The sequence below is a fragment of the Rhineura floridana genome, chromosome 12 (assembly GCF_030035675.1).
Source record: "Rhineura floridana isolate rRhiFlo1 chromosome 12, rRhiFlo1.hap2, whole genome shotgun sequence".
Lineage (NCBI taxonomy): Eukaryota > Metazoa > Chordata > Lepidosauria > Squamata > Rhineuridae > Rhineura > Rhineura floridana.
The window spans coordinates 199,684-331,659 of NC_084491.1; the positions used below are offsets into that span (position 1 = coordinate 199,684).

A 131,976-nucleotide genomic window follows, 5' to 3' on the forward strand; every position below is an offset into this window, starting at 1 on the left:
CTAACCATTACATTCATAAAATTGCATATTTTATTTTAAATGTGTTTTTTTAATTTCAAAATATGTTATCAACTTGTTCAAATGTGTTTTCTTTTCTTTTTGCTCTTTGCATGGTTTAGGGGGAGAGCAGCACTCTTGTGCTTTCAACATCTGTGCAGCAGACAGATATTACTTTTCCCCATTTTTATCTTGAGTTTCCAATGACAATAGCAAAATAAATACAGCAATATAAACAGGAGTAGCCATTTTATTTTGATCAAAGACCAGCAAATATAAAATAGAAAGCAAACCTGCTTTTCGAGGAGTTTACCATCTCTCTTCTCACTGCGATGCCTCTTTTCATCTGAGCATGCTCAGAAGTCAGACTACCAAGTTCCTGCCTGACTCCTCCCTATTTTGCTATGGTGGGTGTGTCAGAACAGCCGCTCAACAACCAATGGGGTAGAAGCTTTCTAAGAGGGCTGACAAGCTGGCAAACCAAAGGGAGGGACCTCTTGGCCATAGCTGCACTTCTGGATTAGGACTGGCTGAGTGGGGCAGAGAGCTGATTAGCCAGAGAGCAAGAAGCCGATTGGCCAGAGAACACTACATAGCTATGAATGTACTCAGTGTTTCTCTGAGTTCAAATAGAAGTATAAAATGGGTGTGGAACAAGAAAGAGTGTGTGGCTTTGAGATTGGGGGGAGATTTAAAAATTGCTTGACCTTTTCACCGGGAGGGCTGTGCATCAGTAGCCCAATGGACCAGCCTCCATTGTTGCCATGCCCAGTGGGATTCTCTTGCAAACATACAGAGCTGCTGAAGTCTTGAAACCCACACACACGGAAGCCACAGCCAGCACAGCCCATGTCCACGCTAGTGGGAGCTGTCATTCAGCTGCATCTGGAGGAACAAAGGTTCCCCACACTAGTCCTGCACAGACAGAATTGCTTTCAGTGTAGAAATATTGGGATATGTGAAGCTGCCCTCTACTGGACAGCCAGCTTCCATCGACCGAGAGAGATCTGGGAGTGACAGGTGCTTTGGCTACCAAAGTATAACGAAGGCGGTCCTTTCAGCACATCACTGGAGGGGGCTGGAGTCCACATGACAGACCTCTGCTGTGCCTCCCAGATGTAAAATTGACAGCACACCCCTATACAGCAAAGCCTCAGGAAATGAAGCAGATGCGTTCCTGGACATGACTTCTTTCGCAGAAACATCTGTACCAGAGGCAGGAATAACATGGAAAGAATAGGGATAGAGGCCGACACCCCAAAGGAGAAGAGCAGTTCAACACATTTCAGCAAACTTTTTCTTCAGAACGAACCATAAGCATATTATTATTATTATTATTATTATTTATTAAATTTATTAGTCGCCCATCTGGCTGGTTGTCCAGGCACTCTGGGCAACGTACAAGATAAAACAATACATTAAAACATTAAAATTTAAAACCATAACAGTAAGAAACCTAACCCACCCCAAAAGCCTGCCTGAAGAGCCAGGTCTTCAAGGCCCGGTGGAAGCTTATCATAGAAGGGGCATGGATGGCGGAGATCATTTGGGAGAGAGTTCCACAGGGTGGGGGCCACTATTGAAAAAGCCCTCTCTCTAGTCCTCACCAGTCTAGCTGTTTTAACCGGTGGGATCGAGAGAAGGTCTTCTGAGGCTGATCTTGTTGAGCGGCATCCCTGACGATGCTGGAGGCGCTCCTTCAGATAGACTGGGCTAAAACCGTATAGGGTTTTAAAGGTCAAAACCAACACCTTGAATTGGGCCCGGTAAACAACCGGTAGCCAGTGCAACTCCTTCAGCACTGGAGTGATGTGATCTTGCCGGCGGCTGCCTTTAATCAGACGAGCCGCCGCATTCTGTACCAGTTGCAGCTTCCGGACTGTTTTCAAGGGTAACCCCACGTAGAGCGCATTACAGTAGTCTAGGCGAGAGGTATCTGAAAGACTTGCCATGTTGTCAGTTATGGAAAGGAATGACACCTCATGTGTTGTGAAGAAGGTCGCTTGCTCTTGTGAGAAACAGCAAGATAGGAACATACTGAGGAAGCGGCCTTATACCGAGTCAGTGTTGTCTGCACTGACTGGCAGCAGCACTCCAGGATTTCACACCTGGTCTTTCTTTCCCAGCCCTATCTAGAGATGCCACAGATTGAACCTTTTTTTCAGATAAACAGCTGCTCTACCCCTGAGTTACAGCCCTTAGAGTTTTCCACCGTATGTGAAGAGAAGTTGGGACGGTCTCCATTTAGAAAGGTTGCTTAAGGGAGAATAACCGGATGGATGATTAGAGAAAGAAAAACCAAAAAAGGCAGCGCGATGGCGATGCCAGCTGGCAGACAGAAAAGAGAAGCCTCCCAGTCTGGAAGAAAGATTGGGGCTCAGGAAGGGCCATGCCCTGCCAGGGCAGGTGGGTTGCCAAGGTCCTGGTGACCTGCCCCCCCTTGTGACATCTCTTGCTGCTGCTTTAAAAGCCCCCAAGCAGAGGTGCCGGGCGTGGGTTGTAGTGGAGGAGGTAGGTAGAGGAGAGGAGGAGAGAGAGGCGGGCATTAGAGAGGAGAGAGAAGGAGAGGTGTTGGTGGTTGGTTTCAGTTTTGCTTTTATTTTCATTTGGTTTCATTTTTTATTTTCATCTTTTATTTTTTCCTTTTATTTCCTTTTATTTGTTTTGTGTTTTTGTTTCTTTTCATTTATTTTTATTTTCCTTTTTGTTTCTTTTTATTTCATTTTTCTTTTGTTTAATTTATTTTTGGGGAAGGCCTGGGTTAGGGTTGGGGTGGGGGTGGGGTTTAGCGCTTAGGGTCTGGTTAGGGTCAGACACATGTTTGGGCTGAGACTCAGGCAAGACTAGGACTAGGGCAGGCAAGTTTGGGAGAGGCAGCTCCTCTGCAAGAGCAGTATAAGTTCTTCTGCTTCTGTTTCTACCCTGGGGGGAGGGCCCGAGGTCCTCCACACGGTGTTTGCCCAGACTTCTCTTCATGGGCCACAGGAGGATTGCCTTCAGCACCTCCCGAGCTGCAGAGACCAGGACTGTCCTCTGAAGCCCCTCCCATTTCCTTCCCCCTCCTTCTCTCTCTCTCTCTCTCTCTCTCCACCTTTCCTCTTTCCATCAGTCATACTCACAACAGACACTCTCCACCTGCTAGCTACTCACTCTGGCTCCAACCGAGGTTCCAGCGCACTCCTCTGCTGCTCAACATTCTGTCCCTCATTCTTGTCACACACTTGGATGCTTTCAGGATGCTCTCAGAGGCCTCCTTGCCCTGATGTGCCAAAGATGGCTGACTCCAAGCTGCTCTTTGCCATGTGGGAGGAGCCGACAGGGAGGCAGGATGGGGCAAAGGACAGGGTGCCATTTATACTTGTAGGGCCCGATCAGCCCTCCTAGTTTCTGTCCCTGGCAGGGCTGGGATCAGTTCCTCTGGGGGACATGGGGGCTTTGAGGACACAGCTTCTGGAGATCCAGCACGGGGGCCTTGCATCAGTCCTGCTCCTGGTTCTGGGGCCTGGGCTGGTGTCTGCATCCGGATCCCTCAAATGACTATCCCTGGAGGCACAGGGAGCAGACACAAGTCCAGGACCCAGCTGGATCCCCAACATCTCAGTCTGAGTCACAGCCCAGGCTTCTTCATTGGGGGGGGGAGAATCTCAATAGATGAAGGTGTGAGAGAGGTGGGGGGGTCGGGGCTCCCAAAATCATTTAGCAACTGCCCATGGGTCTTTGCAGAACTTCATCTCATCCTTTCTCTTCTATCCTGCCAGCTTCATGAAGCCTCCTCCACAGACTAAGACCAAGTCCAAGGTCATCAATATGCCATTTTATGCCACCTATAAAAAGATTGACGTTGGCAAGGATGACAACGGGGTAAATGCGTTGTTGCTTTGGTCGTCATTCTTGTGTTTTGACTTCTGTTCAATTTATTTACTGGTTTCCAGCTATTTTATATACAACAATTTTTAAGGGCTTTCCAGTCTGTACTTAATTTTAATTTAGCAGAGTTTATAAAGAAACCACAATTCTAAGCGGTTTACAGGAAACATCATAAGTATCAATAAAGACCGTTAAGAACAAGTCATTAAAAACATCTCATAGTCTGGCCCCTCTCGCTGTTTGGCCACTTTGCTTCCATGTCACATTTCCATTGCTAAAAATTTCTTGTCCATTTTTCCCCTTTCCACGTCATTTCCTGCCCTGAATCTGTGGGTCTACCTCGACAAAAATGGCCTTCACCATCAGGATCTCAAGGAGATCTTTGTGTTGATGCTGGAGGGCCTCCTTGCAGAGGCCCCAACCATTTCCACCCTCTCCTGCATCTTTGAAGTGAGTGTGTCATGGACTGGGGGTATCTTTCACTCAGGCAGAGCCTGGCACCGAGGCCTCAACCCTCCCCCCCCACCGGTGAACACATTCTGTCAGCCCCCTCCCTGGCAGGCACCCTTGAGGCCCTTCCCCTCTTGGCACCACTGGCAGGCAAGCCAGCTCATATAGGGAGATACGATCTGACAGATAGCCTGGACCTAAGCCATATAGGGCTTTATAGCTCATCACCAGCACTTTGAATTGTGTCTGGAAACAGAGTGGCAACCAGTGGAGCTTTTGTAACAGGGGAGTCGTATGGTCCCTGTAACCAGCCCCAGTTAACATTCTGGCTGCAGCACGTTGCACCAACTGAAGTTTCTGAACAGTCTTCAGAGGCAGCCCCAAGTAGAGCACTTTACAGTAATCTAAACGGGATGTAACTAAGGCATGTGTCACTGTGGCCAGATCAAACGGCTCAAGGAACGGGTGCAGTTGGTGCACTAATCTTAATTGTGCAAAAGCACTCCTGGCCACCGCAGAAACCTGGGCCTCCAAATTTAAAGCTGAGTCCAGGACAGCACGATGAAAATGTCGACCCAGTGTGCGGCAGCTGTGAAAAAGGCAAATTCCATGCTAGCGATAATTAGGAAAGGTATTGAAAATAAAACAGCCGATATCATAATGCCGTTGTATAAATCTATGGTGCGGCCGCATTTGGAATACTGTGTACAGTTCTGGTCGCCTCATCTCAAAAAGGCTATTATAGAGTTGGAAAAGGTTCAGAAGAGGGCAACCAGAATGATCAAGGGGATGGAGCGACTCCCTTACGAGGAAAGGTTGCAGCATTTGGGGCTTTTTAGTTTAGAGAAAAGGCAGGTCAGAGGAGACATGATAGAAGTGTATAAAATTATGCATGGCATTGAGAAAGTGGATAGAGAAAAGTTCTTCTCCCTCTCTCATAATACTAGAACTCGTGGACATTCAAAGAAGCTGAATGTTGGAAGATTCAGGACAGACAAAAGGAAGTACTTCTTTACTCAGCGCATAGTTAAACTATGGAATTTGCTCCCACAAGATGCAGTAATGGCCACCAGCTTGGACGGCTTTAAAAGAAGATTAGACAAATTCATGGAGGACAGGGCTATCAATGGCTACTAGCCGTGATGGCTGTGCTCTGCCACCCTAGTCAGAGGCAGCATGCTTCTGAAAACCAGTTGCCGGAAGCCTCAGGAGGGGAGAGTGTTCTTGCACTTGGGTCCTGCTTGCGGGCTTCCCCCAGGCACCTGGTTGGCCACTGTGAGAACAGGATGCTGGACTAGATGGGCCACTGGCCTGATCCAGCAGGCTCTTCTTATGTTCTTATGTTCTTATGTTCAGGAGCACACCCAAACTGCGAACCTGCATCTTCAGGGGGAGTGTAATCCCATCAGAGCTTGGAAGATTACTTTTAAAAAGTAATAAATTACCGTTACAGTTATATGGCACAGAAAAGTAGTAATTACCGTTACAATTACAATTGCTCTGAAAGTAACTGATTACTTTACTTTCCCCCCAGAATAATCACTACAATTACATTTCAGTTACTTTAAAAAAACACCTACAAGGTGCTGGCCTTGGCTGCTGCACATCTAAGTGTAGGCTGCTAAGGAGTCTATCTGTCTAGTTTTCCAGAAAGCCAGGAATGAAAGACTAGTAAAGGGTTAAGGCGTGCAGCAGCTCAAGGACAGCTCACAGCGGAGGCTGCAGCTGGCACAGAGCAAACCCAGTCTATAAAGCCTTGAAAGAGAAACTACAAGGTGTGGGGGTGTTTGGAGAGTAAAGGAAGGTATTCGTATCTGTATTGTAACCGTTCCTTTACGAAATCCTGTCAGTAAAAGACTCTTAACAATTAACGGCCTGTGTGTGGGTATCCTTTCAACTTGCTCTATACTGCTGGGCACACGCAATCGATACACCACTGCCAACAAGGGTTATGGGCCCAGCTTGCCCAGCGAACCCAGCTAGCCCAGCAAACCAAGCAGGCCCAGCAAGCCCAGAGGCTTAGAAAGCGCAGCTTGTCCACAGTGCCAAGCAAGAAAGATGGAATAGTGTCCAGAAATGTTCAGGAGTCATGGCTGCAGGCATGGCAGTCTCACTTTCAGCCGGGATGCCTTTGGAAAGGCTCACCGAATGCAACTATTCCTGTTGGCGATTAAGGATGCAAGCGTTCCTTACTAAGGAAGATTTATGGCAGGTGATTGTGACCGACCCACTGGCGGAATCGCAACCAGCTCCATGGATTAGAATGGATGAAAGAGCAAGGGCATTTATCATCTTGGCAGTAGATGATTCCCAGTTGCTGCATATACAAGATAAGCTGACAGCGAGGCTTATATGGACTGCATTAAATGAGGTTCACATAAGAAAGACAGCCAGCAGTAAAATCCATTTAGCACGAAGACTCTATCAGATGAAGATGCCTGATGATGGGACAATGTCTGCCCATTTATTGGAGATAAAGAGACTGTTTGCGGAGCTGCAAGAAAGGAATGTGGTGCACACACAGTTGCAACAAGTGTACATCTCTCTTCACTGAATTCGTCCTGGGATCCGATTGTAAGCTCGTTGGAAGCTATGCCAGACGAGGGTCTGACAGTCGAGTACGTATCGGGCAAACTGCTACAGGAGTGGGAGAGACGAAAGGAAGCCGAAGGAAGGGAGCAAAATGAGAAAAGAGAAAGCAGAAAGCTAAACTTTGCGGACACAGAAGCACGAACTTTCAGACTAAAGGCCTGCTATGTCTGTGGTTCTAACACTCATTTACAAACAGACTGTGAAGCGAAGCAGAAAGAACAAGGAAGGAAGCCTTCAAAAGTACACATAGTCAGAGTATCAGGTTCAAGAAAAGAGGACAGAGATTGTACTGTATGGGTTGTAGACTCAGGCGCTACCCACAGTATGATAAAGGACATAACATTATTCAAAACTACACTTCCCATGAAAGAGGATGTTGTGCTTGCGGATGGCACGCACAGACAGGTATTGGGGAGGGGAACTGTAAAGTTAAGCGTACTTAACACTGTAATGACTGACGTATTATATGTACCAGGCTTAGAAAATAATATCATGTCTGTTACGAAACTGAACGCAATGGGATATATCGTCACATTTAGACAAGGGACATGTGAGATAAGGAAAAGGGACAAACTCTGTTTGAAGGGGTATCTTAGGAATTCGCTGTTTTACATACAATTAAAACCCACAGGACGTGCTACTATGATTGCAAACAAGAAACCTCATGATAGATGCATTCACCTATGGCACAGGAAACTAGGCCACGCTAATTTCAGTACGATCATAAAAACACCCAGTAATAGTATGGATGTAACATTAAAAGAGTGTAACCAGTATGTGGAATGTGATATATGTAATCAAACCAAAGCCACAGTTGCTCCCAAATTTAAAGAGGCAGAGAGTAGCACAAGCGCACCATATCAAATGATTCATATTGATCTTGCAGGACCGTTTCAAAGATCACAAGGTGGTGCCAAGTATTTTCTAGTAATAGTAGATGACTATACCAGGTTTTGCACCGTATATTTGTTACATGCGAAAGACAAAGCAGAGGGGAAACTAAAACTGTTTGTGAAAAAGATTGAGGTGCAACACGGTATAACAACCCAATGAATACGCTCTGACCAAGGGGGAGAATTCACTGGCAAATCGCTAGAGCAGTATTTGTTAAAGAAAGGGATAGAACAAACTTTCACAGCCCCATTTTCTCCGTTTCAGAACGGAATAGCGGAGAGAAAAAATAGAACCCTACAGGATGCAACTAGAGCCATGTTAAGGGACTCTGAGTTACCGAATACTTTTTGGAGAAAGTGTATGTTGTACGCCAATTACATTCAAAACAGGCTGTATCATAGGGCAATACAAATGTCACCATATGAAAAACTCAATGGAAAGAAACCAAACCTACAGCATATTGTGAGATTTGGGGCGAAGTGCTGGGTGCACATTCCCAAAGGAAAATGGAATGGGGAACTGGCTCCCAGAGCACAAAAAGGGCATGTACTGGGATTCCAAAATGCTTATTACCGTATCTGGATACAGAATCAAAGAAGGGTGGTGCTTAGCAGGAGCATCAAAGTTCAGGAACAGGATTGGGATAATATTGAGTATGTTGAACTGGGCAATTCACAGGAACATGACACAACCACAGAACATGAAATAGAACAAGGGATAAAACAGGAGGAAGAGGAACAACCTCTTGCTAGCGTGGATGAGGGAGGCAAAGAGGAAACAGAGCCTCAGGTAACATTGAGACGCTCTGAAAGAGCGAATCTAGGTAAACCACCTGAAAGGTTTCAGATTGGCACAGTAACAGGCCAAGAAACAAACAGGTGCAAAGAAAAGGATGATGGTGAAACATTGTACCTAGAATATGTGAAATATAGATCGCCATAGCTGTATGTACTGACTGTAATTGTGAAACAAAAAGAATAAAATGTAGTTAACTGTGTCTTTATGGAAAAGGTGGGAACTGTAGGCTGCTAAGGAGTCTGTCTAGTTTTCCAGAAAGCCAGGAATAAAAGACTAGTAAAGGGTTAAGGCATGCAGCAGCTCAAGGACAGCTCACAGCGAGGCTGCAGCTGGCACAGAGCCTAAAACAACATTAAAAATAAACAAACACATACAGAGGTAGTAGAATAATTATTTTTATTCATAAGATAGCAGAGGTGGTCTCTCCACTGGTAAGGGTGGTGGAAAGGGAGGGAGAGGCCACTGCTCAGATCTTTGCACGTCAAACCAAGTGCAACCCCCCCCCTCAGCCAGCCAGCATAAACTTTCTCACTTAACCACCTCCCAGACCCTGCCCTGCCACCAAACATTTTCCCCTGAGATGCAAAAAAGTTAAAATACTGCAAATGCAGCACAGTAGCCAGACAGGGTGGTGGAGGCCAAGTGCAAACACAGTATTCTCTCTCTCTCTCTCTCTCTCTCTCTCTCTCTCTCTCTCACACACACACACACACACACACACACACACACACACACACACACACACACACACATGTTGTCATCTTTCACCTCCACAGTTCTTTATCTCCATTCAGCTGCTGCCTCCTTCTTTATCCATGTTCTTGACCTCCGGATCCTTTTTCCCTCCACTCCATTCTTCACCACCACTATAATTTTTTTAAATAATTGTTTTCTCCACTCCACCCCGTCTCATTTTCTGCCTCCTCCCTCATCGCCTCCTACCCATCCACAGAGCATGAGGAAAGAGCAACACTGCACAGAAGCCCAGTTTGAGGCACATGATTTTCATCCACAAATCAGAGGAGCAGAAGACTTTCCCTGTCCCCCCCCCCCAGTAATGCCCAAAAGTAATTCTGGAAACATTACAATTACTCCACAAAAGTAGTAAAATTACTCCTAGTTCTATTACAATCAAAATGTAAAGGAATTACCCACTTGTTACTCAAAAAAGTAATGAATTACAAGTAATTTGTTACTTGTAACTAGTTACTTCCAAGCTCTGAATCCCATCCAGCGCAGGCTGAATCCCTATTCCCTGATTTGCCTTTCGACTGACCAGGAGCACCTCTGTCTTGTCTGGATTAAGCTTCAATTTGTTCGCCCTCATCCAGTCCACCACTGATGACAGACACCGGTTTAAAACCAAGACAGCTTCCTTGGAGTTAGGTGGAAAGGAGAAGTAGAGCTGGGTGTCATCAGCATACTGATGGCACCGAACCCCAAACCCCCAGACAACCTCTCCCAGTGGTTTCATGTAGATGTTAAATAGCATGGGGGACAAAACTGAGCCCTGAGGGACCCCACAGGCCAACGGCCAAGGAGTCGAACAGGAATCCCCCAGCACCACTTTCTGGTTTCGTCCCTCCAGGAAGGAACGGAGCCACTGTAAAACAGTGCCCCCAAGTCCCATCCCAGCAAGGCGGCCCAGAGGGATACCATGGTCAATGGTATCAAAAGCCTCTGAGAGGTCCAGCAGAACCAACAGGGACACACTCCCCCTCTCCAGTTCTCTGCGTAGGTCGTCCACCAAGGCAACCAAAGCCATCTCCGTCTCATAACCAGGCCTGAAACCAGACTGAAATGAATCTAGATACTCCGTTTCATCCAGGAATCCCTGGAGCTGGGAGGCCACCAAAATAATAAATATTTTGTTTTATTATTGCACTTATACCCCTCCTTTCCTCCAAGGAGCTGAAAGTGGCATATGCCATTTTCTACCTCCCCGTTTTGTCCTCACAACAACCCTGTGTGGTAGGTTACACTGACAGAGACAGTAAATGGTCTGAGGTCACCCAGAGTCTGAGGGGGGATTTGAACCCTGGTCTTTCAGGACCCAGTCTGGCATGCTAACCACTCTGTCACACTTTTTTTCTTCACCAGACAGAGCCCTAAACCCAAAGTGTTGGCGTCTCTCTTTCCTGCTGGGGACGTGTGCTCCGTGCAGACTAGGGGACATCTTTTTCAAGGCCCAATCTTCAGTCCTCATCTGGGGGGGTATCTGGGGGAGGACCCCGATGCAGAGTTGGGTCTCAGTCATGTGACTGGGTGAGCAAGCTAGGGACCCCCCTCTGCTAGGGGGAGAGACTCCTTGGCAGGTGGTAATGGCAGCCTTCCTCAATAGCCCAGACCGGTCCCCTGATTCTGAGGTGCCCATTCCTCTCACAGGACCTCAGTGGTTACTTGTTAGCAGGAGAGGAGGAGGAGGAGGAACTGGACCTGGCGGCCAGCAGCCTCAGACGGCTACTGGCCTATGCCACAACACTGCCACATCTGACTGTAAGTACCTCAGCTGCATTCATTGATTTAGAATACTTTTATCCTGCTTCATGGCAGCTTACAAAAGATGATCCCATTCCAGTCTGCTCTCAGGGATCTCCCTATGGGGCCAAGATGATTAAGAAGGTGGCAGTCTTTGTCCTCCTTTTCTGCTGCCCTTCGGCCTCCGCTCACTAGGCAGCACAGAGGTCCTCTCAGGCAAGCGAGTGGGGCTGAGCAGCTAGTTCTTGAACCCACATTTTGGTTCTAAGATTGTAAAAAGGACCTGAAGCAGCATTTCCCCCCCTCTCTCTACAGCTGGAATCTATCCAACAGATGGTCCCTCCAGAGCTGTCCTGGCTGTGCCCGAGAGCCAGTGAAGGTTAGATCTCCATCCTGAAAGTGGAGAACGAACCCAAAGCTGTCACTTGAAGCCTCACTGGGGCCTGAGGAGGCCCCACCTCTTCGCTGGAGCACCCCTGCCTCAGACTGATCTGTTGAGTGGTGGGGTCTTGAAATCCCAGCCCTCCTGCACCAAGGCCACAGAAGTGGGGTGGAGGAGAGTGGGGTGTGTGGAAAGTGAATGGCTGTTGTCAAATGTTGTGGTGACGCCTGCCCCAAACAGCGGGGACCGATGACAACTGCAGGATGGGGCCGAAAATGTGGGAGAAGGGTATTGATGATGGGGGCTGGCGGGAAGCCCCATTGAGCCCAGCCAGGGGACAGGATCCCTTTTGACTGCCTAAGGATGCCGGGCACCAAGTCTGGACCCGGCAAATTACCCGGCTGTAATTAAGACTCACTTCTGTTGCCTTCTTTTCCATCCAGAAGAACTTCAGGTCGAAGATCTCGACTAATCTAGGACAGCAATGGAGGGCTCTTTGTTTATGGGTGCATTTCTTGTTGGAGGAACTTTTATTGTTGTTATACTAAATTTGTCATATTTCAATTTGGAAATAAGATAGTTTTGCCTGACTTTGCCTTTGTCCTTATGATATATGTTGCACCAAATGACTTTCACCGCAAAGCTGTGGTTTGGGGCCTTTTTTAAGGGGAAGAGGGAAGGTACTAGGAACTTCTGAGGGTGATTTAGATCAAGGAATGGGTTTAGGAGGGATGAGTTGAATGCCCTCAAGCTGCCTCTTCAAGAAGCAGCCCCTCAGGACTTTAAACATAATCATAATGCTACTACTACTACTAATAATAAGCATAATGGTGGGTATCGTTACAGTTTCTGCACATTGAGGCAGGATAGCCTAATTTCACCTGTACGCTCATGGGGACTGAACTGGCAGTGAGTGACCTTGAAAGAGATCTCTTCTGCTTGGTGAAAATATAAAGCCAGTGTGTAGCAGTTGTAAATAAGGCAAATTCCATGCTAAAGATCATTAGGAAAGGACTGAAAATAAAACTGCAAAATTATAACTTTATAGAAATCCATATATATCTATTGGGACACTGGGCACATAAGAACATAAGAACATAAGAAGAGCCTGCTGGATCAGGCCAGTGGCCCATCTAGTCCAGCATCCTGTTCTCACAGTGGCCAACCAGGTGCCTGGGGGAAGTCCGCAAGCAGGACCCGAGTGCAAGAACACTCTCCCCTCCTGAGGCTTCCGGCAACTGTTTTTCAGAAGCATGCTGCCTCTGACTAGGGTGGCAGAGCACAGCCATCATGGCTAGTAGCCACTGATAGCCCTGTCCTCCATGAATTTGTCTAATCTTCTTTTAAAGCGATCCAAGCTGGTGGCCATTACTGCATCTTGTGGGAGCAAATTCCATAGTTTAACTATGCGCTGAGTAAAGAAGTACTTCCTTCTGTCTGTCCTGAATCTTCCAACATTCAGCTTCTTTGAATGTCCACGAGTTTTAGTATTATGAGAGAGGGAGAAGAACTTTTCTCTATCCACTTTCTCAACGCCATGCATAATTTTATACACTTCTATCATGTCTCCTCTGACCCGCCTTTTCTCTAAACTAAAAAGCCCCAAATGCTGCAACCTTTCCTCCTAAGGGAGTCGCTCCATCCCCTTGATCATTCTGGTTGCCCTCTTCTGAACCTTTTCCAACTCTATAATATCCTTTTTGAGATGAGGCGACCAGAACTGTACACAGTATTCCAAATGCGGCCGCACCATAGATTTATACAACGGCATTATGATATCGGCTGTTTTATTTTCAATACTTCCTAATTATCCCTAGCATGGAATTTGCCTTTTTCACAGCTGCTGCACACTGGGTCAACATTTTCATTGTGCTGTCCACTACAACCCCGAGGTCTCTCTCCTGGTCGGTCACCGCCAGTTCAGACCCCATGAGCGTATATGTGAAATTCAGAGTTTTTGCTCCAATATGCATAATTTTACACTTGTTTATATTGAATTGCATTTGCCATTTTTCTGCCCATTCACTCAGTTTGGAGAGGTCTTTTTGGAGCTCTTCGCAATCCCTTTTTGTTTTAACAACCCTGAACAAGTTAGTGTCATCAGCAAGCTTGGCCACTTCACTGCTCACTCCTAATTCTAGGTCGTTAATGAACAAGTTGAAAAGTACAGGTCCCAATACCGATCCTTGAGGGACTCCACTTTCTACAGCCCTCCATTGGGAGAACTGTCTGTTTATTCCTACTCTCTGCTTTCTGCTTCTTAACCAATTCCTTATCCACAAGAGGACCTCTCCTCTTATTCCATGACTGCTAAGCTTCCTCAGAAGTCTTTGGTGAGGTACCTTGTCAAACACTTTTTGAAAGTCTAAGTACACTATGTCCACTGGATCACCTCTATCTATATGCTTGTTGACACTCTCAAAGAATTCTAGTAGGTTACTGAGACAGGATTTTCCCTTGCAGAAGCCATGCTGGCTCTGCTTCAGCAAGGCTTGTTCTTCTATGTGCTTAGTTAATCTAGCATTAATAATACTTTCTACCAGTTTTCCAGGGACAGAAGTTAAGCTAAGTGGCCTGTAATTTCCGGGATCTCCTCTGGATCCCTTTTTGAATATTGGCGTTACATTTGGCACAGTTTTGATCAGAAGGACATTGTAGAGCTCAAAAGAAAAAGAATGAAATGAAGGGGACAGAAATGGTGTCGAAGGCAGAGGTCCTCAGTTTGTGGGACTCGCTAGTTTCTATTCCAATCGTTTCATAAGAAATGTGAGAAGGCCCCATTTTGTTGCATTTCCCCACTCGGAAAGCAAAGAAGAATGGGTCCTTCAGCCAGTGCAAGATAACTGGTGGAGACCGCCTACCAAGCGAGGGATGCTCTTGATGTCAATGAAGGATATTGAAGAGATCCAATCATATTTGCTTGAATGGAAGGACCAGTTCACCCTATTTGTGGAGCTGCTTCAGGGCGTGGACGGGATGGCTCAGGGTTTGATACTGCTCGAGGTATGCCTCAGTGAAAAGAAGGATTTCTCAAAGTGTGCTTAGGATATTGAGGGTGGTAGTAAACCAAAGAAGAGCAAAAATATCAAAGATGTAAAGGATCAATGCTCTAAGAACATGGAGTTCAAGAAACTTTTAAAACTACTTGACAAAACCTAAACAAGAAACAGAAGTCATAAAGGAAATAGTAAGAATAAGGCAAAAGGATTGTCAATATCCCATCGGAAAACGCAGGTAGTCCGCTATCTCCCCCGTTACCATCTGCCCCTGATTGGACCCAGGCTCTAGATAAGCAGGAGCCTTGGTCGTAGGTACCCTCGATAGCAAAGAAATGTCAGAGGGAGATGGACATAACAGGAATATAGTACTGTCTAACTCCCCTAAACCAAAGGGGCACTAAAGGAGCATAAATCACCCCTTTTGGGGGCCCAGGGAACAGACACTAGTCCAGGACCCAGCTGGCCCCCAACATCTCAGTCTGAGTCACAGCCCAGGCTTCTTCCTTTGTGGGGGAGAAAATATCTCAGTAGAGGAAGTTGTAAGAGATGCATGAGGGGGGCTCTGGGTGCCCACACCCTCTAGGGTCTCTCCCCAGGTCTTTGGAGAACCCCATCTCATCCTTTCTCTTCTATCCTGCCAGCTTCATGAAGCCTCTCTGGCACACGCAGAGGAGATCTAACATAATCAACGTGACCTTTTATGCCATTTATCGAATGATCAAATGTGGCGAGGATGACAACCAAGTAAGTCCTTGATTGCTTTGATCATTATTCTTGTGTTTTGACTTCTATTCAGTTGATCTCCTGAAGGTTTCACTTATTTTTTCATTTCTTCCTGTTTTGGCAGTGAGACAGTAAGCACAGTGATAATGGTTTTGGTTTCACTGCTTTCCAGCTCTCATTTACAAGAAACATGAAAGTTATCAATAAAAACAGTTAAACACAATAATTAAAACATTTCAAAGCCATTTCAAAGGGCAGTAAACTCAAAAGAGATGAAAACAAATCAAATCTATTTGTCCAGCTAGGCTTGCTTAAACAGAAACATTTTAAGCTGGTGACGAAAAGGAAGCAGCCAAGGCAGAGAATTCCAAAGCGTACATAAAGGAGTGGATTTTTGCAAGCGCGGAAGGAGTCTTAAGTAACACCTGTAACCTTGCCACTTCCGCAGATCGAAGCGCTTGAGTGGGCATTGAAAGTGAGGCTTGCCTCATTATGTGTTCATGCGTGTAAGCCCAGTATTCCCAGGCTGGTCCCTCTCTCTATTCTGCCACTTTACTTCAATGCCACACTTCCATTGCTAGAAATCTCTTGTCTGTTTTTTCTCCTTTCCATGCCATCTCCTGCCCTGAATCTATGTATGGACCCACCTTGACGAAAATGGCTTCACCATCAGGACCTCAAAGATGTTTATTTAATGTTGAAGGGCCTGCTGTCAGAGGTGCCAGCCATGGGAACCCTGTCCTGCATCTTTGAAGTAAGTGTGCCATGAGCTGGAGGTACGTTTCATTTAAGCAGAGCCTGACAGGGAGGCCTTAACCCTCACACACACCCCGGAGCACACGTTTTGTCAGGCCACTTACCCAGCAGGTGCCAATCAGGCCCTTTGCCCCTTGACAGATATGTCGAACACCCTGCAGCACCATCCCACGTCTGGCAAATTGCTGCAGAGATGCCTTGTGCACGATGTACAACTCCAGGCATTAAAGTTTAGTTTAGTTTATCATTGCATTTAAACCACACCTTTCCTCCAAGGAGTTGAAGGTGGCATATGCCACTCTCCCTCCCTATTTTGTAATCACAATAACCCTGTGAGGTAGATTAGGCTGAAAGAGACAGTGACTGACCCAAGGTCACCCAGTGTCTGAGTGGGAATTCGAATCCTGGTCTCCCAGGTCCCAGTCTGACATGCTAACCACCCCACCATCTGTTTCTTTTGACCAGGCAGAGTCCCAACCCCAAAGTGTTGGTGTCTCCTTTTCCTGCTGGGGAAGTGCGTTCCACGCAGACAAGGGGCCACCTTTCTCAAGGCCCTATCTACAGTCCCCATCTGGGCGGGGCAGCCAGGGAGGGCCCTGATGCAGATTTGGGGCTGGGTCCCATGGGCGAATGTGGTCTTTTCAAATGGTTTGGGCGAGCAAGCTGGGGGAGAGACTTCTGAGGGGGTGGCAATGGGGGCCTGCCTCTAAAGCTCAGACCAGTTCCCTGATTCTAAGATGCTCTTGCCTGCCACAGGACCTCACATCTTAGCAGGAGAGGAGGAGGAGAAGGAGGAGGAACTAGACCTGGCAGCCAGCAGCCTCACATGGGATCGAGAAAAGGACCTGATCCAACATTTTTTTGCCTCTGTCTACAGTTGGACTCTGTAAAAAAGGTGGTCCCTCTGGAGCTGTCCTGGCTGTGCCTGGGAGCCAATGGAGGTAAGATCTCCATCTGGAAGCAGAGAACCAACCCAGAGGCCTCACTTGAAGCCTCACTGGGGCCTGAGGGGGCCCACTTCTTAGATGCAGCATCTCTGCCTCAGGCTGATCCAAGGCCACCTTTTCAATGCAGAGTTCCCTTGTCACATCAAGCGTCCTTACACCCGGAATCCTCGTCAGTTCTTGCTGCGTGCAACATGAGGTCAGATAAATATAGTCTCATGCCATGAGCCCAGTCATTTCTGTTCACCCTGTGAGAGGAAAGGCAGATCACATGCACTGACCCCAGTGTCAGTCTCTGGCAGATCTCTGCAAGAAGAGCCTTGAGAGCTGCTGCCTGTCAGAACACTAAGCTAGAGGGATCCATGGCCTGAGTTGGCGTTAGGCAGGTTGCCATGTTGCTAGTGACTGAGCTGTGCTGGGAATTTGACTTGGTGCTGAATTACACCAAATCGACTCTGTCATTTCCATGTGGGCAGGGCGGGAGATAGAGGTGGGGCAAGTTTTTCCCTTTTTTATTTAGGTCCCCCCCATTCCACAGATGCCAATGAGAGGGGAAATACTTACCCCAGCCCCAGACCTGGTATAAAGCTGTGATATTGTTGTGGGCATGTTGCTGGGATAAAAGGGCTTAGGGTGCCCCCAGGGTTTGCTCTGCCAGTGTGATTTTGCTGGTGGTGGCATATTCTGCCAACGTACCTCCATTGACACCTGTGGAACAGCACTCATGATGCTTCCTGTGACCCCTTAGTTAGCAGATCTTTAGTACAGGATTGTGCCCTGTAGTGTGTATTTCTGTCTGTGCATCAATGTATACTTCATTCATTCCAGTTTAATGAGACAAAGATGACACCCTCTACAATATCAACCAAGCACATGTGTGCAAACTTCTGGCAGCTGTGATGAGTTGGGTGCATAATCACCCACAAATTTGTATGATGTGTGTGGAACAGGGTAGGTAGCAAATACTATACTAATTCCCTATCTATCAAGATCTCTTTCTTTTTTTAATCCATTAACTATAAAACTCTCTTTTGCATCTAGGCATATGAGTGTTGGGAAAGCAGTATGAGGGTTGGGAGTGTGGTAAGACTCATAAATGCTTCAATAATTGGTTTAAGGGTTTTTTTCCCTTCCTTTCTTCTTGGTGAATTCTCAATTTCCCTATAAAAGAGGAAATTCATTTCCAGACACTAATGCAATGTCAGTGTGCAGGGTACACAGCATGGATGATGTATAGGGGGACACTGAAGTGAGAGGACTACTTAATGATGCATAGAATTAAATCCTGCCCTTCTCAGCTGAGGCTTGTGCCTCCCTCCTTGTTCCCAGGTTCTCAGAGCATCATGGGATGTGAAGGCAGGGAAGGGTATTATTTGTAGTGTGGAACAGCAGTGACCACCTGGTCTCATCATAACTGCCCCTCCTCTCACGTCTCTGGCACTCACAGATCTATCAGAATCCTTATTCCATGCTCCATCTGCAATGGTTTCCAAAGGAGCCTGAGGGTAGTACAAAACACCTAGTATTCATAACCCCAAGCACTTTGACACTGCATATAAACTACTAAACTGAAATGTTTTGAATTATATTCTAGGCTGTCCTTCCTACCCATCCTACCTGGCACTGTGAGCCAATGGGACCTAGTCCTGACAGCAGCATCTAGAGCTTTTAGCAGACTTAAAGATAAGCATGAATCAGGAGTACACTGCAGCAGCTAAAATAGCTAATGCAAGTCTAGGGCTGTGAGCACACTAGTCGCCTACAGCAAAGCATTTCCATTGCTCACACCTGGAGGGGAAACTGGTTGCAAAATCTCTTTCAAGCAAATTTTTACAAAATGCACTCAAGCTGATCCCACCAGGTTTAAAGTAAAAAGAGGTGGGGTTTGACTAACATTGTGTGCCCCCATTTTTGCAAAAGAGAGGTGGAGACTCACTGGAATTGACAGAACAGGGAGTGTGTGTCTACTCCAGGTTGCAGCAGCAGCAGTAGTATAACATCCAGATTGTGAGAAGTAATGGTCCCACTCCGTTCTACTGTGGCCGGTGCCAGGCATACTAGGGTCCTTTGGCACCAGTCTGCCCCGGGCCCCGGCACATGCACGCAAGCATGTATGTTCCACCTACCTACCTTTCCCTTGGTGAATGCTGCCCACGCTGTGCACACAATGCCTGCCATCAACAAAGACGGCAGCTGAGGCTTCCCTAAGGGGCTGATGCCTCTGCCACCATCTTGGTTGATGGCACGCATGCATGCATGCATCCCTGCCATCAACCAATATGGCGGCAGGGGCATCAGCCCCTTAGGGAGACCTTGGCCGCCATCTTGATTGATGACAGGCTTGCGCCCGCAGCAGAACCAACATTTACATCAAGGAAGAGGTAGGTGGAGCATGCCGGCAGGCATTGCAAGCTTGGGCAGCAGTAGGGGGGTGCCTGGGAGCTCCCTCTCACGATCCATGGCAGGGTCGGGAGCTAACACTGCTGCAGATCACAGAAGGGAACACTACCCACCCACTCTAAGGGGCCCTTCAGGGACCCCTTGGGACCCAGGGGTTCTCAACCAGGGCCCGACCTGGCCACCCTCTGGTGGCGGCCCTGCCTGGTATCACTGGAGAAGGATATCGACAAAGTGGCACATGTCCAGAGAAGGATGGCAAAAATGATGAGGGGCCTGGCAACCAAGCCCTGTTAGGAAAGGTTGAAGGTATGGGGCATACCTAGCCTGGAAAAAGGACAATTAAGAGGCAATATTATAGCTGTCGATGATGCAGCAAATTTGTTTTCTCTTGCTCCAGAGGGTATAGTGTGAAACAAACAGTTCATATTACAAAAGAGGATTTTTGACTAAGCATTTGGAAAAGCTCCTGATTTCAGCAATGGAAAATACTGCCTCAGAAGATGGCAAACGTTCAGTAGAGGTTTTTAAGCAGAGGCTGGGATGGCCCCCAATCACAAGTGCTCTCGTACTGGATTTCCTGCATCAGCAAGGGGTTGGACTAGATGAGCTTTCAAGTCCTTTTGACTCTGTAATTCAGTGTTTCTGTGGAAGGGATGTTTCCATATTTGCCCCATCCCCTCCTCCTCGAGTACCATGCTGACTGCAGGAAGGAGGAGAAAGCAGCAAACTGTAAATGTTGGGGGACCAATCTGAATTGGAATCCTGTTGTGTGGAAGGTAAAAGGTCTTTAACCCTTTGCCCTACATCAGAGATGGGAACCCATTTGGCCCATGAAGGCAAGCCACACCCACTTGCCCTACACCTGATGTCATATATGACAACAGGTGTGGGTGGCAGGTAAGGATTGGCTGAAAGGGTGTTAAATTGTAGGCACCCTCAGTCAGTACTTGCAAAGCCCTTTCAAAGTACAGGACAAGATAATGACCTTTGATACCTCTGTTAACACAGCCTCTGTGGGATGGCCAGCGCAATGTCTTATTCAATCCTGTGGAATCAGTCCCAGCTATTGCGGCCTGATGTGGACAAGGTGGTTCTGGTTGTCTGTCTCACTTGCCTTCTTGATCTTTGCCTATCCTGGCTTGTTTGTGCAAGTCGGAGGGGGGCTAACTGGGTAGGTGAGGGGATGGTTAACATATCCTTGTGTGAGGGGATTGTCCCGACTGCTTTGATGGAGGCTGCTCCTGAAAAAGCCCTCCCTGGACCCTGAGGTGGTTGACAACTATCTCCCCTCCCCTCACCCCTAATACCCCTTTTTGGTGAAGGTGGCAGTTCAGCCACAGGCACTTTTGGAGGAAACAGATTGTATGGACCCATTCCAGTCTACGTTCAGGCCTGGGTTTGGTATGGAATCAGCCCTGGTTCCCTGACACCTGACTTCCAGGGAGCGAGGGGGAGCATAACCCTACTAAAAGCTTGCCAGCTTAGCCGTGGAGTCCCACAAGACACTATTTTGTTGCCAATGCTATATAGTACCTATAAGAAGCTATTGGGAACAATAATGAGATTTGGGGCACAGTGTCATCAATACACGGATGACAACCAACTTTATTTCTCTATGGCTATGGGCAGATTGAAATGGAAATGGACTGCCTTCAAGTCAATCCGACTTATGGCAACCCTACGAATAGGGTTTTCATGGTAAGTGGTATTCAGAAGGGGTTTACCATTGCCTTCCTCTGACGCTGAGAGGCAGTGACTGGCCCAAGATCACCCAGTGAGCTTCATGGCTGTGTGAGGATTCGAACCCTGGTCTCCCAGGTCATAGCCCAACACTTTAACCGGTGGGCACACCACACTGGCTCTCCCGTGGGCTGATTAGTCGCTTCAAAAGCAGCCAGAATTATTTTTTCTGGCTGCGATTTGAAGCAACACTGACCTCTGTTGGCCACACCTCCCTTCCCCACTACTGCCTTCCTACCTTTCAGGACCATCCACAGCAAAGTGTTGGGCCAATCACCATCTCTGCCTGAGCCTGAATTTCCATTGGCCACACATGGAAGACATAGGGGTCAATCTATCAATCAGCTGCAAAACCTCTGAAGCTGAATTTTATAAAAAAAAATGTGCTGGAGCTGATCCAGTGAGGTTTTAAAAGTAAAAGGGGACAGAGTTTGACTAGTGTTGTGTGCCTGTTTTGATAAAAGAGAGGCAGAGACAAACTGGAACAGGCACAACACTATGTTTCTAGCCTAATAAACCTGAGAGGCAGAGCACAAGCTGACCCAGTGCCTAGATGCAGTGGTGGGATGGATGAGGGCCAGTCGTGACTGAAGCTGAATCTTGCTAAGACATGGAGACTGTGGGTGAGTGGTTCCCAAGTCTGTGAATTAGGGGGTTTTCCTGTTCTAGATGGCATTGCACTCCCTCTGAAGGAACAGGTATGTAGTTTAGGGGTGCTTCTGGAACCATCTTTATCCATGGAGGCTCAGGGGGCCTCTGGAGTGAAGAGCACCTAGCACCAGCTTCATATGGTGCATCAACTGCACCCTTTCCTGGGCAGGGATAATTTGGCCACTGTGACACATGTGTTGGTAACCTCAAGTTTGGACCATTGTAATGTGCTTTATGTGGTGCTTTCCTTAGGCTGGTCTGAGGCTGCAGCTGGTGCAGAATGCCATGGCCCAGAAGGGGAGTGGACCTCCTCACTGGGCACATATCACGCCAGTGCTGAGGGATCTGCACTGCCTGTCTATCAACCACCAAACCACTTTTAAGATCCTGTTACTTACATACAATGCCCTAAACAACCCTGGACTAGGTTCCTTGAAAGACTGGCTTTACCTCCACTGCCTGGCAAGGGAATTAAAATCAACAATTGGAAACTAGTTAGTTTTGCCACAGCCTGGTGATTATCAGCTTGTGGTCACATGGAAGAGGGCTTTTTCACCAGTGGCACCCATGCTGTGGAGGGCTCTTCCTGATGAAATTCAGAAAGCTCCATTGGTACTGGCATTCCACAGGCTGTTGAAGACACACCCCAGAATACTGAAGCATTCCCCTGAACATATGCAGCCTGATCTTATTTTTTAAACTGTTTTTAACTTTTTCAATTTGCATACTTTTTAACTTATATCTATTAATATATATTTTAATTAAGGATGCTTTAATGCTCTGTTGGATTTTTATGGCATATTTTAATTATGTATGGATTTTATAATTGATGTTATAGTTGTAAACTGCTTAGAAGCCATTTTAGCATATTACATATATTAATTATATAATTATAAATATAATTTATATAATTATAAATATTAATATAAATAATTTATTATGGCAATCAGCTGGGGCTTCTCAGGGAAGGTACTCCTGAGTAGGACAACATGGGGGCAGTGCACTTTGCACTTTGGGAAGCACCTAGCACAAACACCCAGCCCTTGGTTGGAAAAGGCCACACTTCAAGCAAAGTTCCCAAGATGAGGGAGAGGAAACAGTGCTAATACTTCTCCCTCAAGCCTCTCTCCCCAACAGGACTTGGGAAGTCCAGAGTCCAGGGCAATAGGAACAGCACCGAACACCCGCACCCTCCGAGCCCCCACAGGGTCATTCCAGGAAAGGGGGACACAGGGAAAACCTAAAACAACCCCCATCCCTTGTATGGGGGGCTGGCGGGGGGCAGCAGCAAACACCCCTCCAAACAGCTGAGGCTACTGTGGGCCTTCACACTGCCACCCCCCTGGCAGGATCCAGACCTGTAGCCAGGGTGGTGGGGGGCATCCCCCTAACGGCTTACAAATAAATAAACAACAGGAAAACCCTCCCTTACTTGCCAGGATCTCACCCTTGCTCCCACACATGGCCCCTGCTGTGCGTGCCGGCACCCACGTCACTGCAGAGCCTTCTGCTAGAGACTGGCGTGACATCCTCCATGCCCAGAGATGCAAGAGCAAGCTGCTCCAGGCCACTGGTCAATGTGGTTCCCACAACTACCAGCCCTGGAGAGTGTGTGCCGGCCGGGAGATTTGCAGGAGCGGCCCAGCACCCAGACCGGGGCCATTGAGGGGCTGCACACTAACAAGCTAACCAAAACCCCTGGCCCTCAAGAGTGTTTGTCTTGCATCTGGCAGTCCCAGGGATGTCCAGGCCCCAGCAAACGGGCCAAGCAGCTCCAAGGCCAGAGGAGAAGCGCCCCAGGCGGGTAAGGACGTGCCAGGCCAAAGGTCAAATGCCCCCACCACAAGGAGGCCAACTTGGCACGTGCTTTGCAGAATCACTGGTCCTGGCAACAGCAACAACTGCAGCAGCAGCAGCAGCAGCAGGCGCTCTGCTGTAACCAGACAGAGGGCTGGGCACAGAGGGGTCAGCTGCCCTGATGCCCCCAACTCCTAGCTCGCCTTTGTGTGTTTGTGTGTGTGATTTGTGGTTTGTAGAATACCCAACACACTTGCACTGGGCACTCCTGTTTCCTTATGGTTGCCTTTGTTGGAATAGAAGACAACAGCACCTGTAGTTAGTTACCTGAACCAGTGGATGGTGATGACAGAAAAAGTAATCCTTGTATTCCTCCCAACAACTCTCTTGTAATTTGTTTGTTTGAGCCTCTCTTCATCCTTCTTCTCAGATCACACTCTCCTTTGTTATCTGTCCATGTCTACGGATATGCCACCCTGAGCTCAGAAATAGCTTTGTACGACTGAAGTAAATAAACCCTTAACTTTCTTTCTCTGATTAACCAGTAGTCTTCACAGACTGCTTTTGTTGCAACTGCTATATAACTGTGCTCATGTCCAATAGCCTTTCCACTCCACCCACTTTTGCAGGCTACCATGCAGCAGATGCTGATGTAATTATGGAGCCACTGGATTCCTGAGTGGCCAGGCTTCCCCCCAAATGGCACCCCGGGACAGATCTCACTACCACTGCCTCCGATGAAGGAACCAAGGAACTCTGCACGCTGATTTCAATAAAGATCACATTTTGAACTGTTTTCTCTATGTAAAAAAATACATTCTGTCAACACTAGGAGTCACTCTGCAAGGCTCACTGCAACTCTCACTTACTCTGCTCCTGGACCACGACTCCCAGCATCCTCTCCTGTAGGGCCATTTCAGACAGTAGGATACCAGAACTGGGAATGTCAAACTCCCACACAGGGAAGCTACTCGTGCTACAGACAGGTTCAGCTCAGGCCAGGCAGACTCCTGTCACAGGCTGCTTTAGAACTCGGGGGCAGAGGAGTGGGGGAATAGCCAACTCAGGGGACAAAGAGGATAGCCTGGCACTAGGGATGGAAAGATCAGTTGATTTTGGCTCTTTCAGTTTCTCATTTTTCCAATCTCAAATTTAGTTCTCCACATTTCTGCATCAATTTGCAGATTTTTTTTTTAAAAAAAATCCTCATGAAAATTCTCCAGCATTCCAGTGCAAATCTCTCCTAATAAGTGCATGGTTGTAGACAGTTTTTGTCGGAATTTCTCTATTGAGATGCGTAGCAGAGTTGCGTAGTGCTGTGAAACGGAGAGTATTGAGCGAGCTTAGTGTGTGTGTGTTTGAATCTTTGCTAAGATTCTACCTTCCCTGCAAATTAGTCAGAGACTTTAAGCTTTAAAATAAGAAATAACTACTTTATTCTGGAAGTACATGCTTGATAGGAAAGAGTTCTATATCTAGCTAACTTGCTATGCTGGAGCAGCCTGCACTGGTCCCAGTGCTGGCCCTCATCCTGGTTGAGAGGAGAGACAAAGAGAAGACGTCTGCTCCCCTCTCGAGAGAAAGAGAACACAGAGAAAGGCGGGAAGGAACTGGGATCAAACATCCTATTGCTTATCAGTCTAGCAGGAAGGGAAGAGAGGCAGGATCAAAGGGATAGGTATAGCCTCAACCAGCAAGAGGTCTAGCTCTCTGGCTACCCTTATTAACCCCATGCAGCCTCAACCCACAGAGTTGAACCTCATACATTCCAACAGTTTTGACTAATGTACACATTTTTTGCAAGCCATTTCCCAGCACATAATCCATTTCTGTATGTTACTTTTACTCATTTATTCATTTCTAAGCACACTTTCCCCATTGGTTGGCGAACTGCATCGCTAAATTCAAATAAGTGAATTTTGAAGGATGGTGTGTTTCAGGTCTCTTACTGTTTTGGAAAGTGCAAATTTGATTGATTTGGCTTGAAATACAAACTGAATCTAAATTCTTGCCCTCTCTACCTGGCAGATGCACCTTCCCAGGCAAGCCTTAGGGGAGGCAAGGGAGGGAGGGAGGCAGCTATCAGGAGGTAGGGAAGGAGGCCCAGAGCGAATTGAGTGAGATGAGGCTCAGATCTCATCTGCTCGGTGGAGGGAGGAGGGACAGCAGGCAGAGCAGGGCAGGCAGAAAGCAGGATGGGGTGGTGTGTTGGTAGGTTGGCACGGAGGCTGGGGGGGGAGGGTTGAAACTTGCCAAATAGTGGCATTTAGGCCACTACAACGTTGGGCAACTTTATCCTCAAAATGTCTTGCAAACCACTTGCAGCTAGTCATGAGTACTCTAGGGATCTGTCACCTGAATCTGGGTTAATTAATCTCCAACCCACACAGGACAACTCAGCCAGCCGACTCCTTAAGGGAAACCACAAAGTATGACTTCTTTGCTGTCTTCACTGCCATATGGTAGGCACAATTATGTGTCCTCATACGTGTTTCCTTGGCTTTGAAGTAATATTTCCGCAACTTGTGCCCCAGCATTCATCCAGCCTGCTTCATCAATTACAGCTCCTCAGAATACCTGGAAGCAATGGGAGCTCCCTGGTACTGGACAGGACCTTAGGGAGTGATCATGTCAATGGCCCTGCTCATCTTGCTGTACCATAGCGAAACTAGATACTTGACAGGATCACTTGCTCTGTCCATTGGGAAAGCCCCCACAACCATCAGAAACCCATCACAATTCATTTTCCTCCAGGAATGGACCATGTAAACTGGCCCCTCATCACATCCACTCAGAAGTTAGTCCTACTGAATTCAGTGGGTCTCACTTACAGGAAAGGGGGTTAGGATTGCTGCCCTAGGCCACAATCAAAATTCCCTTCCTCCATAGCAGAAGGTGGAGGTGTTGGAAGTGTGGCAAGAACAACTGCTTCTCTTTGCCTACCCATGGGGAGATAAAAGAGAGGATCCTCCAGTTGACTAGGTTGTCTAACCTTACCTGTGCTCCTCTGCCTGCCTGCCTTCCCTTGTAAACGGATGATCTCAGGGAGCTGACCTCACTTCCAGCCTCTCCTTCCTTCTTCTTTTCAGACCAGTGGAGAGAAAGCAGACATCTTCCCTTTGTCTCTCTCCTCTAGCACAGGGGCCATTGTGCCTCCAGTGTAGTGAGTTAGCTAGAACTAGAGCCTTTCCTATCAAGTAAGTATTCCTATTAATATAGCAGTCTTTTCTTATTTTGAAACCAAATCTAAGTCTGAGTGATTCAAAGCAAGATAAAAGCTTGCTTTCTCTTGAGTAAACCACACATATTCACGCTGCACAGAAACACTGAGCAAGCTACACTAAGCTAAGTACTGCTAATTTATCAATACTGTAACAGGGGCAGGGTGATCATGCCCAGCCCAGATCTGCATGTAGCTCCAGGCCACTGAAATCGGACCCAGACTGGCCCATGTCATCGTGCAACAGCAGTCAGACCTACACAGGATCCGGCTCTCCCCCACCCCACCCTGTGCCCTCAGAAAGCCATGGAGGTGGATTGCTCAGTTTTTCTGTAAACTGAATTGACTAATAGATATACAGTAAGCCTGAAATAGATGTGAAGGCTGGTTAAGAACATAAGAATGTAAGAAGAGCCTGCTGGATCAGGCCAGTGGCCCATCTAGTCCAGCATCCTGTTCTCACAGTGGCCAACCAGGTGCCTGGGGGAAGCCCGCAAGCAGGACCCGAGTGCAAGAACACTCTCCCCTCCTGAGGCTTCCAGCAACTGGTTTTCAGAAGCATGCTGCCTCTGACTAGGGTGGCACAGCACAGCCATCATGGCTAGTAGCCATTGATAGCCCTGTCCTCCATGAATTTGTCTAATCTTCTTTTAAAGCCATCCAAGCTGGTGGCCATTACTGCATCTTGTGGGAGTGTTAGGGATAAATTGAAACCCCAAGTGCTTGTAAAACTATAATTCACTTGTCCTACCTAAACCAGCTTGGGCTTCATGGGAAATACAACCAAAGTGGCCTTTATTTGACTTTTGATATAAAATGTCGGTTTATTTCCTGGTGACCTGACCCTTACCTACATTCCAGTGGCTCGCATAATAAAAGCCGGTTTAAGCTGGAAACTTCCCTACTATGCATTTCTGTATCACATTTATGCTTATGGACTTGCTTATTGTTACTAATGTGCCTTGCATAGGAATGTCAAACGCTGTTCCAATGTCCCACAAACCTTGACTTGTAAAACTCCTTTGATATGTAAGCAAAGTAATATCATGTCTGTCTCCAGTTTAGGGGGCGCCCGGTTGCAGCTGGGCCTCCCCTCAATAGTTGCCTTTGTCTGCTCCTGCATAGTGCTTATCTCAAGGACATGCGAAATATGCAGACATAGAGTCTAAGAGATAGTCTTGATGTTTCCACTTTGTCCTTCCCCCTGTACCCCTTTACCTCCTTACATATGCCCCAAAGCTATAACAGTTAGCAATTGCTTCTTTTGTATTTTATGACGTGAACCCGATATTGTAAACTTCGGGGTAAGCCTATATAAACCCTTAAACACCAATAAACGAGGTTCCCATGCTGGCCTGCTTCGGCTTGTAAGTATTGGGTCCCCTTTGCAAAGGTTTTTGTCTCGTGTTACTTGATCTCTGATAGTGGGTTTATTTGCACTCAACTCCGCACTCTTCCCGGGTGTAATAAGCGAGTTGGGGTTGACAGGGCGACTTGCGTGTTGGGTTTGGACCTAACAATTGGGGGCTCGTCCGGGATCCCTTGTGCAGACCCCCTTTTTGCCATTGCACCCCTTAATTTGATAACAGGCGCCACGAGAGAATTTTCTCGGTTATCAATAAAAGCGGGCGGCTTTGACACTTTGGGGATAAAGCACAGTTGAGGAAAAACCCGTTATCAGACGTCATGGGAAATAAAGGGAGTGTGCCGGTAAAGGACAGCCCTTTGGGAATCATGTGTATGCTGGCAAGAGGAGGAATTGCCTGTGCGAAGGAGAGGCTTGAAAAAGAAAAAGATGATAGAGCTCTGTGAGGAGGAGTGGCCGCGGATGACTGCAGTGTCGGTGCCGGGTGAACGGTGGCCGAGGGGTGGGTCCTTTGAAACCGCTCCGCTACTGGGAGTGTGGAGACGGATTGGGGATACCCACCCAGATCAATTGGAATTTTGGCTCCTATGGAAAATAGGGTCGCAAAAATGGGATAGTCTTACTTTGATGGCAGTGAGAACTTTGTCCATTGAGGAACCCCCTCCTCATTATTTTAATGACAACACGTCAAGTAAAAGAACGGTCTTGAATCGTTCTATAATACCCTCTGCTCCGGATCCGCTACCAGCTCCCGGGGGCGGGGATCCCAATCCGGAGGAAGGGGCCTTTTCATTTGTATCAGATGATGAGACAGACGAAAAGGGGAAAGAGAAGGGGGCCTCAGGGGGCATGGACATGCGCAAGTGAAAAAAGGAAAAGAAAAGAAAAGAGGCAGAAGCGTTGGAGATGCCTTTGTTTGTACATGATCAGCCGTACGTGGATGGCCACGGGGGTATCCAGCGTACTGAGGTGGTTGAACTAAAAAGTTGGTTGGAATGGGACTTAAAAGAATGGAGTAGAATGGCTGGAACTTTCGGGGAACAGCCAAGGAGAATCAGAGAACTGTTAGGCAGGTTGTTTGAAAGCCACAATCCGACGTACTCGGATGTGGAGCATTTGTTGAGAAGAGTACTGACAGGTGAAGAACGTAGCAGGTTGTGGACAATGGAGACTGCTTGGGCTGCGGAAGCGGCAACAAATAGAGCTTGGTCGGACCGAGCACAAACGGCTGCAGCTTGGGCAGCGGGAGACTGGACGCAGCCTCGCCGCGCTCAGCTGCACACCGATAGGGATAGGATTTTGACACACTTGGAGCGAATGTCACAGAAACCCCCCAACCAAGCTAAATTTATGGCGATCAAACAAAAAGCCAGCGAACCTCCCAGAAAATTCTGGTCGCGCTTGTTAGAGGGAGCACGTAGTTATACTAATTTGAACCCAGAAAATGTGCTGGACCATCCGACCCTCATTGCCAATTTTGTTCACCAAGCGCAGCCAGCGGTGAGGGATTACTTTCTGAATTTCAGACCCGGATGGGGGGGGGAGGCTGTGACTGTGATTTTAGAAGTAGCAGATTTTGTGTGGGACAAAGATAAGGAGAAAAGTAGAAAGAAGGAGAAGAAGGAGGATTTTGAAATGCTGGCTCTTGCAATAAGAGGCCAGCCACCAAACAGAGGATTTCAAGGCAGGGGAAGAGGTTTTCCAAGGGGGCTGAGAGCCGGAAACCAGAGAGGAAGGGGACAGATGAGGCATTCGTGGCAGGGAGATAGGGCTTGTTTCCAATGTGGAGAGTACACTCATTTCAAGAAAGACTGTCCGTGGAGGACAGGGGACGCGCAGTACACCCCTAACAACCCTTCTTACCCAGATTTTACAGGTACGAACACAGATTTTCCGCCCCCACCTCCACCTGCCGCTCAACAGACACCGGCTTCATGGGACCAGTACGGCAGACGCCCAGTGAACCAGCAATGACTAAATGTGGATAGGGAGGGGCTGGGAGCGGGGCTAATGAATCTTATGTCTCTGGCAGGTTTCTTTCTCTCTCTCTCTCTCCCAATCCAAGAACCCAGACTGTCCTTAAACGTGCAGGGGCAAACGGTGACTTTTCTGGTGGATACGGGAGCCACCAGAAAATTTATCAGGGAATTTATCAGGGAATGTTGCATCCGATAGTTGGTTAAGTAAAGAAGTGAAAATGACAATGGGGGTAGACGGAAACCCCACACCTATGTGCATAACGTTACCATTGCAAGTAAAATACAATGATAAAATGTTTAACCATGTTTTTCTTTATTCTGCTTCATGCCCTATTTCTTTAATGGGCCGTGATATGTTATGTAAACTGGAGGCTACCTTAACCTGCACCCCTGACAGGGTGGGTTTGTTGATGAGTGTATTGGGGGTGCCTGTGGGGAACACAATTAAACACAAACATATAGGTCACAGCTTACCAGAAGATCTCGTTGACCTGCCACCCGACTTGTGGGGTACAGAGGATACGGATGTGGGATTGTTGCGGTCGGTAAGCCCTGTCAGAATTCAGGTAAAGCCATTCCTCCCACCACCAAACGTTGCTCAGTATCCTCTGTCATTAGAAGCAAGAGAAGGCATACGCCCCATAATTGAAGGTTTTATCGCAAAAGGAGTCATCCGGCCGCAGCGAACCCCCTGTAACACGCCTATTCTACCTATAAAGAAACCCCCAAAGAAACCCAGAGATCCAGTCCGGTGGAGATTTTGTCAAGACTTGAGGGCGGTAAACAGGTATGTGATCCCTTTACACACTGTTGTTCCCAACCCGGTGACAATCATCAGTCAGAATCCATGGGACGCGAAGTGGTTTACCGTCATTGATCTAAAAAATGCCTTTTTTAGCATCCCTCTCCACCCAGATTCGCAGCATTTGTTCGGGTTCGAATGGGACCAGCGCTCTTTCGTTTGGACCCGAATTCCTCAGGGATACTGCGATAGTCCCGGGGTGTTTAGCCAGTGTCTACGGGACGACCTCGAGGGGTTCACCCCAAAAGGGGGTTCAGTTCTTGTTTTGTACGTTGATGACATCTTGATTGCGAACGGACACAAGGGGGCGCTGCGAGAAGACGGTAAGGCTTTTCTGCTATACTTGCATTCAAGGGGTCATAAAATTGACCCGAAGAAAATTCAGTGGCTATCAGAGAAAGTTAAATATTTGGGGTTCATTTTAACGCCAGAGGGGCGACAAATGGATCCCGGGCGCATTTCCACCATACAGAATTGTCCGCTCCCAAAGACAAAGAGACAGTTAAGAGGGTTCCTGGGACTGATTGGGTTTTGCAGACCATGGCTGCCATCCTGTGGAGAATTGAGCAAACCGCTACACGCGCTTACTGCAAGTAAAGCTCCTGATTTGATACAATGGAGCCGGGACAATGAAAAGGTGTTTGAATTACTAAAACAAAGTGTAGCTACATCTATGTCTTTGAAACCGCCGAATTACGGTAAACCCTTTCATTTGTTTGTTCCTGAAAGGTCAGGGGTAGCTAGCGGAGTTCTGACACAACTGTACGGTCCCAGTCACTTCCCAGTGGCGTTTTATTCGCAGCAAATTGACAATGTGGCTCGTGGGACTCCCACATCCACACGCACGCTGACAGCGGCAGCTTTACTTTTGACCAAGGTGAAAGGATTGACCCTCGGTCATTCCACTACTGTCTGGACTTCGCATGCACTTTCGGCGTTGTTGCGAAAAGGTACCACGCAAGTGTTCTCGGCGCAGAGGCAGCAACAGCTGGAAGCAGAGCTGTTAGAGGATCCTAATGTGCGGTTTGAACGTTGCGGACCATTAAACCCAGCTACCCTCCTGCCCGAGTTGCCTCTGCCCTTCCCGGACCATGACTGCGTAGAAGTTTTGCAATCCACCTTGCAGATCAGACCCGATCTATCTGATGAACCACTACCGGAATCAGATGTCATTCTCTTCACGGACGGCAGTTCCTACTACCAGAATGGGGTAAGATATACAGGTTTTGTAATAACAACACAATGGGATGTGGTAGAGGCGGCAGCACTCCCAGGACGGTGGGGAGCGCAAGCAGCAGAAATCTATGCGCTGGCCAGAGCGTGTCAATTGTCAGCAGGTAAAAAGGTGACCATCTTCACAGATAGCAGGTATGCTTTCGGGGTTATACATTGTCACATTCATTTGTGGAAATACAGAGGGTTTACAACTGCAGGGGGTAAACCAATCCAACATCTGGAACTCGTGCAAAAGTTGTTACAAACTATTCTTGAACCTTTACAGCTAGCAGTGGTGCATTGCAAAGCACACACCAAGGAGCAGGATCCTGTGACACTAGGAAATGCCCTGGCAGACCAAACTGCGCGCCAAGCGGCACTGCTTCCTATAAGTATGCCCACTTTGGCGCTGGCAACCACTGCTTTTGTCCCGCCTGTATCTGTTTCAATACCCCCACAGGAACTGAAGCGATGGACGGAGCTAGGAGCGATCCTGAAACAGCAGTTATGGACTATGCCTGACGGTCGAGCATGCCTTCCCAGAGCTTTGTACCACACAGCAGCGAAATGGTTCCACGACCATGGGGGCCATTATGGTAAACATCCGCTAGTGGATTCGATAACGCGCTTCTGGTATGCTCCCGGAATTCAACCAGTATGTGGTGCAATAGTGAAAGCATGTCACATTTGCCAAGCAAACGGCCCAGCCTTACCAAACAGGGCCCCGCAAGGGGGCAGACCCATACCGGCTGCACCATGTTTACATCTTCAAATTGACTTTGTTGACCTCCCTAAAGCAGAAGGAAAGAAACATCTTTTGGTCATGGTATGTCCTCTAACAGCATGGGTAGAGGCATTCCCAACCACAAATGCCACCGCCACAACGGTGGCCAAATTGCTGCTGAAAGAAATAATACCGCGGTTCGGGGTTCCAGAGGTAATAGACTCAGACCGAGGAACACACTTTACAGGACAGATTTTGGCAAAAGTCAAAGGTCTGGGAATCAAACATCTATTTCACACTGTTTATCATCCACAATCGTCCGGGGCAACGGAGAGACGGAACCGAGAAATTAAGACGGCATTGGCTAAGTATACTCAGGAAACAGGTTTAAGGTGGCTTCAGGTACTCCCTCTCGTTCTTTTCCATTTGCGCACCCGCCCTACCCGAGCCTTAGGGCTCTCGCCATTTGAATTAATGTATGGCAGGCCTCCCACAAAAGGGGGGAGCTTGCCAAATGTGGATGTTTCATTATTGGGGGGGATCACATAACTGTATCCCAGTATCTTTCTCTGCAGAATAGACTCCGTGAACTGTGGAAAGCTGCCGGATCCACCAAGACGGTGCCCCTTGAGGACCAGGTGCATCCATACTGTCCTGGGGACTTTGTCTGGGCAAAGAAATTCGTGAGGGGCGATTCTTTGCAGCCAAGATTTACAGGACCACATCAAGTCCTTTTAACTACACAAGCAGCCATCTTCCTGGAAGGACGGAAGTCGTGGATACATCATTCCCACGTAAAACCTGCTGTGGTAGCGGCACCTCCACCTCCCCAGGTCCCCAAAATACGTTTGCAGAGGAACGAAGAAACCGGTCAGTTGCAGGCGGCTCAACTCCCTTTCCAAAACGCAGACATCGAGTAAACAGCAACACAGAAATGCTTCCACACGAATGGAGGATGTCTGCCTATTTGTGGGTCGTGGGTGTTTTGATTCACCATGCCTGGCCCTTATGTTGCCCCCCAAATGTGAAAATATGCAGTGACAATGACTATTATTATCTGAAAGATTTTGGACGAACAATTCCGAAAACCCAGGATTGTCCAGATCCCTTCCTGTACGATGTGGATCAGATAAAGGAAGGGATGGTCAAGGCCGACATTGCGGGACGGTTATGTCATAAAGCGGCTGTTATATTGCAACACAATTATACAGGCAGCTGGGTAGTACATTGTATCCGTGTGGAAATTGAATGGCCCATCAGACTCGCACTTCGGTGCAGACAATATCGCCCTATGCCTAACTATGGTTGTCCCCCTAATGTGAATGTAAAGTCCTTAAGAGCAGAGTATAACATGCTTACTTTTCAGACACAAGATAATAGAATTACTTTTCAGCCCAGGATAACAGAAAAACAGAAGTTTTGTGTAGGTATCGGTATACCATCTTGCTATGCGTGGCTGAATGATAAACTGAGCGCTCAGAAACCCGTACAGAAGCAGGTAACACAGGCTACCCATAACATAAAGACATTAGGTGGGTTTAAACAAAGAAATACTAAAATAGGCGATGGATGGGATGGAAATACGTTTGTTGCCTTAATGGAAGAAACAGCTCCTAAGAAGGGCACTTGTTATGTCTGTGCACACACACCACCACATGGACAGGCTGGAGTCCCCTTGACTGGGGCCCCTTTGCCATTGAAAGAATATCTTTCCTTTGCCTCACATTCCAGCTCACAGGAACTAGAAGGGGGGCTGGTTCTAAGCGGGCCCATCGCCAGATCGGTCTATGTAGGCAGCGGAAGCCAGCCAATGGGTGGGATGATGTGTGATGGCTTGATTTACTCTACAAATCCGGGTAATTGGACATTTTTAAATGGAACACACAGAGCAGAGGGCTTGACTTGGTTATCCATCTGGCAGCTTCTGTTGCGGCTGACTTTTGCAGACCATCATCTGGTGCCCTTCCTCACGGACTTAGTGGACCACCAAACCCCAGCTGGACTCTGGTGGCTTTGTGGACACTCAGCGGTAAGGAAACTACCAGTATCAGGCTCTTGGACCTGCACTCTGGGAAGGGTGGTGCCAGGGCTCCGGGTTTCCCCCACACTGCCCACTCTGCGCCGCCGCAACAAGAGAGGCACAGGGGAGGCAGTGCTGAGAGGATTTTTTCCAATGTATGGCGCAGCCAAAACATACCAGGAACTCATAGAACTTTCTCAAGCCTTTGAACGTTTTATGAATGATTCAGCTATTTCCTTTTCAGATCTTACAAATGAACAAGGACAAATTAGAACTGTAGTTTTGCAAAACCGGCTCGCCTTGGACTTTTTATTGAGCTCTCACGGGGGGATCTGTTCGTTAATAGGGAGCGAATGTTGTACCCATATCACGGACAGCAAAGCTGACGTCATTAAACACATTAATGATATCGGAAACATTTATCATGAGGTAGAGCGCATCGGGAATTTCTCTTTGTTCTCTGGGTTTTCTGACTGGTTTTCTGCATGGCCTGACTGGCACAAAATTTTATTTTACATTGTTATGGTACTTGCTTTGTTGATTTCTGTTTGCTGTTGTTTGCAATGTATTCCTAATTTGATGCAGGTGGCCTCGGCCTGTTTGGGCAAGCTCACACTGTCCTTTTCCCGAAAACCACAACCGACTTACATGGAAATGGCTTTGAGACCGATTTGGCAACCCAAGCAAGGAAATACAGCTACTTGAGAGACTAGTCAGTCTCTCAGGGCTGAAAGGGGGGACTGTTAGGGCTAAATTGAAACCCCAGGTGCTTGTAAAACTATAATTCACTTGTCCTACCTAAACCAGCTTGGGCTTCATGGGAAATACAACCAAAGTGGCCTTTATTTGACTTTTGATATAAAATGTCGGTTTATTTCCTGGTGACCTGACCCTTACCTACATTCCAGTGGCTCGCATAATAAAAGCCGGTTTAAGCTGGAAACTTCCCTACTATGCATTTCTGTATCACATTTATGCTTATGGACTTACTTATTGTTACTAATGTGCCTTGCATAGGAATGTCAAACGCTGTTCCAATGTCCCACAAACCTTGACTTGTAAAACTCCTTTGATATGTAAGCAAAGTAATATCATGTCTGTCTCCAGTTTAGGGGGCGCCCGGTTGCAGCTGGGCCTCCCCTCAATAGTTGCCTTTGTCTGCTCCTGCTTATCTCAAGGACATGCGAAATATGCAGACATAGAGTCTAAGAGATAGTCTTGATGTTTCCACTTTGTCCTTCCCCCTGTACCCCTTTACCTCCTTACATATGCCCCAAAGCTATGACAGTTAGCAATTGCTTCTTTTGTATTTTATGACGTGAACCCGATATTGTAAACTTCGGGGTAAGCCTATATAAACCCTTAAACACCAATAAACGAGGTTCCCATGCTGGCCTGCTTCGGCTTGTAAGTATTGGGTCCCCTTTGCAAAGGTTTTTGTCTCGTGTTACTTGATCTCTGATAGTGGGTTTATTTGCACTCAACTCCGCACTCTTCCCGGGTGTAATAAGCGAGTTGGGGTTGACAGGGCGACTTGCGTGTTGGGTTTGGACCTAACAGGAGCAAATTCCATAGTTTAACTATGCGCTGAGTAAAGAAGTACTTCCTTTTGTCTGTCCTGAATCTTCCAACATTCAGCTTCTTTGAATCGGCATGCCCTGTTTTAGCCATAATTTCTGGTGTTTTTGTCACTCAAGTCATCATAGCACTTTGCCCATCAGAGATAGACTCTCCCAGCTGTTCCTTACCTCCACTGCATGATATGTCCCAAATCAATTCATTACTTGTGATGGGTTCCCCAACAGTAGCCTAACCCATGTTGTGACGTGATATACGACTTCACATCAATGACTGCCATTTCTGTCATCATGTTCTGCAGACTTCAGGCTTCTTTACTTTTAACTAGAACCCAGCGGTCCACCAACTGGTGCTAGGTTCGAAATAGTGGTTTGGGGAGCAGCTGCTCAGGGGTGGAGCCAATTACTACTGCATCTCTGAACCACACACCTGCCCATGCAAGAACTGTTGGAATATGTGGTTCAACTCCAACTTGTGGGTTGAGGCTGCAAGGGATTAAAAAGGGTAGCTAGAGAGGAGACCTCCTGATTGCTAGGCTAATACCTATTCTTTGATCTCCTGCTGTCTCTCCCTTCCTGCTAGACTGATATGCATAGGATGTTGATCACATCTTTTTCCTCCTTCCTTAATATTCTTTCTCTTGAGAGGGAGAACAGACATCTTCTCTTTGTCTCTCCCTCTCCACCCAGCATGAGGGCTTAGTGTTTGCATCTCCAACTTAGCTAGTTAGCTAGATGTAGAACTCTTTCCTATCAAGTATGTATTTCCAGAATAAAGTAATTTCTTGTTTTAAAGCTTAAAGTCTCTGTCTGTCTAATTTGTAGGGAAGGTGTAATCTTTAGCAAAGATTCAAACACATAAAGGCTCACTCAGTCTCTCCATTCCCAGTTTCGCCACTCTCTGACAAGAACAAAGTTACATACAGTATGTGTTACAGCAGATCAGGGATCCTAAGCACCTAATTGGGGGGAATCAGAAAATATTTGCTGATTCAGCAGATCCACTAGATCCTGATGGACTTTTACCCCTCCCCAACTATTGAAATAAACCCTGGTTCCAACATGGAATTTCATCAGGCCTTCTGTAGAGTATCTATCCTAGGTTAACAGGTCCTCAAACTCAATCAGTTCTCTGCTACTCTCTCCCTCAGGCCAAGGGCTGCACTTCGGTGCCAGAGCTTCTGGTCTGCAGGCAGAAGGTTCCAAGGTCAATCCAACGACTCCAGGCAGAGCTGGGAAAGGGCTTCTGCCCGAAACCCTGGAGAGCTGCTGCCGGGGCTGCAGGCAAAGGGGAGCCAGATGGACCCCTGGCGGCTCATGATAAGGTGGCTTCCCACATAAGGTGCGCCTGCTGCCTCCACGGCCTTGTGTGGGGCTGCCCTCCAGCGTGAGTGGGCCGCGCCATCGGGGCATGGCAGGGTAAGTCCTCCAGGAGCTCTCCCTGGCCAGGCTGCCTCCCTCGCGGTGGTTTCTCAGGCAACAGCTCCTGAGCAGTCCCGTTTAACTCTTAAAAGCGCTCAGCCATGACCCCCTTCTCCTCTCCCCCTCCAAAACCCCAGGCAGCCAATCCAGCGCCTCTCAGCTTTCACAGGCAGTGCTGCCAGGGGACTGGCGCATAAAACCAGCTTGACATGCCTCTTCCACTGGCGACAAAACGTCCGAAGGCGCCCAAGACCATCGGCGAGTCCGCGCGCCTCCTTCCTCCTCGGGAAGGCCTGGCGCAAGGTCGACGGGTTACGTCGATCAGGTAAACGGCCCTGCGGCGGCAGAGGCAGAAGGGGGCCGGCGGCGTGGTCAGGCAGCTCTCCGGGAGCCTTCCTGAATCCAGGGGTCCCTAAAGCCTGAATGGGTGCTCCATCCCGGGCCGCCCTTTCCAGAGCCCCCCAGGCCTGCCGGACTTTCCTCGCTTTCTAGGCGCGTCCATTGACGCGGCCTTTCCCCTCCGGGCTTTTTCCCTCCTCGGGCGTCCAGGCCAGCCCCGCAGGTGACCTTTGCGGTTCTGGTAGGCTTGGGAAGGCCCGGCACAAAGACCCTCGCGCCAGGCCAATGCCTTCTTTCCTTCCCACCGTGCAGGACTAAGCGGGGCTGGTGATCCCCAAGGACAAAGTCTGCCCTCCGCCGGAGGAGGCACCTGTGCGGCGTTGGACACCAGCGAGCAGCCCCTTCAGCCATGCCCCACAACTCCATCCGCTCAGGTAAGCTCCCCAGGGCTGTGGGGCAGGGGCAGGAGGTGGCGGCGGCGGGGGAGTGGCTCGCAGGGACCCCGCCTGGACCTGGGAGGGTGCCAGAAGAGGTCGGAGTGAGGACGCCTTCCCGCCCTGGATCCCCAACTGGCGCCCGAACTGCGTAGGCCTGCCGGGGTCCACCCTTCCACGCAGGCTTGGCGGGGAACGGGAAGGAGGCGCCGGCCCTGCCCGTGGGCTGCAGCCGCTAGGACTCGGGAGAGCGGGCTGCGGCTCGCAGCTCAACAGGCCAGCCCAGGCCCCTCCTGGCCCGCGCCCAGCCAGAGCGGCAGAGCCTGCCTGTCGCTGAGCTGGGCCGGAAGGCTGAGCGGACGCGGCCCTGGTTGGCCCGGCAGGCCCAGAGGACCGAGGGAGGCGTCTCCGACCCCTCCGACCCTCCGCCGTCGGCCAAGCTCCGGCTCCGAGGGGCTGCTTTGGCTGGCAGGTCGCCCGGCCAGCTAGCTACCCGGCCCCGCCTGGCGCCCGAGCCTCGTACGTGGCCCTCTGCCATCGCGGAGCGCCACAACCTCGCCCGCTTTGCCCGCTTGCGCAGGCCCCCAAAGCTGCCCGCCCTGGCCAGAGGGTGAGCACCACGCCGGCTCCTCGCTCGCCAAGTGGGGACTGGGACTCGCAGTGAGACCCGACGGGGGGACCAACCGGGCTGCTCCCGCGATCGCAAGCGTGTCCCGGTTGCCCAGCGGGGGGGGGAAGCGGGAGAGCCACCCGGAGCCCGTGGCCAGCTGAAGGCCGCGCTCACGTCTCGCCGGTTAACAAAGTGGGAGCGACTCAATATTTCCGCCTGAGGATGAGCAAATCCCCAACGCAGCTCCGTTAACAGCCAGGCTGAGGCCTGAGACCGCTGTAAGAAGAGGCCTTTGCGGTATTTGCGGGTTCTTGCTCTCCGTGTCCTCAGGATTCAGCGCTCCTGAGGCCTATCAGCTGCTGGCATTAATGGAAAAAGAGGGAAATCGCCGGCTCCCCTTAGCTTGACCTTTATATGTGAGTTGCTGCTGCTGCTGCACAACTCATATAGAATAATATCATTAATATTATGATTTGTGACACACTATCCGTTGTGCAAGGACTAAGGATGCTTTCAGACGTCAACATTTGCTTTCTTTCCCGCCGCAGCAAACATCCCTCGGATTGCTCACTGGCGCGCGCTCGCCGACTTTATTCCATATCGGTTGCCAGCTGAGCAACAGTTTTTCTTCAAGAAGTTTGCGTTTTAGTGAGTTCTGGATCAAAACTTACTTTAACAAATGTCAAAAAGCAAAGCAGCCCAGTTGCCCCGCATCAGTTTATCGTGACGAAGAGGCGGGTTGATGTTTCAGGGCCTGGCGGGGCTTGTCCGCCACACTCAGCTCTTGCGACCTGCTCTCCCGCCGCCACCGCGGGGCTGGTCCCGCGGATCTGCAGACGGGTCGAGGGCTCCTGACCGCGTCAGCTGGCGCGTCCTCGCTCCCGTCTTGCGATCTCCCGAAGCGGCAAGTGCCGCTTTCCCCTCGGAGGGCTCTTCCCCGGCCTAGGCCAAGCCCTCGCCCGCGGCAGTTCCGGGAGGGGCGCCGGGCACTTCTCTTCCCACGGGGCGCCGGGTTCGGACTGGCGGCGACAGTCCCCGATGGGAAATAAGTGGCCGTCGGGGGACTCCGGGCTCGCCGCACACCCAGAACTGGCCGAGAAGGCCCCATCCCCGGCCCCCACGCCGATTTCCCCGGGCGGCTGAATCCCGAGTCCCTCCCCGGGCTGCCGGCTTACCCCCGGCCCAGCACGCGGACTGCGGGGCGTCAAGGCGGCGGTGCAGAAGCCAAAACCCCGCGAGCAGTTGGACGGCCCAAAGGGGCGCTGGAGCTGGCGCTTTCCTGCGTCCTTCCTTGTCTCCCGCGGTGTTAGCGGCACAAGTTCAGCCCCTGCTTCTCGGGGGAAATGAACTCAGCCGACTCCCACTATTCCTGCGGGAAGGCAATACTGGCAGGGACCGGGCCGCTCCTCTTTTGTAGAGCTCTTGGCCGCCGCACCCGAAGAGGACGAGGCAGAGGCAGGTCGGGTCCGCTACCCAAAGGGGCGTCTCTGGGCGCCGCCGGACTGTCCGCATTTTGCCGGCGTCGCGAGAGGGCTTCGATTCGCTGGCCTCTCGCCTTCTCAACCTGCCGCGCTCAATGCTCTCCCTTTGCGATCACCTCGACAGCGTGTTCTTAAAGCCCACGGCTTCCCCCGAGGAATCCTGGGAACTGTAGCTTGTAGTCTGCGATGGGCGAACTACAGTTCCCAGGGCTCTTTGGGAGAAGCCGTGCGCTTTGAATACATGTTGCAGGCGACTCGAGCGCGACCTCGGCATTGGGAAAGAATTCTCTCTGGGGCGAGCCGACCCGACGCGTCCTCGGTGCCACCAGCCCCTCTGAAAAGGAGACGGGTCCTCTGGATCCGGAACGCCGCCTGTTTCCCCAGGACTCGGTGCTTCTGGTGTGCTCACCTCCGCTCGGGCCGTTCCACGTTCCCCAGGCGCGGGGCAGGACCCTGGAAGCCGGGGGTCCCCTTTATCCCCCGCAGAAGCGCCGCGACGGTCCGCTTTATTATACGAGTGTTCGGCGCTTTTCTCTCTCGTGAGGCCCCTGAGCAGCTTAAAGCAAAAGCGAACGAGCGAACGGGTCGAGTTTGTGTATATCTTCCTTGTAGACACGCAAAACGACAAATAGAAACGCGTGCATGAAAGGGCGACCGTGGAGGAAGGCGTTTGGGCCATTTGCGGCTTCTTCCGCGTCCTCCCCGGGTCCATAGCGGGCTGCGGGTCTTCTGGTCAGTTCCTTCCTAGCAACTCTCCGGGCAAGCTTCGGTAGGTGACCAGCCTACGGTTATGCCTGACAGATTTGGAAAGCTGTGCGCCGGGAAATACCTGCTTTTCTGACGTTTTAAACAGTTGTAATACATCTTGATCCATCCCATGTGGGGATGAGGAGGGAGAAGAGGCAGTCCCAGTCCGAACGTTTGTGTCCCGATTTTCGTTTAAAGTATTTCACTGAAGTGATTGGAAGAAAAAGGTGTAGATGAAAGGGAATGTGATTGTCCAAAAGCAACATGCCTGACTGTCATCAAATTAAAATAGGGTTAACTTGAGCTCTGCGAATGGATTCTGCTGAGGGCGAGTAAGAACTTGACACTGGGGAGGGAGGGAAGGAGGAAGAACAATTCCCAGGGAGGTCCAACCCTTAAGGTTGAGTTTGCAGCAGGCACGGTGTGGGGGGTACCTGTCAGTTTCCAGTTAAGAGGGAAAGGATGGACAACTGGACTGGTATGTTGGCTCCTGGGCAGGCAAACTAGCCCATCACTTGGCCGGCTTTCCCAGCGATGCAGAGTCTGCTCCAGCTGTAAGGCATGCAGGACAAGGCTGACTGACTGCAGTATGTTTGCATATTCTGCCTGGAAGCAAAGTTTGCTGTTCTTCTCTCTCCAGATGCTGGCCTCTGCTACTCCATTACAATGGCTTGGACCAAGCGTGGTGGGTGATAGTGACCACAGGTGCACTTACTGGGGTCTGGAGCAACAGGGGTGGGGATGGAGGTGAGGGGAAAGGCTAAGCTGAAAATCCATCACAAGGAGAAAAAATCAAGTTAACGAATAGCTGGTGCTTGAGTATTTCCCTCTCTGGACTTTCTAGCTCTTGTGAGATCAGGTGAAATTTGCTGCAGTCATTCAGTGCAGTGATAGAACATAAGGAGCAACATTCTAAAATGTTTGGAAGGGGGCAAAACCCTTCTCTATGAGAAAGGGGAGAGGAAGATTGTATAGAAAACTCCAGGATTTGCAGCTTCAGAGCTGAGGCTGAGGATTCCTTGCATGGGTGCTTTCAGCTGAGGTTTTTAATGTACAGTCACTATGCCTTCATGCAGTTTTAGGGGGGGGAGGGGTGGCGGTGTAGATGTAAGCCAATTGTAAGCCTCCCACATTTCCCCCATGCTTTTTGCTTCTTTTTCCTTACTGCAGAAAGTCTGTTAAGGAAGGCAAGGGCAGAATAGCAGTGCAATCTCATTGCACATGAGGCAAGGGAAATGCAATAGTGAGGCACAGTGAGGGGCGGGGAGTTGCTGTCCCAGGGGAAGGTGGGTGACTCATTGGGAAGGTCCTTCCATTCTTCGCTGCTTGCTGTGCATGTCTGGTTTCAGAGCCATTTCATGTACAGCATCTTTCCCAACTGGCTGTCTGACTTAATTAATTTCTTCCTGCAATGAGGTTTTCTTAACACTTCCATTAGCTATTTAATTAGTAGAAAACAACAGCATTACATTCAAGTACAGATGTGTAGGCTCTGGCTGTAAACCTGTAAAGCTGCAATCCTATAACCCTGTGCTGCTGGCACTGCATTTAAGATTAACATTCCACTGTTTTGTAATTCAGGTACAGGGAACCTTTTTCAGGCCAAAGGAGAGTGGTTGGCACTAGATAGGAACAGAGGAAAGAAGAAGGTGTAGTCAGAGGTGAAGCATTGGCAGGACCAGAGGCAAAAGTGGAAGAGAAGTAGACATGATTCTTGCTTTTGTATAAGAGGCTACATTCCTGCCATGCAAGAGTCAGATTTTTAAAGGCACCCAAAACACAACATTCGTTCCTGATACAGGAAAGCAGAGGGCATTATCGTAGTTCAACAGCAAATTCCAACCAGGCACAACTCTGGCAGTGTAGCGGCAAATTCAGAAGTGCAAGGTCCCTTTATGATAGTCACAGCCACACCCCCGTCTAAGATTATACAACCTTCTGTGATGACAGAATAATCTGGCCGAGTTTGAATGCTTTCTGCTTTTCTGTCACTGTCACCATTTGACTGTCCTTTCTCACTGTCAGAGATAATTGCTTGAATTACTGAATTCAGTGTCTACATGCTTATCTTCTGCTGCTACCAAACTGCTTGATGATGCAGATAGGATGCTATCATTTATTTATTTTATTATTTAGTTGCATTTCTAAACCGCCCTATAGCTAGCAGCTCCCAGGGCGGTGTACAACAGGATTCACTGTCAATTACAGACTTCTCACTCTCCACAACTTTTGAAGTAGGAATTAATAGGAACTCTTTTCATTCTGATTGGCTCCAATCAGCAGGAAATGACAAGGCAGCAAATCAAAAGACTCTCCCCTTTCTTGCTGATTTTCTCATAGGATGCTGGAGATGTAGGGATGGGACCTGGCTCCAAAAAGGTAAGGGGTCTAAGACCCCTGAGACCCTGGATGACTATACCCCTGGTCCTGAGGACCAGACAGAGTGGCCTAGAGGGCCATTTTGGGCCCCTAGGTCTGGGGTTCACTGCCCCCTATCTATGTCATTGATTAAAATGTTGAAGCATCTTTGACCAGGGGCAGAGCCACATGGCACCCTTCTCAAAAGCTCTCTCCAGTTTGATGAGCGCTCTTTGAGTGTAGTTTTCCAACCAGGGGTGGACTTTCCTGATGCTGTTATCATCTAGTCCACATTTAACCAGTTTACTAACTGTAATGCATAACTTTGTCAAATGCTTTCCTGAAATCAAGATAATTACATCCACAGCATTCCCACAATACAATACACTGACCTAGTAAACCAATAAAAAAAAGAGATAAAGGAGTAGCCTGGCTGGATTTATACTTGACAAACATCCTGGCTTCTACTAATGACACGTTATTATCAAGGTGCTTACAAATCCACTGCTTTGTGATTTTTTTTAATATCTTCCCCAGTATCACACTGTAGTAGTTGCCTGGATCTTCCTTTCTCCCCTTTTTGAAAACTGGGACAACATTTGCCCATCTCAAGTCTTGTGGCACATTACTCATTCTCCAGCATTTCTCAGACATGAGAGTGCAACAGCAAGTTCCTTTAGTGCCTGCATTTCATCTGGCTCTGAACTCGATAGCTATTTCCTGCAGCTCATCAACTTTGAACTACAAACCTGACCTCTCACCTGTTACACTACTTGTATTCCTCTGTTCAACCTCCACTGTCAAAGGGAATGTCACCTGGCCACAAGGAGCAAGAGCTGTTCTTTTAATCCTTCCCCACTGCCGCCAATCAGACAATGAAAGCTGCAATCCTAAAGCTGTGGGGAGAGGGAGACTGAAGGCTGTTCATCCACAGGACCCAATGTTCTGCCAGGCTATTGGTGGAAACTGAGGGCAGCGAGGCATTCTTGCACTCTGTTGTCCTTTTTCTTTTTTTTAAAAAAACATTTCCCTTCCACTAGGAACAATGGGTTACCTCCCACTAGGAAGGGACATACCTGAATCATGAACTACACCAGATATCATGGGGGACTGGGAAGTTATTTGGAGCCAGTTAAAATTAAATCTGACTGCAAGCACATCGAAACCAGTTACAATTCTTAAATCTAAATCAATGGCACTATATATTGGCCAATGTCTGCCTAGAATCCCACTATGTTATAGTTAAATAGATAATTTAAGCCATTTGTTACAGACATTTGGTTGGTGAAGAATGTAACCATCCAGATGTTGTTGGAGTCCAACTCACCAGTCCCAGCGAGCAAGACCAATGGTCAAGAATGACAGAAGCTGCAGTTCAGCAACATCATAGAATCATAGAATAGTATAGTTGGAAGGGGCCTTTAAGGCCATCAAGTCCAACCCCTTGCTTAATGCAGGAATCCAAGTTAAAGCATACCTAACAGCTGGCTGTCCAGCTGCTTCTTGAATGCCTCCAGTGTTGGAGAGCCCACCACCTCTCTATGTAATTGCTCTAACAGGACATTTTTCCTGATGTTCAGCTGAAATCTGGCTTCCTGTAACTTGAGCCCATTATTCCATGTCCTGCACTCTGGGACGATCAAGAAGAGATCCCGGCTCTCCTCTGTGTGACAACCTTTCATGTACTTGAAGAGTGCTATCCTATCTCCCCTCAGTCTTCTCTTCTCAAGGCTAAACATGTCCATTTCTTTCAGTCTCTCCTCATAGGGCTTTGTTTCCAGTCCCCTGATCATCCTTGTTGCCCTTCCAGTTTGTCTGCATCCTTCTTAAAGTGGGGTATCCAGAATTGGATGCAGTAGTGAGGCCTAACCAGTACCAAATACAGGGGAGCTGGTACTTCTCGCAATTTGGAAACTGTACTTCTGTTAATGCAGCCTGAAATAGCATTTGCCTTTTTTTGCAGCCACACCCCACTGTTGGCTCATATTCAGGTTGTAATCAACAACAATTCCAGGATCCTTCTCGCATGTAGTATTGCTGAGCCAAGTATCCCCCATCTTATCTTGTACTTGGTTTCTTTTTCCTAAGTGTAAAACTTTGCACTTATCCCTGTTAAATTTAATTCTAATATTTTCAGCCTAATGCTCCAGCCTATCAAGATCACTTTGAATTCTGTTTCTGTCTTCCAAGGTATTAGCTATCCCTCCCAATGTTGTATCATCTGCAGATTTGATAAGCATTTACTGCACCTTCTTATCCATTAATAAAACGTTGGAGAGCACTGGCCCAGGACTTAGTCATACACAATCCTGGTTTTGATACTGTTTGTGTCTGAAAACATTTTGTGGTGGACACACTGCTTCATTTCCAGTCAGCACGTATGCCGTTACTTCTTGCTGAAATCCTGGTCTATTTTTCCTCCACTTCTGTTGTGCTATAGCCCCTCCAGACAGAATAATGTGGTAGCACTCCCCAGTGCATCAAATAGCAATCACTTTTCCTGCCCTTTGGGGATGGTGGGGCGCTGGGCAGTGCAGCTCATGGGAGGCCTGGAGCCCCGGGTCACAAGAGATTGGGTGATTGATGTCTTAGGAGGCAGAGCCAACTTATTCTGGTTTTCCCCCATTCCTTCCTTGCAAAAATACGTATCTCATGATTATAATTAATATTTACATATAGTGACAATATTTCATCAATAGTGAGAAAACAGAAAAATGTAACCTTTAGGAAGTTTTTTTCCATAGGCAATCCAGTCCAATGCAAGTTAACTTTGATATTACCCCTGCTGAATGTGCTAGGAAATAAATCATATATTGGATTGCAGTCATAGGATTCAAAAAACTTTCAACTGGCATACAGAAATTAAACAGGTGAAGCTCTTTATGTCATGGGTAACAGTAGCAAGGAAAGCAGGTCAGTCTGAGCTTCTGCATGTGTACTTAGAAGAGTTGCACAGGATTGCCATCTTCTTCTTGACTTATTGTTCGTATATCAGACCACAAAGGAACAGATCCAGTAAAAAAATAAATAACACTGCAACCCTGCTGCAATATGCCTCAGGTTGTACATTTGGAACTGGTGAAGGACAAGAGTCACCATTGTTTTTCCTCAGAGGACTCCTGTGCCTTAATATTTTTGCAACATTAACAGCTGCAGGAGACTGAGGTCCATTAATTTCAATTGATGTACTCTGTCTAGAATGTGGTTGGATGCAATGTTAGACGAAATGGTTTGACAGTGGTCTTAACTTACTTCAAATGCAAAGCACACAAAGATCATACAAATCATCAACAATCACTTAGAATTCAGCATCCTGAGGGTCAGTTTATACAAGCAACTGAATGAGTAGTAATGCTTTCCCCCCTTCTCCTTCTCTGTCTCTCTTTTTAAAAAAATTGAGAATGTCAAGCAATTTTTAATCCTCCCCCCCAAAAATCTGAAAACCACACACTCTTCTTTGTTCCACACACATTTTATACTTCTATTTATGTCAGTCTACTGTTCTCTGTCCAGTCAGCTTCTTGTTCTCTCTGCACCACTCAGCCAACCCTAATTCTAGCTCCCTCCCTCCTACCTGCTGGCCAGCCCTCTCTGCTCCATCTCTTTTTCTTTCTTTCTTTCTTTATTGCATTTGTATACCACCCCATAGCCGAAGCTCTCTGGGCGGTTTACAACAATTAAAAACAAATATACAAATTTAAAATAACATTTTTAAAAAGCAATTTAAAAACAGAGGCCTGTCTAACTCTGGCACTATAGCAAAGTAGGGAAGAGTCAGGCAGGTGCCAAGGCCACTTCAGGAGCAGCCCATGGGGTAGTCTTAGCCTATGTCAGGATCCCACATTGGGTCTGGGCATATCTAGACATATCAGTGAGAGGAATGGTGGTAAAGTACTGTTTTTAAACAGGTTTGGTTTCTTCATAGGCCGGACTGGGCCCTATTGATTGTAGGGGGTTGGGAAGGGAGATCAGAGTCTTCCTGGTGGCAAAGTGCCCCTAAAAATGTTTGGCTGGCATCATAAGGGGGCAGGGGATCTGGCTTCTTCAGGGGCCAAACTGGCCTGTTTATGATCAGGGTGAGGGAAAAGGAGATTCTTGCTGGCAAACTGCCCCAAGAATGGACTGGGCTGGGCTGGACCTTTTTTATTTGTTTTTATTTATTGATTGTATCTGAAAATTTGATATGGGTTTATACAATATAATTAATCCCCACAGGGATAAGAGCAAGAACTTACTATAATTATTTTAATTGAAACAAGTTTAGGATTACTTTGAAGAAGGCCTGAACCCAGGACTGTGTCTTTCATGATGGGGGCTGGGGGAGACGAGAGCAGAAGATCCTGGCATTGGTAATCAATTGGCAGGGCCTGTGTGGGGTTGTGGCACACTTCCAGCCCCAATTTCACTTTGAGTGGAGAGGTGGGACCTGCGTAAACGTGTGGCTGATCAAAAGGAGAAGGAATCTTGAGTTAGGCAGATTGCTGCTTTTGTAAAAACCAAGAGACTTAAATATACTTTGTGTGAATGTCTGAGTCCCCAACACCAGGGAATACTACAGGGACATGTGGAACGTTCTGCTACAGTATTTGAAACTGATCATGTGGTGTGAAAGACCCCCTTCTCTAACATTTTGGCTTCTTCCTCTTCCCCATCTGCCATATCTTTTTATCTCAGTGATAGGAACTTACAATTTACAGGATTGATTTTATTTTTTAAAAAAGAAACTCTGGAGATCTTTAGGCAGTAACTCTTATCCATGATACTGTTGTGACAGCAGCTGGAATCCCTTAAGTATCCATAGTATGTGTGCAAGTGAGGAGGGTGGGGAGAAAGCCAAAACTTGGTCACTCCCCCATGACCTCATTGGCCACACTCCCACAGCAGCCCGACCAGGACTAGTGGGCACCAGCCACCACTATTTACATGTGCATGGAGCGTTTTTTTTAAGAAGCATTCAAACATGTTCTTTCCCCAGCCTGCCCCTCAACTGCAGAGAAACTTTATTTATTTACTGTATTACACTTACATCCCACCTTTCCTCCAGACACCTCAAGATTCTCCCCCTCTGCATTGTATCCTCACAATCCTGTGAGGTAAGTTAGACTGAGAAATAGTGACTGGCCCAAGTTCACACAGAGATGTTCATGGTTGAATGGGGATTGATCCTGGATCTTTCTAGTCCTAGTCCAGCACTCTAACCACTATACCATATTGCCTCTGCCACCATGAAGTAATTTATATGTGTAGGCGCAAATTTAGAAATAGAAGCTAAATTTAATCAGACAAGCTGATTTTTCCATCCAAATCACCTCAAATAAACAAATTCTGCATTTAATTTGCACCCTGTCCCAGATCAGCAGCTCCAATTTACCCACACAAGAGGGAGTTTGTGCTATGATTGCAGGTGTGATTTGATCGTTTGGGGGGACAGACACCTGGGCTGGCTGAGATCTGACTAGTGTAGAATAATGTGGAACTATGATTTCCATGGCATGGACATAGAAGGCCCCACCTGACAGATGTTTTATTGTGGGTGTGTTCCATAACATGTTCTTGACATAATTATAGTGCATTTGTGGTGGATTTATTCTGCACTGTTAGCTATTCTCATTTGCCCTAATTGACCAGCCTCCACTGAGAACAACTAATAATGCAGTAGGGCCATACCTGTTAATTTGCACACTCTGGCCTCTGGCTCCCACTCACCACTAGCATAGCTGCCCATAGGGGAATGTGGCCCATGGACTGATTCTCCACCCGTCTGAAGGTCTAGAAGAGGGCAAAGTACTGTTCTCTGTGGCTCTATTTATTTATTTATTTATTTATTTATTTATTTATTATCATTATTTTTAACACCCTTTTTCCAAAACTGGAACTCACGGCGGCTTCCAGATAAAAGCACACATATAATTAAAAACATACAAAAGTCTAGATTAAAATCGAATTAAACTATTTACAGTATTAAAACCGTTCATACATACAGTTAAAATAATTCAAACTCAGTTTAAAATAATACAGTTAGACAATAGCAATGCAGCACCCTTCAAGTCCTGTCCTTAACAGCTTTCAGTTCCAAAGGCTTGTTATTATTTCATTATTTATTTATTATTATTTTTATTTTGTTCAGTTTATGTACCGCCCACAGCCCGGAGGCTCTCAGGGCGGTGTACAGCATAGGATCAAATACAATAAAATCACAAGAACAATAGAACATAAATATAAACAATAAATAACCTCATATACATTAAAAGCTTAAAAGGTAGATTAAAATGCCTGGGAGAATAAAAAGGTTTTCACCTGGCGCCGAAAAGATAGAAGTGTAGGCGCCAGGCGGACCTCATCGGGGAGACTGTTCCATAATTCAGGGGCAGCCACTGAAAAGGCCCTAGATCTTGTTATGACCCTCCGAGCCTCTCTGTGATTCGGAACTCGGAGGAGGGCCTTAGATGTTGAACGTAGTGAGCGGGTAGGTTCATATCGGGAGAGGCGTTCTGCCAGGTACTGTGGTCCCGCACCGTGTAAGGCTTTATAAGTCAAAACTAGCACTTTGAATCTAGCCCGGAAACAAATAGGCAGCCAGTGCAAACGCGCCAGAACAGGTGTAATATGCGCGGACCGCCTGGTCTTTGTCAGCAGTCTGGCTGCAGCATTTTGCACTAACTGAAGTTTCCGGACTGTCTTCAAAGGCAGCCCCACGTAGAGCGCATTGCAGTAATCCAGTCTAGAGGTTACCAGAGCGTGCACAACTGAGGCGAGGTCGTCGCTTTCCAGATAGGGACGTAGCTGGGCTACCAACCGAAGGTGGTAGAACGCATTCCGTGCCACCGAGGCCACCTGCGCCTCGAGAGACAGGAATGGATCAAAAAGAACCCCCAAGCTATGAACCTGTTCCTTCAGGGGGAGTGTAACCCCATCTAGAACAGGTTGAACATCCACCATCTGGTCAGAGAAGGCACTCACCAACAGTGTCTCGGTCTTGTCAGGATTGAGCCTCAGTTTATTAGCTCTCATCCAGTCCATTATCGCGGCCAGGCAGCGGTTCAGCACATCAACAGCCCCACCTGAAGAAGATGAAAAGGAGAAATAGAGTTGTGTGTCATCAGCATACTGGTGACAACGCACTCCAAAACTCCTGATGACTGCACCCAGCGGCTTCATGTAGATGTTAAAAAGCATAGGGGACAAGACCGATCCCTGCGGGACTCCACAATGGAGAGTCCAGGGAATCGATGCATGCTCCCCAAGCCCTACCCTCTGGAGACGATCCACCAAGTAGGAGCGGAGCCACCGCCAAGCAGTACCTCCAACTCCCAACTCTGTGAGCCTCTCCAGAAGGATACCATGGTCAATGGTATCAAAAGCAGCAGAGAGATCAAGGAGAATCAACAGAGTAACACTCCCTCTGTCCCTCTCCCGACATAGGTCATCATACAGGGCGACCAAGGCTGTTTCAGTGCCAAAACCGGGCCTAAAACCGGATTGAAACGGATCTAGATAATCAGTGTCATCCAAGAGCACCTGGAGCTGGCTGGCAACCACCCGTTCTAAGACCTTGCCCAGGAATGGAACATTCGCTACCGGTCTATAGTTGTTCAAATTATCTGGGTCCAGGGAAGGTTTCTTCAGGAGTGGTCTCACTACTGCCTCTTTTAAGCAACTAGGGACCACTCCGTCTCTCAAGGAGGCATTTATCACTTCCCTGGCCCAGCCGGCTGTTCGATCCCTGCCAGCTTTCACTAGCCAAGAGGGGCAAGGATCCAGTACAGAGGTGGTTGCACGCACCAGTCCAAGCACCTTGTCAACGTCCTCAAGCTGTACCAACTGAAACTCATCCAATAAATGAGGACAAGACCGTGTTCCGGATACCTCATTAGATTCAACTGCCATAATACTGGAGTCTAAGTCCCGGCGGATGCAAGAGATTTTATCTTGGAAGTGCCCAGCGAACTCGTTACAGCGGGATTCAGAAGGTACTATAATATCCTGAGGGCTAGAATGTAAAAGCCCTCGGACAATTTTAAAGAGCTCCGCTGGGCGGTTGAGAGCTGATTTAATAGTGGCAGCGAAATGTCGCTTTTTCGCTGCCCTCACCGCTTCTGTATAGAGTTTATGTTGACATAAAAAAGTCTTTGCTTGCCGATGGAAGGACTGCAAGGAGGGGGCCATTCTTGCTTCCCTAGGAAGAGAGTTCCAAAGCCTCGGGGCAGCCACCGAAAAGGCCCTATCTCACATCCCCACTAGTTGTGCTTGTGAGGACGTACGTATTGAGAGAAGGGCCTGTCCTGAGGATCTCAGGGCCCAGGCAGGCTCCTATAGGGAGATATGGTCTGACAGATAACCTGGACCTAAGCCATATAGGGCTTTATAGGTCATCACCAGCACTTTGAATTGTGTCCAGAAACAGAGTGGCAACCAGTGGAGCTTTTGTAACATGGGAGTCGTATGGTCCCTGTAACCAGCCCCAGTTAACATTCTGGCTGCAGCACATTGCACCAAATGAAGTTTCCGAACAGTCTTCAGAGGCAGCCCCATGTAGAGCGCATTACAGTAATCTAAACAGGATGTAACTAAGACATGTGTCACCGTGGCCAGATCAGACAGCTCAAGGAACGGGCGCAGTTGGTGCACTAATCTTAATTGTGCAAAAGCACTCCTGGCCACTGCAGAAACCTGGGCCTCCAAATTTAAAGCTGAGTCCAGGAGCACACCCAAACTGCGAACCTGCGTCTTCAGGGGGAGTGTAACCCCATCCAGCGCAGGCTGTATCCCTATTCCCTGATTTGCCTTTCGACTGACCAGGAGCACCTCTGTCTTGTCTGGATTAAGCTTCAATTTGTTCGCCCTCATCCAGTCCACCACTGATGACAGACACCGGTTTAAAACCAAGACAGCTTCCTTGGAGTTAGGTGGAAAGGAGAAGTAGAGCTGGGTGTCATCAGCATACTGATGGCACCGAACCCCAAACCCCCAGACAACCTCTCCCAGTGGTTTCATGTAGATGTTAAATAGCATGGGGGACAAAACTGAGCCCTGAGGGACCCCACAGGCCAACGGCCAAGGAGTCGAACAGGAATCCCCCAGCACCACTTTCCTTCCTCCAGGAAGGAACGGAGCCACTGTAAAACAGTGCCCCCAAGTCCCATCCCAGCAAGGCGGCCCAGAGGGATACCATGGTCAATGGTATCAAAAGCCTCTGAGAGGTCCAGCAGAACCAACAGGGACACACTCCCCCTCTCCAGTTCTCTGCGTAGGTCGTCCACCAAGGCAACCAAAGCCATCTCCGTCTCATAACCAGGCCTGAAACCAGACTGAAATGAATCTAGATACTCCGTTTCATCCAGGAATCCCTGGAACTGGGAGGCCACCACACGCTCTATTACCTTGCCCCAAAATGAGATATTGGACACTGGCTGATAATTATCCATTATGGAGAGATCCAGGGAGGGCTTTTTCAACAAAGGCCTTACAACTGCCTCTTTTAGGCACACTGGAACTCTGCCTTGCTGTAAGGAGGCATTGATCACTCCCTTCACCCACTCAGCCAGTCCCTCTCTGGCGCTTTTAATGAGCCAGGAAGGGCAGGGGTCTAGAAGACATGTGGTTGCTCTCACCTCTCCAAGGATCCTGTCCACATCCTCGGGCTGCACAAATTGAAAAGAATCCATTATTATTGGACAGGCAGGAGCCAAAGTTACATCCACTGAGAGTGTATCAATTATAGCATCCAAGTCGGAATGAATCTGAGTGATTTTATCTGCAAAGTGCCGTGCAAATTCTTGGCAGCGGTCTGTTGAATGGTCTATATTATCCCTACGGGGGCCAAGATGTAAAAGACCTCTGACCACTCGAAATAGCTCCTCTGGACAGCTTCCCGCAGACACAATAGTGGCAGAAAAGAATGCTTTCTTTGCTGCCCGTACTGCCACGGAGTAGGCCTTCAAATAGGCTCTAGCCCGTGTTCGATCAGACTTGCTCCGAGTCTTCTGCCGACATCGCTCTAGTCTCCATCTCATTCGTTTCATCACCGCCAGTTCCTTGGTAAACCAGGGGGCTGGGCTGGCTCCACTTTGTGAGAGGGGACGCTCAGGAGCGATCATGTCCACCGCCCTGGCCATTTCCCCATTCCAGAGGTCAACCAGAGCTTCAACAGAATCGCCTGCTGAGGTGACAGGAAAATCCCCAAGAGCCATCAGGAAACCATCCGGATCCATCAGCCTCCTGGGGCGGACCATCCTAATCAGTCCCCCACCCCTGCAGAGGTTCTGAGTCCCAGTGAGTCTAAACCCTCCTCTAGAGGGCAGGAGTAGGTGGTAAGTTACAGGAAAAAGATAATTCATTTGAACTTTAGGAGAAACGTTTTGATCGTAAGTGCCCTTTGATAATGGTTTGATAATGAAACCAATTAACTTAGTGGGCTTAGAGCTCCCACTCAATGGAGGTCTTCAAGTTGAGGCTGGATGAGCTACATCATCTTGGAGATGATGTAGCTCTGGATTTCTTCCTTTGAGGAGGGGCCCACAAGGCCGCATCTAATTCTCATGATTCTGGAATTTAGGGTAAAATTCAGACAGATAAATAATTTCACATGTGACATTGACAAATCCTTTCAGTTTTCAAGATGAGAGTTGGGGGTATGTATTCTGCCTTTGGACTACATTCCTTCAACACAAAGATCTAAATAACGACAACAATAGTAATAGCAAGGATGCACAAATACTCTAAAGAGATGTTGGCCTGCTTATCTCTTTTGGCAGAAGGCCGATGTTCATGAGTCTTCAAGCATATTCAGAACTGGGAGACATATTAATATGTTGAAAAACTGTCTTTCAAAAGATTAAAAACATTCAGAAAACAGTTTCCTTTCTTTCTCTCCTTCCTTCCTACATAATTGTTATTGTCCGCATGATTGCTCTGGCCTCATATTCCATCTCTCCTCAGAGGCATTCTCAGTTCTGCGGTTATTCTTGTATTAGTGCTGAGCCCATTAAAGCTAATTTGTTCACCCTAATCTCTATTTATTTTTCCCTAGTTGATATTAGATTTGCCTCTCTATTGCGTTATCCTGATTTTTTCCTTTGGTCTTTCTAATGGGTTTCTATGTTAATGGTATCACCCTCCCTCCCTCCCTCCCTTCTTGATTTCAATCCTCCCAAACCTCACTTTAACTCCTCACTGCACTCCTTCTGCTCAGGCACCTGAAAGGCAGCTTTTTTGCAGTTTGCTGTGGCGGGTTCCACAGCAGGCTTGAGAAACTATGTGTACCTCTAAGCAAAACCCAAAAACAACTGGAGAGATACACTTAAGTGAGTACTGTAAGATTCTTGTTTGCAACATCTGTGTGCTGGCCCTAGCTAGACTGGATTCAATACTCTTCAGGGCCCTTTCCAGATAATGCTTCTTTCTTTGTTACAGAGGATCCAGACATCTTTCCTTCAGACAGCACTTCTGCTGTGGAGATACTAGGGATGGGTGAGAATTTCGATTCAGTTTGCATTTCAAGCACAATTTATTTCTGAAATAAATATGAGAACCGAAACACAGCCATCCTTAGAAATTCGCATTTATTCAAATTTTAGGATGCAGTTCGCTAACTAAACAACATTTACAAAAATGCATATATTAGGGGAAAGTGTGCATAAAAATGAATATATGAGTAAAAATAACATGCAAAAAGGCATTAAATTGTGAGAAATGGCTTGCAAAAATGTGTACCTTTGTCAAAACTGCCTACAAAAGTGTGTTTATTTGGAGAAATTCGCACTAAGATGGTGGAGAATTCTCATGAGGATTTTTTTTTAAATTGCAGATTGCTATGGAAATGTAGAGGATTGAATTTAACATTAGAAAAGTGAGAAACTGAGAGAACCGAAATTGACAGATCTTTCCATCCTTAGGAGATACTGTATTTTCCCAGGACTCACAATAAGTTATTCTATAGAAACATGATTTTCCCCTTGGTAGATATCAAGGGGCAAGTATCATAGAAACCTATTGGGCAATATGACACCCACACCATTTGAAGATTATTACAAGCATAAATAAATTACCATTTGAGAAATCTTGCAAACCACCATTTGAGGTTTTTACTTTTTATTCTGTATATTTTACCAAATTACCCCTCCTTATGTTAGGCACAATAATATGTGGATGGTGTTGGGATCTCCAATGGCTAGTAGACCAATTAGAGATTTAGTAAATAAGCAGAGTTCAGCTTAGTGTAGCTTGCTCAGCGTTCTGTGCTGCATGGGTGTGATTTTACCTGAGAGAAAGCGAGCTTTTAATCACTCAGATTTAGACTTTGTTTCAAAATAAGAAAAGACTGCTTTATTAATATAAATACATACTAGATAGGAAAGGTGCTACTTCCGTCTAGCTAAGTTGGTTGCAATGACCATGCCTGGACATTGCCCCTCATGCTAGAGGAGAGAAAGAGAACATGGCTCCTTCTCCACCGAGAGAGATAGAGATAAACAGCAGAGAAGAGATAAACAGGAGCGTGGGTCAGAGGTGTGAATAGCTCCCTGAGACATATCAGTTTACACGGAAAGAAGACAGACAGAAAAGAGGAGCACAGGTCAGTGGCAGCCTAGCCAGCTATGAGAACTCTCTGTCTTCCCATGCAAAGAGGACCAAATGGGAGTTGCTTTTGTCACACTTCTAACAGATGGGATAGTCTATTCTGCAGGGGTTGTGAGAATCTTGAACTCTTGGTAAAATATGGATGCATTGATCAAACATCTGGATAAGCCTTACAATCCACAGCAGAGATGTAACATGCTGAGACAGGGATGACAATTACCCCCCCCTTACCCACCAAAATCAAATGCACAGGTGTAGCATCGGGAAAACAGGAACTGGAATAGATTTTAGTAGGTTATCTAGATTTGAATGAGATGATGTCTAAGGTTGACATGCTGCCTGTACCGGGTTTTTTAACATCATTCCTTTCACTATCCTGAAATTGTTGTGTAAATTTGTATAGATATTAGCAGAGAATGTCAACGGTCTGAAATGCGTGTATGCCAGTGTGTGTGTTTACTTAAGAAAGCAGGCTTTTACCCTGCATTGAGATCACTGAGACTTAAGACTTAGTAAACTAAGAAAAGCTACTTTATTTATAGAAATACATAGTAGATAGAAAGGCATACCTAGTTCCAACTAACTAAGTTGGAGGCACAATGCCCAGGTTTAGAAGTTGCTCTCATGGCTCAGGAGAGAGAGCAGAGACAAAGTGTCTCCTCTCTCTCGGACAGTCGAAGAAGAGAAGGAGGAAAGGGCAGAAGGAGGAGGGGCAGATAAGCTTCCCTAAGCATATCAGTCTAGCGACAGAAGGAAATCAGTCACAGCATCACAGGTAAAGATAGTCATCTAGCCTAGCCATCTGGAGCACCCTAATGTCGCAGAGTGGCGAAATTGGGAATGGAGAGACTGAGTGAGCCTTTATGTGTTTGAATCTTTGCTAAAGATTACACCTTCCCTGCAAATTAGTCAGACAGAGACTTTAAGCTTTAAAATAAGAAATACCTACTTTATTCTGGAAGTACATACTTGATAGGAAAGAGTTCTACAACTAACTAACTAGCTAAGTTGGAGATGCAAACACTAAGCCTAGTGTTTGCCCTCATGCTGGGTGGAGAGGGAGAGACAAAGAGAAAAGATGTCTGTTCTCCCTCTCAAGAGAAAGAATATTAAGGAAGGAGGAAAAAGATGTGATCAACATCCTATGCATATCAGTCTAGCAGGAAGGGAGAGACAGCAGGAGATCATAGAACAGGTATTAGCCTAGCAATCAGGAGGACTCCTCTCTAGCTACCCTTTTTAATCCCATGCAGCGTCAACCCACAAGTTGGAGTTGAACCACATATTCCAACACCTAACTTTATCTCCCTTCTGGAACATAAACAAAAGAACAAAACAGGAGTTGCTCTTGCCCCACTTTCAACAGAAATCAGGTGGTGAGCACTGACAGAAATACAGCCAAAAGGTGGCCATAATGAAACATTTTGGCATGCTGAGAAGAACATCAAGATTTGCCACAGTACCAACAAAAAATATTGTTTAAAAAATAGACATAATAAAAAGTACAATTACCAGTAAGGGAGGGAGTGTGGGTGGAAAATGTTATGGTTTCCTGTGTGTGTGTGTGGAGGGAGGAGGATAATTGGCTTCCACACATTGCTTGGAACTAGCTGCATCTTGAGGTCTGGCAAGTGGGTCATTTCCTCCAACCAGAGATGGCTACATTCCCTGGAATTGAAACTGCTGTGCCCTTGATGCTGTAGTGTTAGCAGCTTTCCCTGCCTCTAAGTTGGGGTGTGTGTGTGTCTGAATAGCGAGAGGTCAAGAATGTTAAACGTCTTGACTAGGACTAGCTGAAGCACACAGCAGAAACACAAACACAGTTATGCCAGCTATTACTCATTTTTATTCAAGATAAACCAAATGGTTGGGAGAACAAACCGTTGGAGTGCATAAAGTGTAGAAGGGGGGCAGGAGAGAGGAGGAGGAGGAGAGAGGGAGAAGAGGCAGGCTGGAGCCACTGTCACATGGAGGAGGTGACAGGTCGCTGCCCTACTGGCATCATTCACAACTCCCTCTCCCTCTCTCCCCCCACTCCCATCCCTTTACTAATTTTTCAGGCCACCTGGCAGTTAATTCTTAGTAGAGTGACATTCAGAGCTTGAGTTCATCTTTGCTGCTGAGGGTTAGGCTACATGTGGGGTGGGAGTTCCATGCCTGCAACAACAAATATATTTCTTGTGTGTGTTTGAACTGAGGTTGTAAGAGGACGGGGCTTAACCATTTGCCCTTGCATCAGGACCCTAATGCAACCTTGTGCTGGCTGCACCGAGGTGATATACGGTGCTGTAAAACAATTAGCCAGCAGCTGCCTAAGCAGTGGCTTGGTTGTAAAGCAGATAAGCAAGGGAGAGGGTCAAGGGGTCTCAGTGGATGTATCAGGTCATCTTCCTAAAGGCAAAGTCAGTTAACAAAGCAGTGTTTGATATTCTAACAAGGTAATCCAAGTTTCAAGGCATGGCTGGTGACGGTCTGACGCTGGCGTCTTGACATTGCACCTCACTGCCTTTTAAGCTCCCCTCCCCGGCTCAGGTGCTAGCAATCAGCCCTCCAACTCCCAGGAGCTTGAACATCTGGCAGTTCTCATTCCATATATGGTAACAGCCTTTGTTGTAGAATCTTGAGCATTACTTTACTTGCATGGGATATTAAGGCAATAGTTTGATAATTACTGCATTTCTTGAGATCCCCTATCTTTGGAATTGGGATGTATATTGAATGCTTTCAGTCTGTGGGCCATTGTTTAGTTTTCCATATTTCTTGACAATTTTTTCTCAAAATTTGGACAGATTCAGTCTCAGTAGCTTGTAGCAACTCTATTGGTATGCCATCTGTTCCTGGTGATTTGTTTCTTCCAAGTATTTTAAGAGCAGCTTTTACCTCACATTCTAAAATTTCTGGTTCTTCATTGTACGGTTCCTCCATGAATGAATCTGTCATCCTTGCATCTCTTTTATAGAGTTCTTCAGTGTGTTGCTTCCATCTTCCTTTTATTTCATCTCGGTCTGTCAGTGTTGATTATTCAACATCCCTACTCTTGGTTTAAATTTCCCTTTCATTTCTCTAATCTTTTGGAATAGGGCTCTGGTTCTACCCTTTTTGTTGTCCTCTTCTATTTGTATACAATCACTATTGTAATAATTCTCTTTGTCCCTACATACTAGTCACTGTATTGTTGCATTTAGGGTTCTAACCATGTTTCTGTCTCCTTTTGCTTTTGGTTTCCTTCTCTCTTTAACCATTTTAATAATGGTTTCTTCAGTCATCCATTGAGGCCTTTCTCTCTTTTTAACTAGACGTATTGTCTTTTTGCATTCTTTCCTGATAATGTATCTGACTCCACTCCATGGTTCTTCTGCTTCTCTCTCAACTAAGTTTAAAGCCTCAAATCTGTTCCTTATTTGATCTATATATTCTTCTGGGATGGATGACTAGAGGGGGGTTAATGTTGTCTCTATCTTCAAAAAGGGCAAAAAGGAGGAATTTGGGAATTACAGTCATCCTGACATCAATCCCCAGGAAAATTATGGAGCAGATTATAAAGCAGTCAGTCTGTAAGTACCTTGAAAACAATGCAGTGATTACTAGAAGCCAACATGGATTTGTCAAGAACAAATTCTGCCAGACTAATGTCATTTTTTGAACAGGTAACCTCCCTGGTAGACTTTGGGAATGCTGTGGATATAATATATCTTGACTTCAGCAAAACATATTGATAAAGTGCCCATGATAATCCAAGTAGCAAGCTAGCTAAATGTGGGCTTGATGGAACAGCTCCCAGGTGATTCCACAGTTGGCTATGGAATTGTACTCAAAAAGGGCTTATCAGTGATTCCTTCTTAAAGTGGGGAGAGCTAACGAGTGGGGTACTGCAGGGCATGATCCTGGGCCCAGTGCTCTTCAACATTTTTATTAATGACTTGTATGAGTACTTGCAGGGAATGCTTATCAAATTTGCAGATGATACAAAATTGGGAGGGATAGCTAATACCCTGGAAGAGGAAAACAAAATTCAAAGGGATCTTGATAGGCTGGAGCATTGGGATGAAAACAAAAGAATACAATTTAACAGGGATAAGTGTAAAGTTTTACACCTAGGAAAAAGGAACCAAAGGCAGAATTATAAGATGGGGGATACATGGCTAAGCGATACTACATGTGAGAAGGATCTGGGAATTGTCACTGATCACAAGCTGAATATGAGCCAACAGTGTGATGTGGCTGCATATTTTAGGTGGCATTAACAGAAGTATAGTTTTTAAAATTGCATGAAGTATTGGTTCCCCTCTATCCAGCACTGGATAGGCATCTTGAGTAATTTGTCCAGTTCTGGACACCAGTCTTTAAGGAGGATCCAGACAAACTGAAACAGGTTCAGAGGAGGGCAACAAAGATGATCAGTGGACTGGAAACAAAGCCCTATGAGGAGAGACTGAAAGAACTAGGCATGTTTAACCTTCAGAAGAGAAGACTGACGGGAAATAGGATAGCACTCTTCAAGTACTTGAAAGGTTGCCACACGGGGGAGGGCCAGGATCTCTTCTCGATCATCCCAGAGTGCAGGACATGGAATAATTGGCTCAAGTTACAAGAAGCCAGATTTCGGCTGTACATCAGGAAAAACTTCCTAACTGTTAAGAGTGGTGTGACAGTGGAACTAATGACCTAGAGAGGTGCTGGGCGACATTTAAGAGGCAGCTGGGCAGCCACCTGTTGGGTATGCTTTAACTTGGATTCCTACACTGAGCAGAGGGTTGGACTTGATGGCCTTATAGGCCCCTTCCAACTCTACTATTCTATGCTTCTATTAAAAAAAAAAAACAATTCCAGATGCAGACTGGGATAAGGCATCTACTTAAAAGACTTGTTGAAAGAGTTAGTTCTTCAGTAGGCAGACACTGAAAAGACAACAGAGATGGTGCCTGTCTAATATTTAAGGAGAGTGAATCCCACAGGGTCGGTGCCACAACACTAAAGGCCTGATGTTCTTAGGTTTCAAACTCTCCCTGCGATCCCTCTGTGCCGCTCATGGAACACATGAGAGTAGAGAAAAAGAGGCTGGACTATTTTTAAAAAGTTAATCTTAGATGGAGCCCCACCTCTTCTGCCTGCTGCTCAGTGGCAAGGTATGTTGTGTATCCTATAAGGATGGCAGTGGCAGCCCAAGGGGTGCAGATTTCATATCTGAGATAGAACTAGATAGAGAACAAGGACATGTTTCTTGGAGCCAACATGTACTGACTGGAAAATGTGCACATGGCCCAAAGAATGCACTAAAATGCGGTTGAGGTATGCAGGTTCCCCAAGGCCTGTTGACAATTATGTATATTATTGACTTGGAAATGTGCATCATTTCCTCTTCATGGACAGATTCTCTGTGAGGCCCAGGGAATGTGCGCAATGGCTGGTTATAATATACATTAGCCATTCAACTTGCGTTATCCCTTTCGCATATGAACAATTCTAAAACCTGAACCTATGATGCTTGCTATTGTGGGCAAATGAATGAGCCGGAGACTTCTGAAGCCAAACATTATAAATATGGCAATAAGCCATTTGTTATGTTTATTATTGTGCAAATTGTGAGCATTTGGCAAGTGTAGTCAAATCCCCAGCACATTTACTTTGATGCAAGCTCCACTGCATTGACCATATTGGGCTGCTGGCCAATCAGTAACCTCTCCATGGTCACAGAACCTCCCCACTCGCTCTCGCTCTCTGCTCCAGTTGCTCTTCCTTGCTGGACTGGCCTCTCTCTCGCCTTCACTCACTTCAGCGCCTTCACCACCACCATCATCCACACTACAGCAGCCTCCTCCAAATGGCTGCCAGAGCCAATCGCTCCATGAAAAAAGTGGGATTCACAGGGCTTTTCATGATAACGTTTGTTGTTATGTGCCTTCAAGTCGACTACGACTTATGGTGACCCTATGAATCAGCGACCTCCAAAAGCATCTGTCGCGAAGACCATAAACTGATAAGCAACTTCTGGTTTCACCCTCAATTCCCAGGTCTCAGGTCTATCCACAGAGGAGGTGGCTGACCAAGCGTCTTCTTGCCCAACCCTCAGTGCCCCCAAGTTCTCCCCAGAGCTTGGAAAAGTTACTTTTTTGAACTACAAGTCCCATCAGCCCAATCCAGTGGCCATGCTGGCTGGGGCTGATGGGAGTTGTAGTTCAAAAAAGTAACTTTTCCAAGCTCTGCCCTGTGCCCAGGCAAGTCCTCATCACCCTGTCCTCTTACAGGCGCACTGCCCATAAGGGCGGTGGCTGCTGCTCGTGCTTCAACTCTTACTGAGCACATGCAAGAATATCCTCCCTCCAGAATTCTTAAAGGAACATATCCACAGTGGGTTACATCAGATAGCTCAGCCCCTTACCAGCCACTGAGCAACTGCACCAGCCCACCAAATTGTCTGTGCTCTGGAAGTATCATTCAGACACTCAGACATTCAGGGGTCCTGTTCATTTAGGGCACTGAGCCGCCCCACCTTCGATTTTTTAAGTTGGAAAATTGGCTTTTAATTTCATTCAGCCTCCATTTTAAAAAATAACAATTTGTTTAAATGACAGGAACAACTTTGATTTAGCTTAAAAGTGGGGTGCAGAGCTTGACATGATCTTGAAAATATGTACCCTAAAGTAGCTATTGTCTTTTTTAAAGCATGCTGCTGGGTAAAGGGTAAAAAGACAAACAGATGTGTATGGTCACCCTCCCCAAGCACACACCCATAACCCTGCCCCACAAAATGTGAGTCCCTTTCTCCTCCACATGCATTGCACACACATGTTCCAAGTGCAGGTAGCCCTCCCCAAACAATGACAACTGTGGCAAAGAGTAGCTGTCTCCTTCCTTCCTTCCTGGGCTGGAAAATTGCCTTCCTCCCTCTCCACGCCCTCTCCACACACACACACCCCAGAAGAAGTAGAGAAATGCTTTAGGTTCCAATTAGTCTTGGGTCTCAGGCAATTACTGGTTTTCCATTCATTTCTTTAAAGGCACAGATGCCAAACAAGCCAGACAATTATACCTGCCTGTTCTGAGGGCTTACCATGTCTGTCAATGTCTGCAGAGGTCTGAAAAAAATCCCTAAATGCCCTTGTAAAAAAGCAGCCCTGGTTAAGGTATGTGGCCCTGAGTTCATTTGTACACACCCCCTCACTAGACTTGCCAGGTTCAGGGCCTGAGACTGATCCTGTATCTTTAGGAGAAGAGAATGTCAGCCAAGTGCAGATGTACTTGCAGCCCTGTAATGGGGAAAACCACAAGGTGGAATTCTCCCTTCCCCCTGCACAACTTTTAAAGATACAGAAGACCTCTAGGTTGCCAGGCCCGCTCTACAAGTCTTCTGTATCTTTAAAAGGTGTGCAGGGGGAAGGGAGAATTCCACCTTGTGGTTTTCCCCATTACAGGGTTGCAAGAACACCTGCACTTGGTTGACTTTCTCTTCTCCTAAAGATACAGGATCAGTCTCAGGCCCTGAACCTGGCATCCCTAACCCTCACCCCAAATCAATTTGTCTCCCAGTGATGAAACTAGTGAGGGTGCAGCAGCAGCATGGGTTTTTCAAACTGAAACCGTCTCTCCCCTTGCCCACTTGAGACTGGGCTTGTGTCTTTGCAGGGCATGGAGGACTGAACCAGCTGGGTGGGGCCTTTGTGAATGGCCGGCCCCTGCCAGAAGTGGTACGGCAACGCATCGTGGACTTGGCACATCAGGGTGTACGGCCCTGTGACATCTCCCGACAACTGCGAGTCAGTCATGGTTGTGTCAGCAAAATCCTTGGCAGGTAAGCATGAAGGTGGTCGCTTAGGGCTCTGCAGAGCTACTGTGAATGATGACTGTGCTGGGAGATGGATTGGTGTTCCTGGGAATCCAAAGTGGCATCATAAAGGAGTTTTAGTCAAGGAGGATGAAGTAAATCTTTCCTGGGCCATTTTTCAAAGCCACCACTCTGGTGGCTCAGGAGACTTTGCGGTAAAAGGTTTTGCTGGGTTTCACCTGTAAGTTTGTGCTTTTCATATATATTTTATTGCATTGCTGTTTTTTGGAGCATTCTCAAATTGCACATTTCCCTTCTCACAGAAGATCTTCCAGGGAGCACCTTTGCTCCTCAACCTCTTCCTGCCCTTCCCTTTTTCAGTAGGCAGACTTACGCTGTCTGAGCTGCACCTGTGCTCCATATCTCTGAATATCCTAATCAACTTCATTACACAGCCTGACTTAATTGTTCAGCCCGCTCAGACTCGTGTCTGGAGAAGAGTGTCCCAAGAGGCAAAACATGCCATAGACATGTTGTGTGAGCACAGGAAACTGCTCTTGGCACATCCCTAAATCAGAGATTGGGAACCTGTCTTCTGTTGAGGGCTGTGTTCCTTTGGGGGTAATCTGCAGTGGGCTGTGGGCTGGCAATGGGTGCAGGCAAAGCCAGAAGTAAGCAAGGCTGTTTCCTCTCCCTCCCTTTCTCTTTTTGCCCCTGCCCAGTGAGCTGTAGAGGGACAGACATATTGCTTTTGCTTGCAGAGGGCTGTCCCCCCACTGCCATCCTCTTTGGCTCCCCCCCATCCCCCTCCACTACCAGTTTTCCTGTCCAGGACTATTGGCTGTTAAGGGCAACAAGACAAGACTTGGCATGAGCTACGTGAGGAATCCACCCTAGATAGATTTCTGAGCTAGTGCGGTGGGAAAGTGAGACAGGCACTGTCTGGGTTAAGGCCGGGTTGGTAATTCATTCAGTGAGGAACCCATTTTGAATTTTTTCCTCTCAGCAAGAGCCCATCTCTATGTTTGTAGCTGGGTTTCAGCTGGCGGGAAATTATAAAACTCTAGGCAATGCTCAGAATACTTCCTGTTGCGAGTGTGGTAATCCTGTTACTTTGTCTATTGGAGTAGGTACTACGAGACTGGCAGTATACGGCCAGGTGTGATTGGAGGCTCCAAGCCCAAAGTAGCAACACCCAAGGTAGTGGAGAAGATTGGGGACTACAAGCGGCAGAATCCCACCATGTTTGCCTGGGAAATTCGTGATCGCCTGTTGGCAGAGGGTGTCTGTGACAACGACACTGTTCCCAGTGTTAGCTCCATCAACAGGTGAGAGGAGTGGCCTTGTCCCAGTTCCTTCCAGCTTTTCATCTCGGGTGTCAACAGCACCACAGCAATACCATGAGTAGACACAGGACTTTCCATGCAGACATCCTCTCACCCAGCTCTTCATTTCTTCTTTTATTTCCAGGATCATTCGCACAAAAGTGCAGCAGCCATTCAATCTCCCAGTGGATAACTGTGTGGTGTCTAAAACCCTGAGCCCTGGCCATAACCTCAGTAAGTGCCCCTTGGATGGCTACCACCTGGCCTGTCTTTAGTCTGACCTCCACGTCGACACTGTCTGTACTCAAAGGGGACCACTCTCTATGTTCAGCTGGATCGCCTACCTACTTAGTGCCCCTGGCTAGCTGGCTTACTTGCAGGGGCTGATGGACCCATGTTTAATTTAAAGAGATATGTAACAGGGCAGCTTTCCCTAGCCTAGTGCTCTCCAGATGCTTTGGATTATAACTCCCATTTTCCCCAGCCAGCATGGCCAGTGGTAAAGGGCAATGGGAATCACAGTGACAGCATCTGGAGAGCACCAGGTTGGAAAATGCTGTGCTAGGCCACATCTGGTTTGATGGGAGCACCTGGGAATTCCACGCCTGCTTTGTAAAATATCAGGAGCTGTAAAGAGATTAAACATCACAAGAAGCAGCTTCAGAGTCCCATTAAACTCCATTGTGGACGAGCCCTAAGCATTTAAGTTTCTTTTTTTTTTAATGGGAAACATTTGATTTTTGTAAACAGCCCTGTTAATTGTGGATTTCTAAAATAAGGTCCATACTTATTGTTCTGAGGAATGGCAAAGAATGTTTGGGAAGTGCCGTAGCTCAACTAATGCTTTCTATGAAGAGGGGCCCAGGTTCAATCCCCAACATCTCCAGGCAGGACTTGAAATGCCCCCCCTTGAGACCCTGGAAAGCCAATGTGAGGCATCTCCACTCTAGACCATCCCCAACTCTTTGAATCTTGGCGGGGTGGGGCGGGAGGGGGGGTAGTCCAAACCTTAACAGCTAAATCCACCATTGCATCTGACAAGGTGATGCCTTCACTGCCTGCCCTGTCCTCACAACTGTTCCTCACCTCAACCATCCACACTGGCCTGGAAGAAGTGGGTGTTTCTAGGATGGCTTGCTGATGTTCTTGGTTGACCCTTCTGTGGTGTCCTCTAGTCCCCAGTTCAGCTGTGACTCCGCCAGAGTCCCCCCAGTCAGACTCTCTGGGCTCCTCCACCTATTCCATCAACGGCCTTCTGGGGATCGGTTCCCCCACCAGTGACAACAAGAGAAAAATCAGTGACAGTAAGTGACATGGGACTGGGAGGCGTGGGAGTACTGAGAACGTTATTGTTATTATATATTACCCAGTTTCGTCAGGCTGTGATTCTAGGTTCAAAAGGGCTGTGGTTGAAGAGATTACTCTTACACATTCATTTATATGCCAGAAGGCTGAACATTGTAAGTTAACCTTAACTTGCATGGTGTAAAGCTTACACTGTAATTTGCTGGATCCCCCTGTTTTTAAAAACTGACCGCTTGGCAGCCCTCAGTTATTGGTATTATATGTGCTGATCATAGGGACAAGATACATGTTTAGGAGATCAGCAATTTCACATTTGAGTTCTTTAAGAACTCTCAGATGGTTACTTTCTGGACCCCTCATGGGAAGAAGAGGATTCACAGTGGTGACTGGTGATGATGGTTTTGTTGTTGGCATTGCCCTGGGATATGATCTTGCCTGAGTGAGTGATTGAGAGACAGAAACTGCCACTTGGATGCTCTTGCCATTCATTCTTGTGCCTCATGCTTCACCCCATTGGGGTGTCCCAAATATCCATTTCACTGAGTCGAGCCTTGGGACAGAGATTTATTTATTTTTAATGTATTTTATTTATAAGATGCCTCATAAAATCATCTCTCTAGGCATCATACAATAATAACACATTGTGATACAGAATTATATCTACTATAATATGTTTGTCATCATGCACAAGGATGTCATCACACAGCAATTTGCTTGGCTTCTGACAGGTGGTGCTGCAAACTACTGTGTGACGACAGACTTCTGAGAGGTGCTGGGTCAGCAGAGGAGACGGAGGCAGGAATGTGTAAATGGAGGGGGTGTTGGCTTTGGCAACCTGAAAAGAGAGGGGTGTTAGCTTTGGTGACGGGAGTTGGTGTGGGGTAGGCGGGGTTGGTGAGTGAAGCAAGCAGGGGCACAGACCCTAGTAATATAAATTCATGATGAGCTTAAGCATCCAACCAGCATAAAAGCCACATTCAAAATATTAGCAAAATAAAATACAATAATAAGCACAAAAGAATGTAGTTATTAAAATAATACTCATCTGTCCAGCTCCTGACAGAGATGGACTCTAGAGTGGGTGGGACTCTGATTGCACTTATTGTTCTGTTCCATGTGCCGAGACATTGGCCAGTATTAGCAGTCACTGGAGTCGAGTGCCTGGTGTTCCTTCACAAAGGTGACTTCCTGATGCCTTTGCCAAAGCTGACTTGCATTTATGGGTTCGTGACCAAAGCAGCTCCTCTTTCTGCACAGCACAGACTTACTGTTGTTTCTCTGTGCAGGAGTGGATTGTCCTGGTGGGTGTTTGTCTATGTGGTACTGAGGTAGAGTACCTGTAATGATCCAGATATTACTAGTATTAGCAATATGCACTCCCAGTGTTTATTAGAAAGCCCAGCTGTTTGTTGCTTGTGCAAAATACCTTCTCACCAGAGTTCCCAAAAGCAAAGTTTCCATGGTGTGCACTGTGTAGGAGGATAGACTGATGTAACCACACCCAAAGTTATGGGTTCCCAAGCTTACTGAAGATTTACTGTCAGTATCCTATTGTTTCTCTATGGTTGTGGAGGTAGAGGACCCATTGGGGTCTGCTGCTCTTTCAACTTAGAGGGTGTATTTTGCTGGCTTAATGTTACACCGTTGCTGGGATTGTGATCAAGGTTTGAGTGAGAATTCGATTCCAGCTAGATCCTGCTACTGACACCACCAGCTCTAGCCGGAGCACTGGTAGAGTTGTGCCACTACAATAGTGACGTTACACTGCGTTGGTGTAGATCCTGAAGCAGGCACATTATTCAGGATTTATCAGCACCAGTTTAGTCGGTAAGTATCTTTATAGATGGCCTAAAAATGGGTCCCAGAACTAAGTTTTATTTGCTGCAGAATGCCATTATCTTCAATAAGGCGTTGCGTCAAGGATGGTGGACAGCAAACCTTTGTTATCTTAGTAGAAAGCTCCCCTTGGGACTAAGCTGTATGAATAAGGGGGTCTGCAAATATTTATTCTGTGTCTCTATGATTGTATGATGGTTAATTAGGTGTTTTGCCTTCTAGTAGTCCAGGGGGGCATTGGAGGCAGCACTGTTGGTCTTTACTCTTCTCTCACAGCCTCTTTCCTGTTTTATCCACCCCCAATTCTATCTAAAACATTTTGTGGTGGTGCTGGTGGTGGTAGGGAGCCATGTGCAAACCAACATTTTGGACAATGGTGTGTTAGCAGGGTGCACAAGTCTTTCCCCTAACAAAAGATTGCTAAATTGGGCTCCTACTGGGAGGAAGGCTGAGAAATCTAATAAATAAATGGAAAAGGCACAGTAATTACAAGAGGCACATTTACAGAAGTTAGCATTGCTGAGCAACAGGACTGATGAATTCATAATGCTGATCAATGACTGTTTCCCAGGGACACTCTTGGCAGCACAAGGGAACATGCACCTGTCCCTTTACATCAAAGAGGGCTGAACAGAGAGAGGAAACAGTGTAGTACAAAGGCACATCTTGAGTCACACAACAGTGCTGCCATATAAAGTGATAGTGTGAAAATACAAGAGTATTTATTTTTTATTATTATTTTTTATTACATTTATATCCTGCCTTTCCACTAAGGAGCTCAAGCTGGTGTACAAACATGGTTCTCCTGCCTCCCCCATTTCAACCTCACAACAAACCTGTGAGGTAGGTTAGGCTAAGAGACAGTGACTCGGGAAGAGGTAGAATCACAGAATCATAGAGTTGGAAGGGTCCTCTAAGGCCATCGAGTCCAACCCCCTGTTCAATGCAGGAATCCAAATTAAAGCATCCCCAACAGGTGGCTGTCCAGCTGCCTCTTGAAGGTCTCCAGTGCTGGAGAGCCCACCACCTTCCTAAGTCATGGGTTCCATTGTCATACAGCATTAACAGTTACGAAGTTTTCCTTGATGTTCAGCTGAAATCTGGCTTCCTGCAACTTGAGCCCATTATTCCATGTCCTGCACTCTGGGACGATCGAGTAGAGATCCTGACCCTCCTCTGTGTGGCACCCTTTCATGTACTTGAACAGTGCTATAATATATCTCCTCAGTCTTCTCTTCAAAAGGCTAAACATGCCCAGGTGACATTTCCCACAGATTAAACCCTAGTAGGAAGGCTGGGATGAGGCTTGTCCTGGCTCAGTAGATCCTCTCTCTCTCTCTCTCTCTCTCTCTGATTAACTGAGGCTTCCTTCAGCAGGTGACCAAGAAAGCTTTCAGCTCAGCACAGACTCTCAAGGCAGCAACACCTCCAACAAACACCTACGTAGTGACACATATGGGCAGCACTTGCTGGAGAGCCCCTTTGAAAGACAGCACTTTCCAGAGGCCTATGCCTCCCCCAGCCATGCAAAGGGGGAACAGGTGTGTGCTGGTGATTCCCAAAACCTCCATGATTGCTTTGAAGGCTCAGGGTGAGTGGGTGGGATCAGGGAAAGACTGTAACTCAGTGGTGGGCATATGCTTTGTATGCAAAACTTCCAGGATCAATCCTTGGCATCTCCAGTGTAGAAGGACCACTGGCCTAATGCAGTCAGAGCTTGGAAAAGTTACTTTTCTGAACTACAACCCCCATCAGCCCAATCCAGTGACCATGCTGGCTGGGGCTGATGGGAGTTGTAGTTCAAAAAAGTAACTTTTCCAAGCTCTGAATGCAGTATAACGTAAGTCCCTATTTGGGGGTGGGGGGGATAGGGAGGAGCTAAGTTGAGGTATGGGTATGTTCACATTTTGAAGGATTCAGGGATGGTTGATATTGAAAGGGTCCAGGAATGAGCAGAGAATCTAGTGTGGGGTTGGAGAGAGGATGGAGATGGCCAGGAGACTGTGAGGGACTGTGCTTGGATGTAAGAGACTCCCCCTTCCTCAGGCAGGTATTTATGCATTGCCCCTGCTGAACAGTTCCATGGACAATGGCAAGACTCTGCTGACATCTTCCAACACATCGCTTAGCCGTAACCTGGCTGCCCACCAGACATACTCTGCTGTGACAGGTAAGAGCTGCCCCTTCAGGGACACCTAGACACCCCACATGCAGTAGTCTACTGGCAAATTCAGAAGTGCAGGGTCCCTTCATGATAGTGACAGCCATGCCCCCCTCTTTTATTTTGCTGCTAGGTTGAGAATAAGATCCTTGTTAACGCCTTCTCCCACAAAAACAGATATCCCTAGGAGCCAATAAGCATGAAAACGGAGAGTGTTAGCTACTAAGAGTGTTAGCTACTAAGTCTTCTCAGTAACTAACTCACCTCCTTTCACTCTGATTGGCTCCAATCAGCAGGAAAGGACAAGGAAGCATGTTAAGAGACTTCTCAGTGGCTAACACTCCCTTTCATGCTGATTGGTTCATAGGATGCTGGAGACATAGGGAACCTACTGGGACCCTGTTCCCAAAAAAGTAGGGGTCTAAGACCCCCTGAGTCCCTGGACGACTACACCCCTGCCCACACTCATGTGCACACACAGTGGAGGCTGGCTCACTAGGGCTACTGGGGCATAGCCCTCCTAAAGAGAACGTTAAGCAATTTCCCCAAAACATCTCAAAGTCACACACTCTCTCCTGACATTTTATACTTCTATAGGCTTGTCATCTCCTGTTCTCTGGCCAATCAGGTCTCTGCACCACTCAGCTAATCCACAGCCAGAAGTATAGCTATGACAAAGAGGTCCCTCCCATGTGTCTCTAAGCAAAAACCATGTGACTTGGGGTGGGGGGGTCTGGCTGTGTTCTAGCCCGTTGGGAAGGCTTCCACTCCATTGGTTGTTTGAAGGACTATACACCAGCCTCAGTAAAGAACTTAGTAGGACTGCCTTGAAGTCCAATCCGAGCGTGTTCAGAGCTTTTTCCTTGAAAGCCACACCCACAGAGCCTTAACTAGACGGCAGGACTGTGTCTGTTTCCTGTTAATCTGTTTGCTTATTTTTATATTATTTGCTTATTTTTTAATTTCACTGAACTCCCTATTTGTCTGAATAAGCAGCATTGGACACATTGTAATTACAATAAATGTACTTTGTAAAAATCTTTGCTGATACCATGTTTGTTTATTGGATGGGAAAGGGAGACTTAAAATTATTATTTTTAAAAATGTGTTTTCTAATCCTGCTGTAGTTCATCCTCATTGAAAGCTGATGGAATAAATAGGATAACTAATTATGCTGAGATGAGAGAAGGGGAGAATGGGCTTATTCAGAGGCATGATGGGATGTGTGTTTTTCTTTGGATCCTTTGAGTCTGGCTATGTGATGATGGAAATGGTGCTTGCAGCTTGATTTGACCTAGGATTATTTATTGTGAAAGAGTACTGATTGCTGCTGTCAGTTTGATGTGGGGAGACTTTAGTGCAGAACAATAATACTGTAGTGACTGTAAGATGCACTCTTTACACAAACCATTTTATTTAGAACAAAGTGGAACACATATTTAGGCATGAGAAAAGCCCACCAGAAAATTCTCTCTTCAGCTGCCTCAGGGCCTAGCTGTGAATCATCAGAGGCTGGTAAAACAGGTAAAAGAACTGCAGTGGCTATCAATATGCTACCTGCACAGGTTTAAGGTTCTTGTGTCATTAACAATATTGTTGCATACCACCCCAATCTAGAACATAAGAACATAAGAAGAGCCTGCTGGATCAGGCCAGTGGCCCATCTAGTCCAGCATCCTGTTCTCACAGTGGCCAACCAGGTGCCTCGGGGAAGCCCGCAAACAGGACCCGAGTGCAAGAACACTCTCCCCTCCTGAGGCTTCCGGCAACTGGTTTTCAGAAGCATGCTGCCTCTGACTAGGGTGACAGAGCACAGCCATCATGGCTAGTAGCCATTGATAGCCCTGTCCTCCATGAATTTGTCTAATCTTCTTTTAAAGCCATCCAAGCTGGTGGCCATTACTGCATCTTGTGGGAGCAAATTCCATAGTTTAACTATGCGCTGAGTAAAGAAGTACTTCCTTTTGTCTTTCCTGAATCTTCCAACATTCAGCTTCTTTGAATGTCCATGAGTTCTAGTATTATGAGAGAGGGAGAAAAACTTTTCTCTATCCACTTTCTCAATGCCATGCATAATTTTATACACTTCTATCATGTCTCCCCTGACCCGCCTTTTCTCTAAACTAAAAAGCCCCAAATGCTGCAACCTTTCCTCGTAAGGGAGTCGCTCCAACCCCTTGATCATTCTGGTTGCCCTCTTCTGAACCTTTTCCAACTCTATAATATCCTTTTTGAGATGAGGCAACCAGAACTGTACACAGTATTCCAAATGCGGCCGCACCATAGATTTATACAACGGCATTATGATATCGGCTGTTTTATTTTCAATACCTTTCCTAATTATCGCTAGCATGGAATTTGCCTTTTTCACAGCTGCTGCACACTGGGTCGACATTTTCATTGTGCTGTCCACTACAACCCCGAGGTCTCTCTCCTGGTCGGTCACCGCCAGTTCAGACCCCATGAGCGTATATGTGAAATTCAGATTTTTTGCTCCAATATGCATAATTTTGCACTTGTTTATATTGAATGGCATTTGCCATTTTTCCGCCCATTCGCTCAGTTTGGAGAGGTCTTTTTGGAGCTCTTTGCAATCCCTTTTTGTTTTAACAACCCTGAACAATTTAGTGTCAATTTAATCTCCGAGCGATGAGATTACCAGGGGTCCCTGCTCTTGCCCTGGGTTTGGTTTCCTTGGGAAGAAGGTCAGCGGAGACTGTGGTGTCTTTATGAAATATGGTTTATTTATTTACACACATTCCAACCTGAGTTTAGGATGGAGGGGTTCAAGGCATCAGCAGTCCAATATCCAGCTTTTCCATCAGGGTTACAGGAGGCATCCTAAAGCCATGGTGCAGAGAGCCAGTCTCTCTGCCTGCCTCCAGCTCCCAACTCAAAACACAAGCCTCTCCTAGGCCCCGGGCGAGGGGATGCTCTCCTGAAGAGTTTCAATGACAAAAGGATCTTCCTGGCCCATTCATCAGTTGCTGGGCACCTGATAGACCCATTAATAAACCTGGCCACTCTGTTAGCTTAACAAAAGAAACTCATCTGGGGAGTTTTGCTTGGCACCCTGGGCCCTCCAATATGGAGTCCCACAGGGCTCAGTACTATCCCCCATGCTTTTTAACATCTACATGAAGCCGCTGGGTGCGGTCATCAGGAGTTTTGGAGTGCGTTGCCACCGTATGATGATGACATGCAGCTCTACTTCTCCTGTTCATCTTTTTCAGGTGAGGCTGTCAAGGTGCTGAACCGATGCCTGGCTGCGGTAATGGACTGGATGAGAGCGAATAAATTGAGGCTCAATCCAGACAAGACTGAGATGCTGTTAGTAGGTGGTTCCCTTGACCAGATGGTGGATGTTCAACCTGTCCTGGATGGGGTTGCACTCCCCCTGAAGGAGCAGGTCCGTAGTTTGGGCGTTCTTTTAGAACCATCCTTGTCACTAGAGGCACAAGTAGCCTCGGTGGCACGGAGTGCTTTCTATCAACTTCGGTTGGTGGCCCAACTACGCCCCTATCTGGACAGGGAAAACCTTGCTTCAGTTGTCCATGCACTGGTAACCTCTAAATTGGACTACTGCAATGCACTCTACGTGGGGCTGCCTTTGAAGACGGTTCGGAAGCTACAGCTCGTGCAAAATGCAGCGGCCAGACTGTTAACAGGGACTCGGAGGTCCGAACATATAACACCAATTCTGGCCCGCTTGCACTGGCTGCCTATATGCTTCCGGGCTCGATTCAAGGTTCTGGTTTTAACTTATAAAGCCTTACACGGCCTGGGACCACAATACCTGATGGAACGCCTCTCCCGATATTAACCTACCCGTACGCTGCGATCAACATCAAAGGCCCTCCTACGGGGGCCTACTCAGAGAGAAGCCCGGAAGGTGACAACGAGAAAACGGGCTTTCTCAGTGGTGGCCCCCGAATTATGGAATTCTCTCCCTGTTGAGGTACGCCTGGCGCCAACATTGTTATCTTTTTGGCGCCAGGTAAAAACCTTCCTCTTCTCTCAGGCATTTTAACATTTTAATATTTAATATTTTTAACATTTTGATATTGATATCTTAATTTGTTTTTTTTATATAATAATTTTTTATTATTCAAATTTTTATAAAAGCAAATACAAATACAACAAAAACAATACAACAGAAAAAAAATAAAAGAAAAAGAAAAACTTGACTTCCGATTTGTTACAGATCAGCTATAAGTATATATCAAACCTGTCTCCTAGAACATACGAAATTCACTTTTTTCCAAAGTCTATCTTAATTAATCGTCAAATCCCATTATCATCATTTCATTTTTTTCTTTCAACAAAAAGTCCAAAAGAGGCTTCCATTCCTTAAGAAATGTATCTGTCGTTTTTTCTCTAATAAGACATGTCAATTTGTCCATCTCAACTAAGTCCATTAATTTCAATAGCCATTCTTCCATTGTTGGTATCGATTCCATTTTCCACTTTTGTGCATATAGTAATCTTGCTGCTGTGATCATATATAATATTATTCTTCCATATTTCTTTTCCTTTTGTTTATCCATAAAACCCAATAAAAAAAATTCTGGTTTTGACTGAATATTTATCTTTAAGATTTTTTGCATCATCCTACCTATCTGTGCCCAAAATAATTTTGCCTGTTTACACAACCACCGCATATGATAAAAAGATCCTTCTTGTTGTTTACATTTCCAACATACATTAGAAACATTACTATACATTTTTGACAACTTTTCTGGAGTCATATACCAATGATACATCATTTTATAAAAAATTCCTTTAAGATTATAGCATAATGTAAATTTCAAACCTTTTTTCCACATATTTTCCCATTGATCCATTTGTATATTATAACCAAAATTTTTTGCCCACTTAACCATACACTCTTTTACTTGTTCTTCTTCCATGTCCATTTTTAATAAAAATTTATACATTTTTGCAATTATGCATTCATCATTTGTACACAAACCTATTTCAAAATCAGATTTATTTATTTCAAACCCAATTTCTTAATTTGTTAACATCTTAATATTTCAATCAATTTAATACTTTTTTAACATTTAACATTTAGTATTGAGTTTTATAGTTGTTTATGTGTTTATTAGGTTTAGTTTTTAACTTGTTTATATATGTTTTAATTGTATATTGGATGTTTATCTGTTGTGAACCGCCCAGAGAGCTTCGGCTATGGGGTGGGATATAAAATTAATTAATTAATTAATTAATTATAATAATAATAATCGTCATCATCATCATCATCATCATCATCTGACCAGCAGAGTGAGTTTCTCACCCCAAGGCACAGGATTCCAAATTGGAGGCTCGAAGGGGACTCATAGAAATTATACATTTCAACCCCCAAACTTACAACAATATATTAGTAGCATTAATATTAGTCTTTCCCGCCCTTCACCAGCAGGTCCCAGGGTGGATTACAACAGTTTACAATTTAATATTAAAAACAATTAAAACAAATGCCAACCACAAAAAAGGGGTGGATGGGTCCTGAAATCATACATCTCAGGTGTACTGATTTAAATGGCAATGGACTGCCTTCAAGTCGATCCTGACTCATGGCGACCCTATGAATAGGGTTTTCATGGTAAGCGGTATTCAGAGGGGGTTTACCATTGCCTTCCTCTGAGGCTGAGAGGCAGTTACTGGCCCAAGGTCACCCAGTGAGCTTCATGGCTGTGGGGGGATTCAAACCCTAGTCTCCCAGGTTGTAGTCCAATACCTTAACCACTACACCACACTAGCCAAAGCTCTAAACAACTTGGGACCAGGCTATCTCTGGGAACACCTCCCATGGTATCATGATCATGATCATTATTTACCTGCCCTTTACCCAAAGGTCCCAAGGTGGGTAACACCAATTTTAAAATACAGCATTAAAAATGAAAAATAACCAGCATCATAAAATAGTGTGGGTCCTAAAAATATATGTCTCAGGTGTCAAATGTCAGGGTAAAGAGGTGCATCTTCAGCATTTGCCTCAAACTGTAAAATGAAGTTTATTTATTTATTATTTGATTTATATCCTGCCCTTCCTTTCAGCATTAGCCCAGGGTGGCAAACAAAAGCACCAAAAACTCTTTAAAACATCATAAAAACAGACTTTAAAATACATTCAGGGCTGGCACTAAAGGGCGGGCAGGTTGGCCCCTGGCTGAGGGCCACAGGGGCCCCTAACGGGCCCCTGGATAGGGTGGGGGAGGAGTAGCATTCCTCTTCCGCAATTTGTGGCAAGGCAGCTGCCGCAGATCGCAGGGAGGGAGCTTGCAAGCGTTCTCTGGCTCCACCTAGCTGTCTGCTGTCTTTTGCAGCTGCGCAGGCGGCATGCGCAGGGCTGCCATTAACCAAGATCACGGCCAAGGTTTCCCTAAGGTGCAGATGCCCCTGCTGCCTTCTTGGTTGATGGCAGGGATGCATGCGTGCTATGCGCATGCGTGCCATCAACCAAGATGGTGGTGGAGGCTTCAGCCCCTTAGGGAAACCTTGACCGCCATCAAGGTTAATGGCAGCTCAGCACACACAGCCACAAAAGACAGGAGACAGGTAGGTGTGGCCAGGCACCAAGGGCCCCAGCATGCCTGGCGCTGGCCCTGAATACATTAAAACAAAACATCTTTAAAAACATTTTTTAAAAGCTTCCAAGACATCTTTTTTTTAAAAAAGGTTAAAAACATATTGTTTTTTAAAAAGGTTTAAAAACATATTAAAAAGCAGTTCCACCACAGACGCAGACTGGGATAAGATCTCAACTTATAAGGCTTGTTGCAAGAGGAAGGTCTTCAATATGTGCCAAAAAGATAACAGAGATGTTTATATAATGTTTAATATTAAATAGTTAAGCTGCCAGACACACCCCTGTGGGAAGGGAGTTCCACAGATTAGGAGCCACCACACAGACTGCCCTCTTCTCAGCCACCCCCAATCCTCTGGGGTGGTGGAACTACCAAAAGGGCCCCCTCTGCTGATCTCAACACCCAAGAGGGTCTGTAGGGAAGGAGATGATCTTTCAGATATTTGGGACCTAAGTTGTTTAGGGCTTTAAACACTAGTGTGAGTACCTTAAATTGGGTCTGGAAATGAACCAGCAACCAATGCAGCTGTTTTAAAACAGGGGTTATATTCCTAAAGGAATCCCAGCCAGCAATCTGGCTGCCCAATTTTGGACCAGTTGAAGTTTCCGAGTCGTCTTCAAGGGCAGCCCCATGTAGAGCGCATTGCAATAATCCAGTCTGGAAGTTACCAGAGCTTGGAGTACTATGGCCAAGCCATATCTGTTCAAAGGGGCCGCAGCTGGTGGACCAGCCGGAGCTGGAAAGAGGCCACCTGAGTCTCCAGTGACAGTGTTAGATCCAGGAGTACTCCCAAGCTGCAGGCCTGCTCCTTCCAGGGGAGAGCAGCCCCATCCAGAACAGGCCTTCTCCCCACCTCCTGGACATGAGAACTCTGGACACGTAACACCTCTGTCTTTTCAGGAGTTAGTCTCAGTTTATTCACCCACATCCAGCTCATCACATTCTCCAAGCACTGGTCGAAAACTTCAACTGCATCTCCTTATTCTGATGGACCAGAGAGACTGAGTCAGGTGTCATCTCCTGATGACAATTCCCAGTGGCTTCATATAGACTTCATATGGCTTCATGTAACAACATAGCATGGGGGACAAGATGGAACCCTGTGGAACCCCACAGGGCAGCTCCCATGGTGCCAAACAGTAGCTTCCCATAACTATTTTTTGGAAGCAGCCCTGGAGGTATGAGTGGAACAACTGAAGCACAGTGCTCTCAACCCCCACCTCCCTGAGACATACCCAAAGGATACCATGGCCAATAGTATCAAGAGATCAAGGAGAATGAGCAAAGTTGCACTCCCCCTATCTGTCTCCTGACAGATGTCATCAACTACGGCGATCAAAGCCGTTTCCGTGCCATAGTCAGGCCTGAAGACAGACTGGAACTGATCCAAGTAATCATTTTCCTCCAAGCACACTTGAAGCTGGACTGCCACCACCTTCTTGAGCATCTTGCCCAAAAGGGGGATATTTGCCACTGGAGGATAATTGTTCAACACTTCTGGATTCAGGGAGGTCCTCTTGAGGGGACGCAGTGCTGCCTCCTTCAGGGCAGATGGGACCTCCCCTTCCTTCAGTAAAGCATTAATCACTCCCTGGACCTACCCAGTCAACCCCCTATGGCTGGCTTTAAGAAGCCAAGATGAGCAAGGCTCACCAAACAGCTTGTCCACATTTTCAGGCCGCAATAATTGAAACTTGATCCAGTGCAGATGGAACAAACAGTGCTCTGGATGCTTCCATTAGGGTTGTTCTACCTGTGGCATTAAACACTCTCAACTCTGTCCGAATCTGAGCAATTTTGTCCCTGTAGTGCCTTGCAAAGTTGTTACATCCTGCCCAGTTAATCACTGAGTTCAACTATTGAAGCCCTCCTGATTGTGCTATTGCCTGAATATATATTTGCACAAATGTCTATCTTGCAAAAGACAGCTAAAGAATAAAAAACCAAAGAGTGGATTCAGGTTGATGAATGAAGATCAAAGTCTGCAAATGTAACATAATCTATAATCTGTTTAAATGTCTTCAAAAGGCTTAGCTATGTTCCAGTATCTCAGGGCATAGTCCCATACTATTGATCTACTAGCTGAATGGCATCTTGCTATTCCACGTGTGGTTAGCAGGAAAAGAGTGGACTCACAGCATGTTCTCATGACTGGGCTCTCTCCCCCGCGTGGTGGGTGGCTGCATGGACGGTGGATCATACTCTTTCTTTCCCCCATGGGACTTAACATGTCAGGAGTCCAACCTAAGGACCTCCAGGCCTGTCTACCTGGCCCTTGGAACCTTTCCCAGGCCACACCCCTCGCAGGCTCTGCTTTGCACCCTGAGTGTGCCTCTTTGGTGCGGATGTTCCCTGGACTCTGATCCTGCTTGTTATTTGTCTGGAGGGAGTCTCGAGAGGGGGCGGGTTGAGCGTGTGCACAAATGAGCCTACTGCACAAAGGTAACATAATTTGCTGCTCTGCCCACCACTGGCATGTGGCCCCTGAAAGGCTTCCCTGAAGGGAATGTGGCCCTGGAGCTGAAAAAGTTTCCCCATCCCTGCTGTAAAGCAAAGAAGGGTTAGCAATAGTTCCTTTCAGTAGAGTTTCCCCTTCTGGGCCCAACTAGAGATGTGTTGAAATATGCAGCCTGTAGCTACTTATCTTGTTTTTCTTAACTAATTGCGGAGGAGCCTGATTTCCACTGTGAAGGCAGAGTGTGGGAAGGGGAGTCCTCTTGCTTCTATCCCCACCAAGCCTGAAATGGAGATTAGGTTCCCTGTGGGCCTAGGAGCTTTAGGAAAAAAGTACCAGTGAGGATTTATTTACTAAGGCTCCTAATCCTGTTGAGGGTGATGGCAGTCTCCATTTCAATCTCTGGGGGGTGGCTGGGTGAAGAGATGCCTTGCTTTTCTGCATGCTGGAGTCGGGTTCCTTTCCTCTGTAATTAGAGGGGGAGGGGGAGAGATAGCTACCTGCTTTGTATTTGAACCCACATCTAGTTTGGCCCTGAGAGTGCGCACCATAAAGCCAAAGAGATACAGCTCCATGCTGTGTGTCTTACATCTGACTGGGATTTATATACTAGCAGTGGTGGCCAATTCTAATCTGAAAAGGGAAGAAAAAACCTCCTGTGGTTATCTCTAGAGCTTTGCAGATGCTTAGGTCCACTGCTGTTGTGAGTCCACACCCACTCCCTCCTCCTCCCTTTGTTCATGTCATTTCCTGCTAGCTCCCATTCTGCAAGCCTGCTGCAAATGGTGCTTTTTTCCCTTTCCCCTCTAACTTGTGCAAAAAAGCATAACACTGTTCAAACAAATATTTGTATTTCTGCTGGATTCTGAAAATACAAATAATTGCACTTGAGGATTTTCTCTCTTTTTTAATGAAACTTACTGTGGAACAAACGTAACATGCTTGGTTGCCAAGGTAACCAGAGGAAGTGGTAGTTTGACCTTAAGAGGGTGTGGTCATTAGGAAGCTGCATGATTGGCACTTTCCCTTCAGCGGGTACAGAAAACAGCAGATTGGAAGGTAGGAAAGTGAACCTTTAAACTTTGTCACGATGGGAAAAGCTTCGTCTTTAAAACGGAGTTCAGCTCCTGTGTGGATGAGCCCGCAGTTAAAGGCATGGAAGAGAGCAGGGAGAACAGGAAGTGAGAGGGCAGAGCCAGAGTTATTGGGGTGTGGCCTGATGGATTCGTTTTCAGTTTCGCGATGCTCCTGAAAGGAAGAAGCTTCAAGTCCTTGCCTCTGGTCGCTTGTAATTCCTACAACGTAACACCCCCCTTATGTTTTTGTGCCCCCTCAGAACACTGAGGCTAGCTACAGGCCTGTGTGGTGATATATGGAGGGGTGGAGGTGGGAAAGTGGTGATGATGCCTGGTGCAGAATAAGGCTCTAGAGCATTATGGTAGGCTGGCAGGAAATGGAAATAATAATAACAATAATAAGTTGGCTCCCATTGTTTCCTCTTGAGGTCTGAGGTGAGGCTGGGCAACCTGTGGATGATGCAAGTAGTCCAGTAGCTCTGGAAGGGAAGTCAATGGGACTGGGCATGGATTGGGATGAGGAAATCAGGGTTCCGAATGTTGGTGGTGGACTTTATATGAAAGGTTATTTAAGCCCAGCAGTGTAGTGGCAAATTAAGAAATACATAGTCCCACTGCGCACCCAAACAGTCCTGCCACTTTCCCCACTTTCCCTCGTCTACCTTGCCCTCAGTGTCATCTCCAAGTCCACACTCCACCACAACAGACGTCTCTTGGAGCCAATCAGCATGAAAGCATGTGGGTTCGCTACTGAGAAGAGTCTTCTCAATGGCTGACTCATCTCCTTTCATTCTAGTCTTGACTGGTTCCAGTCATCACAAAAGGACAAGAACTCTTCTCAGTGGCTAACATGTTCTCCTTTCATCATGATTGGCTCATACATAAGGACCTAGCTGAGACCCTGCTCCCAAAAAAGTAAGGGGTCTATGACCCCCACAACCCTGGAAGACTGCACCCATTTAAGCCAAAGCAATTTCAATTAAAATAAAACTTCTTAGTTATCTCCAACATATTTAAAGGCCCCTTATAATGGCTTACTTGGCTTGTTTCTAAATCCAGCACTGCTTACCTAAGATAATAAATAAGAGACATTCCTAAATTCAGGCTTACGATCCAAAAAACACGAAACAGAAGGGAAAATGAGGAGGAGGGAGGAGAAAACAGCAGACATCAGTGCTTAAACTTATAAAAGTTTTAGAAGGACCAGCTGGTATGGAAACAGTTCGGGGCGAGAGGAAGCCAGTGTCTCAGCCGGCTGATGCAGTAGGCGCTGCTGCCACAACTTCCTCTCTGCTGCAGCCAAATGAACAGTTGAGGGGGTAGAGGAACCAAACAGGGTTGGAATCCTGGCAGAACCCAATTTCATGTGAAGCAGCATCAGAGGAGAGAGAATGGAAATGCTACCTGTAATGATTGGGATGATTCCCACAGTAAAAGAAAGACAATGCCCCATGGAATCTCAAAGGTGTTTTTTCTCATGCAGAAACATGACCCATGGGGGGGGGGAATCAATTGGGGTCCATCCCATGCACAATCAGAGTTCAGTCAATTAATTAATAGGTTCTTAACTGTATTATACATAATGTACTTTTTTGGGTGGGCTGCGGCCATCTCTTCAAGCTCAGGTTTGAAGCTCTTTCTGTCAAGAAATATGTTTTAGAATTACTGCCCGCGCTGCAACAATTGGGAAAAAAAAGCCTTATATTGGCATGGGGGAGCCTTTTTGATGGTGATGGTGTTGTCAGAACACATGGAAAAGGGAGAGTTAACCCTTCCCATTGCAGCCACAACCTCCCGGAAAACCTCCTTTGCTGCAATTCGACTTGGGGAAAAACCTTCTCTTGCCTCCAACGGAAGGGTTTTTGCAGGCCAGATAGGAAGGCCTCTAGGCTTGCATACAGCCTAAGGCAGTGGTTCCCAACCTGGGGGCTGGGACCCCCAGGAGGGCCACGAAGTAATCCAGAGGGGGCCGTGAACAGTAAAGAAATGAATTATTTATTAATTTTTTTAAAAAGTCTTCACTCCTTCTACACTGTCTGCTTCCCACTGCCGCTGCAAATGACACCTCCCCCTTGCTCCAAACAAGAGGGGAGGCCTTTTGCTGAAGCGCCAGAGCTTCTTTCAGGCACACTAAGGGCAGGCATCTGCCTATAAAATACATGGCAGATGCCAAAGGAGGCTGAGGGTGGAGCTATCAGGAAGAAGAGGGGATTACTATCACTGATTCCTGTCTCCTTGCACTGCCGCTACTGACAACGCCCTTACTTAGAATGAGAGGGAGGGCTTTTTGTGAAGCAAAAAGAAGCAAGCCTGCAAAGAAAGGCTGCTTTCCCCCTTCCTTCCTGGCAGCCAGCCTGCCTCCCTGGGGGGAGGGGGTCACAAAAAATTTTCAGCTTATAAAGAGGGTCCCATGCTCATAGTTGGGAACCACTGGCCTAAGGAACCATGGCTCCCAACCCCGGACCTAGAGCCTGAGTTGTGAGGGATATGTACAAGTTGCCCCCTACTCTCTTTTTAATAACACATTTTATTGAATATCACACGCACACACGGGGCTGTGTCCCTGCTCATTCCACTTGCCAACCTCACCACCACTCCCACCCCATTAACCCCCTAGAACTTCCCCTTCCTACACCATGTCACTACTCAGCTCCCTTTTCACCTTCCCAACCCCATTTCTGAAGCCACGTCTCTTCTGCAGACCTGCTTTGCACCCCTGATCCACCTTAACCTCCATGTCCATGCTGCCTCCTCCTCCTCCTCCTCCTTTTGTACAACTCCTCCCCTGCACAATTGAGTAAAGTGAGGAGGAACACTGAATGGGTCAATTGACAGTGCTGAAAAATGGCAAAGGTTTGAGTACAGTGAGAAGGGAGTTGAGAAAGGCTGTGTTGTGTTAGCTTCTGTGTTGGACCCATCTCTGCTATTTCTCCTTGTTGAAACTTTGAAGAAAATGTCCCTCCCTTCCCACTCTGTTCCAGCCTGTCTCCCTGGTTCAAACCATCCTCTCCCCCCCATCAGTGCCCCTCCCTTCTGGCTCCGTGCCACGACCACTGCCTGCTCTTTTCCTTCTCCACCCCACCCTGACTTCATGCCAATCCCAGGACTGTGATGAGGCACTATAAATCCTCCAGTGGGGGCTGGCGTTTTCATTATATGCATGATATATGCATACTGTGCACACACTAAAGAAACGAGACAAACATGCAAATAATAATAATTTGAGCAAATATAAATTATAAAGAACAGATAAACCCAAAACATATTACAGAGGAATCGTCAATACTAGGACCATTACATTTAATTTTCTTTCCCTGTTCATAAAAGCCGCCTGCACACACTCAGCCTTATTCAATGCTTTGATGATAATAATAATAATAATAATAATAATAATATTTAATTTGTGTGTCGCCTATCTGGCAGATAGCCACTCTAGGCGATGTACATTAAAATGGGATAAAATACAATAGTATCAAATGCAGTCACATTAATTTATTTATTTATTTATTTAATTTAATTTATATACCGCCCTAAGCCCGGAGGCTCTCTGGGCGGTGTACAAAAAGATAAAAACCAGCACAATATATAAATACAATAAATATAATAAATCAAGAAACAAAACAAACAAACAACAAAAGAACCAAACAACGTCCAAAATACAGAAATGCTGTTAAAATACACTTTAAAATGCCTGGGAGTATAAAAAGGTTTTCATCTCAATAAATAAAATACTGGACAGTCATCAGTACATTTATAAAAACATTTACATATACAGCATATAATAGATGACAAAATCATGGAGATTAGCCCATCCCAAAGATCTCAAAGGCCTGTTGAAATAGCCACGTCTTCAGGGCCTTGCGGAATACATCCAGGGAAGGGGCATGTCAGAGATCAAACGGGAGGGAGTTCCAGAGAGTGGGGGCCACCACAGAAAAAGCCCTCTCCCTAGTACCCACCAACCTAGCTGTTTTGGTTGGTGGGATTGAGAGAAGGCCTTGCGTGGCTGATCTGGTCGGGCGGCATAACTGGTGGCGGTGGAGGCACTCTTTCAGGTAAACTGGGCCGAAACCATACAGGGTTTTAAAGGCTAATACCAACACTTTGAATCGGGCCCGGAAAACAACCGGCAGCCAGTGTAGATCAAATAACACCAGCGTAATGTGATCACGGCGGTGACTGTTGGTAAGTAAGCGCGCCGCTACATTCTGTATAAGTTGCAATTTCTGGGTCGTTTTCAAGGGTAACCCCACGTAGAGCGCATTACAGTAGTCCAATCGAGAGGTGACCAGGGCATGTATTACGAGTGGGAGCTGTTGAACAGGGAGGTAGGGTTGTAGCCTACGTATAAGGTGTAACTGATACCAAGCTGCCCGGCTCACGGCCGAAATCTGAGCCTCCATGGACAGCTTGGAATCAAGAATGACCCCAAGGCTATGGACCTGGTCCTGTAGGGGCAGCCTCATCCCGCCAAACACCAGGTTAACATCTCCCAACCTTCCCTTGTCTCCCACAAGTAGTACCTCGGTCTTGTCAGGGTTCAGCTTCAGCCTGTTCCTGCCCATCCATCCACTCACGGATTCCAGGCACTTGGATACGGTCTCCACAGCCCTCTCCGGTGAAGATTTGAATGAGAGATAGAGCTGTGTCATCCGCATATTGGTGGCACTGCAGCCCAAATCTCCTGATGATCGCTCCCAGCGGCTTTACATAGATGTTAAATAGCATGGGAGAGAGGATAGAACCCTGTGGCACACCACAATTGAGAGGCCAAGGGTCTGAAACCTCATCACCCAATGCTACCTGTTGACGCCTATCGGAGAGAAAGGAATGGAACCACCATAATGTTGACCCCTGGGCTATACTACCTCTGGTTATTTTCCATCAAGTCTGAAAGCCTGGAGCAAGGAAGAGTTTTATGTTATGTCTTTGTAGGAACTTGCTGGCTGCCAAGGTCAACTGGTTCCTAGGCAACGTGAGATAAGTGCTGGAGCCAGAGCAGACAGTTTCTCTGTGTTTTTTTCTGTGGGGGTTTTTGTTCTTGAAGGAGAAGCAGCTTTCTGTGTGAGCTCTTGCTATGTGGGGAAACGAAACTGCTTAATGCCTTAATGTCCTGAGTAAATGGACTCTTAACACTATGTCGTGTTCTTGGATTTCTTGACCAATTATACTCTAATGTAACAGCGCTTACAACGCAAATACCGCACACATTAACAGGGTTATGGGCCCAGATCCAGCGCACGTTACAGAGTGAGTAAGTGGTCTGAGCTGCAGACTGAGTTCCAGAGAGCAGCGTGATTGATTGTGCCAGACAGAGGTGAGCGAAGACGGCTGTAAACATGTCTGGAGGCATGCCAGTGGAGAGACTTAATGAAAATAATTATGCCAGCTGGAAGATGAGAATGCGGGCTTTCCTAATAAAAGAGGATTTATTTGATGTTATTGAAGGGACCCCACCGGTACCACCAACAGCGGCCTGGAAGCGCAAAGATGAGAAGGCGCAGGCTTTTATTACCTTGGCTCTATCCGACTCTCAACTACTGCACGTGAGAGATGAACCCACAGCCAGACGTATGTGGGACGTGTTGCAGGCTCTTCATGTGCAACAGACAGCGGGATCCAAGCTGTGTCTGGCAAGGAAGCTGTACCAGATGCGTTTCACGGATGAGTGCACCATGAGTGAGCATCTTACTGAATTTAGGCGCCTATTTGCTGAATTAGAAGACCGAGGCGTGGAACACAGTATCCTTCAGAAAACGTATATTATTCTGGCTTCACTCGATGGAAGTTGGAATAATTTTGTCATGGCTATGGAAGCAATGCCAGATGGCAGACTAAATGTGGGTTTTATTGAGGAAAAGTTGACCCAGGAGTGGCAGCGGAGACAGGAGGCAAAAAAAGCCGAGCCGAAGGAAGCTGTCAGAAGCAAGCAGGCAAACTACCAGGAGCAGCAACGGCTGAAAACTTGTTATTTTTGCGGAGCGCGTGGACATATTCAAAGAGACTGTGCAGTCAAGCAAAGAAGCAGGGACGGAGGCTGGAAACAGGGCAGTGTGAACTTTGTCAGCGCAGAAAAGCCTCATTTAATGGAGACAGATTGGATTTGTGACAGTGGAGCGTCCCATACACTCGTTAAGGACCCTAGTTTATTTCACACGGCAAGAGAGGTGCAGGACTCTGTTCTTTTAGCTGATGGAACAAGACGAATTGTCAAGGCGCGAGGAACGTTGAAACTGAGTAAGATTGGCATAATTTCTGATGTATTGTATGTCCCTGAATTGTCTAATAATATTTTGTCAGTCCGAAAATTAACCAGCATTGGGCTTTCAGTGATGTTTGAAAGAGACAAATGTTTTGTGAAAAGAGGGGGTGAAATTTGCATGCAAGGGAGCCTGAAAGATGCACAGTTCATAATAAAGAGCACTCAAGCAGGGTGTGCTGTGTTAAATGCTGAAGCACAGACACATAAAGGCTGTGTGCATGATTGGCACAAAAGGCTGGAGCATGCAAATTATGAGAAAATTAAGCGAACCCCGAGTTTGAGTGAAAACATGAAACTGAAAGAGTGTGGGCAGATAATGGATTGTGATGCCTGCCATAAAGCAAAAGATACTATTGCACCCATAAACCGGGAGGTGAAAAGCTCGACAACCACTCCTTACCAGCTAATCCATGTTGATTTATCAGGGCCAATAAACAGTTCACGAGGAAGTGCAAGATACTTTATGGTGGTGGTAGATGACTTTTCGAGATACACTCATGTTTATTTACTCAAGAGGAAAGATGAAGCAGAGCAGAAGCTGAGACTGTTCATTAAGAGAATCCAAACACAACATAATGTCACAGTGAGAGCGATACGATCAGACCAAGGGGGGGAGTTTATAAGCAAATCATTACATGCATACCTTGAAAGTGAAGGTATAGAACAACATTTCACAGCTCCATTTTCGCCGTACAGTAATGGGATAGCGGAGAGAAAAAACAGAGGGCTTCAGGAAGCTTTGAGAGCCATGTTGGGGGACTCCAGTTTAGCACACTTTTTGGGGGGAGAATGTATTTTGTATGCGAATTATATACACAACAGGGTGTTACATAGTGCACTTGGGATGTCACCATATGAAAAACTCACTGGGAGAAAGCTGAGGGTGCAGCACATTGAGAGATTTGGAGTCCATTGCTGGGTCCACATTCCACAGGGAAAAAGACGTGGCAAACTGGCACCTAGAGCACAGGAAGGGTTTGTGCTGGGTTTCCAGAATGCATATTACAGAGTGTGGGTGCCACAAACACAGCAAGTTGTTCTGAGCAGAAGCATTAGAGTCTCAGACAAGCCTTGGGATCATAAACAAACAGTAATACTTGATGGGTCAGATGAAACTCCAACACCAGTACCGACACCTACACAAGGGGTGAAAGTCGAAGGAACAGATATTCCACTGAAGGATGCATTAAATGAACTGATTTGGGGCAAACGTAAAACAAAGAAACGTAAGGCTGACGATATGATGTATTCTGAGCAAGTTGTTCCAAGTACAAGTGCTTCAGGAGGGGGTGCAACAGGAGCTGAAGCTCCAAATCTTTTAAGACGCTCTGAGAGAGCTAACATTGGGAAACCTCCTGACAGATTTACTGTAGGTTTAGTCAGCAGCCCAGGTATGCACAAAGTCGTGGAGATGGATGCAGACACGTTATATCTGACTTGTGTACAACCAAAGTTTGATTAAACTTGGAAACTGTAATGTATGATGCAATGTACTGAAATGTATTACTGGATGCCTATGTATATGTATTGTATTGTAGAAATGTACTGTTGAAATGTACTTGTATTGTGCAGACTTGATGAAAAAGGTGGGAACTGTTGACCCCTGGGCTATACTACCTCTGGTTATTTTCCATCAAGTCTGAAAGCCTGGAGCAAGGAAGAGTTTTATGTTATGTCTTTGTAGGAACTTGCTGGCTGCCAAGGTCAACTGGTTCCTAGGCAACGTGAGATAAGTGCTGGAGCCAGAGCAGACAGTTTGTGTTTTTTTCTGTGGGGGGTTTTGTTCTTGAAGGTGAAGCAGCTTTCTGTGTGAGCTCTTGCTATGTGGGAAAACGAAACTGCTTAATGCCTTAATGTCCTGAGTAAATGGACTCTTAACACTATGTCGTGTTCTTGGATTTCTTGACCAATTATACTCTAATGTAACAGCACTTACAACGCAAATATCGCACACATCAACACATAAAACCGTGCCTCCCAATCCCAAACTCTCCAGGTGATCTAAAAGGATACCGTGGTTGACGGTATCAAAAGCCGCTGAGAGATCTAGGAGGACAAGGAAGGTGAATTCTCCCCTATCCAATGCCCTCCTCATATCATCTACCAGAGCGACCAAGGCTGTTTCAGTTCCATGTCCAGTCCTGAAACCCGATTGGTATGGATCTAGATAATCCGTTTCATCCAAGTGTGTCTGCAGCTGATTAGCCACCACTCGCTCAATGACCTTGCCCAAAAATGGTAGATTCGAAATTGGGCGAAAGTTGTTTAATATTTGGGGATCCAAGAAGGACTTCTTTAAGATGGCCTTTATAATAGCCTCCTTGAGGGCTAGTGGTATAACACCCTCTTGCAAGGATGCATTGACCATTGCCTTGATCCCCTCACCCAATCTCTCTTTGCAGCTCATGAGGAGCCACGACGGGCAAGGATCAAGTAGACAAGTGGTAGGCCTTACAGATGAGAGCACCTTGTCCACATCCTCAGAAGGAAGAGGCCGAAATCAATCCCATTTGACCGGTTTGCAACTGGCCAACTCTAGCTCACTCACTGTATCCACTGTATCTATTTCCCCCCACCCGGAAGGCCTTTTCCTCCTCCCCCCCCCCACTCCAGCCCTTGCTATCAATGCCCAGGCAACAGGAAGCATCACCCCCCACCACCAGATGGATACTTTAAAGTTCCCAGCTGTGCATTCATGCCTTGGCACCTGTTACTGCTTCTCTTCACCATACCTTACTGTTTCAGCCTTTGTTTATCTTTTGCCAGCTTTGTGATAGCTAGCCAAGAACCAGGCATGTGTTTAAACCAACAGATTTATTCAACCGAAGTTATAAATGTAATCAAGAATACTTAAAATGCAAGTTCCCAAAGCATGTGGTTACAGATTAATGTTCCTTACTAAGTTTTCCTGAAATACGACAAGGAAGCCCTGCTGCTACCTTTCTTCGCCCCCTTCCAACCCAACCCTCTCTTCCCAAGATCTAACCCTAGCCCTCTCAGACCTGGGACTGGCCATAGATAAAAGCCAGCATCCTCCATTCACTCAGCCGATCAACACACAGTATTTACAAGCATCCCAGCTCACTCTCTCCCCCTCCCTTCACTTTCTACTTGCCATATTTACCCCAATGCAAACCTATGTTCTCAGAGGGTGTGCAGGAGAACTCCACAGTAAGGAGTGGGTGCCAGTTGATGCCTAGGAAGGCAGGCAAGGCCACGCTGGATTTCAACACAGGTTGGGCTTGGGATCCTTGGTGGATCCCCTTATTATAACAGATCCTAATATTCTATTATAACAGATCCTAATTTCTTGGACTGTCTCTCCTGCAGACATTCTGTTTATTCTCTTTATGAGAGGGGGTTGGTTTTCTCTGTGCCAAGTGCTAATGCACATCCCTGTCTTCCCTCTCTTGCAGGGTGTGAAGTGGTTGGCTCCACCCTTCCTGGCTACCCTCCCCACATCCCATCCAGTGGGCAGGGAAGCTACAGCTCTTCTGCAATTGCTGGCATGGTGGCAGGTAAGGAAGTCCTTGCACGGTGTACATTTTCCAATTTCCAGGGGTGTGGCAAATCTAGGAAAAGGTGGGCGCAGGGCAGTGATTATAGTGGCATCTCAGCGGTCTCCCGCTGTGTCCTGTCTTTGAAATTTGCTTTTAGGATGGTCACTTTCAGATCTGTGAATGTACATGCATGTTAAACTGGACAGTCTCTACACAAGAAAATAAATGGATACAAATATGACATTAAGAAAGGTAACACAGAAAAGCCTGAGGCTGAAGGGAAACATTTTAATCTTGCCGGCCATTCAATTGCAATAATCTTGTTTCTTCTTAATTCAGAAGGTAACTTACCAATATGAAATTGCCTAAATAATGGCATCATGTGCCTTTATTTGGTAAAGGCATGGTTGAATCTCTGAGCCAGTGCAGAGTGCAACACAGTTGTTGAGCACTAACTCGGTTTCTGAGCAAAGTACAGAGTTCCAAGTAGTGGCAATCTTCTTTTCACGTCAGACCCTTAATTAACCAAGTGTCCTATAAGTGAGTGCAAGCACATTTGGGGGCCATTCCTAACAATTGTGAAGCGCATCATGACAGCCCCCATAGCCATGCCCTCAAAGGAAATCCATAGTCAAGCCACTGGGATGTTATATATCTTGCTTTTCTAACACACTGCTTAAAAACTATTCCTCAAGATGGCCATGCACTGCACTGCCCGGATAGGCAAGGTACCTTAACGATGATAAAAGGATCAGCAGTGCCTCTCTAGCATCTTGCTCCTGTTTGCCTTCTGAACACTTGCTATGTACCAACTTTAACAGTGGCTATAGATTGGACAACTGCACAGTGCAAGCTAGAATTTTTATGGCTGTAAAATCTTTTCAGTGCTTTTTCCAGTTGGAGAAACCATTTTGAACAAAAGCTTCACATGCATCCTTGTCTCTTCATGTGTTTGAAAGAGGAACATTCATGTCATTTGCTACTCAGTATAATTATTGATCAAAAACATCATATGTGTTGCCTCTGTGAAGGGAGTAAAGAAGCTACCTCTCTGTTGGGCTCACTTCGGGCAGGTGGGGTGGGATGTGCTCTCTGCTTATTTTTACATTTACTCCTCACATTTGTGTGTCACCCACATTCTGCTAAGCACTGCAGGGGGCATCATGAGTGGTATTTCCCACCATTTTATGAGATAGTGAATCCAACCATCTCATAAAATACTTGGCAGCCATAGTGTGGTTCCTGGGCACCAGGACACCTTCAGACCCTCTTCTTAGTGCATGCCAAAGCTCCACAGTGCTCTCAAGGCTTTATTTTTCGGTTCCCGATTATTTTTGTGTGTTGCCTAGAGATGTAAAATTTCTGGAAATTTTGAAGCCATGGGGAAAAAAGGTGTTTTTCAGAAAAAAATGGAAATTTTCAGAAAAATTGAAAAAATGCAATATTAGCACTTTTCACAGATTGAACATCACTTTCTTATTTCAGGAACATAAAATGTAATTATGTACAAGTTGGTTTGGCATAAAGTTATCACATTTGGTATATTAAAAGTACATTCTATTCAAACAATTATTACAAATTGAATTTACTTTTTTAAATTTTTACCTTTTTTTTGTAACAAATGGGTCTACAAGCTCCTGAACTGTAAGGAACCACTTTCGTTTTGCAAGTTTATGAGGAGCAGGCAAAAAACAATTAAAAAAACACCAGAAGAAACCATCAACATTAATAACAAAGAAAATGATTTATGTTTCTGCTAGTCCTCCACAGTGTCAAGCAGACATAAATCATCCATTCCCATAGAAAGAACTGAGAAAAGGGGGGGGGCAAGATTCAATGAAACATTTTATTCATCATGCTAAAATAAAACATTCCATAATCCGTTTTTTCTTCATTTTTTTCAATTTTTCCAATTTTTCAGAAAAAAACCCAAAAAATGGCTTCGGGAAAAAATGGGGGGAAATGGATTTTTCTCAATTTTTCTGTTTTTTTTCTGGGCCTTCACATCTCTGGTGTTGCCTGCTTTTTTGTGTGTGTTCATTTGTTTTGGGGTGTATATAGATGCTTTGCCTGCTGGGGGGGAGTTCTAAGCATCACCAGTTTTTCTTCTCTTGAATTGATATTTTGTGGTGTCCATGATAGGTTCTTAGATTTCCAGATGTGCTTTTGGGTCCAAAAAGTTTAGAGGCTCCCCTGCTTATAGTCCTTCTGAGTGTTCCGTGTGCTTCAGAATGTGTAGGTCAGGCCTGTCCTACACATGCAGCAGAATGAGGTGGTGAAGTTACCGGTCACGTCTGACTGAAGGTGGGAGAATCAAGTTTCTGATTGCTCTTTGGGCTAGTCATTCTGTGAGGATAAAGGGGTGCACGTACACAGTCTTAAGCTCCTTAGAAGAAAGGTGGGATATTGATGTAATCAATAAGTCAGAAATGGGATCCTCAGCCCGATTCCTAAAGTGCCATAATTTGTTTCACCGGGTCATTCTTTTCCATGTCAAGCTCAGAGAATTATTTATTTATTTATTTATTTATTTTATTTTATTTATATACCGCCCTAAGCCTGAAGGCTCTCTGGGCGGTGTACAAAAAGATAAAAACAAGCATAATATAGAAATACAATAAATACAATAAATCAAGAAACAAAACAAACAAACAATAAAGAACCAAACAACGACCAAAATACAGAAATGTTGTTAAAATACACTTTAAAATGCCTGGGAGTATAAAAAGGTTTTCACCTAGAAGCCTACCTCTGGTGGCTGCTTGATGAGCAGAGCTCACAGTTCAAAATCTCGTACTCACCATGCTGCAATCAAGTTGGCACTCTGGCTTAAGCCGGGGCCTATCTCATTAATGGCCGGCTAGATGTCCCTCTGCCCTCACAAGCAGTGCAAGAGGCATCTTCTGCTGCTTGGCCCCAGTGCCTGGGAGACAGAGGAATATTGTCTTTGCAGCTAATAACTGTTAACTGATAGCATGGCCTTTTGATACCTGAAATAGGTATACCTGAAACTTGGTGGAATGACTCCCATGACTGAAATACAGCGACTGAAGGATATAACTTGTTCAAAAAGAACAGAAGGAATAGAAAGGGAGGCAGAGTCACGCTCTGTGTTAAAAATACATATCCCTGCACAGAAATACAGGAGGATGAGCTTGGCAGCTCCACTGAGAGCATCTGGATTAAAATTAATGGGGCAAGTAATAAAAGGAATGTGGTGCTTGGAGTCTACTACCAACCACCCAATCAAGGAGAAGATGAGGATGAAACTTTTGAAAAGCAATGTATCAATGTATTGCCAATGTAGCAGGTGGATCCACAGTTGGCTACAGAATCGTACTCAGAGAGTGCTTATCTGCCTACACCAGCCTTGTCTCCCTCCCGCTCCTGGACCCCACACCCGCCTCCCTGATTCCTTGCACCAAATTCTGCGCTATGCAGCCATTGTCCCCCTTATCATTGGTTCCTTCCCAAACTGGGGGGAGATAATGAGCGGGGTACTGCAGAGATCAGTCTGGGCCCCGTGCTCTTCAACAATGACTTGGCTGAAGAGGTGCAGGGAATGCTTATCAAAGTTGCAGATGATACGAAATTAGCACGGAAAGCTAATACCCTGGAAGACAAAAACAAAATTATAAGTGATCTTGATAGGCTGGAACATTGGGCTGAACACAACAGAATGAAATTTAACAGGGATAAGTGCAAAGTTCTACACCTGGGAAAAAGAAACCAAATGAACAGTTATAAGATGGGGGATACTTGGCTCAGCAATACTACATGTGAGAAGCATCTTGGGATTGTTGTCAATCACAAGCTGAATATGAGTGTGATGTGGCTGCAAAAAAGGCTAATGCTATTTTAGGTTGCATTAACAGAAGTACAGTTTCCAAATTGCATGAAGTATTAGTTCCCCTCCATTCAGCACTGATTGGCCCTCATCTTGAGTACAGCATCCAGTTCTGGACACCATACTTGAAGAAGGATGCAGACAAACTGGAAGGGGGTCAGAGGAGGACAATGAGAACGATCAGGGGACTGGGAATCCCCTAAGCCCTATGAGGAGAGACTGAAAGAACTGGGCATGTTTAGCCTTGAGAAGAGAAGACTGAGGGGAGATATGATAGCTCTCTTCCAAGTACATGAAAGGTTCTCACACAAAGGAGGGCCAAGATCTCTTCTCAATCGTTCCAGAGTGCTTCAGTTATAAGCTTTCTAGTCACCTTGATGGGGGTGCAACCTCGTTTAGAGTAGGCTGTACACCTGATTCCCAGGCATGAGAACCACCGACCCGCAGCACCTCTATTTCGTTAGGGGATTCAGCATCATTTTTTTTGGCCCTCATACAGCCTATTTCTGTGTGCAAGCATCAGTGTAACACCTACAGAGACTCATCTGGCACCCGTGACAGAAACGGGCCTGTGTGTCACGCAACAGCTTCATTTAGCGATTAAAGATAGATGTTAAAGAGCATGGAAGCAAGATGGAAGCCCCACAGGACATGTGTCAAGTAGCAGCCCCCACATGCAGCTTTCTTGAACTGACCTTACAGATAAGAGTGGGACCACTATATCACAGGCCCCTGAATCCTAATATATGGAGTCAGTCCAACAGTATGGCATGGCTGATGGTATCAAAAGCTGCCGAGTGATCAAGGAGAATCAATAGGGTCACACTGCCTTTGTCCCTCTTCTAACAGTTGTCATCCATAAGGGCAACCAAGACTGTTTTGGTGCCAGAACTGAGCCTGGACCCAGACTGAAAAGCAGGAGCGGCACCAGACTGCAGTGGGTACTACCACTGCTGCCAGGGACTTACAGGCCCAGTTGTGTCAGTGCGCTGTGTGTGCATGCTTGCCAGCACCCAGCATGCTGGTGGCAGCATGTTGATGTCCTTGCCGTCATATTGGGTGATGGTAAGTATGCGTGTGCAACATGCTGATGTGGCAACATAGATACGTGGGGTGCGGCCAGCCCATACCAGTGGCAGCGGGGGTGCTGCCCGGGAGGGTGGCTCCTGTTTCACAATGCATGCCAGCATTGGGTCATGGGGTGCACGCTCCAGTACCCGATGGTAGCACGGAGTGGGAGCTACACTTGCCCAGCTGCAGGCCCCTGAGCCAGTACGCAACCTGGCTGCCTGCTGGAACCCTTTGGAAAGGGTCCATATAATCTGCTTCATATGATTCTGTTTGGAAGAACACCACTGCCCACCTTTCTCAAGAAGGAGATATTAGTGACTTGGCAATCGTTAATAGAATTTTCTGGGTCCAAAGCGGACTTTTTAAGGAGTGCCCACACTTTCATCCCCTTTAAGGTGGCCGGCACCAGCTCCTCACACAAGGAAAAATTCACCACCCCCTGGACCCACCCTGTGGACCCATACCCTCTGGCTAGCTGTCAACAGCTGTGTGGGGCAAGGGATGAAAAGAGTCACACCCCTCCAAGCAGTTTGCCCACAATCTCAGACTGGGCCACCTCCCCAGATCTAAGGAAAAGCAATAAATGTGTGTTTTGGAACCTTGCCCATTTAGCACAACCCCATCATCTTTGGCCAGAAATAGACACAACATTTTTAGACAATAAAGAAAATGTCTTCTCAGGGTGCTTTTCTGTCCCTACTGAAAAGCCACAGCATCCTGTACTGGGTCCCCAAACACTTGGGATTGTGTAGCACGGCTCCTTTCCTTCTAGAGGAGACAGCAAAGCCCCTGCACAAGCTGGCAGCCCCAAGCACATCTGCTCCCTTAACAATCCTGCTTTTGGAGCGTGCAGTGGTTCCCCACACACACACACACAGAGCACCACACAGGCTTCTACTGGCATTTGATGGCCTTTGCTCATTTGCACCCACTGCTGCTTACTTGTTTGTTCCTTTCAGTTATTCATACCTCCCTTTTCAAACTGATTTTCCAAAGCAGATTTCCTTGAAAGAAATATTATGAAATACAATGTTAGACTCAAAGTCCTAAAAATACAAAACAGCATACAAACCAGATCATGTAAAAAGCTTTTATGAATGAATGAATGAAATGCTTTCCAGAATAAAAATGTTTTCAAATACTCTCTAAAAACAGGGAGAGAGGGAAAGAGCTGGGCTGCCCCACGGAGAGAATTTCACAGCTGTGGGGCCACCACTGAGGAGGCCCTGTCCCTGGCACCCACTAATTAGATCTTTGCTAATGATGGGCCAGACAACAAAGCCTCTGAGGCTAAACTGAAGGCTGGAGTAAATTCATCTGGGCAAAGCCCTTCCTTCAGGAAACTTGATTCCATGCAATTAAAGTCATTTAAATTGTGTCCAGAAACAGATTGCCCCATCCTGCAAGTGTCATAGGATAGGTGAAATCCTGTGCATGTTTACTCAGAACTAAGTACCAATGTTTTCAACGGGCTTTACTCCCTAGTAAGCAGAGTTTGGAAAAGTTACTTTTTTGAACTACAACTCCCACCAGCCCACTCCAGTGGCCATGCTGGCTGGGGCTGATGGGAGTTGTAGTTCAAAAAAGTAATTTTTCCAAGGTCTGTTAGTAAGCATGTTTAGTACTGCACCTAAGTAGTGCATGAACTCTGCAGGCCTTGGTTTTTGCTGGCAATGATGCCTTGCCTGGTGAGCCAGGAGGAGCTGCCAAGCTGTGCCATTCCCGTAGGCTGGGAGGACTTGCTGAGGTGGTGTGTTCCTGTGTTACCCTGGAGATGTGGTTAATGTAGCGTTGAGAATACAGAGGCCTCTCCCCTGTGCGCTCCCTCCCCTCAAGCGTGAAATGAGATTGGTTGGGAGAAGACAAGGAAGACTGGCGCTGTTTTTACACCATTTCTAATGAGAGCACTCAGTCAAATGCCCCTTGAAATCCCATTCACTTCAAACCCCCCCCACAATTCAGGCTTCTCCCCCATCCCCCCTCACCACCAAAAGCATCCAAATGATTCGATGACCTGCTCTCTCACATGCACACCCCCCACCTAAGATAAACACAAAGGCAGATCTATCTGCTAATCCCAGGGTTAACAGTACCACCCTACTTTATAGGGTTATTGTTAGGATTATCCAAATTAACATACATGAAGTATTTAGAGTGCTGGAAAAATATGTTATTAAAAACATTATGTGATTATTACTTGTCTATCAGGAACAGAACCTCCTCCTGTAAATGGATGAGAGTTTGACTACAAAAAGCAAATAATGTTCAGCTAAATGGGGATGCTGTTTCCTTATGTCTACACTGATGTGGTTCCGGCCAAGAATCATACATTCAGTCTGGATGGGGATGGGAAAAGGGGAAGCCATCACTCTGTGGCAGAACACCTGTGCTGCATGCAGGGGGTCCCAGTGGCTGGGAATGTCCGCTGTCTGAGACCGTGGAGAACTGCTGCCTGCTGGATGGACCAACTGTCTGACTCATCATAAAGCAGCTTAAAAATACAAGACGAGTTCTGTGGCAACACATGCCTGGGGGGCCCATCAGTCCAGCATCCTGTTTTCAAGATGGCCAAGCAGACACTCCCATGGGAGGCCGCAAGCAGGACCAGAGGGCAACCGCAGCGCCATGCATCATTTTATACACTGCTGTCATGTTGCCACTGGCTTGCCTTTTCTCTAAACTAAAAAGCCCCAAATACTGCAACTGTTCTTCATAGGGGAGTCGCTCCATCCCCTTGATCATTTTGATTGCCCTTTTCTGAACCTTTTCCAGCTCTACAATATCCTTTTGAGATGAGGCAACCAGAACTGTATACAGGATTCCAAATGTGGCTGCACCATAGATTTATACAATGGCATTTTTATATCAGCAGTTTTATTTTCAATACCTTTCCTAATGATCCCTAGCATGGAATTTGCCATGGAATTTTTCACAGCTGCTGCACACTGGGTCAACATCTTCATCAAGCTATGCACTACGGCCCCAAGATCTCATTCCTGGTTAGCCACCACCAGTTCAGATCCCATGGGCATATATGTGAAACTAAGATTTTTTGCTCCAATATGCATAACTTCACACTTGTTTACATTGAATTTCCTTTGCCATTTTACTGCCCATTCACTCAGTTTGGAGAGGTCCTTTTGGAGATCTTCGCAATCCCTTTTTGTTTTAACAACCCTTAACAATTTAGTATCACCAGCAAACCTGGCAACCCCACTGCTCACCACCCCCCCGATCGTTTATGAACAAGTTAAAAACCACAGGGCCCAATACCAGTCCTTGGGGGATTCCACTTTCTACATCCCTCCTTTGGGAGAACTATCCATTTATTCCTACTCTGCTTCCTGCTACTTAACCAGTTCCTGATCCACAAGAGGACCTCTCCTCTTTTCTTAAAGTCCAAGTACACAGTGTCAACTAGGTCACCTCTACCCATGTGCTTGTTGACACTCTCAAAGAATCCTAATAGGTTAGTGAGACAGGACTTTGAACTGCATTTGCCATTTTACTGGCCATTCACCCTATTTGCAAATATCTTTTCTTATAGACAAAAGAAAGTACTTCACACACAGCGTATAATTAAACTGTGGAATTCAATCCCACAATTGGCTGCAGTGGTCGCCACCAACTTGGGTGGCATTAAAGAAGATAAGACAAATTTATGGAGGATAAGGCTGTTTGTAGCTACAAGCCATAAGGATGTGCTAGAATTCTGTCCAATCCAGATTTGGTATCGAATTTTCCATTAATTGGTTTATTAGCCAAGGTCGCATTTTATGTAGTGATTTTCTGTGGCTATTTATGGAAATTGATTTTTAAAAAACAAACAAACCTGCATCTAGAATATTGATATTAATTATTAATATTAGTTAATTAATATTGATATTAATTATTGATTTTAATATCTTTGTTGATATTTCCTCAAATGTGATATTGCCTTTGATTTATCAACATTTCCTTTAAAAATATTGGTATTAAAATACATTTATATTCCGGGGGAGAAAAAAATGGATCAGTAAAAGCAGTGGATTGCAGACAAAGAATGAACTTGAATCGATACCAGCCTGATAGGTTGACAGAATACTTTTGAACTGGCACTGGCACATGGATACCATCTCCAGGCAGGATGGCTATACTGTGCTTCCATAATCAGAGGTGGGATGCTTCCAAATACTATTTATTTATTTATTTATTCTCATTATTTTTACCCCGCCCTTTTTCCAAAACTGGAACTCACAGCGGCTTCCAGATAAAGGCACACATATAATTAAAAACATACAAAAGTCTAGATTAAAATCAAATTAAACAATTTACAGTATTAAAACCATTCATACATATAGTTAAAATAATTCAAACTCAGTTTAAAATAATACAGTTAGGCAACAGCAATGCAGCACCCTTCAAGACCTGTCCTTAACAGCTTTCACTTCCAAAGGCTTGTTGAAATAAAAAAGTCTTTGCTTGCCGACGGAAGGACTGCAAGGAGGGGGCCATTCTTGCTTCCCTAGGAAGGGAGTTCCAAAGCCTCGGGGCAGCCACCGAAAAGGCACTATCTCGCGTCCCCACTAGTCGTGCTTGTGAGGACATAGGTATTGAGAGAAGGGCCTCTCCTGAGGATCTCAGGGAGATACGGTCTGACAGATAGCCTGGACCTAAGCCATATAGGGCTTTATAGGTCATCACCAGCACTTTGAATTGTGTCCGGAAACAGAGTGGCAACCAGTGGAGCTTTTGTAACAGGGGAGTTGTATGGTCCCTGTAACCAGCCCCAGTTAACATTCTGGCTGCAGCACGTTGCACCAGCTGAAGTTTCCGAACAGTCTTCAGAGGCAGCCCCACGTAGAGCGCGTTACAGTAATCTAAACGGGATGTAACTAAGGCATGTGTCACCGTGGCCAGATCAGACGGCTCAAGGAATGGGCGCAGTTGGCACACTAATCTTAATTGTGCAAAAGCACTCCTGGCCACTGCAGAAACCTGGGCCTCCAAATTTAAAGCTGAGTCCAGGAGCACACCCAAACTGCGAACCTGCGTCTTCAGGGGGAGTGTAACCCCATCCAGCGCAGGCTGAATCCCTATTCCCTGATTTGCCTTTCGACTGACCAGGAGCACCTCTGTCTTGTCTGGATTAAGCTTCAATTTGTTCGCCTTCATCCAGTCCACCACTGATGACAGACACCGGTTTAAAACCAAGACAGCTTCCCTGGAGTTAGGTGGAAAGGAGAAGTAGAGTTGGGTGTCATCAGCATACTGATGGCACCGAACCCCAAACCCCCAGACAACCTCTCCCAGTGGTTTCATGTAGATGTTAAATAGCATGGGGGACAAAACTGAGCCCTGAGGGACCCCACAGGCCAATGGCCAAGGAGTCAAACAGGAATCCCCCAGCACCACTTTCTGGGTTCGTCCCTCCAGGAAGGAATGGAACCGAGCAAGGCGGCCCAGAAGGATACCATGGTCGATGGTATCAAAAGCCACTGAGAGGTCCAGCAGAACCAACAGGGACACACTCTCCCTGTCCAGTTCTCTGCGTAGGTCGTCCACCAAGGCAACCAAAGCCGTCTCCGTCCCGTAACCAGGCCTGAAACCAGACTGAAATGGATCTAGATACTCAGTTTCATCCAGGAATCCCTGGAACTGGGAGGCCACCACACGCTCTATTACCTTGCCCAAAAATGGGATATTGGACACTGGCCGATAATTATCCATTATGGAGGGATCCAGGGAGGGCTTTTTCAACAAAGGCCTTACAACTGCCTCTTTTAGGCACACTGGAACTCTGCCTTGTTGTAAAGAGGCATTGATTACTCCCTTCACCCACTCAGCCAGTCCCTCTCTGGTGCATTTAATGAGCCAGGAAGGGCAGGGGTCTAGAAGACATGTGGTGGCTCTCACCTCTCCAAGGATCCTGTCCACATCCTCGGGCTGCACAAATTGAAAAGAATCCATTATTATTGGACAGGCAGGAGCCAAAGTTACATCCACTGAGATTGTATCAACTATAGCATCCAAGTCAGAACGAATCTGAGTGATTTTATCTGCAAAGTGCCATGCAAATTCTTGGCAGCGGTCTGTTGAATGGTCTATATTATCCCTACGAGGGCCAAGATGTAAAAGACCTCTGACCACTCGAAACAGTTCCGTTGGACGGCTCCCTGCAGACACAATAGTGGCAGAAAAGAATGCTTTCTTTGCTGCCCGTACTGCCACGGAGTAGGCCTTCAGATAGGCTCTAGCCCGTGTTCGATCAGACTCGCTCCGAGTCTTCCGCCAACGTCGCTGTAGTCTCCATCTCATTCGTTTCATCACCGCCAGCTCCTTGGTAAACCAGGGGGCTGGGCTGGCTCCACTTCGTGAGAGGGGACACTCAGGAGCGATCATGTCTACCGCCCTGGCCATTTCCCCATTCCAGAGGTCAACCAGAGCTTCAACAGAATCGCCTGCTGAGGTGACAGGAAAATCCCCAAGAGCCATCAGGAAACCATCCGGATCCATCAGCCTCCTGGGGCGGACCATCCTAATCAGTCCCCCACCCCTGCAGAGGTTCTGAGTCCCAGTGAGTCTAAACCCAACCAGGTAATGGTCTGTCCATGACAACAGAACTACAGAAAGTTCCTCCACACCATGATCACCATAATCCCCCTCCACACAGAAAACAAGGTCCAGGGTGTGGCCAGCAACATGAGTGGGGCCAGATATTACTTGGGACAGACCCATGGCTGTCATGGAGGCCATAAAGTCCTGAGCCACTCCAGACAGGGCAGCCTCGGCATGGATGTTGAAGTCCCCTAGCACCACAAGCCGAGGGGACTGCAACATCAACCCTGAGACCACCCCAGCTAGCTCAGGAAGGGAGACTGTTGAGCAGCGGGGTGGGCAGTACACCAACAGAATCCCTATTCTGTCCTGACCACTCAACTTCAGATACACACACTCGAACCCTGGATACTGTGGGATAGGGCACCTGGTCAGGGAAATGGTATCACGATAGACCACTGCAACTCCACCTCCCCGCCCCCCAGGTCTAGCCTGCTGCTGCACAGAGAAACCTGGCGGGCACAGCTGAGAGAGATTAACCCCCCCAGCTTCATCCAACCAGGTCTCTGTAATACAAGCCAGGTCGGCATGCTCATCCAGGATCAAGTCTTGAATGGCCGTTGTTTTACCATTCACCAACCTGGCATTCACAAGCAGCAATTTCAACCCAGGGGGACTGTCACCAAGGCTATCCAGGCTATTTGCAAGGGGGGACAGTTTGGGGGCAACCAGCACCCTGTTGCATTCCCATCTCCCCTGATAACATAACCTTCCTGCTCATCAGCTCCCACTGGTGGTACATGCCCTGGTCACCTCTCGGTTGGATTACTGTAATGGGCTGTACGTGGGGTTACCCTTGAAAACGGTCCGGAAATTACAACTTATACAAAATGCTGCGGCTCGACTACTTACAAACTGTCGCCGCCGGGAACACATCACCCCAGTGTTGTTCGACCTACACTGGCTCCCAGTTATTTTCCGGGCCCAATTCAAGGTGTTGGTATTAACCTTTAAATCCCTATACGGTCTCGGCCCAGTTTATCTGATGGAGCACCTCCAGCGCCACCAACCATGCCGCCCAACAAGATCAGCCACACAGGACCTTCTCTCAATCCCGCCAACTAAAACAGCTAGGTTGGCGGGGACAAGAGAGAGGGCATTTTCAGTGGCGGCCCCCACTCTCTGGAACTCCCTCCCGTATGACTTTCGACATGCCCCTTCCCTGAATGTATTCCGCCAAGCTTTGAAGACCTGGCTCTTCAGACAGGCCTTTGGGACTTACGGGGAGGGTTAAATTTTTACGACCAATAGCCTACTATTCTGTACTGGAACTGTTTTATTGTTTTATTGTTATATTGTATTTTATGATGTATTTTATTATGATGTAATGTATTGTTGTTAAATTGTACGTCGCCTAGAGTGGCCATTGGCCAGATAGGCGACCCACAAATTAAATTATTATTATTATTATTATTGTTATTATTATTATTATAACTCCCTTCCCATTCCGTATCTCCCTCTGCCCTCTACAACACTAATGGCAGCCCCCTGGATCCCCCTCCCTACCCTCTTATGTTGAAAACACATCCTTCTGCTATAGGCAAACAAAGACTTGCTCTTAAAAAACAAACACACTGCCAACAGGCCAATATAAACAAATAGAAACCCACTGGCTTACAAAGAAAAAGCCACGCCCTTGAGCACCCCTGAATTGACTCTCCCCATGGGTGATCCCCCTTTGGCGTCGCTCCCTTCGGTAGCAGGCCCGCAAGAATCCTGTTTTTATGGCCTAGATAGGCGAGGCAGTTCAGCTGGGTGGGTAATAAAAACTACTGAGTCAGGACCTAGATCTTGGTCCTAAATCAGGGCCTTGGTCATGGTCCTGCAAAGAGCAGGGAGTCCCAGTGGCAAGGCCAAGGACCAAGGCAGCCGAAGTCCAAGGCAAGCAAGGTCCAAGGCAGGCGAGGTCCAAGGTCGCAGCCGCAACTGCAACAGCCACCATCAACCTCTTCCTCTCTACAGCCTCCAGATGTTATCTGTAACTCGTTTTCTTGGAGAGTCTGGCGTCTGGCATCACAAAATGATACACTCGCCTGATGTTTGGTGTCGTCTTTCCTGTAGAATTATATTGGTCCACTTCCTCTCCTATGGTGATGGCAGCGGCTGATGTTACTGTTGTTGTTAATTATTGTTGTTGTTATTGGATACTCAGCATCTCCTTCTCTTCCTCTCTTCATGCCCATTCTGTATCCAGTGCTTTACTTGGCTCTGTTACATTAAGTCTGCCCAATTCACTCTTAAGCAGATCTCTTCCACTGTGATGTTCTAGAGGAATGTCTAGTTTTCCACCAGCTGCTTTTATCTTGCATAGCTGTTGTTGTTGCTGGAGTCCTTATCTCCCTTGTAATAGTCAAGTCTCTGAGTTCCTCCCACTGCAATTCCTCCGGCTCCTGATATCTCCAGACTCTTGTAACAAAATTCAGCAGGCATAACAAGGTACAGATAATTAGACTTGCTATAGTTGTGTTCTTAGTTGTATTTCCTCACACAGAAGACAAAAGACCAAGGGAGTGCAATTAAAAACAGCAAATTGAGCAGTAAGAATGTGCTGCAGAGCACTCGTCAAACACGTCCGTTACTAGTTGCTGAAAACCACAGGAGGGGAGAATGCTCTTATTGGGATTGCTCTTATTAGGTCCTGCTTGTGGGCTTCCTAGAGGTATCTGGTTTGCTGCTCTGAGAACAGGATGCTGGACTCGTTGAGCCACTGGCCTGATCCATCAGGCTGTTCTTATGTTCCTATGGTCCTTTTAGAATTTTGTTTCAACCACACGGAACAATTTGGTATCATCAGTAAACTTGCCTATCTTGCTTTAAGTCAATTGGATCACCTCTATCTGTAAACTTGTTGATACTCTCAAAGAACTCTAAAAGCTTAGTGATATAGGGCTTTTCTTGGTGGGTCTGCTGCAGCAAGATGAGTTCTTCTATATGCTTGATTATTCTGTCTTAAATAATGCTTGCTACTTGTTTTCCTGGAACAGATGTTGGCCTTTAATTTTTCAGATCATCTCTGGATCTCTTTTTGAAGATTGGTGTTACATTGGCCACTTTCTCTCATGAATGACAGAGGTCTCCACGTGGGTTCTATAGCTCCCCCTCCAGCTCGAAGACAGGAACACCACAGGAAACGTTTTTTGCTCCTCCCTCCTTGCTGAGGCTCAGTTTTCTTTCCTGTCTCAGCTCGGAGCACACCCTTTTTGGCTGTCTCCCTTATACCTTAGCCTTCTCCTCCCTCTGTAGATCTTTCAAACTTTTGACTGCCTATTTTCTAGTCCTTTCAATCATTGATCATTTTATTATAAAATACTAACCTATTTACTTAGCTTGGTAGTTCTCTTTCTACCACCTTTCTGTGCTTTCACTTTCATTTTCCTGCTCCGCTGCCTGCAAGACATGGAAAGAGCAGCATCTCCCTCTTCAAAGAAGAAGAAATACTCCAAAAAAGCAGGACAATACTCAGCCTTAGCTGTAGTTAGCTCCCTCGCATCTAAGATTCCCACCAATGCTCAGCAGCAGCTGCTTATTGGCGAGGACGATCCTCTTGAAGGGACTTCGCATTGGATGGACTCTGTGGCTCCCCGCACGCTTTCCGGAGACAGCAAGTCGCCCCAAATTACCTCCTTAGTAAAAAGGCTTCTTGCAGACCCGTTTTTGGCCGCTTGTGATATGGCGCCCGCCATTTTGTCGGAGGACCATGCAGCAGCAGCCATTTTGGATCGCCATTTGCTCTCCGTTTTTCAGGCCGCTCCTGCACAAAAATCACAAAAGGCACTTACTAAAGTGGGTGCTTCACCCGATATGCCCTTACTTCTGCCTGAAATCAGCACTGTGAACACATCAGCGATTCAGCCTCCGCGATCCCCCCACCCCACCCCACCCTACCGGGCCTAGGGAACTGGAGCGTTTGTCATCCGAAGATGAGGAGCAGAGAAGGTATGTTCCTCCTAGTCAGGGCATGAACACTCCCCCCTCCCAACATGCCTCAAATGTAATGCCTCAACAGCAGCAATTGTCTTTATCGGACCTGCTATCCCCTGCCATATTGCAACAGGCCATGATTGGAGAACTGGCTGCAGAGCTGGCTAGCGGCAGGCAGTCTAAGCGGCCTTCTCTTTCAATGTGGGAAAATGCTGACGCTCTCCCCCCAGCAAACAAAAGACCTGCTCCTGAGCCTCTTCACCCTGATAGGGTGCCCTCTCCTTCCCCTTATGATGTGGCCAGAGGCCACAGCACTCAGCAAGACCTCTCCCTAAGACGCAGACCACTGATGAAGACAGAGATCCTAATATGGAAGAAGGGGAATGGAGCAAAGGCTCTGATTTAGATGACATCGGTTCTGCCAGACTGTTCGTGGAGGCTTACTTCACCCCCCTTTTCCATAAAGTGGTGGCAGCCCTGGATTTAAAGGTCACACAGAAACAACAGGAGCCCCTATCTAAGCGCTCCATGGTTCAGCCCGTCCCTAAACCTTCCACTAGGTCCATGCCTTTACCCACGTCTTTCCAAAATATTATGAAGTTAGAGTGGGACTTGCCCCTCCAGTACAGAAAGGGTATTAACTATGCCAATAAGTTTTATGTTCTAGATGCTGAAGTGATGAACCAACTCCGCATTCCGGCTGTGGATGGGCCTATTTCTGCTCTACTATCCCATGCCCTTTTGCCGTGAGATGGGGATGCCCAGTTAAAGGACCCCATAGAACGTAAGTCTGACGCGGCCCTGAAGTGCTCCCATGAAGCTAATGTGCTATCAATTAGAGCATCCACTTCAGCTTCTGTATTTGCAAGAGCAGCACTGTTATGGACTGAAGACCTTCTGGATGACGTGAATAGAGATCCAGCTAGAGGCAAAAAAACCCTTCTCAAAGTTTCTAGATCACTGGCATTCATAGCGGATGCCACCATGTATTCTTCCCAATTCTCCCACAGGGCAATGGCAGCAGCAGTAGTCGCTAGAAGGCATCTTTGGGTCAACCACTGGGATGTGGATGCAGCTTCCCGGGCTAACTTAGCTTCTGAATGAATTTCTGGTAGAGACCAGAGATAAGAATAAAGTGATGCCATCCCAAAAGCGAGATGACAAGCGCATATTTAAACACACTGCCACCCCCTCCTACTCTTTTCAGTCCTTTCGGGGATCCAGATTCAACAATAGAGCCTGTGACTTCAAAAGCGGACGCTCCTACTGGACCAGGCAGAGGTTTACGCAGAAGCCTCAAAACCCTTCCGCCAGAACCTCCACTAACCAGACCAGACAGGGATGTCAGAACCAACCTTTCTGACTCACCGCCGCCCCTGCAAGTAGGAGGCCATCTAGCCCACTTTGCCTCCCGCTGGCAAGACACGACCCAAGACAAGTGGGTGCTCTCCATTGTCAAAGACGGATACAGGATGGAACTCACAGAATACCCACCCACCAGATTCCTTCCTTCTCCCGTAGCCAAGTCCATAAAAAAGCACCAAGCAATATCAGACAAGATTCTTCACCTGTTGGATATCTCAGCCATAAAAGAAGTTCCCTCAGAAGAGCTATTCTCAGAGCTTTATTTCATCTTCTTCTTGGTCAGGAAAAAGGACGGATCCTGGCGCAGGGTACTCGACCTCAAATTCCTAAACCAATTTGTGACCCACAGATCCTTCCGGATGGAGACACTGATGTCCATAAGAGAAGCCCTCCTACCACAGGATTTTCTAGCATCAATATACCTAAAGGAGGCCTACCTCCACATCCCTATATTTCCATCCCACAGGCAACTGCTCCGCTTCTGCTACAACTGTCACCATTTTCAGTACAAGGCCCTACCATTCGGCCTGGCGTCAGCCCCACGCCTATTTACCAAAATCATGGTGACGCTAGTTGCGGGTCTTTGCATGCGAGGACTTCACATCTACCCTTATTTAGACGACCTCCTGATCCGGTCCAACTCCTTTCGTCAAGCCCAACGGGACGTTCGCTTTGCACTGAAATTCCTCCACGAGCATGGCTTCCTCATAAATTATCAGAAGAGCCACCTAACACCTTCTCAGCAACTGCTTCATCTCGGGGCAATTATAGACACGGCTCAGCAATTTATTTCCCTGTCACCACAGAGGGTTCAGAACATTACAGCACTAGCAACAACCCTCTCATGGATTCGATCTCCAGACGTGATGTTGCTTGTCAAACTACTAGGCATGATGGCATCAGCGATAGGGATTACTCCTTGGGCGCACCTGCACTCCCGCCCACTCCAAACCCTACTTCAGTTTCAATCAGACATTGCATTACGCACCCATCATCACGTTTCCCTTCCAGCTCCAGTCAAACGCTCCCTCATCTGGTGGACGGCTATTTGAAATCTATCCAGAGGGGTTCCACTGTAAGACCCTCCCAGGACAGTCATCACCACCAACGCCAGTCTCCAGGGTTGGGGAGCACACTGCCAGGGACAACACGTTCAAGACCGTTGGTCGACAACAGAGGCAACTAGGAGCATCAACTGGTTGGAATTGAGGGCAGCACATCTGGCCCTCCGATACTTTGTGCCAATCCTTCCCTTTCCAGACATCCTCATACATACCGACAACACATCAACACGGACTTACCTGATCAAACAGGGAGGTACCCGCTCCAGAGCTCTGAATCTCGAGGCCACCTCAATGCTTCTATGGGCAGAAAAACACCTCTCATTGGTCTCAGCAGAATACATCCAAGGCCCTCAACATAGCAGCAGATGGGTTGAGGAGACAACAGCTCTTCCCAGGTGAGTGGGCTCTGAATGCGGAGGTATTTCAGTCTCTCCAAACAAAGTTCGGAAACATCTAAGTAGACCTATTTGCATCAGAAGACAATCACCAGACGGAGAGGTTCTTCTCTCGATTCAGCAGTCGAACAGCAGAAGGACTGGACGCCTTAGCACTAACCTGGCCAGGCCTACTCTATGCATTTCCACTGACCCCATTACTGTCCAGAATACTGAAGAAAATCAGGTCAGAAACGGCTCATATAGTCCTAGTGGCACCATATTGGCCCAGACGTCCGTGGTTCTTGGACATAGTGCGCCTGGCACAAGACCCGCCATTTCACCTAATGGTATGCCACGATCTGCTTCATCAGGGTCCTCTCCTGCACCTGAACCCACAATGGCTCAGATTAGCCGCATGGAGATTGAGCGCATCTGGCTGCTAGCATCAGGATTCTCCCCTGAGGTAGTGTCTACCATCCTGTCTGCAAGGTGCCCTTCTACCATTAAAAGCTACCAATCTATGTGGAAAGCCTTTTCCTCATGGTGCGCCAAACAAAATATCCATCCAGAGACAGCTGCGGTAGCTCAAGTTCTGCAATTTCTACAAGATGGGCTCCAGGCTGGCATGCGGCCAAATACTCTAAAATGACAAACATCGGCTCTCTCATCTATCCTGCTTCCCAATGACAATACCTCACTAGCAGCACATCCTTTTCTCAAACGGTTCCTTCGAGGGGCTGTCACTCTAAGTCCTCCAGTACGGCATAGATTTCCATCTTGGAGTCTGCACACTGTCCTCACAGCTCTTCAGAAGCCTCCTTTCGAGCTGCTATCTTCAGTCCCTCTCAGGATCTTGTCATTCAAACTGATATTCCTGATTGCTATCACATCAGCTTGCAGAGTGTCTGAGTTACAGGCCCTCTCAATGCAAAAACATGTGTGCATATTTCACAAAGATAAAGTGGTGCTGAGAGTTGATCCAGCCTTCGTTCCCAAGGTGAACTCTCCATTCCATAGGCAGCAAGAAGTAATATTACCTTCATTTTGCCCTAATCCCTCTCATCCCAAGGAAAAAGCGTAGCATTCCCTCGACATCAGACGCGCTCTGAAAGTCTACCTCTCTAGAACTGAGACACTACATAAATCTGATTCCTTGTTTGTCTCTTTCCATCCATCTGCTTAGGGAACAAGGTATCAAAGAACACTCTAGCTAGGTGGTTTCACTTCCAAACTAATAGGAACTATAACAAAATGTTGCAGTGTGTATAGAAAAAGTGCATTGCTCAGGAAAGGGGGGTTTCAGAAGGGATTAAAGCCCCCTTTTCCTCTCAGCCCACCTTCTCCTGCAGGAGGGCTGCCATAGCCCAACCAGTGCCTTTCTGGGCAGGCCACTTCTGGAGACCAAAGCACTTGAGACTTGTACAGTCTGGCTGCCTTCTGCTCTCTCGCTCTCTCTCTCTCTCTCCCCCCCCCCAGTCTGTTAGTTTGGAAGTCCAGGCTCAACTGTCAGCAGCAGTCTGTAAGTTCAGACCAGTTTCTTCTACAATACCTTTTAATTTACAGACTTTTGTACTTCTGCGTATCTAAGGAGTCGCACAAGCATGCAGAAATTCCTCTATTTTTGGGTGGCCCCATACCTGAGTTCACTTTAGAAGGGAGGAGGAGGATGGCAATAATTCTTTGGTATATACAGCAGCTGAGTGCAGAATTGAATAATCTGGTAAGACTAGTGATTGAAAGTATAAAGAAATGTACGGTTTATTACTCCTGAGAAATAATCCTGTTCTGAGTACAGACATACATGTGGCCATTATTTAGTCATGAACTTAACACTAACCCTAACAATATGAAGGAGGAAGGAAGTAAAGCCTTTAAAAAGCAGTTCTACGTATCAACAAGCAGTTACTAAAGAAGGAATCATGGAGAGAAGAATAACTTGTTTTCTGTCTATCACACACACACACAGGTTCAGGTTCCTTGTTAAAAGTGTTAATGCTTTATTCCCAACACCTTCTCAACAATGCATGTTCAACTCCACAAGATTCATTGTCTCTCTGAAAGTGGTCTCTGGAAAGTGGCTTAGTAAGAATATCTGCAGTCATGCCTCCTGTTGGGCAATACTGCATGTCAATAAGCCATAAGGTGGTATTCCATATCAATCTGTTTAGTGTGTGCACTGATTCCTTCAGTTTGTGAGAGCTTTATGCAGCTTTTAGTTGTCTTCCAGGATCTATAGGTACTTTGGCTCATCTATTCCTACATCTTCCAATAACTGACACAGCCATTTCAGTTCCTGGCATGCTTGAGCAGCTGACACATTCTGCTGTGTTCTGCTTTTTACTTGTCCAGCTAACTGCTCCACCTCCGGAGAAGAATAAGTTTCCACTGGTGGATTTGTGATTTGTTGTGTCCCCGGCCCAATCTGCATTTGTGTAACCTATCAGTCTGGGACTATTGGTGGCCTGTAATGTTAGTTTCAGTTGTGCGGTCCCCTTTAAATATCTGGCAGCTCTCTTTAAAGCAGTCCAAACTCTTTTTCTTGGCAAGCTAATTTTTCTACACAGCATCCCTACTGCTGCAGCTGTAACTGGCCTTGTAGTCACCAAGTACAGCAATTTTCCTGTAGCTGTCCTGTATTGGTCTTTCTGTGATAGGAGTTCATTGTTTTCATTTCCCTTTAGTTAGTTTGTCTCCATGGGCCTAGCCACTGGATTGGCATTCTTGAATCCTAGGTACTCCAGTATTTCATTGATCTTCTGTCTCTGACTGAGGAGATAGCTTCCATCTTCCCTCCTTTCTATTTAGATACCAAAGTAATGGGTGATATCTCCCAGTTGCTTCACCTCTGCCTCTAGATGCAAGTGATGTACAATTTCCTCACGGTCAGTTTCATCTTCATCACGCAAGAGGAAGTCATCAGTATATAGGTCCGTCTGCTATTTCTGTATGGTGCATAGAGACAGGGATCAGCCTGACCTTGCTTGAAACCTTCTCTGATGACCACCTGGTTCAGTTTTCTATTCCATGCTCTGGCAGCTTGTTTTAATCCATATATACTTTCCTGAAGTTTGCATACAAGTAGTTTGCCTCCTGATTTTTCAAATCTAGGAGGTTGCTCCATGTCAATTTCCTCCTTAATTTCTCCATGTAGGAAAGCAATCTTCACATCTAAGTATTCAAATTGCATTGTCTTGATGCTGCCACACTTAAAAGTGTCCATATTGTGGTATACTTCACTACAGCAGCAAATATTTCATTGTAATCCTCCCTATAACTCTTGTGCCTCCCTGTAGCCCTTGGCTACTAATGTGCCTTTCTATTGTTGGATTTCACCTTCTGCATTTTGTTTTGCCTTGAAGACCCATACATCCCACACTTTCTTTGCCTGCTGGTAGTTCTGTGTGTCCATGTCTGATTTTTGTGTAGAGCCTCTATTTCCTATTGTGCAGCTTTTCTCCACTCACAAGCTTCTGTTGTGGGCATTCTTTCAATTTCTTCCCATGTTGAAGGTTCGTGTCATGCTGCCACCTTTACAAGATAGGAAAATCAGGTAGCTGGCATGCCTTTGTTGGATTGGGATGAGTGTCTTCATTCTGGTTCAGGAGCCCCATCTGCTTATGTGGGAACAGTTCAGCATTTCCCTTTGCTTGCTCCACATCCCCTTCTGCCCATGCATCTTCTTCCATCTCTGAACCTTCAACTAGTGATGGAGGTGGGTAACCTTCAGCTCTGCATATTGACTGGTATGTTATTTGCTCTTCTTGGCTGTGAATTCCATCTGTTGGGCATTCTGCATTAGCATGGTGCTGGTTCTCTCACTTTCATCAAAGTACAAAATGCTGATCACTGTGATTTTTTGCCTGTTCTTGGATTTAATATTCTGTGGCCTTTGCTTCCTGGAACATAGCCAATCATTATTCTCTCTTTGACTCTGTCATCCAGTTTTGACCTCTTCTCCTTTGGTGCACGGGCATAGCCTTTGGATCCAAACACTCTGATGTGCCACATGTTTGGCTTTCATCCATGCCATAGATCAAACAGAGTCCTATCGCCTTGGTCAGCAGTCTCTGTTCTGCAAGTATGTACTGTAGCTGTCATCACAGACTCTCCCCAGTACTATTAAGTAGTTTGAAGTCCAACAACATGTACCTTACAATCTCCATTAGTGATCTATTCTTTCTCTCTGCCACACCATTTTGCTCAGGTGTATATAGTGTTGTGTGTCTGTGTGCTATGCCCTGCTCTCTCAGATACATCTGGGTGTAGTGTGACATGTACTCAGCCCCATTGTCTGTTTGGAGAACTTGAGGTTTCATTCCCAATTTTTTGCTCACGGTCACAAAATATTATTTCAGTAACTGCAGGGTCTGACTCTTCTCTTTCAGCAGATGACTCATGCAGTATCTGGAACAATCATCTACAAAAAATAATAAATAACTATTTCCCGCCTTGGAAGGTGTCTGAATGGGTCCAGCGGCTCCTCTGAGTGCCTTTCACTTTGTTTCAGAATGGATGGCTTTGTGCTCTTCCCCTTCATGCAATTTATGCAACTCTCCTTGTCACTGTTACATACCTATATTGCTATGCCTTTGATTAAATTCTTTCTTTCCAGATCAATTATAGCATTTCCATCATGATGTCCAAATCATCTGTGCCATAGCTCAAGACAATCTGTACTTGCAAAGCACTTTATCATGTTTGGCGCTTCCTTTGTGCAATCTAGTTCAAAAATGCCCAGCTTCTCAAAGGTTCTAGCATTTAATCGTTCATGCATGGTTATTATGCACAAGTTAATACAAAAGTTCACATGAAAGCCCTTTTTGGTTAATGTGGGGATACTCAATACATTTCCATCCAATTCTGGAATGTACATAACATTTCTTGTTTCTATCATGTGATTTCCAAGCTCTGTATTGCAGTTTACTACCCCTCTCCATGTCCCTTAATGGCTGTGGGGTTTCCATCTTCTAAAAACACATTTCCATTTCCATTTGAGTCCAGATTTTTTGAAAAAGCTTGCACTAGACGTCATGTGAACACTTGCACCACTATCAATTAGTCACATTTGAATTATTTTGTGTTATTGAAAAACCTTTCTAACTGTGAGGGACATTTAACTTAGACTGGAATGATTGGTTTGAATCATCTCTTAGTTGTGTGTGTCCTTGCTTGCTAGGCTCTCTTTGTTTAAAGGGTGAGCTCCCATTGGCTGGACAGTTTCTTCTAAAATACCCCTTCTGGCCATGATTATAACATTCAGGTTGAGCACCTTTTTCTGATTGGCTATTAGGTGGCACACATGCAAATTTCCTCTTCCTTTGTCTTTCTTTGGCTGTGTCATTTGATTCAGTGGAATGTTGGTCACAGTAGATCATACTGTGCACATCTTAAAATCTGGATTCATCTATGCATGAACACCAGAAATAAATGGAGAATACTCATTTATTAGAGATGCCAGCAAAATTGCAATTCTCTGCTCATTGTTCAGACTTCTTCATGCAGTGCTACATTTGTCCATTAAATCCAGCAATTTTGCCAGATGATTTAATGGGCTATCTCCCTCCCTTAACTGCAGAGTTCTTTATAAAGCTGGATCTGATCTTGCATTCCCACTTTTCCATATAGATTTTTCAAGTCTAACAATCTCTCTTTTGCAGCACCTTCATTTTTCACACATTTAAGCTGTGAGTCAGCCGAACATTGGATTAATGGAACGTTTGCCTTAGCATCACATCCTGAATGTTCTCAGCTCCCTGCACAGGTCTTTCTGTCCTCACAACTTCCAGGAGTCCTTCATCGTCCAGTTGCATCTTGATTCTGTACAGTCATGCATGAAAATTGCAGCTTTGGGATAAAGGCACACTTATTAATGCCTGGCTGAGCCATTTATTATTTCATTCAAAACTTTCTGCACCTTTACTAAACTGCACTCATAACCTATTGGAGTTTGGTATATATAGCAGCAGAGTGCAGAAATGAATTGTATGGTAAGATTGGTGGCTGAAAAAATAATGAAACGTTAAGGTTTATTACTCCTGAGAAATAAAGCCATTCTATGTTCACACATATCTATGGCCATTATGGAGTCATGAGGTTAACTCTAATGCAGAAGGAGCATCAAGGAAGTAAAACCTGAGAAAAATAATCTACAAATCAACATGTAGTGAAGGAATCAGTGAGGGAAGAATAGGTTGCCTTTCTGTCTATTGCCCCCCACCCCGGTTCAGATTACTTGTTGCAAGTGTTGGTGCTTTACTTCAAACAGTCGTGATAGGGTTCAGCAGCTTAATTTGAGTGGCATATCAAAACTAAATGTGCAGGTTTTTTTTAAAAAAAATACAAGTAGCTGTTGTCCCTCAAGCTAGCAGCTGATGTGCCCGACTTGCTGTCCTTCTCCCTAGCATGCTGTAAAACAAGTGAGCCTTCTCCAGTTCCCTCCTGCATTCTGATGTGCACCTTCCCTCTTTCTCTGCCTCTAGCAGGAAGCGATTATTCTGGGAATGCCTACAGCCATGCCCCTTACTCAAGCTATGGAGAGCCTTGGCGCTTCCCCAGTTCTGGACTACTGAGTAAGTATCATCTTCTTGGGTTGTGCAGGAAGCACAATGAGGTGAAAGTGGAGGTCTGCCAGCTTCTGGGTGGGCCTGCCTGCTTGTGTGTCAGGGGCCCCCGGGATCTCAAGAGCCAAGGCTGGAGACTTGGACAAGTGTGGAGTGTTTGTGGTGCTCTTGGGCCTCAAATGCAGAAAGGAAGAGGAGTGTGCAACATTAGACCCTATGACTAGCCAGCAGTATGAAGCTTCTGGATTGGCCAGACCTGCTATACTTTTTGGGAAGGAGGTGGCCCAGATCACCTTCCATCTGCAGCACTTCTGGCTTGATCTTTGCCGGCTTCCAGTTCCAACACACCCTCTTGGTCTAGTTGTGAATATAGCCTCTGCTTGTCCATCAGGCCATAAGAAACAAGTCCTCGGAAGGCTCCTATGTTCTGAGACCTCTGCATGATCAGGGCATGTAGGATTATGGCGGAGGAGAAGAGGCGCTTCCAGTGGGCGGCAGATGCAAGGTTAGCCCTCTTTGCAGCAGAGTGGGGGAACTCTTAATAGACCTGATGTTAAAAGTCACATGCCCAATATCTGATGAAAGAATTTGAATGGAATTTCTAAATTTGTGCAGGGGAGGTAGATAAAATAAACTGCCCTTTAGACGCCTCCAGATTCCTTGCATATGGGCCTCCTTGCCACAAATGAGCAAAGAGAGGACTGACTGAGACCCTCCTTCCCCAGAAGCCAACAGCAGCAGGTGGCCTCTACCTACAGCTCTCTATCGCTCAGCTACCTTGACAACACCACACACACGCAAGTGACAGTGGCCCCTGCTGGGCTGGATGATCAGCTCCAACTCAACTGCAGTTGCTGCCGGTCACAGACCTTGTAGGGATGGGAGACACTAGGTAATATTTGTGATATGAGAGGGAGTCCTCTGACCAAAGTCCCACGGGGAAGATCATTTCACACAGGGAGGAAGGAGCCCGATCCTCTCTCAGAACAGCAAGTGTGGGTGTAAATCAACCCCCAGACTATTTTGATGGTAGCTTAATATGAGACATGAGACCTGCTGAGGAATGCAGAGTGGATCAAAGGCCGGGGGTGGGGGAGTCACGATTAATGTGTACTGGAGTGAATGGTTAACCCTGGCAGATTCTGTGCTAATGGTCATTTTCTCTTTGTCCAGGTTCCTCATATTATTACAGTTCATCATCACAGGGCCCTGTACCTCCCAATGCCACCTATGACCACCTGTAAATGATGCAGTTACTCCAAGCCAGGGCAGTTCTTGTGGGTCACAAGAGAGATGCTTTTTTATTTACTGCCCAGCAATGGAGAGAGAGAGAGAGAGCAATGGACTGGCTCCTCAGAATGCCCAGTGGGGCAAAGGAATCCACACAAGCCACTGCAGCAGAATATTTGCACAGTCGCACAAGACTGTCCTGGTACCTACAAGACTGGGAAGGAAGAGGGGTACAAGTGCCGTCAATGTGCTTGTGCCTCAGTCCTTGGACTCCAAAGTAAGGACAGTCAGGGTCAAAACAACTTGAAAATGAGGAACAGATCAGGGGATGCTTTAGGAAGTCACTTACCACTGTTCTATCTTGTACTAAGACAGGTGAAGGTGTTTGTGCAAGATGTGGGTCTTTGGAAGAACTGGATTCTGGGAGAGGGAGAGGGGGAAGGAGAGGACGTATTCAGGGGAAGAGCTGGCTGGGCTGGGCTGGGCACCATGGTGCCAGAGAGCTTCAGCCTGTGTCGCTTCTGCACTCACCCCATGCTCAGGAGCCTGACCAGTTTAAGCTGCTTGTTTGTGCAGGTCACACTGCACCTTATTTTTGATAGACTCTGAGATGTTCCTTTTTTGTTCTTGTCATGTTCGAGCAGCAGAAAAGGGAAGTGCAGCCTTACAAACGGAGCCAGAGTGGAACTTCTATGGATAGAAGCCGCTGCAGCCAATTCCCGGGGGGGGGGGCACCGATGGGCAACGCCTCTCAATTTTCTTAAACAGACACCACGCAAAACAGCAGCACTGAGACTGCACAAATAATATGAGAAGTCAGGCTGGAGTCAGATGATGTCAGATGATGACATGCAGGCCGGTGGACTGGGGGCAGCGTTGTATCAAGGCCCCCCAACGATCCAACCTCCCTCAAAGGGGGTGCTGGTCTTGCCTATTCGGATTACAACTTCCAGAGGAGTGGTGTTTAATTCCACTGCCTTAATTGACAGTGGAGCCTACACAAATTTTATTGATGCAAAGTTAGTCAAGCGTCATGGAATTTCCCGGTGGAAACTGGACGCTCCCTGTCAGGCCCAGGATGTGACTCAGGAACCAGACCAACGGCTGTAGTTAATTCGTGTTTTATTAGGGTAATGTCCAAACAAAGACTTCGTTTTCTCATGAAGCAATACAGGGATACAGGTCCTGCGGCATTGGGAGAAAGTTGACAGAGCAAGGGACTTCTTCCCGCCTGTTCTTTAAGAAGGGGCCAAACGGGCGCGCAATCTTTCGCTCCTCCTTAACTGCCCCTCAGGTACTGCCCGCCTTCCCCCCCTTCTCTCCTGTCTTTTCAGCTGTCTGCGTGTGCGCGGTGAGGGGGGAAGCTTCACCTCCTCCTCTTCTGAAGTTTCCGATTCCAGGATGGGGGATAGGGGAGGGGCTGATGGTAAACTGCCTCCCCACTTGTCGGCTGTGAGCAGCCCTCCCTCTTTCCCCTCTTGCTCTGAGCCTGAAAGAGGGGGAGGCGTGAGAATGTCCAGGGAGGGCTCAGGCTCCCCGTCGCTAAGCGACCTTATCACTGGCAGTTCCTCTGTTTCGTCTTCGCTCCAAAGGGGGGAAGTTCCTCCCCCTTCCCTCTGGCATCCATCCGAATACTCTTCTCCCAACTCTCTGGGATCCAGCTCCCCGGGATTGGGACCCCAGCTCTGCCTTCCGACACCATCCCCCCTCCCAGGCTGTGCCCCCCTCCCCTTGTCTGGCTTGGGACGGTGGGGAAAACGTTGATGGAAAAGTTTTACCAATTCTGGAGCATGCACATCAGCTGCATCTTCCCATGATCTGTCAGCCACCCCATAGCCTTTCCAGTGAATCAAGTACTGTTGCTTGTGGCATCTGATCCTGGAATCTAAGATCTCAACTTCAAACTCAAGCTGCTCATTTACCAGGAGTGGAGCTCCGGGAGGTTCCTCCGGCCGTAACTCACTGGGAGGGGCGGCTTTCGTTAAGAGGGATCGATGGAACACAGGATGTATTTTAAACGTGTCAGGCAGCTTCAGTCGGTACGCCACGGGATTGACTTGAATTTCTATTTCGAAAGGACCCACCCTCTTGTCTTGTAATTTTCTACATTTGCCCGGCATCTGGAGGAAGCGGGTGGACAGCCATACCTGGTCTCCCGGTTGAAGGGGGGGGGCCTCCTTCCTGTGCAGGTCAGCAACTCGCTTGTACTCTGTTTTGGCTTCGTTTAACTGCTGTTTCAGTGTCTGTTGCGCCGCTTGCAATTCCTTAAGGAAGTTCTCAGCTGCCGGTACCAGCATTCCTTCTGAGCTGCTTGGAAAGACTTTAGGATGGAATCCATAATTAGCGAAGAACGGGGTTTGTTGAGTGCTGGAGTGCAGAGAATTGTTGTAGGCGAACTCTGCAAAATGCAAATATGATACCCAGTCAGTCTGTTGATAGGACACATAACTTCGTAAATATCTTTCCAAAACGGCGTTCAAGCGTTCCGTCTGCCCATCTGTCTGGGGGTGATGGGCGGAGGAGAGTTTTAATTCCGTCTGCAACTGTTTCCACATTGCTCTCCAAAATTTGGCTGTGAACTGAGTTCCTCGGTCTGAGACTACGCTGTTTGGCAATCCATGCAGCCGGTAGACTTCTTTTATGAATAACTTGGCCGTTTCTTTAGCCTCTAAGGCCCCTGCACAAGGAAGAAAGTGTGCCATTTTGGTAAGTAGATCCACCACTACTAAGATGGCTGTCATTCCTTGGGACTTGGGTAGATCAGTTATAAAATCCATGGAGAGGTCCTTCCAGGGTTCGTGTGGGACAGGCAACGGTTGTAACAGTCCTGCTGGTGTCCCTGTTTGTGTTTTTGTCTGCAGACAGACAGAGCAGGACTTTACATAACTCTCAATATCCCGACGCATTTTAGGCCACCAGAAGTCCTTGGCCACGTTCTGAATGGTCTTGTAAATCCCAAAGTGTCCCGCTGTGATGGAATCATGACACTGGCGTAGGATTCTGAGCCTTAATTCCCCTTCTGGCACATATCTGGCGGTTTTGAACCATAACAGTCCATTTCTCCAGTGAAAGGTTACTTCTGAGTCTTGACCTTGTCCCGTCTCCTGCTGATATTTTAGCATGTCTGCATCTTCTTGTTGTGCCTTTTTGAGTTCCTCTTCCCATGAAGGCTGGCATACTCCCAACGTTAATTTCTCTGGCGGGATTACGTACTGAGGCTGGTCCTCGGATTCACTTTCTTTGTATTGTGGCTGTCTGGATAAGGCATCCGCTCTCTGGTTTTTGGCTTGGGCATGGTAAGTAATCTGGAAGTTAAACCTAGTGAAGAACTGGGACCATCTTATCTGTCTCTGGTTCAGCTTTCTGGCTGTTTGGAGGCTTTCAAGATTCTTGTGGTCGGAGCACACTTCAATTCGATGAGAGGTCCCCTCTAGGTATTGTCTCCAGTTTTCAAAAGAGTCCTTGATGGCCAGCAGCTCCTTCTCCCAAACTGTGTAGTTCTTCTCTGCAGGCTTTAACTTCCGAGAGAAGTACGCACAGGGGTGCAGCTCCTTCCCTTCTTGGTCTAATTGTAGCAGGACCCCCCCGATGGCAAAATCTGAAGCATCTGCTTCCACTACAAAAGGGCGGTTCGGATCAGCAAAGCGCAGAATGGGCTCAGTAGCAAACCTTCTCTTCAGCTCCTCAAAGGCCTCGGTGGCGTTCTCTGTCCATTGAAACTTCTTCTTCCCCCTTAAACAGTCAGTCAGAGGAGCTGTTAATTTGGAAAACCCTGGAATGAACTTTCTGTAATAATTGGCAAACCCCAAAAACCGTTGTACATCCTTTTTGGTGACAGGTTGGCCCCAGTCCAATATGCAGCTTACTTTCCCTGGGTCCATCTCCACGCCTTCCGCTGAGATTCGATATCCAAGGAAGTCTAGAGACTTGAGGTCAAATCCACATTTCTCTAATTTAGCATACAGGTGATTTTCTCTCAGTCTCTTCAACACCGTCTTCACATGCTGGTCGTGGTCTTCCTGGTTCTTTGAGAACACCAGGATATCATCTAAGTAACAGATTACATACGTGTCCAACAAGTCTCTAAACACGTCCATGAATTTTTGAAAAATTCCTGGACTTCCACAAAGCCCGAACGGCATGACAAGGTATTCATACTGTCCGTAAGCGGTCAAGAATCCTGTTTTCCATTCATCTCCCTCCTTCATTCTGATCAGATTGTACGCTCCTCTCAAATCCAACTTCGTGAAGATTTTTGCAGAGCGCAGTCGGTCCAGCAACTCTGAGATCAGGGGCAGCGGGTAGCTGTTGGGGATGGTGGTCTGGTTCAATGCGCGATAGTCGTTACAGGGTCTGAGTTCCCCCCCCTTCTTTTTCACAAACAATAGTGGCGCTCCAGCAGGGGATTGTGAGGGGCGTATGAATCCTCGCCTCAGGTTTTTATCCAGGAATTCCTTCAGGGCCTCCCTCTCATTCTCTGTGAGAGAGTAGATTCTCCCTGATGGGATGCTGGCTCCTGGCACTAGGTCAATCGCACAGTCGTAAGGGCGGTGGGGGGTAAAGTCTCTGCCTCTTTTTCATCAAACACATCTTTGAATTCTTCATACTTTGGCGGCAGGGTCACTTGCTCGATCTCTTGCACTGCCCCCGCTAAGGTGTTCTTGATTCCTTCAGGTTGACAGTTCTCCTGGCAATACTGTGAGGTGAACCACACCACCGCCTCCTTCCAACTTATTTTGGGTTCATGCTTTGCTAGCCAGGGCATTCCCAGAATCACCTTAAAGTTCGAGAGATCTGACACGTATAGCGAAATGAACTCTTCGTGCCCAGGGATTTGAAGTTTCACTTCCTCTGTGGCTTGTGTATCAGCAGGAGACGGGACAAGGTCAAGACTCAGAAGTAACCTTTCACTGGAGAAATGGACTGTTATGGTTCAAAACCGCCAGATATGTGCCAGAAGGGGAATTAAGGCTCAGAATCCTACACCAGTGTCATGATTCCATCACAGCGGGACACTTTGGGATTTACAAGACCATTCAGAACGTGGCCAAGGACTTCTGGTGGCCTAAAATGTGTCAGGATATTGAGAGTTATGTAAAGTCCTGCTCTGTCTGTCTGCGGACAAAAACACAAACAGGGACACCAGCAGGACTGTTACAACCGTTGCCTGTCCCACACGAACCCTGGAAGGACCTCTCCATGGATTTTATAACTGATCTACCCAAGTCCCAAGGAATGACAGCCATCTTAGTAGTGGTGGATCTACTTACCAAAATGGCACACTTTCTTCCTTGTGCAGGGGCCTTAGAGGCTAAAGAAACGGCCAAGTTATTCATAAAAGAAGTCTACCGGCTGCATGGATTGCCAAACAGCGTAGTCTCAGACCGAGGAACTCAGTTCACAGCCAAATTTTGGAGAGCAATGTGAAAACAGTTGCAGATGGAATTAAAACTCTCCTCCGCCCATCACCCCCAGACAGATGGGCAGACGGAACGCTTGAACGCCGTTTTGGAAAGATATTTACGAAGTTATGTGTCCTATCAACAGACTGACTGGGTATCATATTTGCATTTTGCAGAGTTCGCCTACAACAATTCTCTGCACTCCAGCACTCAACAAACCCCGTTCTTCGCTAATTATGGATTCCATCCTAAAGTCTTTCCAAGCAGCTCAGAAGGAATGCTGGTACCGGCAGCTGAGAACTTCCTTAAGGAATTGCAAGCGGCGCAACAGACACTGAAACAGCAGTTAAATGAAGCCAAAACGGAGTACAAGCGAGTTGCTGACCTGCACAGGAAGGAGGGCCCCCCCCTTCAACCGGGAGACCATGTATGGCTGTCCACCCGCTTCCTCCAGATGCCGGGCAAATGTAGAAAATTACAAGACAAGAGGGTGGGTCCTTTCGAAATAGAAACTCAAATCAATCCCGTGGCGTACCGACTGAAGCTGCCTGACACGTTTAAAATACATCCTGTGTTCCATCGATCCCTCTTAACGAAAGCCGCCCCTCCCAGTGAGTTACGGCCGGAGGAACCTCCCGGAGCTCCACTCCTGGTAAATGAGCAGCTTGAGTTTGAAGTTGAGGAGATCTTAGATTCCAGGATCAGACGCCACAAGCTGCAGTACTTGATTCACTGGAAAGGCTATGGGGTGGCTGACAGATCATGGGAAGATGCAGCTGATGTGCATGCTCCAGAATTGGTAAAACTTTTCCATCAACGTTTTCCCCACCGTCCCAAGCCAGACAAGGGGAGGGGGGCACAGCCTGGGAGGGGGGATGGTGTCGGAAGGCAGAGCTGGGGTCCCAATCCCGGGGAGCTGGATCCCGGAGAGTTGGGAGAAGAGTATTCGGATGGATGGCAGAGGGAAGGGGGAGGAACTTCCCCCCTTTGGAGCGAAGACGAAACAGAGGAACTGCCAGTGATAAGGTCGCTTAGCGACGGGGAGCCTGAGCCCTCCCTGGACATTCTCACGCCTCCCCCTCTTTCAGGCTCAGAGCAAGAGGGGGAAGAGGGAGGGCTGCTCACAGCCGAAAAGCGGGGAGGCAGTTTACCATCAGCCCCTCCCCTATCCCCCATCCTGGAATCGGAAACTTCAGAAGAGGAGGGGGTGATGCTTCCCCCCTCACCGCGCACACGCAGACAGCTGAAAAGACAGGAGAGAAGGGGGGGAAGGCGGGCAGTACCTGAGGGGCAGTTAAGGAGGAGCGAAAGATTGCGCGCCCGTTTGGCCCCTTCTTAAAGAACAGGCGGGAAGAAGTCCCTTGCTCTGTCAACTTTCTCCTAATGCCGCAGCACCTGTATCCCTGTATTGCTTCATGAGAAAACGCAGTCTTTGTTTGGACATTACCCTAATAAAACACGAATTAACTACAGCCGTTGGTCTGGTTCCTGAGTCACATCCTGGGCCTGACAGATGACCATTGCCATGTAGAGACACAGTAAAAGAGGTATCAAAGCGATGGGGTAGGAAGGAAAGGACTGACTGCCAGGCCAGGCGTAGAAAGCAAGGGGCAGCTGATAGGATCTATGGACAGTGTCCAGTTGTGCATTCTCAACCTGCTACTCCAGAGTCAGCCTTCAGTGATTTCTGATTGCCACCTCTCCTTGATGGCTTGGTTGCTCTCATCCTCCTTCAGTGGCAGCTCGAATACGGGACCCGATCCTGCCAGATGCTCAAGGTTCTTGGAGCTGGGATGTACTAGGAATGCCAGGTATTGGACTGCACGCATTGCCATGTCTGTACACCTTTGTTTTGCACCGAGTATGCTTCTCACAATCTCCATCCATGGGAAATAGTGCGGCTTTTCGTCCTGCCTCCAACTGCACAGAACAGCTTCCCACTCCCACTGCCCACATCCTTTAAATGAAACCTGTTTGTATTAAAGGCACAAAAAAGCCTTGCTCTCCTCACATCAGAACTGACCTTCAAAGTGGTGATGTTAATAAAAGTGTTTTGGGGAGATGGGAGAATTTATTCCCTTCCCATCTCTTGGCAAGAGAAGACAGGCGCACACTCTGTGGTCCCACGGTCAAGCCACAGTTGAAAGAATCCCAGCAGGTAGCAGGGCAAGGTCACGGAAAGTGGCTCCTGGGTAGTGCAGGGGACCCATGGCCTGGCTCAGGGTCAGTTTCAGTTATGTCCACTGCAGCAGGAAGCGGCCAGGCCACCCTCTCCACTGTCTAGCAAACTTGCCTCTCTTGCAGTGTGGCACTGGTGGACAGCGCCATTGGATAAGATTTCTGACCCACCTATCAGGAACTCTTAGCTCTTAAGGATCCTTGGGTGGCGTTAGTGCAAAAGTGTGCTGGCATAGATGATGGTCTTCCAAAAGCCTCTAGCTTTCTGCATCTTTATTTGAAAAAAGCCAGGGGTATTTAGTCCCAATGCTTGGTGAATTAAACTTGAAAATATAACTTCTAAAGATTTAGCCATTAAAAGAAATCAAAACTACATTTTAAAATAATTGCTTAAATAACAAACTTGTTTTTTGAAACTGACATCCTGGCTTTAGCAATGTCATCCTTGATGTTTAGTGGGTCATATCAAACTGGGAAGATACCCTGCACAAGACTCTTGCTTTCCCCTCTTCATATCCCTTCACAATTGGAGGGCCACTGTCTGTGAATACTAGCTAGCCCAGGTTTAGGTTGGCCGTGTAGATGTTGCTATGTTTCAAGATGAATCTTTCCATGAAACAAATGCAGATCAGTACGAGAAAGTGTTAACCTCCTTACAGGATGTGTGGAAGCGGGAGGTGAAGGAGCACTATACAAAATGCCATGCACTACCCTAAGAAACAAGCCTTCTTGTGAGGAGGGTGTCCGTCCTTATTGTTTTGTATCAGAAGGGAAATCTTGCAAGCAGAGAGACAATATACTTTTAATGGAAGCCACCTGTGTGGCAATGGAAGCTGTTTGAACTGGTCCCAGAGATGCCACTTCATAAGGGGGGGGGGTTACAAAAAGTTTCAAAGTTCTACTCATGCTTAAAATACACACACACATACAGCATTTCCTGTGGGGTTTTATTTAAACCTCATAATATGTAAGTCGGAATCGACTTGAAAGCAGTACACACACACACACAGAATACTTTAATAGCAAAAGGCCTTCAGGGCAGCTTACAAAATAAAAACACAAAATGTTTTGTTTATTTAAAACTTTTATAAACCACTTAATATTTTAAAAATCTCTCAGTAAACAATATAATTAAAACAAAAATACAATGTAAAACTAGTATAAAAACATAAAAACAAAACAGAACTAGGAAGTTCGGTACAGAAAATACCATTATAAAACATCAGAAAAAGATAAGCAGCATTTGCATTTGTAGCTCAACAAATCCAATAAAATCTCATAGTAAAGAGCCAGGCAAGTAAAAGATCACTTGAGACCAAAGGCCTGATGGAAAGGAGTGGAGCTCGCCCAAGCATAAAATCCACTTTCTCATGTTAGATTTGTTCCTTTCTAGTCAAAACATGAGTGCAAAGTGCCTGTATAAAGATTTGGACTTTCCCTGTCCAGGCACTATAGATGTTTTCTTTTTTCTCCCTGCCTCTGTTCCAAGCTGAATGCTGAGCATGCGCTACTTGTCCCATATGCCATGTTTGGATTGTTTACCCAAAAAAAAAAAATCCTCCCAGGAAGTGTGCAAAATGGCATCTTCTGCAAACTAAATACACACACATTATGCACAGAATACTCCTTGCACAGGAAACAGTGAACAGCAATAATAATAATTTTTATTGTTACAGTCAATGACCAGCATGGAAACAGTGAACAAATGGTGCTAGAAATGAGTAATCCAACTTTTTTTAAAAAATGCATCTGTTTCTGTGTAAAATGAAATGTATGAAGTGTCAGAACGTAGAAAGAGCCTCACAATCTTGTTGGCCACTAGTGAGTTATTTGTAAAAACAAAGGGAAGCTTTCAACCAACAACCCAAATGCAGCAGCCCCTCCCCCACTGTCCATTGCCCACATGAGTACCGGAAAGGACAATAGCAGGAGAGGAACTCCTTCCACACAACACAGCTCCATCCCCCACAGTCTGCCCTCAGAAAAACAGATAGCCAAAAGTTATTTGTTTTAATATTTTATTATTAGATTTATGTCTCACCTTTCCTCCAAGGGGCTCAAAGTGGCACATACTGTATGTTTTTCTCCTCCATTATATCCTCACAACAATCCTGTGAGGTATTTTGTGCTGAGAGATAGTGACTGCCCAAGGTCACCCACTAGGCTTCATGGCTGAGTGGTGATTTGAACTCTGATCTCCCAAGTCCTAGTCCAACACTTTCACCACTACACCATACTGGCCACAGATGAGGAAGTAGAAAATTTATTCATTGTTTCTGCTTGTGTGAAAAACTGAAGCTGGGAAGTAGTAAAAGTACATACATTGCATTTTTTGAAGTTTCCAATTGAGCACAAAAGTTTTTTTCAAAAGGGGGGTTGAGATAAACAAAACAACCCCCACCTCCTACAAATTGTCCACGAAAGAAACACCAGATGCATCATACATAATGGAGCCAACACCTGGGAATAAACAAGGTCTTGGCAGAAGCAGAAATGTCAGCAGGAGTTGGAGGAAGAAGGCAGAACTGAACCAGCTCATGCAGGAGAGGCCCTGAGCAGCAGCTGGAGGGTGAATTCCCCAACCCACTTTCCAGATTATTGCTGGGTGGAGAAAAAACTCCAGAGTAAGGGAGGGGAAAGTGTGGGACAACTATATTTCAGGGAAATGTCACATGGACATCAGACAATTTAAGGACAGACAAGAAGCTTACGGTCCACATTAAAGGAAGATATGGACGAATCCACAGTCTTTACAACACAACGGTAATATGGAAGCCATACAGATCTCCAGGGTTCTACAACCTGGGTGCTGGTGCTAAGAAGGCCCCGTCCCAACCACAACTCTGATGATGACAGGACTTAGAGCAAGGAAGCCTCACTGGATGACCTCAATGCAGAAGAAAGTGGTCCTTAACATAGCCCAAGACCAAACTGTAGAGGGCTGTAAAGGGGAATGATTAGCACTTCAGATTGTGCCTGGGAGAAAATCAGGAGCCAATGCAGATTAGATAATAGTGGAGTTAACAAGATAATAACACAAGTTATAGGTGCTCCAAAGGAATAATCACTGAGAGGGAAATGATTGTTCTTTCTCAAGTCACAGTCACATACACACTCACACACATCATGGGCACAATCCTCTGGGAATGCTTCCGGAAGCCTACTGGTTTTCAGACCCTGGTGTGCACCCCAACGCCCTGACTAGCAATTAGTTCTGGACCACCCCTTTCCCTGGTCTGCCCCAAGGATGGGGAAGGGAGGACTCTAAGCACACAAGGTTGTTGCCTATTGACACCCACCCACCCCGGCTTTCCACTTCCATCTGCAGAGGCTGCAGGAGGGCAGGTGAGCCTTGGAGCCAGCAATAGCAAAGGTTTCCCCATACCTTTCCTGCACAAGAGAAAGAAGCAGGCAATTTGGAGCCTTTCAACCAAAGCAAAACGCCCAAAGGCGTGTCTACACTGACCCTGGAGTGATCAAGCTGGGCCTCCTTTCTTTCTTCCCTTGCCATCTTGCCTGGCCGAGCCCTTTCTGTCTCCTACACCTCCATTCCCTTGTGTTGAGGAAGACTCTCCACATAAGCGTAAGATTCACTAAACAGAAAACACTTTAAGGATGAAGGCAATATAGATTATTCTACTCCTGATTAAGAGCTGCAGTAGATGACATTTGGTTACTTGTTGCCATGGAGATGACAATCTTTCTGTTTAATCTTTTTCTCCCTCAGTAGGCTATGCCCTAACCGCAATTCAAAGGGTCTCTGCTGCTCTCTTGTGTGACATCTGTTGTGTTTATCCAGGATGCTACTAGAGACAAGGCTTCCTTCTCTCGTCTGAATGAGGACAATAAAAAGGAATATGAACTTTGGCAAAAGAAATGCAAGAAGACAAAAAGGGATGCTAAAAAAGAACTTGAGTTCATCGCTAAAAACAAATACTAACAACAAAAAATTATTTAAATGCATTCAAAGCAAGAGAGCATCTAGTGAGGCCATTGGACTCTTGGATGACAAGGGAGTCAAAGGTGGCCTAAAGCAGGATAAGGAGATTGCAGAGAAGCTCAATGAATTATCTGCATTGGTCTTCACAGTGGAGGATATAGGGCAGATAGCTGTGCCTCGCCCTGAATGGATTTTAGCAGGAAGAGAGTCTGAGCAACTGAGGCAAATAGTGGTGACAAGAGATGAAGTTCTATGCTCAATAAACAAAATAAAAACTGACAAATTGCCAAGTCCAGATGGCATCCACCCAAGAGTTCTCAAATGTGAGTTTGCTGGTCTTCTAACAAAAATATGTAACTTGTCCCTCAGATTGGCCTCTATACCTGAGGACTGGAAAGTAGCCAATGTAACACCAGTCTTTAAAAGGATTTGGAGGAATCCTGGAAATTACAGGCTGGTCAGCTTAATCTCCATCCCAGGGTAACTGTTGGAAAGTATTGTTAAAGATAAAATAACCAAGCATATAAAGGACCAAGCTTTGCTGTAGCAGAACCAGCATGGCTTCTACAAGGGTATGTCCTGCTTCACTAACCTATTTCATCATCATCATCATCATCGATTTGTATGCCGCCTTTCCACAGCAGTTATGCTCAAGGCGGCTCACAACATCAAAAAAGCAACGTAGAACATAAGAAGAGCCTGTTGGATCAGGCCAGTGGCCCATCTAGTCCAGTATCCTGTTCTCACAGTGGCCAACCAGGTGCCTGGGGGAAGCCCGCAAGCAGGACCTGAGTAATTTTAGAGTTACAAAAATAAATCAGCATAAATAGCTAAACAATAATAATAAACAACAAACTAATGAAAACTTCTCAATAAATATACAATTAAGCAATCCTCACATACTTCATAATAATGTCTAACAAAAATACAAAGCCATAGCCTCAATAACAGCAAAAATGAATATCCAAAATTAAATCTTGACCCCAAAAACAACTTCTAAAAACCATCCAACCCTAACCATCCAACCCTGTAGCTGGGGAGAAACAGGGCTCTACCCTCCCAGGCCAGGTGGAGATTAGCCAGCAATGCAAGGAACAGGTCTTGCAGGACTTACACAGGCATTTGAGAGTGTCTGTTCGGTATTATAAAAATACCAGAGAGAAATAGGAACTAATTTGGTTGGTCCTATTTCTTAGCAGAGATATAAAAATACAAGCAGCAGAATGAGAATGTAAACCAGGCCCACTTTTCTCTATATAAACAACAACAGACACAATCTTTTAGGTAAAAGATAAAAACATTTACTTACAAATTCTTCATATGTTCAGAAACAAAGCTCTAGCTTAGAAGAAAGAAAATAGGAGTCTCAGTTCATTTTAGTGGTTTAGTATTGATGTTCTCAGAGACAGCATCTGTGCCATGCAGCCTCTCTCAATGGCGGATAGATCAGCAATGGAGAATATTCAAAAATCCCCCAGGACAAAGGAGGAGGAAGTCAGGTAAGTAACCCTACCCATTAGGAAGTTACATCGTGGTAAAAGAGGTACATGGGATATTCCCCAAATATCCCTTAAAGGGAACATGCAACATTTGCCTATTCCAACAGTGTCAGCATAGACAGAGGTGATCTGGTTGGCATGGTGTAGTAGGACTTTCAAAAGGCTTTTGACAAGTGACTTCACCAAAGACACCTGAGTAAACTAGGCAGTCACAGAATAAAAGGAGAGGTCCTCTTGTGGATCAGGAACTGGCTAGGAAAAAGGAAGCAGAGAATTTGGAATAAATGGACAGTTCTCCCAATGGAGGGCTGTAGAAAGTGGAGTCCCCCAAGGATCAGTATTGGGACCTCCTGTGCTTTTTAACTTGTTCATAAACGATCCTATTCATTTTATTCAGAAATAAATAAACCCCACTGTGTTGTGTGGGGCTTACTCATGGCAGCAAGCCTTTTGTACTGCTTACCAAATGTGAGTTTCCAGCACTTTGGGTTTTCTTTTTAATAGGATTGAGTGTGCACTACTGCACAGAAATCTAAGTTTCTGTTCACTACTGAGTAGGTATGACTTAACGGTGTGCACACTCATGAGAGTGAGCATAGGACTAAAGTCCTGTTAGGTGCCAAGTGTCCATGGTTTTTGTTTGCAAAGGAGGACGATGGGGGGAAAATCAAAACAGATGGAGGCCACACAACTTTTCTCCCAGCAGAGTTGCAACTGTGATAGCAGGGACCTTCTGAACCAAAGACACTTTTCAGTTAAGTTGGGTGCTGTTTGGAAAACTTCAGTGTTTAAGTCTCTGCAGAATCTTTGCAAGGGAAGAGGGTGGGGAGAAAACCAGAACTTGGCCATGTCCCCGTGACCTTGTTGGCTATGCTCCCATCCAGCAGCCCCACCAGGTCTAGTGGGCACCAGCTGCCACTGCCTGTCTAAAGAATTTAGGGGAGGGGAGGGAGGGTTTGATGCTGATGTCTCTAGTGCTTCCTGTTCACAATTGTATAAGTAGGTGCAGAGTGTAAGGGTGAAGTCAGACTCCAATTTTAATTATGAACAAAACTGTGTCCCCCCCCAAAAAAAAATTAAATGTTTGGGAAATACAGCTATACTCCACCTGTACAAGCAAGCAGCTGCCAATACTTTGTTGTTGTTATGTGCCTTCAAGTCGATTATGACTTATGGCGACCCTATGAATCAGCGACCTCCAATAGCATCTGTCGTGAACCTCCCTGTTCAGATCTTGTAAGTTTAGGTCTGTGGCTTCCTTTCTGGAGTCAATCCATCTCGTTTGGCCCTCCTCTTTTTCTACTCCCCTGTTTTTCCCAGCATTACTGTCTTTTCTAGTGAATCATGTCTTCTCATTATGTGTCCAAAGTATGATAACCCCAGTTTCCTCATTTTAGCTTCTAGTGATAGTTCTGGTTTAATTTGTTCTAACACCCAATTATTTGTCTTTTTTGCAGTCCATGGTATGCGCAAAGCTCTCTTCCAACACATATGAAATGAGTTGATTTTTCTCTTACCCACTTTTTTCACTGTCCAGCTTTCACATCCATACGTAGAGATTGGGAATACCATGGTCTGAATGATCTGACTTTAGTGTTCAGTGATACATCTTTGCATTTGAGGACCTTTTCTAGTTCTCGAATAGCTGCCCTCTCCAGTCCTAGCCTTCTGATTTCTTGACTTTTGTCTCCATGTTGGTTAATAACTGTGCCGAGGTATTGATAATCCTTGACAAATTCAATCTCCTCATTATCAATTTTAAAGTTACATAAATCTTCTGTTGTCATTACTTTAGTCTTTTTGACGTTCAGCTGTAGTCCTGCTTTTGTGCTTTCCTCTTTAACATTCATCAGCATTCATTTCAAATCATTACTGGTTTCTGCTAGTAGTATGGTATCAACTGCATATCTTAAATTATTGATATTTCTCCCTCCAATTTTCACACCTCCTTCATCTTGGTCCAATCCTGCTTTCCATATGATACGTTCTGCATATAGATTAAACAAATAGGGTGATAAATACACCCGTCTCACACCCTTTCCGAAGGAGAACCAATCGGTTTCTTCATATTATTTCCTTACAGTAGCCTCTTGTCCAGAGTATAGGTTGCGCATCAGGACAATCAGATGCTGTGGTACTTCCATTTCTTTTAAAGCATTCCATAGTTTTTCATGATCTACACCATCAAAGGCTTTGCTGTAATCTATAAAGCACAGGTTGATTTCCTTCTGAAATTCCTTGGTCCGTTCCATTATCCAACGTATATTTGCAGTATGATCTCTGGTGCCTCTTCCCTTTCTAAATCCAGCTTG

At 46.5% G+C, this 131,976-nt stretch overlaps 1 protein-coding gene across 1 annotated transcript; it reads left to right on the forward strand.

Moving 5' to 3' along the window:
- Window positions 1-40,898: 40,898 nt before the first annotated feature.
- Window positions 40,899-116,659, forward strand: LOC133368735 (paired box protein Pax-8-like). Its single transcript, XM_061593350.1, has 12 exons — window positions 40,899-41,246; window positions 41,372-41,426; window positions 63,965-64,130; window positions 65,231-65,431; window positions 65,574-65,662; window positions 66,604-66,732; window positions 69,944-70,110; window positions 70,616-70,739; window positions 90,530-90,631; window positions 93,921-93,923; window positions 115,335-115,424; window positions 116,589-116,659. The coding sequence occupies exons 1-12, from the start codon at window positions 40,899-40,901 to the stop codon at window positions 116,657-116,659; spliced, it is 1,545 nt and encodes a 514-aa protein (XP_061449334.1).
- The last annotated feature ends 15,317 nt before the right edge of the window (window positions 116,660-131,976 follow it).

Excerpts from the sequence above, each read along its gene's own strand:
- LOC133368735 (XM_061593350.1), top strand. The coding sequence starts at position 40,899 with ATGTTGCAGGCGACTCGAGCGCGACCTCGGCATTGGGAAAGAATTCTC. Across the intron at positions 65,432-65,573 it reads AGTGTTAGCTCCATCAACAG|GATCATTCGCACAAAAGTGC; the intron begins GTGAGAGGAGTG and ends TTTTATTTCCAG. Across the intron at positions 65,663-66,603 it reads GAGCCCTGGCCATAACCTCA|TCCCCAGTTCAGCTGTGACT; the intron begins GTAAGTGCCCCT and ends GGTGTCCTCTAG.